Raw genomic sequence first — 142,902 nt, forward strand, 5'->3', positions numbered from 1 at the left:
AGTTTTAAAATGGAGTCCTTGTTAAGCACATACCAGGGATAGATAAAGTTTGGTGGGGGAAATATGCAGTTCTAATATGTGTTGCAGTTTTAAAATGGAGTCCTTGTTAAGCACATACCAGAGATAGATAAAGTTTGGTGGGGGAAATATGCAGTTCTAATAATGCAGTTCTAAATGGACTTGGCGTAGTGTTAGACTGTTCCCAAAAATCTGAGGGCACCTTAGGAGGGTCGGCTGTCGCCAGTACTGCACTTTAGGGCACTTATAGCAAGTAGTTAAATAAGGTTTTTCTACGTCGCCTAGTTAGCTATTAAGGCGATTCAACGAAGTCACTTTGCTACAGCTTCTGTAAGTGCGTAGCAAGCAGCGGCAAAATGGGGGCGTTCCCGTCTAGTAGGATCCCAGAGTGTTGCAGCTTTTCACGAGCGATGGGTCGTGTGTCTCTCTTAGGTGAGTGCCCGTGCTGGTCTTTCAGCGGCGTAACTTAAAAGGGCTGTCTCTGCCACAGTCGCGGCGTGGCCTTGCCGCCAAGAGTGTCGGTATGTCCCGGTGGGGGAGTAGATGTCTCTGACTCCCTGCGTATTAGTGTCCGGACAGGGTAGTATGGGCTCCTGTCAAGGTATTGTCGCTTTGGGGGCTAAATTAATAGCAGTTATATGGGGTTCTGGAGCCTTAGTATCGGAGCTCCTAGTCCCAGCGACCGCTCTCTATGCCCACCCCCCGGAAGTCCCCACATACTGTAATTTAAGGAACAGAACTTAAATAGTGTGTCACATACTGTAATCTAGGGAACAGAGCTCACATAGTGTGTCATACAATTTTAAACAACTTTCCAGCTTACTTTCATTATCAAATAACCTTTATTCTCTTTGTATCATTTGTTGAATAAGCAGCAATGCACTACTGGTGTCTTACATGGGTGCGCCAATGACAATCGGTATATATATGCAGCCACCAACCAGCAGCTGGAACCTAGGATTTTGCTGCTCCTTAGCTTACCTAGATAAACCTTTCAGCAAAGGATAACAAGAGAAGGAAGCAAATTAAAAAATAGAATTAAATTGCAAAGTTGTTTAAAATGGTATCCTCTAAATCATGAATGTCTAATTATGACTCTACTGTCCCTTTAAGATAAATAAGCAAGGTTGAATTGTGTAGGCTAATTCAGTACTTGGTAGACAATGTTTTATTAAATAGCCAGATATACAGATATCTGTAGTCATTGATAAACTACTATTGTATAAAAACATATTGAGTATTGACATATTGTATTTTACCTACTGAAGGAAATATAATAAGGTTGTGGATTTTGTGAAACAAGTGGTTGAGAGGAGACTATTTGGTAGATGCTTGTACTAGTAGAGAACATCTATCACAATAAGGAAGTCTTCATTTATTGGACATCATCTGCAAAGGAAAAAATAGCCACTTTTAGGCTTTTGCATCTATTTAAAAAAATCAATGTGCAGAATAAAAAGTTATATTTTTAATGCACTTACACTGTATTTTGGTTATTTTGGAAGTGACACAGTGACAATTTGGGACAAAAACGTTTAAAGTATATTTCTATATGGTTTCCTGTTTCATGTCCCTTTAAGTGTTAGGACTATCAGTAGTTATGAGTACAGTGAATAGTTGGTCTCTCAGCAGGAGTCACAGTACAAACAGGTGTCCCTTGGCTCATTCTACAGAGATGAGGTCAGCAATGTAAATGCTTCCTAGAATAAACTTTTTTTATTTGTCTATATGTAATTGTGAAATCCTGCAGTGAGGTTGAAGGGCACCACCAGTAATAATTAACTTTCAGATAAAATAAAATGAAAAAAAGTAATAATAAACAGTTTTACATCCATCTGTCTATCTAAACTATCTATAATCTATCATCTATCTAGCTATCTGTCTATCTATCTATCTATCTATCTATCTATCTATCTATCTATCTATCATCTATCTATCTATTGAAACAAAATACTAGTTAACTTAATGAACTGCAATCTCTTAACTAAATAGATTTCATTATTTATAATAATTCCAGTACTTTTTTGCCTAGTCACCCTTTTCCCAGGAAGTCAGTACAGGTGGCCCACCTCTGTTTATGTCTTCCAGGTCTATGACTTTAGGATCATTTATCATTTGGAGCACTGCCTGAACATTTGACAGTGGAGGGCCCTCTAATGGGACTGTAACAAAACTAAGGGTTAACAATTTAGAAGTCTGGAGTTTGCAGGGGAAATGTGTTACTTTGTTGCAATAAGAGGGGCGGAGAGTGTGCTTACCTTTATAGGTCCATGCTGCAGTGATCCCGGCCTCTTTTCCTGATCCAGACTTCGAGAGGATTTTCCTGTCTGAGATGGAGCGTGCTAGGAGAACTTCAGCTAGGCCCAGGAGGTTCAGGGAGGAAGAATCTGGTCCAGCAGACGTCCGGAGGCCTGCAGGAGAGAGCAGGGACAGTTCTGAGGAGGTTGTACCGCCTACCCCCCAATCCAGGTCCCCAGTTTCCCATATCATTAATGCTAGGGGTGGAAGAGGGAAAGGTAAAGGCCCTGCAAGGCCCAAAAAAGTTGATTCCCCATCTGTCTTAGAGGCGGGGGGCTGTCAGGGGTCTAATAGGGCTGAGGAGGTAGGGCAGGGCAGTAGTTTAGGCCCCAGTCAGGTTACAGGGGCTGATGAAATTCCAGGGCCCAGTAGGGCTGGCACCGAGGGGAGTGGGGCCTGTTCGGGCCTTGCTCGCAGCTCAAGGGCATTAGACAACATGCCGGTGCCACAGGTGGGGGTCGTCGTTACCCCGCAGGAGTTGCCGGAGGAGTCCGGCCTAGAGCGATTAGCAGCGCTACTCCCAGACACCATTACCGCCCTCCTGGCACTGGCTCGGTCGCTGTCGCCCCAGGCGGCGGGGGCAGGGCCCGTTCCAGAGGGCCGTGTTTGCGGGGCTGAGGCGCGAGGGCTTGAAGGCCTAAGGGCACGTAGGCCCGGTCCGGGGCACACCTCCATTGATGACGCGTCACGCACGACGTCATCATCAGAGGCGGACTCGGACATTGCTAGAGGGAGGCGCAGGACCAGAAGCAGGAGCGCTTACCAGCATGGAGCCCCCAGTAAGTTGGGGAGGCTCCGGGGGGAGGATGCGGCCTCAGGAAGGTCACCGGGTGGGCCTGTGGATAGCGGTGTGTACTTGACTGGCAGAGCGGAGGTTCCGGGTGGGTCACAGCAGACGCATGGTACAGGCTTTGTTTCAAACAGAAGCAGGAGGTCATCGGGTGGGCCTGGGAGCAGCGGGGTGTGCTTAAGTGGCAGATCAGTGGTTCCGGGGGGGTCACAACAGGCGCATAATGCGGGCACAGGCCTGAGCAGCAACATTCAACAGCAGCAGCCAATGGGTCATGGTGCGGGCGCAGCTGCGCAGCGATCCTCTGAGTATGTGAATGAATGGCAGCAGAGGGGGCACAATGCTAGTGTGAGTGTGGCTAATTTTGCTGGGCCTCAAATGGCTGTTAATCAAACGGGGGCACAGTATGTGGCGCAAGGGGGGGGCATAGTCTCCTCAAGCCAGATTGGAGCGACATCTTCCCCAATTATGTCAGTGGGAGGTATGTTAAGCGCAGTTCCTATAGAACAGCATGGGCAGTCATCCTTTTCTATTACCATGGGGGCTGGGGGCGCAGGTTTAACCCCTAGTGATCCTGTGAGGGGTGTTCAAACTGAGAATGTGAACTGGCAGAGGGCGGTCTCCACGGCGCTAGGCGTTAGCCTGGGTGGGAGCACTGGGATGAATGACAGGGGGGGCCTTACTGGGGCTCCATCCTTTTCCCAGAGTACTCCCCATCTTTCTGTTTCTTCACAGGGAAATATGGCAGCCAGGGCCCCCAGCTCTGCAGGGAGGCAAGGAGCATCACAACCGCAGGTGGAGAATCAGCAGGCTCCAGTACCAGCAACAGCGCAGGTCGAGATGCCATCAACTTCAGCGGCAGGAGTGCAGCAAACAGGAATAGGTGAGCCCTTATTTCCTGTACACACACATGCTGATTTAGGTTCTTCATCCAGTGGTTCTGACTCAGATAGTGAGAAAGCTTTAGGACTAGTGGGTAAAGGACAGCAGCGTATGTTTAGGATGATCAAGAAGATGTTTGCTGCGCAGGAGAAAGCAAAGCTGGGGGTGGTAGAGATGCCTGTGGTGCTGGCGAACAACCAGCTAACTATGTTGGACGCGGGTCAGCCGGGTCTCCCTATGTCGCGCAAAGTGGCTATGCAAGGGGATACTTACCCTTGCTTAGTACACTCCCTCTATGGACACTTGAAAACTAAGGTTTTCAAGAAGATCCAGGAAGGGAGATATGTTAACATTTTCGAGCTATCGGCTGAGGCATATAGGGAGAAAGAGAAGGCGGAGGACGGTACCGGACCTAAAAGGGTTCGGCGGCCCGAGACCTTCGAGGAGTGGCAGAAGTGTTTTAGGGTCTTAGCCACTTGTTATGTGGATAAGTGGCCGGCCCAGGGGCATAACTTGTTTAAGTATGCCGATACAATTCAGTATGTGCATGAGCACTTTAAGGAAGGAGCATGGAGGGAGTATGATATGGCCTTCCGAAGAAAAATGGTGGGTAACCCGCTGCTGCACTTTGGCACGCAGGAGATGCACTTGTGGTCTAAGATGCTGGCGGATAGATCTCCATCCCCACCTGCTGGCAGTAGGTCAAGGAGTGGAAGGTCAGTACAGAGGGCAAGGAAACGAGGCAGGGAATGCTGGAAGTTTCAAGATAAGCAGTGTGACAGGGGGGCAAGTTGCTCCTTTCGTCACGTCTGCAAGTTTTGCGGTGGACCACACTCAGGGATCGATTGCGCAAAGCAAAAGGAGCACGGGGGTGACAAGGGACCCCCTAGAGGTGGCCCTGGTGGAAAGGGCCCCAACGCCTCTTAAGGCGGGGGCTATCATCCCGTGGCTGGGGCGCTATCCTAACCAGGAAGCAGCTGGGGTGCTATGGGAGGGGCTGACGCAGGGGTTCAGAATACCTGTACAACAGTTTGTGAGGGGTTCTACAGTGCATCGCAACCTTAAGTCAGCATACGAATTCCCAGAAGTAGTGCGAGAGAAGCTAAATAAAGAGGTGGCTTTAGGGAGGGTGGTTGGCCCATTTTTGCGCCAACCTTTCACTCATATGGTGGTCTCCCCATTGGGGGTAGTCCCCAAAAAAGAAGCTGGGAAATATAGACTGATACACCACCTTTCGTATCCGAAAGGAGGATCAGTTAATGATGCAATAGACCCAGGAATGAGCTCCGTACATTATCAGTCATTTGATGATGCGGTGGAGCTTGTTAAGGCGGCAGGGAGAGGGGCAATGTTGGCGAAACTGGATATCGAATCCGCTTTCAGGTTGCTCCCTCTGCACCCGTCTGCCTTCAAGCTGATGGGCTTGAAGTTTGATGGGGGATTTTATGTTGACAGATGCCTGCCCATGGGCTGCTCTCTGTCCTGCGCATTGTTTGAATGCTTTAGCTCCTTCTTACACTGGGTGGTGCAAGAGGCTGCGGGCACGGGTAGAATTTCCCACTACCTGGATGATTTCTTGCTGATAGGATGTGCAGGGTCAGGGGAATGCGAGCACCTCATGAGAGTGATGCGTGCGGTGACTTCAGAATTTGGTGTCCCGCTTGCCGAGGACAAAACTCAAGGCCCATGTACTTGCTTAACTTTTCTGGGAATTGAGATCGACACCGTTGCAGCGGAATGTCGGCTGCCACAGGATAAAGTTGTCAACTTACTGGCAATAGTCAGGACAGTTGCCAGCTCATTTAGCATTACTTTGAAGCAATTGCAATCGCTCTTAGGTCTGCTTAACTTTGCAGGAAGGGCGATCCCTATGGGCCGCGTCTTCAATAGAAAATTGGAGGAGCAGTTAAGCGGACAGGGGGCAAAAGCACAGAGGTTTAGAGTAACTAGTTAGATGAGGGACGATCTCAAAGTTTGGGAGGAGTTCCTTTCTCATTTCAATGGAGTCTGCTTATGGAGAAGAGAACCATTGTCGAACCTCGCGATGCATCTCTTTACAGACGCAGCCGGGGGCTTTGGTTACGGGGCGTACCTGGATGGGGAATGGAGCGCGGGTGCGTGGCCTGTTTCGTGGGTTGAGACTGGACTCACAAAAAACTTGACTTTATTGGAATTATTTCCAATTACTGTGGCTGTTGAATTGTGGGGGAACAAGCTAGCAAACAGGGAGGTAGTGTTCTGGACTGACAACATGAGCGTGGTGTACGCTATCAACAGGTTGTCTGCTGCTTCACCTGTAGTGGTCAGGTACCTGAGGTACCTTGTACTACGTTGTTTGCGGCTTAACGTGGTTTTTACGGCACGCCATGTGCCGGGAGTAAACAATAGCTTGGCTGACGCATTGTCTAGATTCAAGTGGGTGGAGTTTAGGAGGCTGGCGCCAAGTGCGGCATCCCAGGGTTTAATTTGCCCATTGTTTCTCTGGCAGCTAGCGACAAGTGGGCATCAATCATTCAGTTACTGAAGGTGTCCTTAGCACCAAAGACCTGGTCGGCATATGAGAATCATTGGAAGGCTTGGGTGGCATTCTGCACCGAGAAGGGCTTTGGGCCACATCAGGCCAATCAGGTACATGTGTTGGAATGGCTGGGTTGCTTGAAGGAAAGAGGGTTGTCCCGGCCAGCGGCACAAAGCCGCTTGGCGGCAGTGGCATTTTTTAGTAAAACCTTGACATTACCGGAGTTTTCCAACTCCTTTTTTGTGAGGCAGGTGTTGAAAGGATGGGGCAGGTCTGAGCCCAAGACGATGGATAAAAGGGAACCTATCACGCCTCAGCGTTTGAGGCTATTGGTTGGGGCACTCGAGGGCGTGTGCACAGGCACCTATGAGGTGTTACTGTTTAGGGCAGCGTTTGCGCTGGCTTTTGCGGGTGCGTTAAGAGTAGGCGAGCTAGTATCTTCGGCGAGAGTTAATGGAACGGGAGGTGTTAGAGTAGAACATGTAAGATGGGCGGAAGGAAGCTTGTTGCTGTTCATTCCGCGATCAAAGACGGATCAGGCAGCCAGAGGGGCCTGGCTTCCTTTGAAAAGCTGTGATATACCGGAATGTTGCCCGGTAGTTAATGTAGGGAATTACATGAAAGTGCGACCGTCGGGTGCAGCGCTTTTTCTAGTGCACGAAGACACGTCCGCTTTGTCAATCTATCAGTTTCTAAAAGTGCTTGCTGCGGCAGCGGCCGCGTGCGGTTTAGATCCAGCCAGGATCGCGTCACATTCCTTTAGGATTGGGGCTGCGACAAGCGCGTTATCAAAAGGGGCACAAGTTGAAGAGGTTAAGCACTTGGGGCGTTGGAAATCAAATAGGTACAAACTGTACGTAAGGCCGTTGAAGGCTCCTAAGTAGGTTTGGTTGATTTGATGGAAAGGAAAGGGCCGGGGGGCAATGCTCTATTGGGGTTGTGTGCATTGATTTCGATATAGTTCTGTGTTTTTCCTGTGCTGAGTGTCCACATGCTGTTGTTTTAGGTAAGGGAAAGGCACCGGTGTGCATTTGGATTGTGGGGCACTCATTTGTGCATTGGGCGGCTATCAGGGCTCTACGCTCACCAGGAGGCCAGCAGTTGGGCTTTGCGGCATCGAGGGCCAGTGTTCGCTGGCTCGGCCGTCGAGGTTTATCCTGGAACGACCTACCCTCCCTTTTGCAGGATGCCTACAGGAGGTGGGGTTTGCCAAAAATAGTGGTTCTGCATGTAGGGGGTAATGACCTGGGCTCTGTACCTGCCTTAGACCTGATCAGACGTATGGTTTCCGATGTGAATTGGTTGTGTGCTTGGCTGCAAGGCGTCAAAGTGGGGTGGTCATTTGTGGTTGCACGACTGCAGTGGAGATTTATGGTGTCGCAAAGAGCGGCCTATAATGTCAGGAAAAAAGTGAACAGAGAGTTGGGAAGAGCGGTCATGGCAGCGTCGGGGTTTGTGATCAGACATGAGAGCATTACGGCTGACAGGAAGGAACTATATCGCCCAGACGGGGTGCATTTAACGGATGAGGGGCTGGATATATTCTTAGCAGACATTAGGAGAGCATTATTGGCTCAAATATAAAATTTAAAAAAAAAAAAAAAATTTGGTTAAGTTAATGCAAGTTTGTTTAACAATCTTGTGATTGGGGGTCTGTTATGTCAGTTGGGTTGGCGGCAAGAGTGTTCGTTCTCTTGTGGCGGTCGGTCATTGCCCTGGAGCGAGCAGTCCGAATGATGAGTGACGGCCTAGGGGAATGGGGAGGGGTGACGCCCGCTAGGTGCCGGCCTAGGGGTTCCCCTCCTCAAAGTTCGGCCGAAGAGCTCAAATATTACATCCATTCCATGCAAATGAGCGTCAGCAATCCGTGCTACGCTGTAGGTACCGTAAGGGGCTTTGACCGGCTGTTGGTAGGGGATAGTTAGTTAGGGATATATGCCGCCAAGAGTTATGGAACTTTTACAAAGTTCAGGTTTTAAAGTTGCTATGAAACTATAGAATAGTTTCATAAAGTTTTACGTTTTAATAAATGTGACCGTGACCGGCTCAGTTGTTCTGTCTTTATTGGGGAAAGGGGGGGGGGGGGAGGGGGGTATGGGATATGCTTGGAAACTAAATGACGTATTAAGAAGTTTAACCCCTTATGACAGTGGAGGACCCTCTAATGGGACTGTAACAAAACTAAGGGTTAACAATTTAGAAGTCTGGAGTTTGCAGGGGAAATGTGTTACTTTGTTGCAATAAGAGGGGCGGAGAGTGTGCTTACCTTTATAGGTCCATGCTGCAGTGATCCCGGCCTCTTTTCCTGCTTCCAGACTTCGAGAGGATTTTCCCCGCCCACCCGTCCCTGTTGAAGTAGTGGTTGGCGGCAGGTGAGTACTGGTGGCAGAGAGCAGGGCCCTTCCCCTGGCCTGGGTTGGTTTAGTTGAATTAGCCCTGTAAGCCCAGGTTGTAATTTAGTCCATCACCCTTTACCGGCGGGTTGTATGACAAGCTGGTGGGGGTCGCCCTTCTGGGCTGATGGTGGTGCCCCAGCTGGCGGTCGGTCATTGCCCTGGAGCGAGCAGTCCGAATGATGAGTGACGGCCTAGGGGAATGGGGAGGGGTGACGCCCGCTAGGTGCCGGCCTAGGGGTTCCCCTCCTCAAAGTTCGGCCGAAGAGCTCAAATATTACATCCATTCCATGCAAATGAGCGTCAGCAATCCGTGCTACGCTGTAGGTACCGTATGGGGCTTTGACCGGCTGTTGGTAGGGGATAGTTAGTTAGGGATATATGCCGCCAAGAGTTATGGAACTTTTACAAAGTTCAGGTTTTAAAGTTGCTATGAAACTATAGAATAGTTTCATAAAGTTTTACGTTTCAATAAACGTGACCGTGACCGGTCTTTTTCCCAACTCAGTTGTTGTGTCTTTATTGGGGAAAGGGGGGGGGGAGGGGGGGAGGGTATGGGATATGCTTGGAAACTAAATGACGTATTAAGAAGTTTAACCCCTTATGATCTCTATCATCTGCATTGGGACATTATATATATATTTTTGTATGATTTGTTTGATCTTTTAACTTAGCGCACTTTCTGTGTTGCTGTGGTATCACACATTGTTTTTTAAAGCAGTATTAATTTATGGTGATATTCTCATCAGTGCAACCCTCCTGCCTCCATCAATAGGTTGGTGGTATCCTTTTTTAGCATCGCTAAATATAAACGCTAAGAACCACATCTGGCAGAAAGTATAAAAAACGCACAAGGGAAGCCTCAGTGTGTAGGTGGGAATCTATTGGGACATTAGAGCAGTTAGGTTCCAAGACAGTAACTGGACAGCATTCATTAGGTATGTCCAGCTTTTCCAGATTCATTCTCAAGCTTTTCTAGCCTTACCAGTCTCTCTGGCATCCCAAGAATCATCAGTTTCTCCAGCCTCACCAATTATACCAGTCTCTCTATGTTCACTGGTCTTACCAGTCTATTCAGCAGTGCCATCCTCTCACACTTCAACAGCCTCTCAAGCATTACAGGACTCATAAGGCTCTCCTAAATAATAGTCTTCAGCAGTCTCTTTAGCACAACTGGTCTCACCATCTTCTCCACCATCACCAACCTCCCCAGTCTCTCTAGCATTCCTAGAAACAAAATTTTATCCAACCTCATCAATTACACCGGTCTCTCCAGCTTCATTGGCCTCAACAGTCATTCCAGTGTCCCTGGAATCACCAGCTTCTCTAGACTTACCAATCACACCAATCGCTCAAGCTTCACTGGCATTACCAGTCACTCCAGCATCACCATCCTCTCCAAATTCATCAGCTTCTACAACCTCTTAAGCATCACTGGCCTCACTATCCTCTCAACCATTACAGGGCCAGTCAGCCTCTCCTAAATCACCAACTTCAGCAGCCTCTTCAGCACCACTGGTCCCACCAATCTCTCCAAAATCACCATCCTCAGCAACTTTACCAGCTTCTCCAACCTCTCCAGCATCACTGGCCTAACCAGTCTCTCAAGCTTTACTTGAATCACTTGCCTTTAGAGCATTACATGACTCATCAGCCCCTCCTAAATTACCAGTTTCATCAGTCTCTTTAGCACCACTGGTCTCACCAACTTCTCCACCATCAACTAGTCTCTTCAGCGTCACCAGGATCTCCAGCTTTACTGGTCTAACTAGTCTCTTCAGCGTCACCATCCTCTCCAAATTCATCAGCTTCTACAACCTCTTAAGCATCACTGGCCTCACTATCCTCTCAACCATTACAGGGCCAGTCAGCCTCTCCTAAATCACCAACTTCAGCAGCCTCTTCAGCACCACTGGTCCCACCAATCTCTCCAAAATCACCATCCTCAGCAACTTTACCAGCTTCTCCAACCTCTCCAGCATCACTGGCCTAACCAGTCTCTCAAGTTTCACTTGCATCACTTGCCTTTAGAGCATTACATGACTCATCAGCCCCTCCTAAATTACCAGTTTCATCAGTCTCTTTAGCACCACTGGTCTCACCAACTTCTCCACCATCAACTAGTCTCTTAAGCGTCACCAGGCTCTCCAGCTTCACTGGTCTAACTAATCTCTTCAGCGTCACCAGGATCTCCAGCTTCACTGGTCTAACTAGTCTCTTCAGCGTCACCAGGCTCTCCTATGTAACTGACTCACAAGCTTCTGAACCTTCTCTCTAGCTTCACTGGCCTCCCTAGCTTGACCGGTTTCACAGGCTTCACCAGTTCTCCTACTTCATCAGTTTCTATGTAAATCTATCCAGATTATTCACTATAGGATGAAGTAATGAGTGGGCTGGAGTGAATCAGCTGCCGGTGAAACTGGAGAAATGTTGTAGTGCTGTATGAGCCAAGATCTCATCTTTCTTCATGCAACTTAGTTAAGGCTACTTATGCCATTATCATCCAGATTAGTTTACCGTAATCAGTGACCTCTAATTCTTTTTCTTATTTTATTAATCATTTTCCACTTAAAGTATTGCAAAAAAATAGCTAGCAATGCCTAAACCCCTAAAACATCAGTTTATTCCATTCCCACACTACCTCTGTGTATGGTATTACAAGCAATATGTGATATCACTGTAAATAATTATAGGCAATTTACTTAAGAGGTACTGACTTGGTAACACTTGGAAGAAGCATTATTAGAATTCACTGGGCCCCAGGGCAATCTCTTATTTGAACAGCACCCTTTCCAACGTATAGTTAATGAGCTATATATATATATATATATATATATATATATACACACACACACACATACATGCACACATATACACACAAACAGATGCACATATACACACAAACATACATAATCACACACACAAACATATATTTATAGTATAACAGCTGCTTAAGAACATCCCATTGAAAGTGTGATCAGTTAGTAAGTAATATCTACTATTACCAATCATTTGAAGCATCTCCATGGATTACAAATAGTTGATAGAACAAATTGGAGAAAAAGAAGAAAGGGTTAAAAAAACATTGCATACATTTCCTATATGGCCCCACACACATTAGTTTGGAGTGATAGCAGCACACAGTAAAGCTGTAATAGCTGCAATGTGACCTGAACCTTGACCAGCACAGCTTAAAAGGAGCAGTGGCAAAACCTGCAACCCCTGTAGTTACACTTCTGAAAGTGAATATGGTTAGGGCTCTTTGACCAATATCCTTGGTTGTTAAGGTATATAAGGATTACTTTGTAATTAACTGGATTCAAACATACAGGAGATGGTCTGAAATTAGAGGTCAGGATGCAGCCAGGCACCAGTAGATTTGTCCAATATCAACGGAGTAAACAACAGATTATTCAGGATTCAGGCCAGAATCAGGAACCAGGAGATCAACCTCTAGCCATACTGCACAGGGAAAATCCAGAAGTATAGTACAAAGTATAGTTCTAGAAGTCAGAAGCCAAGTAGTAAACCACAATCTGGCAATCCAGCAGAGAGTCAGGCATATAGAGTGATCCAAGAAACAGTCCGAGGTCACAGGGGAAAAGGGGGCTAGGAAGAAGAATGCCAGGATCATCTCTGTAGAGTAACTAAGCAATCATTTATATTTTCAAAAGCCTCTTTCTGCAACACTGTAATTTGCTATGCACAAAACATAATAGCACCATTAAAAGCACCCACAGAAACGCGTAAGACCAGTTAGCTTTTTATGTCTGTTGTGCTCCTTTTAATCTGGTTTTCAATAAAGGCTGTTTTTATTTTACTACAGAAGTTTCCAGTACACTTTTTCTCCTTTTACCACCATTAAAAGTGACAGGCCTTCCCACCAGCACTACGGCTAACACTCCTGTGGCTGGGAGCAGCCAGCACCTTCAGTGCATGCCAGATCATGAGTAGTACTATGACTCACATCTCTTTTGCAACCATTAAATCTTTGTAAAACCTTGGAACAGCACATTATCCTTGATGGAGAATAAAGCTTGGTGACCTTAAAGGGACAGTCAACACCAGAATTTTTGTTGTTTAAAAAGAAAGATAATCCCTTTATTACCCAGCCATTCCCCAGTTTTGCATAACCAAAACTGTTATAGAAATACACTTTTTACCTCAGTGATTACCTTGTATCTAAGCCTCTGCAAACTCCCCCCTTATTTCAGTTCTTTTGACAGACATGCATTTAAGCCAATCAGTGCCGGCTCCAGGGTAACTTCATGTACATGAGCTCAATGTTATCTATATGAAACACATTAACTAATGCCCTCTAGTGGTCAAAATGCATTCAGATTAGAGGCAGTCTTCAAGGTCTAAGAAATTAGCTTATGAACCTCCAAGAATTAGCTAACTAACCGCTAGATTTAGAGTTCTGCGGCCAAAGGGGTGCATTAGCTACGCATGTTTTTTCCCCCCCCACACCTTTTAAATACCGCTGGTAATTAGAGTTCACAGAAGGGCTGTGTTAGGCTCCAAAAAGGGAGCGTAGAGCATAATTTACCGCCACTGCAACTCTAAATACCAGCGGTTCTTACGGACGCGGCCAGCTTGAAAAACTTGCTCGTGCACGATTCCCCCATAGGAAACAATGGGGCCATTTGAGCTGAAAAAAAACCTTACACCTGCAAAAAAACAGCGTTCAGCTCCTAACGCAGCCCCATTGTTTCCTATGGGGAAACACTTCCTAAGTCTGCACCTAACACCCTAACATGAACCCCGAGTCTAAACACACCTAACCTTACACTTATTAACCCCTAATCTGCCACCCTGCTATCGCTGACCCCTGCATTTTATTATTAACCCCTAATCTGCCGCTCCGTACACCGCCGCAACCTACATTATCCCTATGTACCCCTAATCTGCTGCCCCTAACACTGCTGACCCCTATATTATATTTATTAACCCCTAATCTGCCGCCCCCAACGTCGCCGCCACCTACCTACAATTATTAACCCCTAATCTGCCGACCGGACCTCACCGCTACTATAATAAAGTTATTAACCCCTAATCCACCTCACTCCCGCCTCAATAACCCTGTAATAAATAGTATTAACCCCTAATCTGCCCTCCCTAACATCACTGACACCTAACTTCAAGTATTAACCCCTAATCTGCCGACCGGACCTCACCGCTACTCTAATAAATGTATTAACCCCTAAAGCTAAGTCTAACACTAACACCCCCCTAAGTTAAATATAATTTTTATCTAAATAAATTAACGAAATAAATTATTTCTTATTAAATAAATTATTCCTATTTAAAGCTAAATACTTACCTGTAAAATAAACCCTAATATAGCTACAATATAAATAATAATTATATTGTAGCTATTTTAGGATTAATATTTATTTTACAGGTAACTTTGTATTTATTTTAACCAGGTACAATAGCTATTAAATAGTTAATAACTATTTAATAGCTACCTAGTTAAAATAATTACAAAATTACCTGTAAAATAAATCCTAACCTAAGTTACAATTAAACCTAACACTACACTATCAATAAATTAATTAAATAAAATACCTACAATTATCTACAATTAAACCTAACACTACACTATCAATAAATTAATTAAATACAAATACCTACAAATAAATACAATTAAATAAACTAACTAAAGTACAAAAAAATAAAAAAAGAACTAAGTTACAAAAAATAAAAAAATAATTTACAAACATTATAAAAATATTACAACAATTTTAAGCTAATTACACCTACTCTAAGCCCCCTAATAAAATAACAAAGCCCTCAAAAATAAAAAAAAATGCCCTACCCTATTCTAAAATAAAAATAGAAAAGCTCTTTTACCTTACCAGCCCTTAAAAGGGCCTTTTGCGGGGCATGCCCCAAAGAATTCTGCTCTTTTGCCTGTAAAAAAAAACATACAATACCCCCCCAACATTACAACCCACCACTCACATACCTCTAATCTAACCCAAACTCCCCTTAAATAAACCTTACACTAAGCCCCTGAAGATCTCCCTACCTTATCTTCACCACGCCGGGTATCACCGATCCGTCCAGAAGAGGCTCCGAAATCTTCATCCAAGCCCAAGCGGGGGCTGAAGAGGTCCATCATCCGGCTGAAGTCTTGATCCAAGCGGGGGCTGAAGAGATCCATCATCCGGCTGAAGTCTTCTATCAAGCGGCATCTTCAATCTTCTTTCTTCCGGATCCATCTTCATCCCGCCGACGCGGAACATCCATCCTGGCCGACGACTTCCCGACGAATGACGGTTCCTTTAAGGGACGTCATCCAAGATGGCGTCCCTCGAATTCCGATTGGCTGATAGGATTCTATCAGCCAATCGGAATTAAGGTAGGAAAATTCTGATTGGCTGATGGGATCAGCCAATCAGATTCAAGTTTAATCCGATTGGCTGATCCAATCAGCCAATCAGATTGAGCTTGCATTCTATTGGCTGATCGGAACAGCCAATAGAATGCAAGCTCAATCTGATTGGCTGATTGGATCAGCCAATCGGATTGAACTTGAATCTGATTGGCTGATGGAATCAGCCAATCAGAATTTTCCTACCTTAATTCCGATTGGCTGATAGAATCCTATCAGCCAATCGGAATTCGAGGGACGCCATCTTGGATGACGTCCCTTAAAGGAACCGTCATTCATCGGGAAGTCGTCGGCCAGGATGGATGTTCCGCGTCAGCGGGATGAAGATGGATCCGGAAGAAAGAAGATTGAAGATGCTGCTTGATTGAAGACTTCAGCCGGATGATGCATCTCTTCAGCCCCCGCTTGGATCAAGACTTCAGCCGGATGATGGATCTCTTCAGCCCCCGCTTGGATCAAGACTTCAGCCGGATGATGGACCTCTTCAGCCTGATGATCCATCTCTTTAGCCCCCGCTTGGGCTTGGATGAAGATGTCGGAGCCTCTTCTGGATGGATCGGTGATACCCGGCATGGTGAAGATAAGGTAGGGAGATCTTCAGGGGCTTAGTGTTATGTTTATTTAAGGGGGGTTTGGGTTAGATTAGGGGTATGTGGGCGGTGGGTTGTAATGTTGGGGGGGTATTGTATGGGGGGGGGGTTTACAGGCAAAAGAGCAGAATTCTTTGGGGCATGTCCCGCAAAAGGCCCTTTTAAGGGCTGGTAAGGTAAAAGAGCTTTTCTATTTTTATTTTAGAATAGGGTAGGGCATTTTTTTTATTTTGGGGGGATTTTTTATTTTATTAGGGGGCTTAGAGTAGGTGTAATTAGCTTAAAATTGTTGTAATATTTTTATAATGTTTGTAAATTATTTTTTTATTTTTTGTAACTTAGTTCTTTTTTTATTTTTTGTACTTTAGTTAGTTTATTTTATTGTATTTATTTGTAGGTATTTGTATGTAATTAATTTATTGATAGTGTAGTGTTAGGTTTAATTGTAGATAATTGTAGGTATTTTATTTAATTAATTTATTGATAGTGTAGTGTTAGGTTTAATTGTAACTTAGGTTAGGATTTATTTTACAGGTAATTTTGTAATTATTTTAACTAGGTAGCTATTAAATAGTTATTAACTATTTAATAGCTATTGTACCTGGTTAAAATAAATACAAAGTTACCTGTAAAATAAATATTAATCCTAAAATAGCTACAACATAATTATAATTTATATTGTAGCTATATTAGGGTTTATTTTACAGGTAAGTATTTAGCTTTAAATAGGAATAATTTATTTAATAAGAAATAATTTATTTCATTAGATAAAAATTATATTTAACTTAGGGGGGTGTTAGTGTTAGGGTTAGACTTAGCTTTAGGGGTTAATAAATTTATTAGTGTAGCGGTGAGGTCCGGTCGGCAGATTAGGGGTTAATACTTTAAATTAGGTGTCGGTGATGTTAGGGAGGGCAGATTAGGGGTTAATACTATTTATTATAGGGTTATTGAGGCGGGAGTGAGGCGGATTAGGGGTTAATAACTTTATTATAGTAGCAGTGAGGTCCGGTCAGCAGATTAGGGTTTAATAATTGTAGGTAGGTGGCGGCGACGTTGGGGGCGGCAGATTAGGGGTTAATAAATATAATATAGGGGTCGGCGGTGTTAGGGGCAGCAGATTAGGGGTACATAGGGATAATGTAGGTTGCAGTCGGCAGATTAGGGGTTAAAAAAATGTATTAGAGTGGCGGCAATGTGGGGGGCCTCAGTTTAGGGGTACATAGGTTGTTTATGGGTGTTAGTGTACTTTAGAGCACAGTAGTTAAGAGCTTTATGAACCGGCGTTAGCCCAGAAAGCTCTTAACTCCTGGCTTTTCTCTGCGGCTGGAGTTTTGTCATTAGATTTCTAACGCTCACTTCAGCCAAGATTCTAAATACCGGCGTTAGAAAGATCCCATTGAAAAGATAGGATACGCAAATGGCGTAGGGGGATCTGTGGTATAGAAAAGTCGTTGCTGCAAAGTGAGCGTTAGACCCTTTCCTGACTGACTCTAAATACCAGCGGGCGGCCAAAACCAGCGTTAGGAGCCGGAACGCTGGTTTTGACAGCTAACGCAGAACTCTAAATCTAGGCGTAAGAATACAAAGAGAACAAAGCAAAATTTGTGATAAAAGTAAATGGGAAAGTTGTTTAAAATTACATTCCCTATTTAAATCATGAAAGGTTTTTTTGGACTTGACTGTCCCTTTAAATACTTTAGGGTCTGCCATTGATTTTGGTGCTTGCAGTTTGTAAAGTTATAATACTTGGAGTACAAGGAACTATATATGTTACATCACATATCTGTGTATTTACATTACTGCACATATTGTAGAACATTCTGAACTGTAGTGACATCGAGTTGCACTATCTCATATATAATTGGGTAAGTTAGGAACCAAGCTGAAAGTCAAGAATCAAGTAATAAGCCAAAATTAGGAGCTTAGATAGTCCATAGTGACCACATGCCATGCAGGGCCAGACTGGGAATAAAAAACAGTCCTGAAAAAAAATTCTGTTGAGTCTGTAGAATGCAGATTCCCTATTTTTCTCAAGGGGATTTCTGGGGTACGCATTTCCTAATTTTTTCCAGAATTAAATTATATTACACAGTAACATAGTAACTGAGGTTAAAAAAAGACTGAAGTCCATCAAGTTCAACCTATGCAAATCTAATATGCTTACAAAAAGCTCCAGTTGATCTTAAATTAATCCCATTAAAAAAGTGACCCAGTTAACTCAAGCAATCACATCCCTGAATACTGATTCTACCCAGAAATGTATCTAAACCACTTTTAAATGTCTCTAAGGTATTGTCATTTACTACCTCCTCTGGTAGTCAGTTCCAGAATATTATTGCTCTTACAGTGAAAAAATGTTTCTGTTGCAGGAGAATAAGGGGCTGAAATATCAAGCTCTAATTGGAGCTTGATGCCCCTGTTTCCGTGCGAGCCTTCAGGCTTGCCGTAAACAGCAGTTATAAAGCAGCAGTCTCTGAGGCTGCAGTCTGCAATCCTATACGATCGGGCTTATTGACACCCCCTGCTAGCGTCAAATTTGCTGCGAATCTGCAGGGGGCGTCATTGGACAAGCAGTTCTAGTGCGATGTCGGCATTCAGTGATGTCTGTCAGACACGATACGCTACAATGTATCATGTCGGACAGACATTGATAAATTGGCCCCATAATCTCCTTTCCTCCAGCCTTAAATTGTGTCCTCTTGTTACAAACTATTTTTTTTTTTAATAAACAGGGCTTCTTGCATCTCTGTATATGGGCCTTGAATATAATTATATAAAGTAATAATGTCACCTATCAAGGGCAATTTTTCTAAAGAAAACAGACCAAGTTTGGCTAGCCTCTCATCATAGCTTAAATTCTCCATTCCCCTTATTAGCTGTGTGGCCCTTGTCTCAACTTTTTCTAAGTCTGCAATGTCAATAGTGTGAAATGTGTACAAAGCGCCTAAGGAAGGCCAAGGTAACTGATGGGAGGGGTGGTCTTGCCATTTATCAGTTTGAATGACAGGCTGAAAGGGGAACTTGCCGATCATGATGAGTGTATTTAAAATATGTTTAATTGCAATTATACAATAAAACCAATCCAATAAATAACCAAATGGTTATGTACAATAGTAAAACATAAATAAAATGAAATCACAGTAAATGAAATCACAGTTAAATGAGATCACATCGCTTGATAATAATAGTGTGTTTCCAATTCTTGAATCATGGATCCATGAAGGTGATCAGCAGTGTGGTGTGCTTAGTGAAGAAATCTGGCTTGAGTGATTAAGCCAAGTAATATATAGGGATCCTGAAGATGCTGGTGTCAGTGTTGTAAGAATGATGTTTATGGTGTGTGTCCCTAATCAGTGGGGGGTGACCAATAATGAAATTGGAACTTCTTAATTTATATATAAAAACACTTTGTGAAAATAAAGAAAAAATGCACGTGTTAAACAATCTGTGATTCAAAAGCTTGGGCTAAACAATAATGCCAAAAAATGATGCCAAAAGATGCCAAAAAATAAAACCAAAACATAGTTTATTAAAAAAACTCCAGTGGTTAATCCAATAAAAACAAATTAGGTACTAGTTCAACACAATCCCAAATAATAAATAGTGGACCAACTTGTGATTTGCTTGGGGTGTTCCTCAGGTGAATCCTGGAGACTCTGTTGAGTGTCCTCCCGGGTGTACCTGTAAATTATAAACAATAGTGTAGAATGTACAGACACCACGGAAGGATAGTGAAATTGTGCTTACCAGCTCTGGTCAACACGTTTCGGACACGATATAGGCCTTTATCAAGACTGGTTTTACTAGGTTGCTGGTAGCTTTAAATATTAAATGTGATCTTCATATGTGGGCGTTTATTTAACCGGAAGTTTCAAACCGTAAGTGGATGAATCTGGCAAGCTTGCTATGTGTAGCTTAGCTTGCAGTCAATACTTCCTCCTATTTGTAATATGTGTTATGTTATGTATAAAAGACTAAAGAGACATAAAATTCTTTCAACTTTTGGACCACTTTGTCTGTAATTTTGATTATCCTATTAAACTCAAGTGGGGGCTCGAACCGTTGTAGCGTACTCCTAATTGGAGGAAATGGCTGTCCGGGTGTACTTTTGGGTGTAGCTCGGTCATTCAGTGTCTGACGTCTAGAAGAGGGAGTGTTTGTTTATCAGGCTATGTGTACCTTATATCACGATCTGACGTTTGCCTTGTCAGTGCAAAGAATCAGTCAGGATTCGGCGTGACCTTTTCTGTGTTGACAATTTTTGTCTTGTGTCTTTATGGCAGTCGGATCGAAAATTGAGGGAGTGTTTTCAAGTATTTGCAGACTGTGTCTGACATAGATCTGTCAGTTCTTAATATTAAACAAGAGCGATATAACCTCAGTTAGTGTGAACACAGTGAACTCCAACATTGGTAGCCTAGCTACCAGTGACATGAGAATATAGTTTATAATTTATAAGTCGTTTTCAGATATCCCTGAAATCCCATTTTGTAATAAATGTTTCTGTGTGAGAAATCTGGGGGATATAAGTCTCAGCACTTAAATTAGCTGCTGGAAGACCAAAATTCTCAACAATTAGAATACCACTGGCTTTTCCTAGTAGTGGAAATCAAACATATTTCTCCATTGTACTATATCAGTGGACCAACTATTTTTTGTTAGGTGGTTCATCCAAGGGAAGAGGAGGATCAATTTTGCTTATGTTGGATTATCATCGGTAATATATGGAAATCGTTATGGTGGCCGTTATACAGAATCATTCTTATGAAATAATAAAAATAAAAATAGAGACGGCAATAGATGACATATTAGATATATTAATTATATTAATTATATGGAAAGGAACATCTGCAGACCTCGAGTACACTTTTGAAGTAATGAATAAAAACATAAGAAATTTGAAGTTCACATATATGGAGCCAGACAGACATCACATTCTTGGACCTTACGATAGGAGTGAAAGATGGAGTTTGGGAGACATCGACACACTTCAAAGAGGTAGACAGCAACAACTATATTCACTACTTAAGCTGTCACCACAAGAAGTGGAAGAATAATATTCCGAAAGGACAAATGTTAAGGATCCGTAAAAACTGTTTGAATACTGAGATATGGGAGAAGCAAGCTTTACAACTCAAGAAGAAATTCATCGAAAGAGGATATAGTGAAGATCTGATAGACCTGAAAATAGATGAAACGAGAAAGATTGAGAGAAAGGAACTTATAAAGTATAAAGATCGGAAACTATCTGAGACAGGAGAAGTTCTGAACATACCAATGATTACTGAATATAGCAGTAATAGACATATCATTGAAATAATCTTCAAAAACATTGGTCTCTGCTGAAAGAAGATGATCTGATAGGGGATAAACTTCCCCAACAAATGAAGTTCATAAACAGAAAAACCAATAATCTAAAAAATAGACTGGCACCAAGTATACAAGGCACTAAGAGGCTAGACACTAGAAACCTATATGGGAATAAAATTAATGGCTTCTTCCCATGCCCAAGCTGTAAAGCCTGCAAATGCTGCAAAAAAACAGGAACATTTCAATCATATCACACCAAAGAAGAATACAAAACCAAAGTCCTGATTAGATGCCAAGACAGAGGAGTAATTTACCTAATAGAATGTACATGTGGACTACAATACGTTGAGAAGACCTCAAGATCCTTGAAAGATAGAATGTGAGAACACATACTGCTCATCAAAAAACTCAGCATGGATACAGTCCTATATAAGCATTTTACGACAAAACATCATGGTAATATTGAAGAAATGAAATTCATGGGCATACAAAAGGTCAGAAGGAATTGGAGAGAGTGATTATGAGAAGAAACTCTTGACAACTGAATCTAAATGGATATTCCTGTTGGACTGCTTACATCCAAAGAGACTTAATAGCAAAGAAGATCTTGCCCACCTTGTATAAACACACAGTCATCTGTAGATGGATACTTTAAGTCTAAGGACATCCAGATCACATGTTTAATCCTATTAGTCCTCTGGAAGCTCCCACGACTTTCCTTTCCTATGGATAAAAAGATGTCTACCGGTTATTTTAAAATAACCCACTAAAAACATAAGTCCACACAGATGAGATCAAGAAAGACCTCTTCACTATTCTCTACAGAGCTACTTCCTCTTCCACATTCTCTCAAGAAGACCATATAGTCCTCATACATACGGTGATACTAGCATCCTATCTCCAACTGAAAATAACGTCACCCCTATATGGAATATCTTACCAATAGGATTATATGATTGGACGTGAACTATGCTGAATACCCGAACTCCCTCTCAATCCCCTCCTGACAGCTATGCTGGTTAAAGCAACCAGATAAACCATCGCAGTCATTTTAGACTGCTACTTATAGACAAGATGAGGGCTATATCGAAGCTTCACAAATTATGGCCCACTATCATTCTGCATATTCTCTATTTTTATCTCCATTTTTTTTTCCATTATATATCTAGTATAACTGGTGACATCTAGCCACTATACTAAGCTCCATTTCAACTATTTACTATATGTATCAGTCTCTTTTATGAGCTCATACTATGTCCCAAAGGTCTCTCACCAAGACACACTAGGGGGCTCATTTATCAACTCCGTATGGAGCTTGTGGGCCCCTGTTTCTGGCGGTCTATGGACCGCTGCTCCATAACCCTGTCCGGCTGCTCTGAGCAGGCGGACAGGAATCGCCACAATTCAACCCGATCGAGTATGATCGGGTTGATTGACAGCTCCCTGCTGGCAGCCTTTGGCCACGAGTCTGCAGGGGGCGGCGTTGCAATGGTAAATGCGGAGAGCGTATTGCTCTCCGCATTCAGCGAGGTCTTGTGGACCTGATCCACACTGCCAGATCAGGTCCGCAAAACCTTTAATAAATAGGGGCCTAGGAGTTAATTCACACGGTCTTACCTTGATTCACGTTATTTGTTAAAAGATAAACAATGTATAAAAATGATCTCTCTCATCCAAAATTATTACACAATCTGGAACTAGCCCTTTAAATACAGGACCAGTTATATGCTGTCTATTACTGTTCATCAGGCTATTTGAACAATTAATTTTCACAATATTAGATATAATATATAAAAAATATCCTCTCAATATCCTTCTTATTTACAACTATCATACAATCTGTGACTGGCCCTTTAATTGTAGGACCGGTATCTCTTTTCATACACACACTAGAAGGTGCAACAAATACTAGGAATGCAACATTTAGGCACCAAAGAAGATGATTAATACTATTTACAGCAACTTCAGCTGTTTGTCCCTACATTTAGAAAGCTCTGTATAGCCGTCTCTATTTTTATTTTTATTATTTCATAAGAATGATTCTGTATAATGGCCACCATAACGATTTCCATATATTAGCGATGATAATCCAACATAAGCAAAATTGATCCTCCTCTTCCCTCAGATGAACCACCTAACAAAAAATAGTTGGTCCACTCATATAGTACAATGGAGAAATATGTTTGATTTCCTCTACTAGGACAAGCCAGTGGTATTCTAATTGTTGAGAATTTCGGTCTTCCAGCAGCTGATTTTAGTGCTGAGACTTATATCCCCCAGATTTCTCACACAGAAACATTTATTACAAAATGGGATTTCAGGGATATCTGAAAACGAATTATAAATTATAAACTATATTCTCATGTCACTGGTAGCTAGGCTACCAATGTTAGAGTTCACTGTGTTCACACTAACTGAGGTTATATCGCTCTTGTTTAATATTAAGAACTGACAGATCTATCTCAGACACAGTCTGCAAATACTTGAAAACACTCCCTCAATTTTCAATCCGACTCCTATACAAACACAAGACAAAAATTGTCAACACAGAAAAGGTCACGCCGAATCCCGACTGATTCTTTGCACTGACAAGGCAAACATCAGATCGTGATTGGCTGATATGAGGTACACATGACCCGATAAACAAACACTAATTTTTCTAGACGTCAGACACTGAATGACCGAGCTACACCCAATAGGACACCCGGACAGCCATTTCCTCCAATTAGTACGCTACAACGGGTCGAGCCCCCACTTGAGTTTAATAGGATAATCAAAATTACAGACAAAGTGGTCCAAAAGTTGAACAAATTTTATGTCTCTTTAGTCTTTTATACATAACATAACACATATTACAAATAGGAGGAAGCATTGATTGCAAGCTAAGCTACATATAACAAGCTTGCCAGATTCGTCCACTTCCGGTTTGAAACTTTCGGTTAAATAAACGCCCACATATGAAGACCACATTTAGTATTTAAAGCTACCAGCAACCTAGTAAAACCAGTCTTGATAAAGGCCTGTATCGTGGCCGAAACGCATTGACCCGAGCTGGTAAGCACAATTTCACTATCCTTTTTTATTATTATTATCGGTTATTCCAGATTCCGCAGAGCTGTAAACAGAGGGTAGTACAACAAAACAATTAAAGGGATCAAATGGGTAGAGGGCCCTGCCAAGAGTTTCACTGTTGTAATCAGCTCTTAAGAAGGTGATCTACAAACAGCTGGACTTAAGGGGGTTCAGGGGATAGCAATGGAGGAGTGAAACTGGTATAAAGTAAGGTTAGCATAGGTTGTATGCATCCCCAAACAGTAGAGTCTTTAGGGAGCGCTTGAAGCTTTCAAAACTAGGGGAGAGTCTTGTGGGGCGAGGCAGAGAGTTCCACAAGATGGGAGCCAGTCTGGAGAAGTCTTGTAAACGGGAGTGCGATGAGGTAACCAGAGAGGAGGAGAGTAGGAGGTCATGTCTGGAGACAAGGTCTGAGATATAGGGGGAGCAGTGCAGTTGAGGGCATTGTATGACAGAGTGAGAATTTTGTGTTTGATCCTAGAGGCAAGAGGAAGCCAGTGAAGGGATTAGCAGAAAGGAGCAGCGGATGAAGAGCGATGTGTAAGGAAGATGAGTCTGGCAGAGGCATTCATTATGGATTGTAAAGGAGCTAGGCGGCAGGTCGGGAGAACAGAGAGGACAGAGTTGCAGTAATCAAGGTGGGAAATAATGAGAGAGTGGATTAAAATCTTAGTTGTGTCTTGTGCAAGGAAGTGTCTAATTTTGGAGATGTTTTTAAGGTGGAAGCGGCAGGCTTTAGCCAAGGATTGAATGTGAGGAGTGAAGGAAAGATCTGAGTCAAATGTGACCCTGAGACATCGGGAATGCGGGGTAGGGGTAAAGATGGAGTTGTCGACAGTTATAGAGATATTGGGGGTGGAGATTTTGGAAGAAGGGGGCTCAGTTTTGGAGAGATTTAGCTTGAGGTAGTGAGAGGACATCCAGGAAGAGATGTGAGAAAGACAGTTAGTGACACGGGTTAGCAAGGAAGGAGATAGGTCTGGTGCAGAGAAGTAGATTTGGGTGTCATCGGCATACAAATGATATTGGAAACCGTGGGCCTTAATTAGGGAACCTAGTGATGACGTATAGATTGAGAAGAGAAGGGGACCAAGGACAGAGCCTTGTGGTACTCCGACAGAAAGTGGTGACGGGGCAGAGAAGGCCCCAGAGAAGGCTACACTAAAGGTACGGTTTGACAGGTAGGAAGAGAGTCACGAAAGGGCTGTGTCACAGATGCCGAAGGATTGGATGGTTTGGAGCAAAAGAGGCTGGTCGACAGTGTCAAAGGCTGCGGACAGATCAAGGAGGATAAGCAGACAGAAGTGGCCTTTTGATTTTGCTGTAAGTAGGTCATTGGTGACCTTAACAATAGCTGTCTCTGTGGAGTGATAGGGACGAAATCCAGATTGCAGCGGGTCAAGAAGGGAGTTTAACGTAAGGAAATGGGATAGACGTGCATATACCAGTTTTTCGAGAAGCTTTGGCGTAAACTAAGAGGGGCCTATCTATCAAGCTCCGAACGGAGCTTGACGACCCGTGTTTCCATTTAGCTGCCCAAAAGATGCCAAAAAATAAAACCAAAAAATAGTTTATGAAAAAACTCCAGTGGTTAATCCAATAAAAACAAATTAGGTACTAGTTCAACACAATCCCAAATAATAAATAGTGGACCAACTTGTGATTTGCTAGGGGTGTTCCTCAGGTGAATCCTGGTGAGTCCGTCGAGTGTCCTTCCAGGTGTACCTGTAAATTATAAACAATAGTGTAGAATGTACAGACACCACGGAAGGATACCCCATTCAGCTGATTTTCTTCATTACAAATTCATCTTGAACTCCTACTATTCTGCCCTTAATCTCCACAAGCAACACTACTTATCTACTCTTATCTCTAATCTTTCTTCAAACCCAAAACGTCTGTTTTCCACTTTCAATACTTTCCTCCACCCTCCCCCACTTCCTAATACAACTTCTCTGTCAGCTCAAGACTTTGCGAGTCACTTCATTAACAAAATTGACTCCATCAGAAATGAAATCAGCTCTCAACATAATTCCATTCCCTCCCCCTGCTCTCACTCAACCAGAACCCTCATAACCTGAAACTTAGTTCATTCTCCCCTGTTACTGAGGAAGAAGTTTCGGCACTTATACTGCGCTCTCACCTCACTACCTGTCCCCTTGACCCCATCCCCTCACAGCTACTCCCCTCCCTCTCTGCTACCCTTACCCAGGGCCGCCATCAGGGGGTGGTGACAGGTGTGACTCCTGTCAGGGGTCCAATGGCCCAGGGGGGCCCCATGAGGCAAGAACTAAAAAAAAAAAAAAAAATTTAAATTTTGGCAGAGACCAGTGGGTACTACAGCAGAGTGCTAATTTAGCATGGGAAATGTTATTACAAGGAGTAAAGTATTAGCATTTGAGAGGATTTATGAGTGTGCACTAAACCACTATGCACAGAGTGAGACAGACTTGGCACTTTGTTTGTACAGTGTGTGCCTGAGTCAGACGCTAGATCACTTTCATTTGCAGAGGAGGTAGGACTTACTTAGTGTTAAGATTACTGCAGCTTTCACTGTATCTTTGCACTAACCTTGTTTTATCATTATATGTTAGAAGTGCTGCAGCTTTAAGCTCAGCTCACCACACCCTCTGGGTGTGTCTGGGTCTCTGTGACATCATCAGAAGCCATGTTAGTTTTACTGATGGAACCTGCTAGTAAATAGCCATGTGGCTGTAGCTGAATAAAAGTTATCTAAAGTTCCTGCTGCAGAGTCTTCATGATATGTGCAAGAGACATCAGACACAAGGTAACAGCACACAACTGAATGTTCTAATCCTGACTACACACAGAACATAACAGCTGGCGACGAGGATCTGTGGTCTGACCCTATAATGGCACTTATTGGCACCTTACCTGTGTTTGCAGCAGACACAGACAGATGGGACACATGGGTTGAACAGTTTGAGCTATATTGTACAGCAAATAACATAGGAGCTGATAAGCAAGTGGCTGTGTTTCTGACAACTATAGGCTCAGCAGCTTACACTACATTAAGGGACATTCTCTCACCAGATAAACCTAATGCTAAACCTCTGTCTGACCTAATCTGCCTGTTATCTGACCACTACCTACCTAAGCCTCTGGAGATATCAGAACGCTTTAAGTTTTACACACGCAAGCAATTGCAGCATGAGGACATTAAAACTTATGTGATCAGTTTAAAGAAACTAGCAAGTAGCTGCAGATTTGGTGATTATTTAAACACTGCTTTACGTGATATGTTTGTTATTGGACTCATGGACTGTACAGTACAAAAGAGACTATTAGCAGAGGATGATTTAACACTAAAGCGTGCTATAGAGATAGCTACAGTCATGGAACTTGCTGATAAAGATACACAAATGCTCCAGGCCCCAGCACAGGCAGTTTGTGATAAGGAAAAATATGTTTTTCATACAAGTATGCACCTTAATAAACAGTATCCAGCTAGACAAGGGTCACAGACCGCCTGTTACAGATGTGGTGACACAAATCACACAGCAAATGCCTGCAGGTTTAGGAACTGCACCTGCTATGGGTGTGGGAAGATTGGTCATACAAAAAGTGTGTGCAGAAGTTCCTTAGACTGAGATAAAAGTAAGAAAGTCAGCAAGTCACGTGCAGCTTTTCATGTGCAACTAGATACACCACACACTGATTCAGAGGAAGACAAACCATTATACACATTACAGATCTACAGCCTTGAGAATAAAATTCCAGAACTGCAAGCAAAGGTGAATATAGATGGTAAACCTCTCATTATGGAAGTTGATACAGGAGCAGCAGTCTCTGTTATCACAGCTGCTGATTGGAACCGCCTGGGACTAAGGCAACCAATTGTTCCAACAGCTGTCACAATGCAAACATATTCAAATGAAATAATAAAGCCTATTGGGTGTGTATCACCTACAGTGACATTTAATGGTATAACTAAAAAGTTACGCCTCTACATTTTACCTAAAGGAAGACCACCTTTGTTTGGTAGATCCTGGATCCAAGCATTGGGCATGCCAAAGTTACCACAACAGTTACCGCTTAACAAACTGCTGGACCAAAGTGGGAATTCAAATTCTACTTGGATTAATTCACTAAAGCACAAATATAAGACTGTATTTGATGGGAACCTAGGTTTAGTGAAAGACAAGCAGATTCAGCTTCACCTAAAAGAAAATGCTATTCCAAAATTTTGTAAACCAAGAGTTGTACCATTTGCACTTAAACCTAAAATTGAAGCAGAACTAGAAAGACTACAAAATCAGGGGATTATTGTTCCAGTGTCTAGCAGTGAATGGGCTTCCCCAATAGTTCCTGTCAGAAAAAAAAATGGGGACATTCGCATCTGTGGAGATTTCAGAGTGGGCCTTAACCCTCAATTACTTGTGGATCAGTATCCATTACCACGGATTGAAGAATTGTTTAGTTCTCTGGCAGGGGGTGAAAAATTTACAAAAATTGACTTGCATCAAGCATACTTACAGTTAGAGGTGCATCCAGACTCCAGACACCTGTTAACTATCAACACTCACAAAGGACTTTTTCAGTATACGCGAATGGTGTTTGGCATTGCCCCAGCACCTGCAGTATGGCAACGGATAATGGATGAGATCTTGGCAGGTATTCCACATACCCACTGTATGTTAGATGACATGCTTATCACTGGTGAAAATGATGCCACTCATAAAGCCAATGTTGAAGCTGTTTTACAGCGCCTACAGGAATTCGGACTGAAAGTTAACATGGAAAAGTGTGATTTCTTCTGCAAGAGTTTAGAATATTGTGCACATGTAGTGGACAAGAATGGTCTCCACACAACTGCTGAAAAAGTGAAAGCGCTGGTTCATGCTCCCACCCCTGTTAATGTATCTCAGCTACGTTCTTATTTGGGGTTGCTCAATTACTATCACAGATTTTTACCAAATTTGGCTCATTTACTATATCCACTACACCGCCTTTTAGATAGTAAAAACCAATGGGCCTGGACTGACTTATGTACACGAGCATTTGAACGCTCAAAGCAACTTCTTCTGGAATCAAGACTCCTTGTCCACTATGACCTTAAGAAGCCTTTGGTACTAGCCTGCGATGCTTCACCATATGGTTTAGGCGCAGTACTTTCACACATTATGCCCGATGGTTCTGAACGTCCTGTGTCTTTTGCGTCCAGATCTCTAACTCCATCGGAGAGAAATTATGCCCAGATTGATCGAGAAGCTTTAGCAAGCAATAATTTGGGCTGTGAAGAAATTCCACATTTATATATATGGCAGACCTTTTACTCTGATCACGGATCATAAACCACTCTTGTCCATTCTGCACCCTCAGAAGGGTATCTCCAACACAACAGCTGCTCGACTTCAGCGCTATGCACTTCAGCTGGCGGCTTACAACTACTCCATTAAATATCGATGCCACAGTGATCATACAAATGTGGATATGTTTTCAAGATTTCCAATGGTACATCACATGACAGCATCTTCTAAAATTATAGAAACTCCTCCACAGCCTTTAAATCTAAATTCCAAAGTGATTGCTACTTATACATGCTCTGATTCTACCTTACAGGAAATTAAGTATTTTGTTCAACATGGGTGACCTTCAGCCATATTTTACAAGGAAGAAGGAAATTGTGCATGACTCAGGCTGTCTGTTATGGGGGTCACGAGTGATAATTCCGACCTTACTGCAAACATTAGCATTAAAGTTACTACACAGCTCACATCAGGGTGTAGTAAAAATGAAGCAAAGAGCACGAGAATATTTATGGTGGCCTAAATTGGATACAGATATTGCTTCTTATGTAGCTGCTTGCAATGCATGTGCACAGACACAGCGGAATCCCAGCAGGGACACCTCAAAAACTTGGCAATGAACCTTGGACAAGAATCCATGTTGATTTTGCAGGGCCAGTGGATGGACGAATGTATTTGGTGGCTGTGGATGCTCATTCCAAGTGGCCAGAAGTAGTTCAAATGTCAAGTACTACAACACAACAAACCATTGTCGTTCTTTCCAGTATGTTTGCAAGATTTGGACTGCCACAAACTTTAGTCTCAGACAATGGTCCACAGTTCATATCACATGAATTTAAAATATTTCTAGCTACAAATAACATCAAACACTGTAAGACAGCTCCATATTTTCCAGCCTCTAATGGACAGGCTGAAAGATTTGTACAAACTTTAAAACGCCACTTAGCTGTCTCTCACAAATCAAAATGTAATCCAAACTCCCTTTCTAACTTTTTGTTTAACTATCGAAACACTCCCCATGCCACTACTGGGCTATCACCTGCAATGTTAATGTTTGGAAGACGCCTGAGAACTCCACTGGATAAAGTTAGACCAGAACATTCCAAACAAGAGTTGAACACTTCTAGCGTTTCAGAATTTGTCATTCATGACAGAGTATGGGTTAGAAACTACCGTGGCCCAAATAAATGGATTCCAGCTGTCATAATACAAGGCATGGGCAACAGAATGTTTAAAGTTCAACTTCAAGCTGGTGGTACAGTTTCCCGCCATGTAGAACAAATGAGACATAGATCTCAACCAGCTACACAAATACCCAATGATTCAGATGGTGAGGATATCTGGCATGGAGAGTGGTGCCCACCTGAGTCTTCTGAGGATGAAAATACAATGAACACAACTGAAACAGATCAACCTCAGAATGATTCTGTCCAACAACAAAATATCACAGATGATCAACAACCATTGGGTACTCCTCCACAGACTATTTCTCCTGAACCAAATACTCTACGGCCCTCTAGAAACAGAAGGCCACCTTCTAGATGGCAATGTGAGGATTCAGTGAGAGATTATTCAGCAAGGAATGACCTAATCCGAAGGCGGACTTATCGCAGAAAACATAACTGTGACTAAAATCTAGGCTGCAACCTAGGTCTTGTGCATAGACTATAAAGATAAACTGTTCTAAGTACAAGTGTATGGTTTAGTGATAAACATGTATGTCTATTACTTGTTGCATGTTACAATATTATCCACTGTCTGTTCTTTATTTTTATTTTATTTTTTTATATATTTTTTTTTTTTTTGAGAAAAAAGGGGATGTTAAGATTACTGCAGCTTTCACTGTATCTTTGCACTAACCTTGTTTTATCATTATATGTTAGAAGTGCTGCAGCTTTAAGCTCAGCTCACCACACCCTCTGGGTGTGTCTGGGTCTCTGTGACATCATCAGAAGCCATGTTAGTTTTACTGATGGAACCTGCTAGTAAATAGCCATGTGGCTGTAGCTGAATAAAAGTTATCTAAAGTTCCTGCTGCAGAGTCTTCATGATATGTGCAAGAGACATCAGACACAAGGTAACAGCACACAACTGAATGTTCTAATCCTGACTACACACAGAACATAACACTTAGCAAATGTTTTTTTATTTCTTTGTGCAATTTCAGATTGTAACTTCATTGTGGTAGTAGTTGTATGGTGGGGCCAGGGGTCCATAAAAACAATTTTTTTAGCAGCAGTGTATTTATGATTATTTGACAATGCTGTAGAAATTCTATGTTTAAAACCATGCAGATTCCTCATCAATAAACAAATGGTAGGTGCCCTTTTGGCAGATATGCATTTTATATATATATATATCATTCCAGTTTACTGCCCCTTTGTTTGAAATGAGACACGTTAACTTAAAACTGTTCAGTTTATACTACAGCTGACTTAATTTTGAAATACATACCAACAAGCCTAAATCCTGCATTTAACCAGATCTAATGGTATGAGTACCACAGATTATGGTTTCACCAAGACCATATAGAACACAGCATTTTCAAAATCCATAAGCACAGCTGACAGATGGGAACATTTGTACACTATATTTGAAGTGGTGCTCTTGGTTGGGGAAAATGGGGGAAAAACAAACAAACATATGTCAACCTTTTAAAAGTACTTTTCTTCATCTAGCCATCTACCCAGATCATTAATGTACAATTTTGAATTCACTGAATTATTTTTTGTTTACACATTTACAAATATTATTCTTTAAAAAGTGATCTCTTAATGTCTGCAATTGTCTGTTCCTTTTTAGGACATTTTGACCTTGCTACTGATTATTCGCATCTTTCTACAGACTTTGAGACTAATGAGACCTTTATGGAAGTCACCAATCCACCATTTAACCTTTAAATTATTGTTTAGGCAGTTCAGGGCCCTTCCTTTCATCCACTGCATGCTGTTGTCATCATTAAGGGCTGATGCTGTATCTGGTAGTTCCAACCCCTTCAAAACAACTTAACATAACTACTTAACTTATAAATAAAGACACGACACAGATAGCTGGGATTTAAAGACCATAACGATGGTCACATTTATTAACTTGACTTCAACGGAAGTCATTCAAATATTTAACTTGTGGCGGCATTCGAGGCCTAGTAAACTATTAGCTCCATATGACAAGAGGTCGCAGCCAGATGTCGTGGAATAGCAAATGCCAAGGGTGGGCACAAATGTGGCCCCACCCCATTCCGTCTAGTAGGCGCGGACGTCCTAAAGGATCTTCAGCCAGCAGACCCGCGGGGCGGGGCCCCCCAGGTCACGACCTGAGGACATCACCCCCGCCCATTAGCCCGACTGTCACCTCTACAGACTCCGCCCTCAATTGTTGATGGCTACGACCTCCCGCCATTAGGAGATACGTGGATGTTATGATGCGCTTCAGCCTCTAAGGCACTGGTATGGCCAAGCCCTGCAGCAAGGCTCGCCCAGGAAGCAAATAAATTACGGCTAAGGTCTTACCAAGACTAGGTCAACTAACCCCATCCCTGCCTTTCGCATCTAAAGGACCAGCAACCCGTCCGGGAAGCCATCTGCCTGAATGACGCCTAAAAACTGTTGCAATAGCAATTACTTAATTAACCATTCAACAATAGGGTTGGGAGGGAGGGAAACTTTCTCCTTGCAAAATCCCAGGTGGAAGAGGCCAGATTGTTCCAGAACTTCGTTTATATTAGGTGAGCCTAAGACCTCCCCTCACTTTGCAACATTGTTGCTGCTACACTACACTGGGATTTTCCACTAGCCTGTCAGCTCATCCCTTAACTCCATTACAGGAGACTCTGCTACCTTTCATTCCCCTAAGGGCTGATGCTGTATCTGGTAGTTCCAACCCCTTCAAAACAACTTAACATAACTACTTAACTTATAAATAAAGACACGACACAGATAGCTGGGATTTAAAGACCATAACGATGGTCACATTTATTAACTTGACTTCAACGGAAGTCATTCAAATATTTAACTTGTGGCGGCATTCGAGGCCTAGTAAACTATTAGCTCCATATGACAAGAGGTCGCAGCCAGATGTCGTGGAATAGCAAATGCCAAGGGTGGGCACAAATGTGGCCCCACCCCATTCCGTCTAGTAGGCGCGGACGTCCTAAAGGATCTTCAGCCAGCAGACCCGCGGGGCGGGGCCCCCCAGGTCACGACCTGAGGACATCACCCCCGCCCATTAGCCCGACTGTCACCTCTACAGACTCCGCCCTCAATTGTTGATGGCTACGACCTCCCGCCACAAGAGACAGGCACTCCCACATAAACCGGGCTCTTGCCGCCACCCGCTAAATATTACTAACCAGAGCCGTTTTGAGGTCCACCAGGAAGATCGCCAGCCCTTCGTCGGACAGGTGCACCCCGTCCGGGCGATACAGCCCTTTTTTGTCCGCTGAGATCAGTTCATGGCGGACCACAAAACCCCCTACCTCTATTACTGCTCTACCCAGCTCCCTGTTAACTTTTTTCCTAACCCTATATGCTATCCTCGGTGTAGGGAAATATCTCCAACGCAGCCGGGGGATTATGTTGGACCAGGCCAGCCTAACCCCCGGAAACGTGGTACAGATCCACTTGACATCCGACCTCATCGCATTGATGAGATCCAGAGCAGGTGCACTCCCTATATCATTTCCCCCCATGTGAAGGAGGATGATGTGGGGCTGTCCCCATCGATGTCTGGCATTCTGGAGGAGGGCAGGCAAACCATCCCACTGTAAGCCTCTACGGCCCAACCACCGTATTGATGCCTGAGACGTCGGAATCCCCAACTGCTGCCCCTCAGGAAGAGAATGGGCCTTCAGTGCCGCCCAGTGCACGTAGGAGTGCCCTATTATCCAGATACGAGAAGGACCTGTAGCCACACCTGAAAAACGGATTACATAGTCAATCACCTTAGACTAAAATTAAACAACACAACCAAACAAATGTAAACGCCAGTTTCCTTCCTCCTACACCGAATACCCCCTAGGCTTCAGCTGGAGGGCGCACGTAAGACTTGTAACATTGGGACCTCCATCGGCCCAACTTCTGTATGCGATCTCCTTTCCAGCCTAGCGCGGCCGCGCTGGTGGCAGCCCCTATTCGGAAGGAATGGGGGGTGATTCTACACTTCCCCAAACCTGCTGCAAGCGCTACCTTTCTGAGCACCGCTGCGAACTGGTACCGGGAGAGATTCGAACCGTCGGAATGCACTAAGAACTGGGCGGGGGCCCGTGGTCGCTGCGCCATGTAGGCCCTTGTACTCACAACCGGGCAGACGCCTGATGCCGAGGGAGTCAGAGTGATCCACACCCCTTTCCCCTCCTGGTCAGTCTTCGAGTGCGGGATAAACAATAACAAATTATCGCCCGCCAGTTTGACATGAGCCAACTGCATACCCGTGTTAATTGCATCCTTTGAGGTTGCGACCAGCTCGCCCGGCCTGAGGGCCGCAAAGAACGCCAAGGAGAATACGCACTGAAACAGTTCTCTTTCGCCGGGTTCGACGCAAATGCCCTCGATTGCGTCCACCAGCCTGGCTAGCCTACAAAATGTGACAGGTTCGCGCGCATCTTTCGCTCTACCCTCAAGCCTTCCCCAGCCCTTAATCACTTGCTTCACCAGGAAACCTTTCGTGATATTGGGCCACTCTAGCATATTGCAAAAGAAGGAGATTGCAGCTATTCTATTGGATATAGCGCCCTTCGAAGTCCCTTGCCCATGTTTCTCTGCCAGCCACTCCAAGAACAGATCCCTCGAGACCCTTTCCGGCGCTGCGCCTTGTGCGTAACAGTAACTTACCCACTCGCCCCAGTGCTGTGAATAAGCTCTCCACGTGTTCTGCGCCAGGGATGCCCTCACTAGGTGCCTTATGGACCTCCCTGCCCCGCCAACTGCCAGATAGAGTGGGGACAAGGTAAGCCAACTGCTGCTGCGTTAGGGGCCAGTCTGCGAAACTGTTCCCATTGAAACCTCGAGAGTGCGTCCGCCAGGGTGTTGTTGACCCCGGGAACGTGCCTCGCGGAAAACTGAATATTGTATTGCAAGCACCTCAGCACTAGCTGTCGCAAGTACCTAACAACTACCGGTGACGACGCGGACAACCTATTTATGGCGAAAACAACGCTAGCGTTGTCCGTCCAAAACACTATGTAGCGATCCTTTAACGCCAACCCCCAGAGCTCCATAGCCACAACTATGGGAAAGAGCTCCAGAAGTGTCAAGTTCCTTGTCAGTCCTGCTCGGACCCATGCCAAGGGCCATGGCTCAGCGCTCCATTGCCCATCCAAATAGGCGCCATAACCTGCTGCTCCAGCTGCATCCGTCAGCAGGTGCACTGTCTGACTGGAAACCCTAGGAGCGCGCCACAGCAGAGTTCCATTGAAGCCTTGCAGGAAGAGTTCCCATACCTTCAGATCTTCCCGCATGTCTTCCGAAACCGACACTTTACGTGTGCCGTGCGGATTGGAAAGTAAAGCCTCCATCCTCCTGTTAAACACGCGACCCATGGGTATAATTTTGCACGCAAAATTGAGTAAGCCTAGCACGGACTGAAGCTCCCTCAGGGGCATGCTCTTCGCTGCCCTGGCTTTGCGCACCGCCGCGAGCATTGCTTCCACCTTATCGGCTGGGAGACGACATAGCCTTGCAGCAGTGTCAATTTCGATCCCCAAGTACGTGAGTCTTGTACAGGGGCCCTGTGTTTTTTCCTCAGCCAGTGGCACTCCAAATTTCGACATTAGCCTACGCATTACTGCGATCAGTCGATCGCATTCGCGAGTGTCCGCGGTGCCAACCAGCAGGAAGTCGTCCAGATAATGAGCGACTATTCCCCCGCCGGCCTCCGTGATGATGGCCCAGTGCAAGAATGAGCTAAACTCTTCAAAATAAGCACACGATAGCGAGCAACCCATGGGCAAACATTTGTCTACAAAATAATTCCCCTCGAATTTACACCCCATCAGTCTGAAAGACGCTGGGTGTATGGGGAGTAACCGAAAGGCAGATTCGATGTCCATTTTGGCTAGCAGCGCGCCCGGACCCGCCGCCAACACTAATTCCAACGCCTGGTCAAACGATTGGTAAGACACCGAGCTTATCATTGGGTCTATTGCGTCATTGACAGAACCCCCTTTCGGGTAGGACAAATGCTGAATCAGGCGGAACTTCCCTGGTTCCTTTTTGGGAACCACCCCTAAAGGGGAAATAACTAGGTCAGGGATGGGAGGTTGGTCAAATGGACCAGCAAATCTTCCCAGAGCAATTTCTTTGCTCAGTTTCGCCCTAACTTCACCCGGCATTTCGTAAGCCGACTTCAGATTCTTGTGCGACGAGGACCCCATTACCAACCCCAATGTTGGTATCTTGAAACCTTCGCCAATCCCCGCTAGTAGGTTGGCAGCCGACACCCTGTCTGGGTAGGCCGCCAGCCAAGGTCTAATGGCGTCCAGCTTCAGGGGTGTTGGAGCCCTTTTGTCCAGCCCCCCCCGATTTTGCCCCACGGAAAGCTCCTCCGTCCCTCCGCTTCGGGCATTCAACACCTGGGTGTTGACCGCTGCAGTACATGCAAGCGTGCCGAAAGGAACAGGAAGCTCCTTTGTCACACTGCTTCTCATTGTATTTCCAGCACTCCCTGCCTCTCCGCTTGATGGGGCCCGTTGGCCTCTGGGGCCCTGACCGCAGCAAGGGAGCTCCTGCCCCCCCCTTTTCCGGTATGAGCAGGGACCACAGGTCCAAGTCTTTTACCCCAAAGTTCAAGACCGGGTTATCGACCATCTTCCGCCTAAATTCGCTATCATAAGCACGCCACATGCCTTCCCCATATCTATTATAGATACATTCAATGATTTCCGCGTACTTAATTACATCGACCGCGGCCTCCGGCCTCTGTTCGATGTAGCAGGAGGAGAATACCCTAAAGCACTTCCTCCACTCCTCAAATGTATCTGGGCGCTGGATCTTCTTTGGCCCAGTCCCATCCTCACTACGCTCTTTATCTCGCTGCGCCTCAAGGGACAGCTCGAACATATTGACGTATTTATGATCGCGGATTTTTTGTACCGTCTTGGGCTTGAGATGTGCATGGAGGCAGTGGATCTTGCAGGGATAAGAGTCTCCCTGCAATGCCACCCTCCTGGTACTGACTGACATGTCCTGCAGCTGCGCAACGCTCTCGCTTCCCTGGCCGCTGCCCTTGGATATTGTCGCCGTGCTTTGCCCCGCTAACGGCGCAGCCTGCTCCATGTTACCTAAACCTCTAGCCTGATTACGCTCAGCCACCAATAGCCTTAACATTTTGAACATGCGACGCTGCCCCTTACTGTTAAGCCCTAATTTCTTCCCACCATCTGAGTCTGAATCAGTGCTATAGTCGGTGTCAGTAATGCGTGACAAATTAAATACATTTCTCTCACCAACTGCCGATGTTGACGGGGTAGATGTTCCTGGTGCAGCTGCCACTGATCCGCCTGCTGGCTGTACAGATAGTCCTACTCCCGTTGTACCCGGGCCCTCTGTCCTCTGCGGTGTAGGCACCATGTCCTGTGGGGGAGAAACAAACGAGAGGGGAGTATCCAGGCCAGCCGTGTGTCCCCCTTGACTGCCGCCCCCAATCGGGGTAGAAGTACTGCCCCCGGCCCTGTCTGGGACCCCTCTAGCCCTCTCGTCATTCATATCACCACTCCATTCATTCGCTGGCCCTGCCACATAGGGGGATTCTCTGACCACACGCTCCCTGACTGAATGAACGTTCTGAGCACCTGCCGCAACAAGCCCTTTGCCCCCTTGGACCCCTGCAGTTATTGTGCCTAGCGACTCGCCCTGTGCCCCATCAGTGGGCGCATTCACCCTTGTTTGGGGTACATAGTTGCTGCTGGCACCCCCCCTGTGATACCACTGGCGCTCCAGCAATGCGCTTCTAGCTCTCCCATAAGCCTGCTTGCTAACATTGGAACCCCTGAGCCTCCCTCTCTGCGCGCCGCGGCCTCTCTGTAAGGGACTTGCTCTGTTTGCATTGCTAGCTATTGCAGAGTGTCGCGCAGCGGAGCAGGCCCGCCCGGATACTCCCCCCTCACCTGTGGAGAGTACCCGGCTAGGCCTCTCGCTGGATGTGCCGCTCTGATCCAGGTTCCGGCCGTGTGACTACCGCGGCGCCGGAAGTGACGTCACGCGTGTCACCTGACCGGCCGGAAATGGACGCGGCGGACGCAAGGCCGCAACCGGAGCCTGCACTGGTAGTTGCAGGCTCCGACTGAGCCACCAATGATAGCGGCGGTCCGGTGAGTGGGCGAGGACCCGCAGGCCCCGCTCTAGTAACCGACTGAGCCACCAATGAGGCATCCGTGCCGGGCCCTAGGGACCCGGCCGGATGATTTACCATACTGGGCCCTGCCTGATGAGGGTCCCCAGGCCCCCGGCCCAATTGAGGGGGATAATGAGGGGCGGTAGGCCCCGGTTCCACCCGGCTTGCCACCGGAGGCAGAACGGCGGCCGTGAGGGCCTTAAACATGCCCACTATGGCCGCCGCCGCCTCCGGCGACATTCCGGAGGCCGTAAGGGCCCCCAGGCCTGCCTCCAAAGCCGTGTCTAGGCCGGATGGGCCAGCGCTCACTGCACCCGCCTGTCCCGCAACCATCACAGTACCGGGCCCGGCGGGTGCAAGTTCAGGGGCTGGGGGGTTAGTGACCACAACATTAGGAGTTAAAGCAGATGATACTGGCCTTGTTTTCTCCGGAGTTGGTGGCACCACATCCTCATCCTCCTCTTCAATTACAGGTGCACTCCTCAAGGATCTCCCAGGGGACTCCCTGAAGCGAATGGGCACCGCAGCACTTCTCTTAGATCTAGACATTTTCGCTTGAAGAATGGCAAAACTTTCTCCTTGCAAAATCCCAGGTGGAAGAGGCCAGATTGTTCCAGAACTTCGTTTATATTAGGTGAGCCTAAGACCTCCCCTCACTTTGCAACATTGTTGCTGCTACACTACACTGGGATTTTCCACTAGCCTGTCAGCTCATCCCTTAACTCCATTACAGGAGACTCTGCTACCTTTCATTCCCCTTAGTTGGCATCTTCCTTTACAAAAAGATAATCAGAACTCCATATTTTGTTTTCTAAATCTCCTTTTTTTTACAAAACTGTAGTTTACCTCATTACTTGTCAGGTCAATGTAATCAAGTGCTGAGTGTCTGTTTGGGTGTCTGTGTCTGAGTGTGTTTGTGTGTTTCTTTGCGTGTCTGCTAGAGTGTTGTTATGTGAATCCTTATGTGTGAGTGTGTGTGTTTCAGTGTATGAATGTGTCTGTGTGTTTGTATGTTACTACCTTCACAACATTTCCAAGTTTAAATAGACAATTAAGAATAAAGTGCATATACGTTTTAGTCACTTGGTCAAAAATTGCACATGTCAAAGGGGGGGGGGGCTGATCAATGGTTAAGTCAGGGGCCCCAAAATTTCTAGTGGCGGCCCTGCCCTTACCCATATACTAACACACATTTTCAACCTCTCCCTCAGCACTGGTACATTTCACTCATCGATGAAACATGCACTGGTCACACCTATCCTCAAAAAACCTTCCCTTGATCCTACCTCCCCATCCAACTACCGCCCTATTTCCCTATTTCCCTCCTCCCTCTTGCCTCAAAGCTTCTCGTACTCAATCGGGTTGAATTTCCGGCGTTTCCTGTCCGCCTGCTCAGAGCAGACGGACATGATTATGGAGCAGCAGTCTTTGTGACCGCTGCTCCATAACTGCTGTTTCTGGCGAGTCTGAAGACTCGCCAGAAACACGGCCCGTCAAGCTCCGTTCGGAGCTTGATAGATAGGCCCCTCTTAGTTTACGCCAAACCCAAATAGTGCTGAGCACAGCTCAGGAAATTATTTTTGCAGAATATACACTATTCAAAATAACACCTATACACAAACTTGCACATTCACACTCATATAATTACACATGCTGTCTCTCTCACAGACATACACTCTGATTCGCACACACACTCTTTCTATATGACAGTCTATAGCACACACAAAAACAGCTCACCAGCTTCACTCCAGAACCCTCTGCTATACTCTCTTTTGCAGTGCCCTCCAAATGGGCCCTTTAGCATCCTATCCTCATTGACACAACAGTTCTGCCGCTATGCTGTAAGTGAAAACATGGGGGACAGGTTTGGAGAAGAGCTCAGGGTCCTTACAAAGGACAGTCTTCAAAAAACATCTACATCAAAGGGACTAAGTTCCTCTCCATAAGAACAGAGGCGTGTGATATGTTTTAGGGAGATGAGTCCTGTCCTGTTTGTTTATTAATCATCTTGTACATTGTCATATAATCAATAAAAATTAATAAATATAAAAAAAATTATAATCTAATAGTGTTTCACATATTGCGTAAGATATTTCCAATAAAAATAAAATGCTCTCAATAACAAATTATTGAAACTTTGAACTTTGAAATTGTGAAGAAAAGAGGAGTTTAACATATTGTGGTTTGAGCACTTTATATTATACCCAAATGGCAATAAATACTATGAGGATATTCATCTAAATATTAAGCATTTTTTCCTATGTAGAAATTATACATTTTTTTGCCTCTTATGCATACCCCCAACTGTCCCAATTTTCGCAGGACAGTCCTGATTTAAGGGATCTGTCCCGCTGTCCCGGGAAGCTTGACATCTGTCCCGCATTGCCCCATGCATTCTTTAAAGGGACATAAAACCCAAACAGTTTCTTTCATGAATAATTTAGATAGAACACACAATTTTAAACAACTTTCCAGTTTACTTCTATTATCACATTTTATTTATTTTCGTGTTATCCTTTGCTAAAAGGCAGAAAGGTAAGCTCAGGAGTGTGCACGTGTCTGCAATACTATACGGCAGCAGTTTTGCAACAATGTTATACATGAGCAAGGGCACTAACTGGCAGCATTATTTCCTGTAATGTAGAGCTCTATACAAGTGCACGCTACCTATTTAGATATCTCTTCAACAAAGAGATTGAAGCAATAAACAAAACATATAATTTCTCTATACAAAACTAGTTACTTAACAGATGACATTTTCATCAATGTATTTTTTATTTTTTTTGTTAACAATTTGTCAGATATACTGAAAAATAAATCAGTGGTCCAATCATGTGATATTTTATTATTACCTTGTGGAGCTGTGCATGGCCAGTATGCCTGTCCAGCTCTTAAAGGGACACTAAAGTTAAAGATTAAAATTGCATGCTCTATCTGAATAATGAAAGTTTAACAACTTTCAAATTTGCTTCTAGAACCTAATTTGCTCTGGTCTGTGGGCATTTGTTAAAAAGCATACTTAGGTAGACACAAGAGCAACAATGCACTACAGGGAGCTTGCAGCTGATTGGTGGTTGCATATATATGCCTTTTGTCATTGGCTCACCTAATGTGCTACCTTTCAGTAGTGCCTTTCTGCTCATTCAACAAAAATACCAAGAGAAAGAAGCAAATGTGATTATAAAATTGGAAAATTGTTTAAAATTGTTTGTTCTATCTAAATTATAAAATAAAAATTTGGGGGTTTATGTCCCTTTAAGGGGTTATATGTTTGAATAATTATAGTAAAAACAGATAAATGAAGTAGCTCAAAAGTAACTGTTGATCAAAAGGTTTGTTTACCAGGAGATAACCGCACCCATAAGTTGGTTGTTAATTATAAAGACAGGGGGTTAGCTTATGATTGGAGCGTAATTTATCGCTCCCATGTTAAATTCGCTAGAAGTAAGCTTTTTGTGCGTGTCGGGTAGCGCCTGTATTACAAGTTGAAAGTAAAAAGTTTTTACATGAGCACTAGCAAAAAATGAACTTTGAATGTCGTGGCTGCGTTGTGTTATATTTACTGTAAATATTTCACATTATAATGTTCTCCACATAGGGGAATATCCACTAAATATCCACTATATATCTATACCTATATATATAGAGAATGAGATAGTGGTCCGAAGCGGCTGTGACAGGGGGCGTGGCCGGCAGGGCATGCTTTGATGGGGGTGTGGCCAGACGCGCAGTGATGGGAACGTGGCCGGACGGAGCGTGCGTGATGGGGCGGGGCCAGACTGAGTGGGCATGGCCAAGAAAGCACAAAAGATGGGGAAGAAAGAGCAAAAGAGGGGGTAAGAGAGCAAAAGAGAGGGGGGAGAGAGCAAAAGAAATGGGGGGAGAGAGCGCAAAAGAAAGGGGGAGAGAAAGAGCGCAAAAGAGAGGGGGGAGAGCAAAAGAGAGGGGGAGAGAGAGAGCAAAAGAGATGGGGAGATAGAGAGCAAAAGAGAGGGGGAGAGAGAGCAAGAGAGGGGCGAGAGAGATCAAAAGAGAGGGGGGAGAGAGAGAGCAAAAGAGGGGGAAAGAGAGAGAAAAACAGAGGGGGAGAGAGAGAGCAAAAGAGAGGGGGGAGAGAGAGAGAGCAAAAAAAAGGGTGGTGAAAGAGAACAAAAGAGAGGGGGAGAGAGAGAGCAAAAGAGAGGGGGAATAGAGAGAGCTTAAAAGAAAGGGGGAAGAGGGAGAGCAAGAGGGGGGAGAGAGAGAGCAAAAGAGAGGGGGGAGAGAGAGAGAGAGCAAAAGAGAGGGGAGAGAGAGCTTAAAAGGGGGAAGAGAGAGAGCAAGAGAGGGGGAAGAGAGAGTGCAATAGAGGGGGAGAGAGAGAGCAAATGAGAGGGGGGAGTGAAAGAGCAAAAGAGAGGGGGAGAGAGCGCAAAAAGAGAGGGGCGAGAGAGAGAGCAAAAGAGAGGGTTTTAAAAGAGAGCAAAAGAGAGGGGGAGAGAGAGAGCTTAAAAGAAAGGGGGAAGAGAGAGAGCAAGAGAGGGAGAGAGAGAGAGAGAGAGAGAGAGAGAGAGAGAGAGAGAGAGAGAGAGAGAGAGAGAGAGAGAGAGAGAGAGAGAGAGAGAGAGAAAAGAGAGAGAGCAAAAGAGAGGGGGAGAGAGAGCAAAAGAGCGGGGGGAGAGAGCACAAAAGAGAGGGGGGAGAGAGAGAGCTTAAAAGAAAGGGGGAAAAGAGAGAGAGCAAGGGAGGGGGAGAGAGAGAGCAAAAGAGAGGGGGGAGAGAAAGAGAGCAAAAGAGAGGGGGAGAGGGAGAGAGCAAAAGAGAGGGGGAGAGAAAGAGAGCAAAAGAGGGGGAGAGAGAGAGAGCAAAAGAGAGGGGGGAGAGAGAGAGCAAAAGAGAGGGGGGAGAGAGAGCAAAATAGAGGGGGGGAAAGAGAGGGGGAGAGCTTAAAAGAAAGGGGGAAGAGAGAGAGCAAAAGAGATGTGGAGAGAGAGCAAAAGAGAGGGGGAGAGAGAAAGAGAGCAAAGGAGAGGGCAAAAGAGAGGGGGGAGAGAGAGATAGCAAAAGAGAGGGGGGAGAGAAACAGCGCAAAAGAAAGTGTAAGAGAGAGTGCAAAAGAGAGGGGGGAGAGAGAGGAGAGAGAGAGCTAAAGAGAGGGCGAGAGAGAGCACAAAAGAGTGGGGGAGAGGGAGCAAAAAAGAGGGGGAGAGAGACTTCAAAGAAGAGGGGGAGAGAGAGTACAAAAGAGAGGGGAAGAGAGAGAGCAAAAGAGAGGGGGAGAGAGCACAAAAGAGGAGGGGAGAGAGAGAGAGCAAAAAAGAGGGGGAGAGAGAGAGAGCGCAAAAGAGAGGGGAGAGAGAGAGCAAAAGATAGGGGGAGAGAGAGAGCAAAAGAGAGGGGGAGAGAGAGAGCAAAAGAGAGGGGGGAGAGAGAGAACAAAAGAGAGGGGGAGAGGGAGAGCACAAAAGAGAGGGGGAGAGAGAGCGCAAAGGAGAGGGGGGAGAGAGAGAACTAAAGAGAGGGGGAGAGGGAGAGCACAAAAGAGAGGGGGAGAGAGAGCGTAAAGGAGAGGGGGAGAGAGAGAGCAAAAAAGAGGGGGAGAGAGAGAGCGCAAAGTAGAGGGGGGAGAGAGAGAACAAAAGAGAGGGGGAGAGAGAGAGCAAAAGAGATGGGGGAGAGAAACAGCGCAAAAGAAAGTGTAAGAGAGAGTGCAAAAGAGAGGGGGGGAGAGAGAGGAGAGAGAGAGCTAAAGAGAGGGCGAGAGAGAGAGCGCAAAGTAGAGGGGGGAGAGAGAGAACAAAAGAGAGGGGGAGAGAGAGATAGCAAAAGAGAGGGGGGAGAGAAACAGCGCAAAAGAAAGTGTAAGAGAGAGTGCAAAAGAGAGGGGGGGGAGAGAGAGGAGAGAGAGAGCTAAAGAGAGGGCGAGAGAGAGCACAAAAGAGTGGGGGAGAGGGAGCAAAAAAGAGGGGGAGAGAGACTTCAAAGGAGAGGGGGAGAGAGAGTACAAAAGAGAGGGGAAGAGAGAGAGCAAAAGAGAGGGGGAGAGAGCGCAAAAGAGGAGGGGAGAGAGAGAGCAAAAAAGAGGGGGAGAGAGAGAGAGCGCAAAAGAGAGGGGAGAGAGAGAGCAAAAGATCGGGGGAGAGAGAGAGCAAAAGAGAGGGGGAGAGAGAGAGCAAAAGAGAGGGGGGAGAGAGAGAACAAAAGAGAGGGGGAGAGGGAGAGCACAAAAGAGAGGGGGAGAGAGAGCGCAAAGGAGAGGGGGGAGAGAGAGAACTAAAGAGAGGGGGAGAGGGAGAGCACAAAAGAGAGGGGGAGAGAGAGCGTAAAGGAGAGGGGGGAGAGAGAGAGCAAAAAAGAGGGGGAGAGAGAGAGCGCAAAGTAGAGGGGGGAGAGAGAGAACAAAAGAGAGGGGGAGAGAGAGAGCAAAAGAGATGGGGGAGAGAAAGCAAAAAAGAGAGGGGGAGATAGAGAGTAAAAGAGAGGGGGGGAAAGAGGGAGCAAGGGGTGGGGGCCGCTGTACTCCAAAAAATGGCCCGTGTACACGGGTTTTAGAACTAGTAGATATATATTTTACAAAAAAATCAACATAAGTACATATATATATATATATATATACATACAAAACACGGAAGGGGACTGCGCTCTCATACCGGACCGGGTACACATCCCATGACCCTGCAACATGCTCAGCCCTGGGTGCTCACCAGCACTCACAGGAAGCTGTGCTGTCCCCAGAGTCACAGGCAGTTAACCCCAGACAGGTCTGGGTGCAAGAACCATAGGGAAAATTACAAAACATATTAATACAACACACAGAGAAAGTCCAGCACTCACTTACAAGCTCTCAGCTAAGATTTAAAAGCAAAAATGGAAAGGTTAGTTACCGCATCTGGCCAAATGGGACAAGCCCAGGTACCACGTCAAGGTCCTTTCCAATACCTGGGACCCTAAAACAGACACACTATGCAAGCTCTCAAATCCAAACAAACTGGGAACAAGGGAAGGGTGCACAGGCTTATGTAATCACCCTAGACATATACAAAACACGGAAGGGGACTGCACTCTCATACCGGACCGGGTACACATCCCATGACCTTGCAACATTCTCAGCCCTGGGTGCTCACCGGCACTCACAGGAAGCTGTTCTGCACCCAGAATCACAGGCAGTTAACCCCAGACAGGTACCTGGACTTGTCCCATTTTGCCAGATGCGGCAACTAACCTTTCCATTTTTGCTTTTAAATCTTAACTGAGAGCTTGTAAGTGAGTGCTGGACTTTCTCTGTGTGTTTTATATATATATATATATATATATATATATATATATATATATATATATATATATATATATATATAACATATTTTTCTATGGGAAGAACACTGGAATGTGAAATACAAATAAAACACAACTTGAGCAGCGCAATTGGAAACTGCAATCTTATATATATATATAAAACAGATATTTAAAATTTCGTTATTTCATACTTTTAAAATACAGTGCAGTATAGTATACAAAAATACTGCTACAATGTCACTATTGACAATACAATTGACATAAAAGATAATAAGTAGTTAGATACAGACCAGAAATAGTCCCAGTAAATCCTGGTAATAACGTCTTGCTTTTAGAGACCCACTTAAATAGAAACCACTTCTATATGACAAGGAGTATGTAAACACACTTCAGTGTAGAATCTTGGCTTCCTGAATTAAATAGCCCTCCTTTTGCAATATCGTTGGTGCAGCCTCCACGCTGTCTGGGTTCCAAGGAGTACTCAGGCAAAGATGAACACTATTAATATAAGCAAAGAGAGGCGCAACCACGACTCAAGGAAAAATCTCCAAAATAATTTATTGAGCACACAATCATATGCACTTACTAGAAGTTTAATAAAATATCGCCTTAAAACTGCAGTCTGGCCATAACCGTCTCCCCGTGTAGATGCAGGCTCTTGGCACTATTGTTTGACCGCTCTTTAGGGTAATCACTCTTTAGGTTAATCTGTTGGCTATGACTGCTGAAAATCGGCTGTATGGTAAGTGGTAAAACAGCTGCAGACCGATCCATCTATGCGTTCCGTCTGTCCTTTGCAAACTTTCCCAAGAACCCTGCACAGCTGATCCAGGAGTCTTGAGAAAGTCTGCAAAGGACAGACGGAACGCGTGGATGGATCGGTCTGCAGCTGTTTTACCATTTACCATACAGCCGATTTTCAGCAGTCATAGCCAACAGATTACCCTAAAGAGTGAGAGAAATGCCGGCCCATTTTTGGTGAACAACCTGGGTTGTCCTTGCTGATTGGTGGATAAATTCATACACCAATAAAAAAGTGCTATGCAGAGTTCTGAACCCACAAAAAAGCTTAGATGCCTTCTTTTTCAAATAAAGATAGCAAGAGAATGAAGAAAAATTGCTAATAGGAGTAAATTAGAAAGTTGCTTAAAATGGCATGCTCTATCTGAATCACAAAAGAAAAATTTTGGGTTCAGTGTCCCTTTAATGGCTGGAAAGATTTGCAAACACAGCAGTATTAGTAGGGAACAGGGGCAGCGGTAGAGCTTGATATGAAAGTCACGGATCCTAATACAATGAGAGAATGAAGGTTTATGTTGTAATCCAGGGAGCAGCTGCAGTCAGCCAAACAGAACGGCAGAAAGACTGTAAAAGCTACTATTTATAATCCAAATGTTGTTTTGTCAATGAAACTTGTAGAGAAGAGATGTATCCCAAATAGGAAATCCTTATAGATATCAGATAACTCAAATAGGAAATAGCAACAGGAGGAGATTGAGTTGCTGGCTTCTGTGCAGAGAACAACCAAAGTGTACTACTAGGTGTACTGAAACAAATGACTAAGCACCTGCTTGCAGGGGAGGGGGAAATATATAGCCTAGTCTTAAAGGAACAGGAACTCAGTGTACAAATAAAAGGTGAAAACATCATACTGGGGGAATACGTTAATGTGTTCACAATAATGGAAGTTCAACCTTGTGCGCGTCAGATTTTTGTACAAGCACAAACTTTTTACTTTCAACTTGTGATACAAGCGCAACCCAACGCCTCTGTCTATCGATGTTAACGCACGAGCGGGAGTGCCAAATAGTGCTCCACTCATAATCTAGCCCTTAGTTGGGAATGAGTATGTTGAAGGAAGAAGCTAAAGCAAGGGTCCAAAGACTAGAGTTCTCCTATAATATATGTGTCACTTCCTCTAAAGAGGGGGTTGATTAGGTTTGCATAACCCAATAGCCATCACAAACTACTGAGCTAAGAGTTAGTGGAGGGGATATTGATTTCCCTAATCATGGGACAAGCCCAGCATTGATTCCCACCACAGCCCCTCCAGCAAATAAGATCGAAGAAATTAAGCTGGGTTTTTTAGTCCAAAGGAAAAGCTACGCAAAGTCAAGTGTTTTACAGTTTTGTGCATTACACACCTGGGGGCCGATTTATCATGAGGCGGCAGACAGAAATACAACCGATCTTGTACGATCGGGTTGATTGACACTCCCTGCTAGCGGTCGATTGGCCGCGAATCTGCAGGGGGCAGCATTGTACAAGCAGTTCACCAGAACTGCTTGTGCAATGGTAAATGCCGACAGCGTATGCGTATGCTGTCAGAATTCAGCGATGTCTGGCGGACATGATCCTCTACAGCAAATCATGTCTGCCAGACATTGATAAACTAGCCCCTGTCATCAATTTATATTATTTGTTAAATGCAAACCAGAAAATTCAGGCCGTCACATACATATTGTATCAATAAACCACCAGGTTTCACTTTTGCATTACACATGTATCTTTTATCTCACTGTAGGTGTGTGGCAACAACATGAAAAACACCCTTGAAAAGCATGACAAAGCTTGTTTCATATAGGTCTTTATGTACCCAGTATGGACATAAAAAAAACAGATTTTCTTTTGTAATAATAATCATAATTCAGACTGGTTAACTATTTGAAATGGTGGCATTTCTAATAATTTTTAATAGCATAAAAAGTTGAACAAAGAACAACCTAAGATGAATACAATGTTTTTGTGGAAACAAAAAACTGTAATATTTTTAAATTTTTTTCTGTTGTAGTGAAGACTACACTAATTACCCTGATTTATGGATTATTGTGGTTGTCAGTTCAAATCAATTGCTTTTCATGTTCCTCTTTGAAGAAGACAAGGTGGCTATACAAACCCATCCCAGACGTTCTCATTATGCCAGGTATAGGTAAGAGTGGTATAAGGGGTGTGCATTTCTATTGAGTATTGCCTGGACCTACTGCTCTGTTAGACACAGCTGTCTTGTGCAACTCCTATTCAACTTGCACAACAAAGACATTGAAGATAAAGAAATCAAACTCCAGTATGAAGTCTGTTGGATGGAGATTTTGCTAATTACGCGTTTCAAAGATGCTGCCACACAGTTCAGTTACATGACTTGTCATATCAACATTGTAGTTTCAGATCAGTAAGTCCCTAATTCTTCTACAGGATGTTATAGAACTGAAGGACACCATGCAGAAACTTGTATAGCATTTCTTATCTGGCCAAAGAAAGAAGCTGACAGTCCCCTTCCTATTAAAATGGAAACATAACTTACGCCAACCCTGGAATTTCCGTTTCACTTTTAATAATGTGTTTTAAGTTTCACCCTTTCCAAAGGTTGGTTTTGTTTTTGTACAAGGTAAACACGGGGAGTAAATAGAATCACAAGTTCAGTATTGTGCAGATTATCTGAAACTTGTCAGTGAGCTACAGAGATTAAACCATTGTCAAAATGAAGACTGTTACTATTAGCCTGTGGCTTATTCCAATGGCATTTGTGCTGTCTGTGGGGAGTCAGAGGCTGACAGATTTGCAGAAAAGGGCACTAACATCAGCTGTGGAAGACTTCCATAGAAAAGTCAACATTAATAATGCCTACAAACCTAGCCCTATACTGAAAGTGCAAGAAATGGTAAGTGCAATAATTAGATTTATATGAAATACAAATTCCAATTCCTAATACTGTAGGTTACATGTTGTGTTGCAGTATGGTCTGCACACCCCACATCCACAAATATATACAATGTATAGATATAGTTACTAGAAGGGAAAACATTAACCTGTATAGCTGCTTGAAACTTGACTTTTTGGGGAACACATTTGTTGAAACATTATGAGAGCATACTGAGATAGACTCAGGAGTGTGCATGTGATTTGAGCACTATATGAAACTCCTAGTTATAGGGAAGACTAACTCTGAGCACTATATAACAGGTGTCTGGACTTGAGCGAGTTAAGATCTAGTTTTTCACAGCTTTAGACAGTATGATCTACTTGTACTCCAATTTACAGAAGTCATAAGAGTGTGAATAGAGCACCCAAACCTGATGCACACTTTGCTGGGAAAAAGAAAGTGAGGGAGAAGGGCTGTGATATAGGATGTAGAGAAGACAGAATGACATACAGTAATGAGGAGGGGGAGAGGTGGGAATAAAATAAAAGGGGAGAAGAGAGGGAGAAAGTGAGAGCAAAAGAGAATAAGAGAGGACAAGAAAGAAAGAGAGAGGGGAAGAAAAAGGAGGAGAGAGGTGGTAGTAGAAGGATTGTGAATGGACCTAAACATGCTTATTTTTATGATTAGCAGGAAATGCATGTTTTTGTGTGACATTGGCTTACTGGCTGATAAGGACAACTCCCACAATTCTATTAGTGAACAGTGACGTGCCTTACAAGAATAGAACTAAAAAGGATTTCATTCTCAAAAAAAAAAAAAATTATAATACATTTTTAAGTATTTTCTTTAAGATGCAACAAAAATATTGAAAGAAAATGACAGTTAAAATACATTATTCAGATACAATTAAAAATAAAATACTTTTATTTTTATTTTATTTATTTATTTTTTCAAATATTTATTTATATCTCGAAAAAATACAATAACATACATTTCCATCTTTATATGCCGCGCAGGGTCAAATGTAAGTAGATAGAATACATAAGAAACAAAAAGATTTCTTTTTTTTTTTTTAAACACCAAATTATAACAAGAAAAAAGAAAACAACCTGCCGTGACCAATTTTTCCAACATATTGGAGTTTTTCTTATATTTTTTCATCAAAAATACCACTCAATCTATCACACTCACAAAATATCTCTAGAAAAAAAAAAACAATAAGATAAATTTTCCCCTTTAAATACTACGCAGGGTCAAACGTAAGGAAAAAGAAAGAAAAAAAAAAAAGAAAAAAAAAAGGGGGAAACCCAATTCTCTCTCCATTTCTTGGTTCTTAGCCCTATTTCTTAGTTCTTACCCCTGTCCTTTAATTCCAGTTCTCTCTATATTTCTTAGTTCTTAGCCCTATTCTTTGATTTATTTTATCCTTCCCTATAGTTAGTTATCCATGAATGTGGAAAAAGATCATGGCCCACTAGATCCATAAAGGTATTTGAAGACAAAAATGGAGTAAGGATAGCTTTTTGTATAGCTAGGGGGTAGGATTTAATAATTGGTAGCCAGCCACCTAAAAACAATTTTATTCTTTTTTCTGATATGGCTTTCAAATGAAATGATTCGTATATAATTTGAGTTTGAATCTCCTTCAGAATTTGGGAGAATCCAGGGGCTGACATGGATTTCCAATTTTTAACTATTTGAGATCTAACAGCTAGAATGATAGTATTTAAAGTATTTGCATAAAAAGACCTATTATTACCAATATCTAGTCAAAATATCTCATTAAGTGATAGCATAATCGTTGTCCTGTAATGTAGGTTAAACCAATATTCTATCCTACGCCAAAGTTGTATAATTTTAGGGCAGTACCAAAACATATGTAGGGTATCTGCTTTAGTATTCTTGCATCGGGGACAAGTCCCATTACTAGTAGGATAAAATTTGGCTAATCTAATGGGGGATAAATAAAAATTATTAACAAGTTTTAGATGAGATTCTCTCCAGCTCCTGGGAATTTCACATTTCTTTAGGTTTACCATACTTTGTTTAATTTTTTTCAACATCTATTAAAGGGAAAGCTTGACTCCAAGATACTATCAATTTATCTAAGAAAATTAACGTTTGTTTAGAGAGCATAATATCATACATGAGAGAAATAGAAGGGTTCCCTGTCGTAAATTTTTGAATAAATATATTAAGATCCGACCAAGCATTTAATCTATTCAAATCCCATTTTCAAGTATTAATAAAGTGACGCACCTGTAAATAGGCGAAAAAAATTAGATTTAGCTAACTGGAATTGCTGAGATAAATTTGCAAACTATATTATTTGTCCATTTTGTGGAAGAATCTGACAAATATATTTAAGATCTTTTCCAGCCCATTCTCTAAACACTATTTGATCAAGACCTGGAGGAAATTGTGGATTTCGGGAGAATGGGTAAGAATCCAGAAAATGTAAAATCTATTCCCAACATTGTACAGCATTTCTGCCAGGCTACAACAACATTTCTAATAGACATTAGGGAGGCTAAGTTAATTGGTAGTAGTTGTGAAGGGCAGTGTAATATTGCTTTTAAAGAAAAAGGACAAACCATGTGAGTCTCCATCTCAAGTGATGAGACCAGCTCTTTTTCTGTAATCCAATCCACCACCATTTTAATTAGACAAGCCCAATTATATAATTTAACATTAGGAAAAGCGAGACCAGCTGCCTCAAATTTTTGCATGAGTCTATCCAAGGAAATACGCGGTTTCCTGTTGTCCCAGATACATGGAACAGCAGGAATAAAATTTTCGCAAATCCTTAGTGAGAATAAAAAGAGGAAGGTTCGGAAGGGGATAAAGTAATCGCGGAAAAATAATTTTCTTAATTAGGTTAGTACGAGCCGTAATAGACAATCGGAATACAGACCATAATTCCAGATCCATTTTAATCTTCTGAAAAAGAGGTGTAAAATTTAACCGATACCAATTTTTTGGATTTTTATGTAGAACTATACCTAAATACGTAATCGCTTCCATCTCTTTAAATGGATGCTCTAAAAGACTATTTCTGGATTTATTAACCCACATGAGCTCGCTTTTGTTAAAATTGATTTTATATCCCGCAAATGAACTGAACTCATCCAAGCATTGCAGTACTGTGGGAATTGCATAGGATGTATTCTTTAAAAATAAAAGTAAATCATCTGCATAAAGCAAAATCCTTAAAGTGTAAGAGCCCATACTGATTCCCTCCAAAACACTTCTCAAGCGGATCGCTAGGGGTTCCAGGGCCAGGTTAAATAAAAGGGCGATAAGGGACACCCCTGTCTTGTTCCCCGCTCCAGGATAATTTTTTGAGAGAGAAGCCCGTTAACCATAAGAGAAGAGATTGGATTTGTATAAATTTTCTGAATGAACTGAGGAAATTGATTCCTAAAACTGAATTTCTCTAATACTCTAAATAAGTGGCTCCAGGAGATGGCATCAAATGCCTTCTCGGCGTCTAAAGTGAGGATTGCGTAATCATCTACAAGATTTTTTTTTCCCTTTATGTTTTAAATAGTTATAATAGTCCAGAAAGGTAACTACTTTGCGGATATTCTTGGTAGAAATCCTAGACTTCTTAAAACCTGTTTGGTCCGTGTGAATGATATTACCCAGAAATAAAGAAAGCCTGTCTGCTAAAATAGCCATTTAGATTTTGTAATCTGTATTAAGGACAGATATAGGCCTATATGAAGCCAGTTCTTCAGGGTTTTTACCTTTCTTAAGAATTAGAGTGATATTGGCAGCGGAAAAATAAGAGGAGATAGGATCATCCGTGTAAAAATACTTATTAAACAATTTTTCCAGTGTAGGAATAATTTCTGGAGCCAAAATTCTGTAGAATTCTGCCGGAAGGCAATCTGGGCCAGGAGCCTTATTTAATCACATCTTATTTATCATTTTTCCAATTTCCTCAGCAGATATTGGGGCATTGAGTAGTGTCAATTCGTCTTTTTGCATCTGGGCTAGGTTTATTTTAGACCAGAATCTATCTTGAACATATGTGTTAATATCCTGTCTAGAGTATAACTTCTGATAAAAAGAGAAAAAAACTCTATTAATCTCTTTTGTATCTGTGTAACGAGAATTATTTTCTTTCATAACCGGTATATAATTCTTTTTTTTTCTATTTCTAATTAATTTAGCTAAATGTTTAGTTGAGTCACTGTAAAGACCTCTAAAATGTACATTAATTTTAGCTTCTTTATTTTGAGATCTTTGTTCTAAGAAAACATCTCTCTCTCTTCTGGCTTCCTGGTATTTATTCCAACTATTTGGAGAATGGTCCTCAAAAAATCTTCTGTATGTGTTTCTAACTCTGTTGGATAACTGGATTTCTTGCATTTTAGACTTCTTTTTTTATTTATTAGATAGCTCTTGATTTCCCCTCTCAGAACTGCCTTGGCAGCTTCCCAAAAGATCTCAATGTTACTAAAATAAGAGATGTTATATGTACAATAATCTTTCCATTTTTGTTTAAGCCAGTTAGCGAATCTAGGATTATTTAGAAGATATCGAGGGAAAAATAAAGATTGCATTTTTTCTGTATGAGTGATTACAGAGGGGAGAGTTAAATATATTATTGCATGATCGGATATCAATATATCATCAATTCCTGCAATTATTTGCTCAATCGATAAAGATTCAGATACTAGAAAGAAATCAATTCTAGAAAAGGTTCTATGCGCTCTCGATTCACAAGTAAAGGTCAAGGAATCAGGATTTTTAACTCTCCAAATATCTACTAAAAAGAAAAGAAAGTCCTAAAATATTTAGCCATTTTTTTATATTCTTTAGCTTCTTTGTGATAGAACCTATCTAATTCAGGAATTAATGTAACATTAAAATCGCCTGCTAATATTAAATTCTCCCCAATAAAGGGAAAGATTTTAAATTTTATTTTCTCCCAGAAACTTCTACTGTTTTTATTTGGGCCGTATATGTTACATAAGACATATGGAGTCTGGTTAATCTGAATTTGGAGTATAATATACCTAGCCTCAGGATCTTTATGTATATGTAAAATTTTGTACTCTAATTCTTTATGTAATAAAAACGCCACATTTCCTATCTATACTTGCTGCGGCTATAACCTCACCTACCCATTTAATTTTAAGTTTTGCAGTTTCTACATCATTAAGATGTGTTTCCTGAATATAAACAATATCAGGTTTCTTATTTGCAAGAGTTTTTAATATAAGTTTTCGTTTCCTAGGGGAGGTTATTCCTCCAACATTCCATGACATATTTACTCCCATCATTTAAAAGAAGAACATATCTTCAAATTTAAAAATACTCTTAATCGTTTCTGGGTTATTTACTATCAAATGCCTTCGAAGAGAGAGAAGAGGGGGAAGAAAAGAAGAGAAAAAAAAAAGGAACCAACCACACCACACGTCCCATCCAGGGATCCACTTTCATACAACACACCTCCTGGCAGACCTTAAATGCATTTCTCATATAACATTTTTAAATTGCTAGTTTAGAAGTAACAAATTCTTTAATTTCTGGAATCTCCTGAAATGTGTATGTTATACCCTTGTCCTCTACTATGACCTTCGCTGGGTACACCATTCGAGCCTTAAATCCATTATTTATTAACTGAGTACAGTATGGGGCCATCGACTTCCTCTTCAAGGACGTCTCGTTGGAGAAGTCCTGAAAGAGTAAGATCTTATTGTTGCCAAACAAGATAGGGCCGTTCTTTCTAAAGAGTTTCAATAGTTCAATTTTGTCTTGGAATTTTAATACCTTAAAAATACACATTCTACTCTTAATTAGATTATCAGATTGCATTCTCTTTGCCCCTACTCTATGTGCTCTTTCTACAATCAACGGTAAATGTTCTGCTGGCATTCCTAATATTTGGGGTAGCTCTACAGAAGTAAATCTAATTAGGTCCTCGTATTCTGCAGTTTCTGGCAGACCCACAATACGTATGTTATTGCGCCTGGAGCGATCTTCCAGATCCTCCAGGCGCAATTGCATATTGTGAATTGCGGTATCTTGTTTCCGTATAGTTACTTCTTGTGTATTTACACGATCTTCAAGATCCGAAATTCTATTTTCTGCTTCACCGATTCTGGCAGAAAACTGCCTAACCTCAATGGAGAGATTTGATCATTCAGTGGTCATACCAGCAATTTCTTTTTTAATCATTTCAAATTGCGGTGAAAACACCGTAGATAATTGTGCTATTAACATTTGCATATCAAAAGAGGGAAGGGGTAGGTCCCCTTCTGTAGAATCCAAGCTAGTATCACTTGCTTTAGTTTTTTTTATCTTTAGCCTTGACAGGCATTGTAGGTGAATTCTTTTTCGCCAAAGTGACAAATTTTTCCATATATTTAAGTGCAAGTCAAATAGTGATTAAGAAAAATGTGCACAATATTATAAAAGTCACGCCGTAGCGTCGACTCATTAAACACAAGATAAAAAATTAAAAAAACATGTGAGTGAAAGACTTTTTTTTTTTTCCCTTTTTTTTCTTTTTTTTTTTTTTTTAATTGAATGTATGTGTAGTGTATCCCTTACCTAGGGACAAGAAGAAAAAAAGAGAAAAGGTGAAATAGGCCTGACAAAGCAATGTTCAGCGCGCAATTTTCTAGTGGAAGGGAAACTCTCCCCTTATAGGCTGTATTTCTGATGTATAGAGAAGACTAAAAAAAAAAAACAAAGCAAAATCAAAGTGGACCCAGAATATACCATTAGATTTACAATTCCACTTTCACTTTAAGTAAAGAACCTTAATATATATACAATCGTTTTAAATTCTAGAGAGCAGCAGCAGAAGATATAATAAACAAACAGGTCAGCCAAAAAAAAAAGAAAGCAAAACTTCACCCTTATAAGATAATAGGATAAAGAAGGCATTTTAAGCTGTATATAGCAATCTGAGAACAAAAGGCATGAAATCACAAGCATACATCAAGGCCCAATAATAGGCTTTGAAAGGAAAAAGCGAGTATTCTTATAGCCTTTAACAACATTGTGTCTTATTTTCCTTAATTAGTGCCCAAGAAAAGTTCTGTCTCTTTTTCAAAAGTTCTCTTTAGTACAGAAGAAAAGAAATTAGATCCCAGTAGATGGATTCAGCACTCTTTTTATCTCCAGGCTTCTGGGGTATATAATGTCCAGAAAGAACAAGAAGAGCTCACAGTTACTTTGTATAGGAGTATTATACCTCTTTAGTAGCCCCAAAGATAGCCAAAACTTCTTCAGAGTGTAACAATTTAACCCCTCAATGTAACAGTTGCCATACCACAGTACATGCAGGAAACAGGAGAAACAACAAAAAATAATAAGGCTTGTAATTGGAACTGGAGCCTCTGCAGATCTTACCACGGTCTGGTGCTAGTATTCTGACAGTAGCATAGCACCTTATCACCCTCACGGCATGTAGGAGACAGGCCCTTCGCACTTCTACAGCCGCCACCTCCCTGGTGCAGTCGGTCCGACCATCACGGATCCCTCTGCGAAGTGACGATCCACCTCACCAGTAGCGGCGTTATGCCGTTTTACTGTCAGTTGTACCTAAAAATGCTTTTGTCTGCTAGCTTCAATATTAATTCATTGTTTAGGAACTTATATACCGCTGTAAGGTCACCATGCACACGTTGTCACGTTATGATGTCATTAAACAATAGCAAACAAGTTGTGGTTGGAGCATTTGATCTGTTTTATGGATGCTGAGGTCTGGATGTCACGTAACCAGCTGGTTATACATATAGACCTAGATTTAATGAAACAAACCGATTAAACTAATGCCTTGCAGAAAAAAACTTCTTGAAACATCTTAAATTCTGCAATTCAAGGGGATCACGAAAACGCCTTCAATGGGTCATGGAACAAATATATATTGGGAAAAAAACACCCTCCATAAAACCGTCCACTTTAACAAATGCGCTATAGTAAACAAGAAAAGGGTAAAACAGAAATTTGAAAAAAAAAATCACCTTTTCATCTCACGGCGCACAGGATGAGTTCTGTTGTGAAAGATACTGGTACCACGAAACAAAGAAATGAATACGGGGAAAACATTTTAGATAACAGAAGCCCATGAATGTCTGCGGTCACCCCTTCATGTCGGCACAGTCTCCGAAACCTCTCATACTATCCATACTTTTCTACAACAAAACAAATATGAATATATTATACTTACAAACCTTATTTATAGCTTTTTATATTTAGAAACTTTTATCATTTCCGTTTTTCAAGCGTTTATTTGAAGTTGTTGTATTTATTTAAACTGCTTATCAATAGGTTCCCATTTCACATTCCGGATTTTAAGTAATTGAGCACTTAACTATTAATGGCAGGAACACCCACTAACAGTTATGTAGAAAACATTTGCAAACAAGATGTCACCTTTACAAACAAGTCCTTCAACTCCATTCTTGCCCCAAGTTAAAAGGCCTCATGATTAAAGCTATCAATAGTGCTTCTATTTTTTATTTCATATTAGAAGTTTAAAATTATTTTTGTTTGCACAAGCAGTAGTCTAGGAAGCGCTAACATTTGTATGTTAAGACAGTGCTAGTGGGCTAAATCCCTCAGAGTGAGACCAATTATTAGGCCCTTATATTCAAAGATTCTCCAGCTTGGAGAGAAATTGTAGTTCCGACTTCACAGGGGCTGAACTCACTGAATTTTCAAAAGAAAAGTGCAAAACTCTCCAGCACTGCAAGATCTGTCTCATTTATGTGTGTGAAGCACAGACAAGCCCAGTGCAATAAAGCACTGCATGCTATGAGAGTTTTGTCACTTACAGTTTTTGCTTTGTATTTTATCTTACTATACATTTAGGGGGTAGGTAAGGTAGCTGGCGACGGTGTGGGGGGATCACATTAGGGGGTTATACTTTTATTGTAGGTGGCGGCGGGGTCCGGGAGCGGCGGTTTAGGGGTTAAATACTTTATTAGGGATTGCGGCAGGGGATCGCGGTGTTAGGTTTATTTTGCAGGTAGTTTAGGGAGTTACGGGGCTCCAATAGAAAGCGTAAGGCTTACTACGGCTGCATTTTGTGGCGAGGTGAAAGTGGAGTAAGATTTCTCCATTTTCGCCACGTAAGTCCTTACGCTGTATATTGGATACCAAACTGCGCTGGTTTGGTATACCTGCCTATGGCCCAAAAAACTATGGGCGAAGGCAAAAATATACGGGCGTAACTTCGAGGTTACGCTGTATATGTGATACCAAACCAGCCCAAATTTTGGCGTCGCCGGCTTTTGCGGGCGACGCTGCATATCGGATCGGGCCCTTGATTTTTATTATCCCAGAGAGCTTCATTGCTTTCTATGGGAGGCACCTTTCATTTCTCTGGGATTTCCAGGTTCCTCACCCTTTCTTAGGCCTAGATTTGGAGTTTGGCGGTAAAAGGGCTGTTAACGCTCCGCGGGCTTTTTTCTGGCCGCACCATAAAATTAACTCTGGTATCGAGAGTTCAAACAAATGCTGCGTTAGGCTCCAAAAAAGGAGCGTAGAGCATTTTTACCGCAAATGCAACTCTCGATACCAGAGTTGCTTACGGACGCGGCCGGCCTCCAAAACGTGCTCGTGCACGATTCTCCCATAGGAAACAATGGGACTGTTTGAGCTGAAAAAAAACCTAACACCTGCAAAAAAGCAGCGTTCAGCTCCTAACGCAGCCCCATTGTTTGCTATGGGGAAACACTTCCTACGTCTGCACCTAACACCCTAACATGTACCCCGAGTCTAAACACCCCTACCCTTACACTTATTAACCCCTAATCTGCCGCCCCCACTATCGCTGACCCCTGCATATTTTTTTTAACCCCTAATCTGCCGCTCCGTAAACCGCCGCCACCTACGTTATCCCTATGTACCCCTAATCTGCTGCCCTAACATCGCCGACCCCTATATTATATTTATTAACCCCTAATCTGCCCCCCTCAACGTCGCCGACACCTGCCTACACTTATTAACCCCTAATCTGCCGAGCGGACCTGAGCGCTACTATAATAAAGTTATGAACCCCTAACCCGCCTCACTAACCCTATCATAAATAGTATTAACCCCTAATCTGCCCTCCCTAACATCGCCGACACCTAACTTCAATTATTAACCCCTAATCTGCCGACCGGAGCTCACCGCTATTCTAATAAATGTATTAACCCCTAAAGCTAAGTCTAACCCTAACACTAACACCCCCCTAACTTAAATATAATTTACATCTAATGAAATTAATTAACTCTTATTAAATAAATGATTCCTATTTAAAGCTAAATACTTACCTGTAAAATAAATCCTAATATAGCTACAATATAAATTATAATTATATTATAGCTATTTTAGGATTAATATTTATTTTACAGGCAACTTTGTAATTATTTTAACCAGGTACAATAGCTATTAAATAGTTAAGAACTATTTAATAGTTACCTAGTTAAAATAATAACAAATTTACCTGTAAAATAAATCCTAACCTAAGATATAATTAAACCTAACACTAGACTATCAATAAAATAATTAAATAAACTACCTACAATTACCTACAATTAACCTAACACTACACTATCAATAAATTAATTAAACACAATTCCTACAAATAAATACAATTAAATAAACTAGCTAAAGTACAAAAAATAAAAAAGAACTAAGTTACAGAAAATAAAAAAATATTTACAAACATAATAAAAATATTACAACAATTTTAAACTAATTACACCTACTCTAAGCCCCCTAATAAAATAACAAAGCCCCCCAAAATAAAAAATTCCCTACCCTATTCTAAATTAAAAAAGTTACAAGCTCTTTTACCTTACCAGCCCTGAACAGGGCCCTTTGCGGGGCATGCCCCAAGAATTTCAGCTCTTTTGCCTGTAAAAGAATAAATACAATACCCCCCCCCCCAACATTACAACCCACCACCCACATACCCCTAATCTAACCCAAACCCCCCTTAAATAAACCTAACACTAAGCCCCTGAAGATCTTCCTACCTTGTCTTCACCATACCAGGTTCACCGATCCGTCTTGAAGAGCTCCTCCGATGTCCTGATCCAAGCCCAAGCGGGGGCTGAAGAGGTCCATGATCCGGTCAAAGTCTTCATCCAAGCGGGGCAGAAGAGGATCTTCCATCCGATTGAAGTCATCATCCAGGCGGCATCTTCTATGGTCTTCCATCCGGAGCGAAGCGGCAGGATCCTGAAGACCTCCAGCGCGGAACATCCATCCGGACCGACGACTGAACGACGAATGACTGTTCCTTTAAGGGACGTCATCCAAGATGGCGTCCCTCGAATTCCGATTGGCTGATAGGATTCTATCAGCCAATCGGAATTAAGGTAGGAATTTTCTGATTGGCTGATGGAATCAGCCAATCAGAATCTAGTTCAATCCGATTGGCCGATCCAATCAGCCAATCAGATTGAGCTCGCATTCTATTGGCTGATCGGAACAGCCAATAGAATGCGAGCTCAATCTGATTGGCTGATTGGACCTCTTCAGCCCCCGCTTGGGCTTGGATCAGGACATCGGAGGAGCTCTTCAGGACGGATCGGTGAACCTGGTATGGTGAAGACAAGGTAGGAAGATCTTCAGGGGCTTAGTGTTAGGTTTATTTAAGGGGGGTTTGGGTTAGATTAGGGGTATGTGGGTGGTGGGTTGTAATGTTGGGGGGGGGGTATTGTATTTATTCTTTTACAGGCAAAAGAGCTGAAATTCTTGGGGCATGCCCCGCAAAGGGCCCTGTTCAGGGCTGGTAAGGTAAAAGAGCTTGTAACTTTTTTAATTTAGAATAGGGTAGGGAATTTTTTATTTTGGGGGGCTTTGTTATTTTATTAGGGGGCTTAGAGTAGGTGTAATTAGTTTAAAATTGTTGTAATATTTTTATTATGTTTGTAAATATTTTTTTATTTTCTGTAACTTAGTTCTTTTTTATTTTTTGTACTTTAGCTAGTTTATTTAATTGTATTTATTTGTAGGAATTGTGTTTAATTAATTTATTGATAGTGTAGTGTTAGGTTAATTGTAGGTAATTGTAGGTAGTTTATTTAATTATTTTATTGATAGTCTAGTGTTAGGTTTAATTATATCTTAGGTTAGGATTTATTTTACAGGTAAATTTGTTATTATTTTAACTAGGTAACTATTAAATAGTTCTTAACTATTTAATAGCTATTGTACCTGGTTAAAATAATTACAAAGTTGCCTGTAAAATAAATATTAATCCTAAAATAGCTATAATATAATTATAATTTATATTGTAGCTATATTAGGATTTATTTTACAGGTAAGTATTTAGCTTTAAATAGGAATCATTTATTTAATAAGAGTTAATTTATTTCGTTAGATAAAAATTATATTTAACTTAGGGGGGTGTTAGTGTTAGGGTTAGACTTAGCTTTAGGGGTTAATACATTTATTAGAATAGCGGTGAGCTCCGGTCGGCAGATTAGGGGTTAATAATTGAAGTTAGGTGTCGGCGATGTTAGGGAGGGCAGATTAGGGGTTAATACTATTTATGATAGGGTTAGTGAGGCGGGTTAGGGGTTCATAACTTTATTATAGTAGCGCTCAGGTCCGCTCGGCAGATTAGGGGTTAATAAGTGTAGGCAGGTGTCGGCGACGTTGAGGGGGGCAGATTAGGGGTTAATAAATATAATATAGGGGTCGGCGATGTTAGGGGCAGCAGATTAGGGGTACATAGGGATAACGTAGGTGGCGGCGATTTGCGGTCGGAAGATTAGGGGTTAATTATTTTAAGTAGCTGGCGGCGACGTTGTGGGGGGCAAGTTAGGGGTTAAGAAATATAATATAGGGGTCGGCGGGGTTAGGGGCAGCAGATTAGGGGTACATAAGTATAACGTAGGTGGCGGTCGGCAGATTAGGGGTTAAAAATTTAAATCGAGTGGCGGCGATGTGGGGGGACCTCAGTTTAGGGGTACATAGGTAGTTTATGGGTGTTGGTGTACTTTAGAGCACAGTAGTTAAGAGCTTTATGAACCGGCGTTAGCCAGAAAGCTCTTAACTCCTGCTATTTTCAGGCGGCTGGAATCTTGTCGTTAGAGCTCTAACGCTCACTGCAGAAACGACTCTAAATACCAGCGTTAGAAAGATCCCATTGAAAAGATAGGCTACGCAAATGGCGTAGGGGGATCTGCGGTATAGAAAAGTCGCGGCTGAAAAGTGAGCGTTAGACCCTTTAATCACTGACTCCAAATACCAGCGGGCGGCCAAAACCAGCGTTAGGAGCCTCTAACGCTGGTTTTGACGGCTACCGCCGAACTCCAAATCTAGGCCTTAGAAAATTCAGTGAGTTCTGCCCCTGTGAAGTCAGCACTATAATCTTTCTCCATACTAGAGAATGTTTTATTATCTTGCCTATAGAAAGTAATGACACTCTCTGGGAAACTGATCCTGACAGTTTTTCAGTTTTAATTAAAATAAAAGACATACAGAGTGCATTCTAATCTATAAAATACACACATATATATATATATATATATATATATATATATATATATATATATATATATATATATATATATATACACAAAGTATGAGTCTAATTTATTAAAGTTGCACAGAAACTGTAAATGCATAATCAGAATTTGAAAAATCACAATCCTAAATACACTGCTGTATACAAAATAAAATACAAAATAGAAAGCGCAACGTTTAAATGTAATAAAATGTAATCTAAAGTGTAAATTGATATAAAATACAAAGCACAGTGTGTAAATGCAGCAGAACTTTCATGTCATGCAGCGCTATATTGCACTGGGCTTGTCTCTCCTTCACATACAGAAATGCAGGGAAAGCCCCTTGGAGAAGTAAAGCAAAATCTGCCTTTTGAATATTTCACTAGGGATCTCGCAGTGATGGAGGATCATTTTAAAATATCTCACCTGAGTGGAGAGGTTTTGAATATTTGGGCACAAGAGAGAACAATGGGAAATTAACATTGTATTATCTCTCTGTGTCACCCTGATTACTTTTAAACCATTTTGTTTACATAGCTTTTCTATAATGCTCCGGAATCTGTTGGTGTTCTACAAATAACTGATAATAATAATATAACCAGAACTTAAAGGGACATTTTACTTTAAAATATTCTCCCCTTTATTCCTTTAATGTATTGCTAATGGTCCATTTTACCTGAAGTGTATTTAATTGTTTTCAAACAACTCTATTACCTTTATTTTGTTATTTGAAATAACTGATTTGCCTATTGAAACTGCCACCTACACTGACATTATGAATTGAGATGTATCCTCTGTTGAAAATCTATGCAAATGGGAGACAATAGTACTAATCAACCTTCCAGTTGGGGGGGGGGGGTATTAGATATCAAGTTTTTGTATATGAAATAGCTGGTTGTGCTCATTGAATTCCCAGCCATAATTACCAAATCAGTACCTAACTATTAGGCTGTGTGGTTAGACATAGATAAAATGAGCAGATCTTCTTTACTGGCAAGCTAAGCCGATTTATATGGGAATTCCGTTGAGAACAATATGTGGTTTTAATGAGCAACACCAAATGCAAAAATAAACATAATGGAATTATTTCCCATACATTCAATTCTATGTAAAAGGTATAGCAAGTTATTTGGAACATGTTAGGGGAAATACATTTTATAGTACATTGTTCCTTAAAGTAATGATATTGTTAGTATATAAAGGTAAATGATCTATTTGTAAACAATTTAATACACTCCAGCAAGTAAAATGGATCATTGGGAACAAATGGGGAGTAAAAAAGCACAGAACCTTGTTTCTTTAAGCTGTTAAGTTGTCATGTTGCTGCTGATCACACCAGAGTAACTACCTCCTCTGTTGCAGGATTTATCTGATGGAAAGTTTGTCCAACTGCAATTTCATATGAAGCAGACAGGGTGCAAAAAACAGGACCGGAATAAAAAGAACTGTAGGATCCTTCGTTCTGGGGTAAATCTAATGAGTAATGTTTAAAGTAAAATCTTTCAGTATAGCACTTACTTTGTCTAAAAAGTGTATATCCATTCCTGAGGCTTCCTAGTCCAGTTTAGGGTTTTGTTTAGACCGACAAATGTCTAGATTACAAGTAGAGCACAAATGTTTATTAGTGCTATTGAGCACTGACTCTGATCAAGTTAAAGCAATAGCGCTCTTATTCTTGTGCTCATAAGTTAAAAGTGAAATGGATGTGCTTGAGCGAAAGCCTCATGGGCACTGATATCTGGAGGTCAGATAGCCACGCTATATCTCTCACATCAACTTCTATATGGTATGGTACAAAAGTATATTCTGGCTTTTACTCGAACGCTAACCCAAATGTGCGCTAAAGCCAAAATCGCATTAGGAAATAGTTATAGGGATATGACAGAGCATACCATTTAAAAAAAGTTTCCAATTTACTTTGATTTTCAAATTTGCTTTCCTCCCATGATATTCTTTGTTGAAGAGATACCTAGGTAGATATCTGGAGCAATATAATGCTGCCTTCTAGTGCTCTTGCAAATGAATAACATTCTTGCAAAACTGCTGCCATATAGTGCTCAAGACGTGTACGTTTCCATCAAAAGATATCACGAGAATGAAGACAATTTGGTAATAGAAGTAATTTAGAAAGTTGTTTAAAATTGTATGTTCTACCTGAATTATGAAAGAAAAACTTTGGGTTTCATGTCCCCTTAAAGGGACAGTCTAGTTAAAATTAAACTTTCATGATTCAGATAGGACATGTAATTTTAAACAACTTTACAATTTACTTTTTTCATTTGATATTCTTTGTTGAAAGCTAAACCTAGGTAGGCTCATATGCCAATTTCTAAGCATTTGAAGGCTGCCTCTTATCTCAGTTTATCCTGGCAGTTTTTGCGGCTTGACAGTGCTAGTTCATGTGTGCCATACAGATAACATTGTGCTCACACCCATGGAGTTATTTATGAGTCAGCACTGATTGTCTAAAATGCAAGTCTGTCAAAAGAACTGAAACATGGGGGCAGTCTGCAGATGCTGAGATACAAGGTAATCACAGAGGTAAAAAGTATATTAATATAACTGAGTTGGTTGTGCAAAACTGGTGAATGTGTAATAATGGGATTATCTATCTTTTTAAACAATAAAAACCTGGAGTAGAATGTCCTTTTAAATTACCTGTCTTCTCTACTGCAAGGAAAATGTTATTGTTATTTATATTTATATATATAAATATATATTTACTTCTATTGACTTGGCTTAGTTTTCTTGGTATCCTTTGTTAAAGAGTAATCCTAGGTGAACTCAGGAGCATGTACATGCCTATAGCCATCAGGCAGAAGTGTTTGCAATAATGTTTATAGCAATGTTATACATAGTTGCAAACACTGTAGCCACAGATTGCTGAAGACACATGTATGCTCCTAAGCTACTATCTTTATACCTAGGGTTTATATCAATGTTCGACATGATTACGAACACTGCTGTTATAGAATGCTGGACACATGCATGCTCCTTAACCCCTTAAGCACTGGGCATTTCAGACAAAAACTTTCCCAAAAGACCAGAGCATTTTTGCCATCAGTACATTTAAACAGAAATAGAGCCTTTTTATATTTACCTATCAAAACTATATCTTTTTTTTAGTAGACAACCCAAAGTATTGATCTAGGCCCATTTTGGTATATTTCATGCCACTATTTCACCGCCAAATGCAATTAAATAAAAAAAAAATGTTAACTTTTTCACAAACTTTAGGTTTCTCACAAAAATTATTTACAAATAGCTTGTGCAATCATGGCACAAATGGTTGTAAATGCTTCTATCGGATCCCCTTTGTTCAGAAATAGCAGACATATATGGCTTTGTAATTTCTTTTTGGTAATTAGACGGCCACTAAATGCTGCGCACCACACTTGTATTATGCCCAGCAGTGATGGGGTTAATTAGGTAGCTTGAAGGGTTAATTTTAGCTTTAGTGTATAGATCACCCTCCCACCTGACACATCCCACCCCCTGATCCCCCTGTAATACCTCACAAACAGCTCTCTTTACCCCACAATGGTCACCCCCCCATCTTAAGTACTGGCAGTACTTTTAAAATAAAAGGCTTTTTTTTTTTTTAAATATATATATATATATATATATATATATATATATATATATCATTTAAAAAAATATTTTCTGAAGTGTAGGATCCCCCTCCATGCCGCTCTCATTGGTTAGCCGTGATAGCCGTAGTGGTCTCGCCCACCTCCCGCCCCCCTCCAGCGATGGGCCACCCACCTTCCTCCTTAACCTCCCACCCACCAATAATCGGCACCACCGCTACCCGATGCAGAGAAGGCCACAGAGTGGCCCTTTCTGCATCGGTACCTCTGCCGTCTATTTCTGCACTTCCCCAGTAGCGAGATTGTGGCAGAGACAGGCCCAGGACGTTAAGTGACGTTAACGGCTTAACAACTAACGTCATACAGGGTACAGTACTGGTCGTTAAGGGGTTAACTTCTTTCAGCTTCACTAGATTTACTGTTCAACAAAGGATATCAAGAGAACAAAGCAAATTTGATAATAGAAGTAAATGGGAAAGTTATGTGAAAATGCATGTTTTATCTGAAAGTTTAATTTGGAATTTACTGTCTCTTTAACCAATTAATAGATTTTGTGGCTCATCCCTACATTTGGCAGTATAATTTATCATGTAATATACAGTGGTCAGCATAAATGAATACGCCCCTTTTAAAAAGTAAGATTATAATCAATATCTCAATGGACATAAGAACAACTGAGTTTTCTAAAACATTTGGTTAGCTCATTACATGAAAGTAAGGTTAATAATATAACTTAGAGTAGAAAATCTTTAGGTTTACTCAAAGTAGGTGATGCACAAATGAATACACCCCACAACAAAAACTACTACATCTAGTATTTTGTAAGGACAGCACCAAGTCTTCTAGGCATGGAATGAACAAGTTGGCGACTTATTGCAAAATCTTTTTCCATTCTTCAAGAACAGCCTCTTTTAGAGCCTGGATGCTAGCTGGATAGTGATGCGCAACTTGTCTCTTCAGAATTCCCCATAGGTGTTCAGTTGGGTTAGATCAGGAGACATACTTGGCCACTGCATCACATTCTTCTTCAGAAATGCAACAGTGGCCTTAGATGTGTGCTTTTGATCATTATCATGTTGGAAAACGATCAAGGGCACAGAGTGATGGTAGCATCTTCTTTCAATATAGAGCAGTACATCTGTGAATTCATGATACCATCAATGAAATGCAGCTCCCCGACACCAGCAGCACTCATGCTGCCCCACAGAAGGACACTGCCACCACCAAGTTTCACTATAAGCACCATGCATTTTTTATTGTACTCCTCACACAGTTTTGAAGCCATCAGTTCCAAAAACATTTAGCTTGGTCTCATCACTCCAGAGTAAAGACTCCCAGTAGTCTTCTTCTTTTTCAGCATGTGTCCTGGTAAATTCTAGGCAAGCTTTTTGTGCATGGGCTTTAGAAGAGGCTTTATTCGTGGATGACACCCATGCATGCCATTGATCTGCAGTGTACTGCGTATTGTGTCATGGGAAACAATCACCACCATTTGGCTTTCTACTTCTTTAGCTAACTGCAATGAACTTGCATGGTGATTTTCTTCAACCCTTCTCATCAGAAGACGCTACTGTTGAGGTGTTAACTTCCGTTGACAGCCTGGGCGTCTCTGTGAGATGTTTGCAGTTCCATCTTTGTTACATGTTTGTATCACTTTTGCTACAGTTTTCTGACTGATAAATAAAGCTTTGCTGATCTTCTTGTAGCCTTCACCTTTCTTGTGTAAAGAAATTATTTTCTTTCTTAGGCCTTGTGACATTTCTCTTCCATGTGGTGCCATTGCTGACAGCATGACATGGGAAGGGGTTTTCTTTGGTAAGTGATGCCCTTTTATAATCAACTGCTGGACACCTGTTTAATGAATAATTAGACTCACCTGCAGTTGAATTCTTGTTAATTAGGAATTTGTTGTCAGATATTTAGCTTTGCTCCTATGACTTTCATTGGGGTTTATTCATTTTTGCAACATGGTCTTAAATGAATTTGTTGGGAAAAAATACTTTGTTGTGGGTTCAAATTATCAAATATTGGTTGCAACCAATGGCCCGCATTTGTGGGAGTATTTTGTAGTATAGTGTACCATAGAATATGTTTTATCTGAAAGGTAAGTAAAGGTTTTATGAGAAATCTGTTGGGGTGTACTCATTTATGCTGAGCACTGTAAATTCAGCACATGCTGGGCCAGATTAGTGAGCGAAAGAATGAGGAGTGTCCCTTTAAGTATTCCTAACACACCGGCTTTAGCACAGTTGGTCTAACGTAGTGTTCAGAGTGCCCCATAGAAGTCAGTAGGCAGAAGGAGTTAGCGATAACCAAAGTCCTGAGTCTTTCTTTTGCGCGCTACCTTTTTAATTTCAACTTGCAATACGCACACTAACCCGGCACTCGAGATGAAAAAAATGAGCATGCCATTTGTAATCTGGCCCGTAATATTGCTGAACTTCTGCTACTGTGTTAATGTTTCTTGTCTTTTCAGAGTGCTGAAAATTGTTTTGCCTGCTACGTATTTCAGAATGGTTCAAACAGAGATTGGATCAAACAGAGAGAGTACATTGATTGCCTCCCTGAAGCCTCTCTGACATTGGTAAATATTGTGTGTATATTAACAAATTATTATTATTAATAATTATTTTTAATTAAAATTATTATTAATATTATTAATGTCTATCCTCACTTAATCAGTTATAGAAAACTCTCTTGCTCTTGTACATTGTAGACACTATCAATACTGATAAATTAGCTATCGTTGTTTTTTGGTTCCATGTAGGAATGGGGAAACTAAACCTAGAATCCTGGGAAAATTCTGAGAAAAGCCCATGGGGCCGATTTATTAAGTGTCGGACGGACATTATCCGCTATAGCAGTTCTGATAAACTGCTTGTGCAATACCGCCCCCTGCAGATTCTCGGCTAGCGGGGGATGTCAATCAGCCTGATCGTATTCTATTGGGCTGATTGCTGTATGCTGCCGCAGAGGTGGTGTACGAGTTAAGGAGCAGCGGTTTTAAGACTGCTGCTTCTTAAAGGGACACTGAACCCAAATTTTTTCTTTTGTGATTCAGATAGAGCATGCAATTTTTAGCAAATCTGTAATTTACTCCTATTATCAATTGTTCTTTGTTCTCTTGCTATCTTTATTTGAAAAAGAAGGCATCTAAGCTTTTATTTGTTTCAAAACTCTGAACGGCACTTTTTTATTGGTGGATGAATTTATCCACCAATCAGCAAGAACAACCCAGGTTGTTCACCAAAAATGGGCCAGCATCTAAACTTACATTCTTGCATTTCAAATAAAGATACCAAGAGAATAAAGAAAATTTGATAATAGGAGTAAATTAGAATGTTGCTTAAAATTACATGCTCTATCTGAATCACGAAAGAAAAAATTGGGGTTCAGTGTCCCTTTAACTCTTGTTTCTGTCGAACCTGAAGGCTCACGTCGAAACAGCTACATTAGGCAGCAATCGGGGGATGATAAATCGGCCCCCATGTCTTATGTGTTCTGCAAAATAATCCAATCTAAGTGTAAGAAAACATATTTTACTGTTATGTGATGTCTGTAATTTGGGTATTTTAACAAATTAATTTCACTTCAAATGAATTGAAATATCAAAGGAAGACCTAAATTATCTGAGTTGAATATAAAATCTGCATTTACATAGTTACTAATAATGAATTATCGGCGGCTATTAAGCCTTTATTTTTTCATTTTTAATGCTTAACATTTCTCGCCTGTTTACATAGTATTCTTTTTTGCTAAGCACTCCCTAAATATCGCGCCGGTTTACTATTTATCATCTCGCATTGAAATCAATCACTGCACAAATTATCGTTTTACTACTGTCAAACTTTGCACTGATTTAAGTCTCACAAAAGGAGACAGTAAGACACAAAGATGGGGCAAAATAATGTGAACAATTTTTACAAACATTGTGGTGTTTAGAATGATCCCTTTGTACATTGTTAAGGGAAAATAATAATTTACTTGTGTAAAATGAACTGTCCTGATTTGTGGAAAACAATCTGAACGGCATTTGTTGTCACTGGCCTTATAGGTTGATCAGGAACTGGTACCCTGTAGCAGCAAAACAGCAAATCCTTAAAAGCATGACCTCTAGGGGAACCTGGAGATGAGGACAGGATCTTAGGAGATCTGTTGTGGAACGGGGGCTTTCGTAATGAAAAAAAACAAACAAAGTCCAAGCAATGAGTACAAGAGGAGCAGGCAAAAGTAAGGTCAGGCTGTCTGAGGTCAGCACAGGCAGCAAAGGTTCATAAACAGATGCATTTAGTCAAGAAAAGTAAGCTAGGAAATACAATGACAGGGAAGGGCCAGGAAGCAGGTATACAGGGGAGGAACAAGTGCAAGAGCAGAAACAGGAGGAATAGCAGGGTCTGAGTCTTGAACAAGAGCAGAGCACCAGGTAACCTTAGCGAAAGCTTCAGAATAACCAACTCACCGAGTGCACTTAGGACTTTTATAGGGATTTCCTGTTCACAAGGACAGCCTCTTTCTATAACTATAATAACTAGTATTTATATTTCTAGAGGTGGAGTGTCCCCTAACTCCATAAACGAAGCTTTGTGCGATGCCTTCTTAGCACATACTTGCAGCAATTCTGGAGGAGCTGGCATAAAAGAGCAAGGACAGCTACAGTATGGCATGAAGGATGTCAAGGGCGAAGCTGGTAGAGAGGAGCAGGTAAGGGACTTCACCCGTAGCCCCCACAGTGCTACTTTTGGGCACAAACTGGGGCAGGCCAACCGGTATGCCTTCTGTGGAGGGCCCTTACTTTAGCTGGAATATGGACATTCCTAGCAATCACAGACGGTTTCTCGGGGCCATACACCTTCAAGCGCACTAGATACTCCAAACAACCTCGGCAACCTCTTAGATCTTATATTCTTCTGAGCCATCTACAACAACAGGTGCTGGAGGTATAGTGGTTCTATTGAAGAGTGGATCTGCTCTCCAGGGGTTGAGCAACTAAACATGAAGCACAGGATGAATCTTGTAGATCTCTGGGAGTTTTAGCCGCACGGTCACAGGGTTGAGGACTTCTATCACCATGAATAGGCCAATGAATTGAGGACCCATTTTTTTAGAAGGACAGGAAATCTGTTGTTTGGTAGTAGAAATCCACACCTTGTGACCATGGTTGCAGGAGGGTGTGGGATTGCATTTGTTTTGTCTGCCTGAGACCTGTATTGTTTTTGAGCAACCAGGAAGGCTAGATAGATCAAATTTCATTGGCATTAAAGGGAATTGAGTCTTCAGGAAACATCAGGAACTTCAGCAGAGCATGGCAGATCCAGAAGTGCAGCTGGCTGTAATCCACATTTAGCAAATATTGATGTGTAGAATCCAAACACTCATACCACCACTCCAGGCTGTTTTGAGCTTCCAACCCAGAAAGGCATCACTAAAAAATTCCCCCAGCTTGAAGTGCTGATAACACGGTTTATCAGACCGCAAGCTAAAAGCCAGGCAGAAAATAGAAAAACGGCACTACAAGGTGTGCTGAAAAATAAAATAACAATTTTATTGCATCCAAATTAAAAACAGCTACATGCAGACAGGGTAGCATCTAGTAGAGTAGGAATCTGACGCGCTTTGCGTCCCCTAGTGGTGCTTACTCATAGACTTACCTCTGTTACACTATACTTTTATACCAAACAGTATTAACCCTTTACAAACAATACCATAAAATACAGATGAACAACCCTTAACCAGGCACTTATATTACACAGTAAAGACACTTTGATGCAGGATTAAAAGACTAAACTAATAATATTGCTGACATTCCTATTTCAAGTAAGGAAACAATGATAACCTTAACTCTTTGATATTAGTTATCTTTAAAATATTTAATGTCACATTTTCTATTCGTGCCTGATAGGACCAATATTTGTAATTTTAGGCTAAAAAAAATCCTTCTTCTCTAAAATAGTATTCTTGTTTCCACCTCTAGATGGTATCCTAGCAATATCAATTATTTGTACTGCTAGCTCTGCTTTGTTGGTAAGATGATAATTATTAAAACAATTGGGTACTGCAGAATCCATATTATAATTTTTAGTATCCCTTACATCAGGGGTCAGAAACCTTTGGCACCCCAGATGTTTCAGAACTACATTTCCCATGATACTCAGCCAGCCTAAAGTGCATCTGAGCATCATGGGAAATGTAGTTCTAAAACATCTGGGGTGCCAAGGTTGCTGACCCCTGCCTTAAATTTTCTCCAAATTTTGTTCTTACTTCTTGTGTACTTTTTCCCATGTATTGAAATTACACAGTTTACATGTAAGGAGATATACAAAAATCAATATAATATTGCCTCTTATTTGTATTGGAATCAAATACACTTCCTAATTTAATATGGGTGTAAGTATTACAATTTGTGCTGTTACAACTGAAATTAGCCTTCTTGTATAGCCAGTTTGATTCTTTAACAGGTCTGTTCCTTTGTACTAAACTGGGAGACAAGGTTTGTGCTAATGTATAAGGTTTCTTTGAAACAAATTTGCAACTCTTAATTACAGGTTGTAAGAAATCCTCTCCTAACAAGATATGTATGTTTTTCTTTAAAATCCTGACTATAGATTCAAATGGTTGCGTATTATCTGCATTAAATACAATAGAATTTTCGGTGAAACCTTTGTCCTTGTTCAATACTACTTTTTTTTTTATATATATATATATTTTTATTTTTTCAAATAAACAAATAAGAAATACATAAAGAAATCCACGTTTTTCTTATAATTTGCCACATAATTTTAATTAGTGTTCTAATAATAAATGTGGAGATGTTTCATCGTAGTCGAGTATAGATGCATAAAGTCAAGTCAATGATACAGTTCAAGTACTGCAAGTACATTATAATCATCTCTAGCTCAGATGTCTATTTGGCAACTTCAAAAACCTTTATAGAACTTAGAGAGAATCGGTAAAGAGAATGAGATAAAGACATAGAAGAGGAAAGAAAAAGGGTAGAGTTACAGAAGAAAAGAAGGGGAAGGGTATTAGATTTAGAGTAAAGTAACTTATTTGCAGACAGTTAGTAGAAAAAGAGAAGCGCAAATAAGATTAGAGAAAATTAATTATAGTTAGACTACTAATTGTACTGGCAATTAATAAATACTAATAACCTTATATGATAAGTTAAATTCAGATAAAGATGCTGATAGTATTAAGCTACTCAACATATACATTTAAAACATACCAAGTTAAAAACACAATAAATGTATTAAAATAAAAACTCTGTATATATTTAAGTAAACACATAAAAAGTCCAATACTTATAGTGATCAGTGAGAGTTCAAAAGGATTTTGTGTGGAGAATGCTCCAAAATTCCAATATGTGCAGCAGCTCCTCTTTGAGGGTAGTACTGAAATCCCAAACGAAGTCTGAAAAGTAGAAAAGGAGAGAAGCGCACGCACGGTTCAAGTGTAGAGATCAAAACTTTATTTGTAGCCACACACTAAATGGGTACTCACAAAATATATATAATTAAAAAGCACATTGAATCTCCATTCCACTATACGTCCCCAGAAAGTGCCTGCGTGTATCGTAAGGAGGTTACCTATTGACCTATAGACGAGGGCGCTTCTTATATTCCTATCACGCTTACGTTCCTCTACCTGGGCATTCTTTCAATGATTGCAAGATCACGCTACCGACAGAGCCAGGCACTTTCTGGGGACGTATAGAGGAATGGAGATTCGATGTGCTTTCTAATTATATATATTTTGTGAGTACCCATTCAGCGTGTGGCTACAAATAAAGTTTTGATCTCTACACTTGAATCGTGCTTGCGCTTCTCTCCTATTTCTACTTATTAGATTTTGAGTGTTTGGGGGAAATGGTGAGGTACTGGACCATGGGGGTAGAAAAGGGGGATAAAATATAAACTGTCTCCATCGTTCAAAACCAGAATAATGTAAGGATGACCTCAAGTTATGAGTGCTATCATTTATTGTATATGTGACTATAGAGATTCCCAATAGAATTTAATATATTGGAACATTGGTAGCCTGTTTCTCTGTATCTAAGAGTATTCTTCAAGGTTCAGTAATTCACAAGTTCTTTCTTTCCACTCGGTAATGTTGGGTACATGTGTGGATTTCCAGTGCCTAGCTAACAGAGATCTCACACTATTTAGACCAATTTTAAGCAAGGTAAGTCTGAGTATACATTTGATATTAGGTCTATTGTGCAGGAGTACCATAAGGGGTGTGAGCCGGAATTAATCCCCTAAGAGGTTCTTGAAAATAGAATCCAGGTAGTGCCAGAACCTAGTGAGACATGGGCATGCCAACCATATATGTGTCATAGTGCCTATACCCCCGCATTCCCTGCAGCACAAATTTGAGGATTTGGGATTTAGTATTTTTAAGCGTGTTGGTGTTAAGTACCAACAGGACAGTAATTTGTAGTTTATTTCTGATATTTGAGGTGAAGGAGAAGATTTTTTTGATGTTGGAGAATAATTTCAACCATTTTTCAAAGAAAATATCAATTTCCAGCTCATCCCGCCCTTTTTGTGTATATATAGGTAGAGGTGTGTAGAAGCTTTTGTCCAGTATTTGTCTAGATAATCGTAAAGTGCCCTTGGTAATGTCGTTAACTGGTATAGATGTTGAAAAATAAACAATTCTCTCAAGAGGTCTTTTTTGTAGGGAGACATTTGTAAGTAATGGTGTAACTGTGAATATTTAAGCCATGAGGAGAAATATCCCCCTGCTATGTTCTGTAGTTCAGCGCGAGGTCTAAGTTTCCCTCGTTGTATGAAGTCTATGATAGGGTTGAAAAATCCCAATTCGGATTTTTGCTTATTGCTTTGGGTTTATGCCTCCATAGAATTCTGCGTTATGGAAAATGGGGGTTAAAGGGGATTTAGGGGAAGAAATTCCTTTGTATTTTTTAAGAATTAAATCCCAAACGGAAAATATATGTTGATATAACCTAGTATTTTTCAGCACCAGTGGCCTTAGTTGTGGTATTATCCAACACATTGTGAATGTGAATGTCCAGAGAGACCCACACTTTATCTTTAATACTTATTTTTTACATAAGTTTTTACTTCTTGGCGACATTTTTCTAGACTTTCACAATTGTATCCCCTCGAGGCCAATCTAGTAATGAGTTATTCTGATTCTTGTTCATAAATACTATCAGATTTTGTATTTATCCCCAGTCTAATAAATACGCCCTTAGGGAAAGCATGTATACAATGTTTAGGATGCTGTGAGGTTGTATGTAGGATTGTATTACCTGCCATGGGTTTTCTGTAAGTTTTAGTAATAATTTTTTTTACTGCAATTTATCTTTTATTGAGGTTTTGCGCAAAAAGAAGAAAAAAAGAACAAAACATACATAGCACTAACATCAGTGACCCTTATCTTTATTCTCTATGAATTAACAGAGCAATGGTTGTGCACGTTTAGAGATCTAGCATATAATAGGACTGTACCGTATATATATTATTATAGGCATGTCCCTTACTAAAGTATATAGAAAAAGACTTATATGCACATATGGTAAATAAAGCATGGATTCTATCTCTACATATCCTACTTTGTTGATGAAGATTAATATTATTTAGAGTCAGTTGCCACTGATTTACACTGCTGTAGACGATTCTCTAACTCCCTCGCCGGCTGAGGGAGAGAAAGGAATTATGTCTCTTAATAATGCAAAGGAGGAGGCTAAACCTCCTTCTTATTAGGTGTAAGTAATGTAGCATCTCTGTAGCATAGTGTCTACTTAAGTTAAGTGGTGGATTGTAGGAGTTGGAACTGTGCCTTGAAAGTCTTAGTATAATAATGGAAAATACAGAAAAAAAGAGAATGGAGATTTCCCTTGTATATCAACAGGTAACAAAAAACAAAAGAACTGGAGTATACATGAACATATATATACTAGCACTGCTCTCCATAACTTAGATTAGGTCACAGACTGGTGATCTATCACATGAAATTAACATATAGCTAATATATGGCATCAATGCACAAAATGATAATAGTGTAGCATAAATAACAAACAAAAAAACATTGTTATGTCTCATAATGTAGACTACTGATACTAGAGCATTGTGTAAGATATAACTAACTCCTAGACTACAACCAGGTAACAAGATAGAGATATAGAGGTTCAGAGTGGACTTGGCAGGACTGCAGGATCAACATTATTAAAACATGCATTTAGCCACCCAAAGGATTAGTCAAAGTACATACCAATGTTTTAACAACTTAATGTATTTCAGTTGTGCTTAAACGAAACAAAAACTGTTGGCTTTTTTGCAAACCTGAATGGAGTTAGAATTTGCTAAACAAGCATTTCGCTATTGGGTCTAGTTATTCACCTAAAATAGTTGTTAGGGAGTAAATGGGCTCTCATAAATTAGATAAAACTCAGCCAAGACAAAATTGTTTTGCTATAGCCCAGACAGATGATACAAAGCTTTGGTGACATCTAGTGTTAGCTGTATTTGTTTACACTTAGGGTAGTGGAAAATGGGGCTTGTGGTTATCATGAGATCACATAAAATAATGTGACCTGTGGAGAACTAAGCAGATTAAGCTATTGGGCATCTAGTAAGGCATGAAGTGCTCTGAAAATATCTTATAAGCTGTATCAGGTTACTCGATTCCTCTTTGAGCTACGCACCATTCAACAACATTAATAAAAAGTGAAGCTAAAAAAAATAAGATAGTCAAGCATATTAAAGTAACAGGGATGTGAAATGAATAAAGAGTTCTCTATTTGTGTCCCCTGTTAATGATAAGGTATCGCACCGGGGCTCACGCTATGCCTTTTCTGAATGTTGTCACCATTAAAAGTCCTCTATATATGATATCACAGATGGTGAACTTGTCTATCCACATCCTATATGGAACGATATAGACACTCTGGATCCAATTCTTTGCAGCCTCCTCATCATTATGCAAAACACTGACCTCTATATATCTCAGAACCAGATCACGGGAGTTGGACGCTCCCCACCGGGAAAAGGATGAGGGATGCATATTCGTATCCCTCCTGGAGTGTGGGCTGAAGAAAGGTAAGTGATGAAGCTCTGTGTCCAGACGTTGCAGGGGTATTTCACTGAAATCTCGGCTGTGATATTGTCTGAAGGCAAAGAAAGGAAGAATGGTTCAATGCAACAGAAAACAAGATTACTGCTTCAACTTAGAGTAATGTCCAGATAAGAACTAACATATAGATTCCATTTATAATCCAAGTTGTAGTTAAAGTTACAATACTATGCCTCCCTCTCTCTTAAGACTAAAAGACCAAAATAAGCGCTACCATTAGTAAACTTTTCTTCTGTGTAGTGCGCTATTCATTGGCTTTGTTTAGCGTGTCCCCAAGTTACAAGATATGATCAAATTGCAAAACAGCACTTATAGAAACAACACAGACATGGCTAAGTCAGGTGGAGTCTATCTCTACATATCCTACTTTGTTGATGAGGATTAATATTATTTAGAGTCAGTTGCCACTGATTTACACTGCTGTAGACGATTCTCTAACTCCCTCGCCGGCTTATGTCTCTTAATAATGCACAGGAGGAGGCTAAACCTCCTTCTTATTAGGTGTAAGTAATGTAGCATCTCTGTAGCACAGTGGCGTCACTAGGGTTGGTGTCACCCGGTGCGGTAAGTTATGGTGTCACCCCCCCCCAGAAAGCAGACACACACAAAAACACAGGCAAACACACATACAAACATTCAGACACACTTAAAACATACTCAGATGCACACACAAACACTCGGAAACACACTCAGACACACACACAAAAACACTCAGACACACACAAAAACACAGGCAAACACGCATACAAACACTCAGACACACTTAAAACATACTCAGATGCACACACAAAAACTCAGACACACACATACAAAATATGTAAACTGCACTGCATTAATTATAAAGCTCATGCCTAGAGCTGCTCCCTGGCTCAGCAGAGCATCAAATGAAAGATAAACAGAGCACTCTAAAAATAATTCACTAAAGAAAAGTTTTAGGTGCAAACTATGAAAATTCTGCTCTCTTACTCTGTTCCAAGTCTGTCAGTGCACAGCCCCGGGCCGCGTGCCTACCTCTTCTTATGGCCAATCACCTCTGCACTCTGCCCACCCCCAGACCCCCGTCCGCCCTCCTACCTGTTCAGTGTGCACTTAGTGTACCGTAACCGTAATGGTCTGGTGGGCATCATACGTGGCTCCTTCACTTTAAAGACAGTGTCAAACAGTCATGCAGTCAGGTGCCAGGCATCCCCTCATGATTTGCCAGTTCCCGTTTAGAGAGACAGCACAGCAGTGAGTGACTCCACTGCTCCACATGTCACTGAGCAGTGAGCACAGATAGGCAGGCAGGTTTAGGCTAGCAGCGCAACTTTGCAAGCCCCACGGCATGCCCACAACATTCATAGCGAAATTGGGCAGGGGAGAAGCAAAGTACAAACAAGCAAAAGCAGCCAGGAAAACTATTTGTTGAAATTGCAGCACTGGCTCAAGGGGCAAAAATATTGTGTGTCTACATCTTCCCCAGTCCCACCAATGTTCACAAATGCCAGCCCCTCTAATAAAAAAAAAGCTATGCATCTCAACATTGTATTTCTTTGAATTTCAATAAAATTAAAAAAAAAAAAAATTTTTTTTTTGGTGTCACCCCCTGTTGGGTGTCACCCGGGTGCGGCCCGCCCCCCCCCCCCTAGTGACGCCACTGCTGTAGCATAGTGTCTACTTAAGTTAAGTGGTGGATTGTAGGAGTTGGAACTGTGCCTTGAAAGTCTTAGTATAATAATGTAAAATACAGAAAAAAGAGAATGGAGATTTCCCTTGTATATCAACAGGTAACAAAAAACAAAAGAACCGGAGTATACATGAACATATATATGCTAGCACTGCTCTCCATAACTTAGATTAGGTCACAGACTGGTGATCTATCACATGAAATTAACATATAGCTAATATATGGCATCAATGCACAAAATGATAATAGTGTAACATAAATAACAAACAAAAAAACATTGTTATGTCTCATAATGTAGACTACTGATACTAGAGCATTGTGTAAGATATAACTAACTCCTAGACTACAACCAGGTAACAAGATAGAGATATAGAGGTTCAGAGTGGACTTGGCAGGATTAGTCAAAGCACATACCAATGTTTTAACAACTTAATGTATTTCAGTTGTGCTTAAACGAAACAAAAACTGTTGGCTTTTTTGCAAACCTGAATGGAGTTAGAATTTGCTAAACAAGCATTTCGCTATTGGGTCTAGTTATTCACCTAAAATAGTTGTTAGGGAGTAATTGGGCTCTCATAAATTAGATAAAACTCAGCCAAGACAAAATTGTTTTGCTATAGCCCAGACAGATGATACAAAGCTTTGGTGACATCTAGTGTTAGCTGTATTTGTTTACACTTAGGGTAGTGGAAAATGGGGCTTGTGGTTATCATGAGATCACATAAAATAATGTGACCTGTGTAGAACTAAGCAGATTAAGCTATTGGGCATCTAGTAAGGCATGAAGTGCTCTGAAAATATCTTATAAGCTGTATCAGGTTACTCGATTCCTCTTTGAGCTACGCACCATTCAACAACATTAATAAAAAGTGAAGCTAAAAAAAATAAGATAGTCAAGCATATTAAAGTAACAGGGCTATGAAATGAATAAAGAGTTCTCTATTTGTGTCCAAATTGAGTTTCGCTTGTGTTTAGTTTAGCCAGGTCCACTAAGACTTAACATGTTGCATCAACTCACAGTAGTCACTTAGTCAAGTACGGGAGCATAGCAATCAGTCCCCTGTTCATGATAAGGTATCGCACCGGGGCTCACGCTATGCCTTTTCTGAATGTTGTCACCATTAAAAGTCCTCTATATATGATATCACAGATGGTGAACTTGTCTATCCACATCCTATATGGAACGATAGAGACACTCTGGATCCGAGACTTTGCAGCCTCCTCATCATTATGCAAAACACTGACCTCTATATATCTCAGAACCAGACCACGGGAGTTGGACACTCCCCACCGGGAGAAGGATGAGGGAGGCATATTCGTATCCCTCCTGGAGTGTGGGATTGAAGAAAGGTAAGTGATGAAGCTCTGTGTCCAGACATTGCAGGGGTATTTCACTGAAATCTCGGCTGTGCTATTGTCTGAAGGCAGACTGGTAAAGTGAAATTATACTTTAGGGGTATCTAAACCTTTGTGGTTAGTTGGAGCACACTTGTAAAGTCCCAAAGGCTGATGCAATGGCTGCTTCCCAACTTATGCGTCATATGGTTGCATAAAATCATCCATTTTGGTTTAAAATCGCAGCAGCAATGCCTGTATAATCTTACACTGCTCCTCCATGCTAGATGTTAATTTTTCTGTGATATCAAGAAGTCTGGTAAACACTGTATTACCCTTCTCTCAAATATTGATGTGTGTTGCTGGATTGGTTCACCTGGTTGTTATATGAAAACTCATCAGTGGGTAGCCCATTTGTCTAAGAATGATAGGAGGAGGATAAACAGTGTTTGCTCCTCAGGTGACGCCAAAATATTGTCCAGAACCGGGAAATAAACTGGGTTCCTCTGTCCGAGGTGATGGTTTGTGGAAGTTTGTGAAGGCGATAGATTTCTATTAAGAACACAACAGCAGTCTTGGCAGCATTTGGGAGGCCAATGGTTGGTATGAAATGTGCCATCTTAGAGAAGCAGTCTACCACTATCATGATGGTATTGTGCTGTTGTGGGGGAAGCAGTTCCACAATGAAGTCCATAGCTTTATCAGACCAAGGACAAGCGGAAACAGGAAGAGGTTAAAGAAAATCAGCAAGTCTGGTAGTGGAGTTTTTGGCTCTGGCACAAATGTCACAAAATCTTACGTAGTCCTCGGCATCTTGATGTAAGGTTGGCCAATATTACCACTGCACTTCTTCTTGGGTTACCTCCGTGATCAGCGGCTAGTGTGTCATGGAACTGGCTCAGAACTTCTAAATGAAGTGATGAAGGGATGTATACTTTGAAGCCATGGTACCATAGGTCTTGCTTCTTTTGAAGTGGTGGTATGGCCACTAGAGGAGTGATTTTCATCTTGCGGATATGGTTTAGTAAAGAGGATTGCAAGATGAGGAAATTATATTTTTACCACGGAAAGAAATACTGACAATTTAGAGAGGTTTTTCTTTTTCCAGTTCTATATCTGCCTATTCCACATGCTGTTCAATTGTGTGATGTCATCACCCTGAGCTCAAGTGCAAAGTCAGCTGGGTAATTTATTCTTCGCTGTGTTTTAAACAGAACAGTATGGCTGACTTGTGGTTTCTCCCAAAGAATTTTGTGGGTTAACAAAGCTACCCTTTTGTGTGTTTCTTGCAGCTTATTTAGACATCAAATTCAGAGAAATAGGAGGTCTCTCAACTTCCCCATATTTTACAGGATGGTAACAGTTTGGGAGGTACGTCACACTTTTCCTCCCTTTGCCTAAAAATATCCCATTGTCACTAATTGAAACAAGAGCGCGCCTATTGATCTTCCTGGCCTCACCCCAAGATGTCCACAGCCAACCTTACCCCACCCCTAATATGCCTTCACTCTGTGTCTTCAAGTGTACCACAACCCCACCCCTATATCTACCTGAATCAGCCCCAGTCTCCCATCCAAGACAAATGTAAGGAGGTTTGAAATAGAAGTATGGTCTTAGAGAGGCCAGAACAGTCTTCCAATCCAGAGAAATTAAAAATCTCACAGAAAATTGGGGTTGTTTTAGGCCCCTGCAGATTTATTTTATTTTAGCTATGCAGAAATATAATAACTATACAATCATTATACAATCATATGCAATTCCTTTTTTCATATGCAGCAGAAGTGAGAGGCAGTCAAGAGGGTCAAATGACTTCTGTTTACATATGTTACAGGCAGCCTGTCAGGGTTTCACTCTGATTTCAATAGTTATTTACTGATTTTTATCTTGGCTTCCAGACTCACCTGTCTTTTTTCCTTGCCTGTAGCAGAGTTTATAATGCTACTCACTACTCCCAGGCTCCCCCTTATGGCCAAACTGAAGAAAATTATCAGAGAGAGACAGGTTGCAGTACCAGAATGATGATGTCATCACTCCCTATTTAACTGCCTCAGTCCTGTTTGCCATTGCCCTTGTCTTGTCTCTGATCTCTTTGTGAGTTCCTGTGTTTCCGACTCTGTGTATAACGTGGCTTGTTTGACTTCCCTTCTGGTTCCTGATACCTGGCTAGTTCCTGACTTTGCTGATCTTCATTTTCCTGACCCCGGCTCGTCTGACTACTCGCTTTGGTTCCTGACCTGGCTCGTCTCACTATATGCTCTGGCATTGACTCCTGGCTTGTTATTTGCCTTTTGGACTTGCTACATTTTTTTTGTTATTTTTTTTAATAAAGGTGTGATTAATTTAGCATTAATTTAGATGTCTCTGTCTGATTCCTGGTACCCTGACACAGCCAAGGGGTAAAATTACTGGGGACTAAGGTAGAGCTTTTGTGAGGGGGGGTGCATTGTGTGAGCCCACCTACAATTATAAACAGTCACAGACAGATTGTCAAGTATTTTTGTGGAGGACAGCTGGTCATCCTACTGGTGAGCCAATAGCAAGAGGCATATGTTTGTATCCATCAATCACCAGATAGCTCTCAGCATTGCAAAATATACCAAAAGAACAAAGTCAATTTGATAGTATACAAAAAAAAGTAAAGGTCTCTTAAAAATGCATGTTCTGTCATATAGTATAATATTCACTTATTTTATGTTCACAGGTATATAATTATTAGATTATAATTGTATTAATATTCCTGTACGTTTCTATCACATAGTTATTATATAATTATTAAATTATAATTGTATTAATATTTCTGCATGTTTCTATCATATAGTTATTATATAATTATTAAATTATCATTGTATTAATATTTCTGCATGTTTCTATCACATAATTATTATATAATGATTAGATTATAATTGTATAAATATTTCTGCATGTTTCTATCACATAGTTATATAATGATTAGATTATAATTGTATTAATATTTCTGCATGTTTCTATCACATAGTTATTATATAATGATTAGATTATAATTGTATTAATATTTCTGCATGTTTCTATCGCATAGTTATTATATAATGATTAGATTATAATTGTATTAATATTTCTGCATGTTTCTATCACATAGTTATTATATAATTATTAAATTATAATTGTATTAATATTTCTGCATGTTTCTATCACATAGTTATTATATAATGATTAGATTATAATTGTATTAATATTTCTGCATGTTTCTATCACATAGTTATTATATAATGATTAGATTATAATTGTATTAATATTTCTGCATGTTTCTATCACATAGTTATTATATAATTATTAAATTATAATTGTATTAATATTTCTGCATGTTTCTATCACATAGTTATTATATAATGATTAGATTATAATTGTATTAATATTTCTTCATGTTTCTATCACATAGTTATTATATCATTATTAAATTATATTTGTATTAATATTTCTGCATGTTTCTATCACATAGTTATTATATCATTATTCAATTATCATTGTATTAATATTTCTGCTTGTTTCTATCACATAGTTATTATATAATTATTAAATTATAATTGTATTCATATCTCTGCATGTTTCTATCACATAGTTATTATATAATTATTAAATTATCATTGTATTAATATGTCTGCATGTTTCTATCACATAGTTATTATATAATGATTAGATTATAATTGTATTAATATTTCTGCATGTTTCTATCACATAGTTATTGTATAATTATTAAATTATCATTGTATTAATATTTCTGCATGTTTCTATCACATAGTTTGCTAGAAATCTCAAACCCTCAGTTCTTAAAAAAAAAGATTTGTTCTCTCACTAGAAAAGTATTTTATTGGTAAAGAATTCATCAACAGGAATCTATTCTTGTCAAAATGTTTCATAATTTATCTCATAAGTAAGAGCAAAAAAGGGATATTTTACATTCTCCATCATTTGTGAATGAGACTACTGACACCTAGTGAGTTAGAAGCATATTAGTTTATACAAATTTAACTGTTATAAGGATCCCACTGATAACATTGGACCTATAACAAAGATATATTTGGAAACATTAGAGCAACAAATAATAGAGAAAACACAGATCCCACAGTTCTTTAATATGTCACTTACATTAGAAAAAAAGCATATGATGAGGCTAGTAATATTCCCATTTGTACAAATAACTTCATCGCACGTGCAGCTTATCAGATTCATCATTGTGGCACACTTGAATATAGAACACTTTGCCTGGCACATTTCATCATGGCATATTTTCCTTGAGATGTTTCACTGTGGCCCTATCTGGTACTTTCTCACAGTACTATACAATCTACCTGGCACATTCCCTGTCACACATTGTATATCAGTGTATCTCAACTCCACCCCTCAAATGTCTCTAACTGACTAGATTCTAAGGCCTAGATTTAGAGTTCGGCGGTAGCCGTCAAAACCAGCGTTAGAGGCTCCTAACGCTGGTTTTGGGCGCCCGCTGGTATTTGGAGTCAGTGATTAAAGGGTCTAACGCTCACTTTACAGCCGCGACTTTTCCATACCGCAGATCCCCCTACGCCATTTGCGTAGCCTATCTTTTCAATGGGATCTTCCTAACGCTGGTATTTAGAGTCGTTTCTGCAGTGAGCGTTAGAGCTCTAACGACAAGATTCCAGCCGCCTGAAAATAGCAGGAGTTAAGAGCTTTCTGGCTAACGCCGGTTTATAAAGCTCTTAACTACTGTACCCTAAAGTACACTAACACCCATAAACTACCTATGTACCCCTAAACCGAGGTCCCCCCACATCGCCGCCACTCGATTAAAAATTTTAACCCCTAATCTGCCGACCGCCACCTACGTTATACTTATGTACCCCTAATCTGCTGCCCCTAACACCGCCGACCCCTGTATTATATCTATTAACCCCTAACTTGCCCCCCACAACGTCGCCGCAAGCTACTTAAAATAATTAACCCCTAATCTTCCGACCGCAAATCGCCGCCACCTACGTTATCCCTATGTACCCCTAATCTGCTACCCCTAACATCGCCGACCCCTATGTTATATTTATTAACCCCTAATCTGCCCCCCACAACGTCGCCGACACCTACCTACACTTATTAACCCCTAATCTGCCGAGCGGACCTGAGCGCTACTATAATAAAGTTATTAACCCCTAATCCGCCTCACTAACCCTATCATAAATAGTATTAACCCCTAATCTGCCCTCCCTAACATCGCCGACACCTACCTTCAATTATTAACCCCTAATCTGCCGACCGGAGCTCACCGCTATTCTAATAAATGTATTAACCCCTAAAGCTAAGTCTAACCCTAACACTAACACCCCCCTAAGTTAAATATAATTTTTATCTAACGAAATAAATTAACTCTTATTAAATAAATAATTCCTATTTAAAGCTAAATACTTACCTGTAAAATAAATCCTAATATAGCTACAATATAATTTATAATTATATTATAGCTATTTTAGGATTAATATTTATTTTACAGGCAACTTTGTAATTATTTTAACCAGGTACAATAGCTATTAAATAGTTAAGAACTATTTAATAGTTACCTAGTTAAAATAATAACAAATTTACCTGTAAAATAAATCCTAACCTAAGATATAATTAAACCTAACACTACCCTATCAATAAAATAATTAAATAAACTACCTACAATTACCTACAATTAACCTAACACTACACTATCAATAAATTAATTAAACACAATTGCTACAAATAAATAAAATTAAATAAACTATCTAAAGTACAAAAAATAAAAAAGAACTAAGTTACAGAAAATAATAAAATATTTACAAAGATAAGAAAAATATTACAACAATTTTAAACTAATTACACCTACTCTAAGCCCCCTAATAAAATAACAAAGCCCCCCAAAATAAAAAATTCCCTACCCTATTCTAAAATACAAATATTACAAGCTCTTTTACCTTACCAGCCCTGAACAGGGCCCTTTGCGGGGCATGCCCCAAGAATTTCAGCTCTTTTGCCTGTAAAAAAAAACATACAATACCCCCCCCCAACATTACAACCCACCACCCACATACCCCTAATCTAACCCAAACCCCCCTTAAATAAACCTAACACTACCCCCCTGATGATCTTCCTACCTTGTCTTCACCATGCCAGGTTCACCGATCCGTCCTGGCTCCAAGATCTTCATCCAACCCAAGCGGGGGCTAGACATCCACTGAAGAAGTCCAGAAGAGGGTCCAAAGTCTTCCTCCTATCCGGCAAGAAGAGGACATCCGGACCGGCAAACATCTTCTCCAAGCGGCATCTTCTATCTTCTTCCATCCGATGACGACCGGCTCCATCTTGAAGACCTCCAGCGCGGATCCATCCTCTTCTTCCGGCGACTAGACGACGAATGACGGTTCCTTTAAGGGACGTCATCCAAGATGGCGTCCCTCGAATTCCGATTGGCTGATAGGATTCTATCAGCCAATCGGAATTAAGGTAGGAATTTTCTGATTGGCTGATGGAATCAGCCAATCAGAATATAGTTCAATCCGATTGGCTGATCCAATCAGCCAATCAGATTGAGCTCGCATTCTATTGGCTGTTCCGATCAGCCAATAGAATGCGAGCTCAATCTGATTGGCTGATTGGATCAGCCAATCGGATTGAACTTGATTCTGATTGGCTGATTCCATCAGCCAATCAGAAAATTCCTACCTTAATTCCGATTGGCTGATAGAATCCTATCAGCCAATCGGAATTCGAGGGACGCCATCTTGGATGACGTCCCTTAAAGGAACCGTCATTCGTCGTCTAGTCGTCGGAAGAAGAGGATGGATCCGCGCTGGAGGTCTTCAAGATGGAGCCGGTCGTCATCGGATGGAAGAAGATAGAAGATGCCGCTTGGAGAAGATGTTTGCCGGTCCGGATGTCCTCTTCTTGCCGGATAGGAGGAAGACTTTGGACCCTCTTCTGGACTTCTTCAGTGGATGTCTAGCCCCCGCTTGGGTTGGATGAAGATCTTGGAGCCAGGACGGATCGGTGAACCTGGCATGGTGAAGACAAGGTAGGAAGATCATCAGGGGGGTAGTGTTAGGTTTATTTAAGGGGGGTTTGGGTTAGATTAGGGGTATGTGGGTGGTGGGTTGTAATGTTGGGGGGGGGGGGTATTGTATGTTTTTTTTTACAGGCAAAAGAGCTGAAATTCTTGGGGCATGCCCCGCAAAGGGCCCTGTTCAGGGCTGGTAAGGTAAAAGAGCTTGTAATATTTGTATTTTAGAATAGGGTAGTGAATTTTTTATTTTGGGGGGCTTTGTTATTTTATTAGGGGGCTTAGAGTAGGTGTAATTAGTTTAAAATTGTTGTAATATTTTTCTTATGTTTGTAAATATTTTATTATTTTCTGTAACTTAGTTCTTTTTTATTTTTTGTACTTTAGATAGTTTATTTAATTTTATTTATTTGTAGCAATTGTGTTTAATTAATTTATTGATAGTGTAGTGTTAGGTTAATTGTAGGTAATTGTAGGTAGTTTATTTAATTATTTTATTGATAGGGTAGTGTTAGGTTTAATTATATCTTAGGTTAGGATTTATTTTACAGGTAAATTTGTTATTATTTTAACTAGGTAACTATTAAATAGTTCTTAACTATTTAATAGCTATTGTACCTGGTTAAAATAATTACAAAGTTGCCTGTAAAATAAATATTAATCCTAAAATAGCTATAATATAATTATAATTTATATTGTAGCTATATTAGGATTTATTTTACAGGTAAGTATTTAGCTTTAAATAGGAATCATTTATTTAATAAGAGTTAATTTATTTCGTTAGATAAAAATTATATTTAACTTAGGGGGGTGTTAGTGTTAGGGTTAGACTTAGCTTTAGGGGTTAATACATTTATTAGAATAGCGGTGAGCTCCGGTCGGCAGATTAGGGGTTAATAATTGAAGGTAGGTGTCGGCGATGTTAGGGAGGGCAGATTAGGGGTTAATACTATTTATGATAGGGTTAGTGAGGCGGATTAGGGGTTAATAACTTTATTATAGTAGCGCTCAGGTCCGCTCGGCAGATTAGGGGTTAATAAGTGTAGGCAGGTGTCGGCGACGTTGTGGGGGGCAGATTAGGGGTTAATAAATATAACATAGGGGTCGGCGATGTTAGGGCAGCAGATTAGGGGTACATAGGGATAACGTAGGTGGCGGCGGTTTACGGAGCGGCAGATTAGGGGTTAAAAGTGTAATGCAGGGGTCAGCGATAGCGGGGGCGGCAGATTAGGAGTTAATAAGTGTAAGGTTAGGGGTGTTTAGACTCGGGGTACATGTTAGGGTGTTAGGTGCAGACGTAGGAAGTGTTTCCCCATAGGAAACAATGGGGCTGCGTTAGGAGCTGAACGCTGCTTTTTTGCAGGTGTTAGGTTTTTTTTCAGCTCAAACAGCCCCATTGTTTCCTATGGGAGAATCGTGCACGAGCACGTTTTTGATGCCGGCCGCGTCCGTAAGCAACTCTGGTATCGAGAGTTGCATTTGCGGTAAAAATGCTCTACGCTCCTTTTTTGGAGCCTAACGCAGCATTTGTTTGAACTCTCGATACCAGAGTTAAATTTATGGTGCGGCCAGAAAAAAACCCGCGGAGCGTTAACAGCCCTTTTACCGCCGAACTCTAAATCTAGGCCTAAGAATTTCGTGCCTGAGTAGAGGTGAGTAAGTCACAGTGACCAGCCCAGGCAGGGAATTAGAATCTGCCTCCTTAGGGGTGATGAGGGCAGAACTGAGGGGCACTGTTTCCTGTGATACATTGTATGTTTATTTGAGTTGGATCAGGGCAAAAAAATAAGCGCAAGATACTGAGTATCCCACACCAAAGCTCCCCGTAGCCCAAGGGGAACAGGTATCAGAGGTTGTAAGACAAGACCCTAAGCAATAATCATTTTCTTCACAGGACCAGGAAGGGGTGCGGACCCAGGCCTGCAAAAATCTACAAGAGGAAAAGATTCATTTGATTGGGGTTTACAGCTTCCAGCGATCAGATTAGAGTCGTCTCCTCTGAAGCTTGATGATGACTCTTGAGGTAAAGATGGAGTTATTTATTTTTCCCTTATTTATTTATCTTTTTACTTTTATCTTTTTGATTGTTGCAAAAAACAAATATAGAAACAATCTGTCAGAAATCTTTACGCATAACAGTGATACAATTGTAAAACTCACACTTAAAGAGACAGTGTATCCTAAATTTATTTCTGCTTTAATTTGTTACCAATAATCCCTTTACCTGTTTGGAGTGTAAAACATTGTTTACAAATTGCTCAATTACCTTTATTTCGGTATTTGAAATAGACAATTTTGCCCATACTGTCTCTACCTATAATGATAGTTTGCATCTTTGGATAGAAACATATTTGCAATATACATATATTAGCAAATATGCTTCTAGTAAAAATTATTACTGTTTTAGTGTTAACAATTTTCTGCATGTGAAGCATAGCTAGATAGTTTCAGTGCACCAGCATTTAAAATACTGCAGCTGCTCATAGTTCCAGTGGGGCATGTATCATGTCTGCAATTAACATATTGGGTCATTACCAGATGGTATAAGCACCTTAGGCTCTCTGAGCAAGTGCTGTGTTTAAAATGCTGGTGCACGGTGCATACTTAAATACACTTTTTAAACAGCTATAGCTTTTATTAGAAGCATTTTTGCTAATACATGTATATTACAAAAATGCTTCCATTCAAAACTGAAATGCATCCATGTGGATTCCATTTTTGTCTGGAATGTCCCTTTAAGTATTGGTTATAGAAAAGCTTTGTAAACATAACCAGCAAAAGAAATTACATTCCCAGTGGGGGTTAGGAGAGATAAGTAATAACAATTTAATTTTCAATTGTTCTCTATAAGGCCCAAATTCTAAAAAGATTCCTGGGCTGGTGACATTACATAAAAATGGTTGCCAGTCCTATTTCCTATTTTATAAAGCCACTTTTTACCCTGAAAATAGGGTGTCTAGCTCAGGGGCGTATACTGCATTTTCGTGTGGGAAAGAGATGCATACATTACAAAAGTGCACAATGAAATTTGTAATTTAAAAATCACACAAACGAATAATTGAACCATTTACACAGAAATACTCAGAAAAAAAATGTATTGTTAAGGTTCATCAAAAATCAGAACAAAATTGTTCATCAAAAATGATATTTTATCAAAAAAGTAAAATGTGTATGTAATTTACACAGGAATAAATCATATTAAATTATAATTTAAGTACACTGGATGTGCAAAAATAAAAAAAGAAAATAATCATACTTAAAAGTACAAAATAAATAAATGGGGCGTTCCATGGGTGTATATTACATTTTCTCCCAAATCCCAGTCTAATTCTGTAAAGATTTCCGCCCTACAGATCTCACAGATTTTTCTCGTTGATTAAAAGGTGGTGAGTTTCTATCAAAATACTAAAAACACTAATTACTCTAAAAGGAAAACCTATGCATATGAAAATAACAGAAAGTTTAAGGTACGGTGCACTGACAACAGCATAATTTGTTTTGTATTAGGCGTAATACTAAACAGTAGCCGGGGTCCCCCTCTTTACTTCAATAGAGTGCTATTATTACTTTTATTGGAGAATATGTCAAAAGACCATTTTTTTTTTATAGAATTCCATGAGGTCTTCCCCTGCGAGTGTCGTGTGGAAAATCACATATAGATTGGCATTTTTTTTAGAATTGACCCCTAAGTATTGGGGTTTGCTATTCAGAGATAACATAAAGAAGCATGTGTGTGTACAGAAAGTGATAAAATAAAGAGATCTGATTTCCCTAGAAGCTCAACCTATTTGAATTGGATATGGTTTCAAAGAACAAAACCAGCTATTGCAAATACAAGAATAAACCTTAATAAGGAATTTCTCGTACATGTTATACTCTGCAGTTGGTATAACAAGTCATTGAAAACACATTACGGGAAAAACAATTTCTTTCATGTAATTGGCAAGAGTCCATGAGCTAGTGACATATGGGATATACAATCCTACCAGGAGGGGCAAAGTTTCCCAAACCTCAAAATGCCTATAAATACACCCCTCACCACACCCACAATTCAGTTTTACAAACTTTGCCTCCTATGGAGGTGGTGAAGTAAGTTTGTGCTAAGATTTCTACGTTGATATGCGCTTCTCAGCATTGTTGAAGCCCGATTCCTCTCAGAGTACAGCGAATGTCAGAGGGACGTGAAGGGAGTATCACTTATTGAATACGATGATTTCCCTAACGGGGGTCTTTTTCATAAGTTCTCTGTTATCGGTCGTAGAGATTCATCTCCTACCTCCCTTTTCAGATCAATTTACCATTACCTCTACTAATAACTGTTTTAGTACTGGTTTGGCTATCTGCTATATGTGGATGGGTGTCTTTTGGTAAGTATGTTTTTTATTACTTAAGACACCTCAGCTATGGTTTGGCACTTTATGCATTTGTATAAAGTTCTAAATATATGTATTGTACTTATATTTGCCATGAGTCAGGTTCATGTATTTCCTTCTGCAGACTCTCAGTTTCATATTTGGGGAATATAAACATCTTTTAAAAATGAAATTTATTTCTTACCTGGGGTTTAGTCTTTTTTTCAATTGACTACTTCTTACAAATTGCGGGCGGTATTAGGCCTGCGGGTGCAACAAATGCTAAACTTTATTGCGTCATTTTTGGCGCGAAATTTTTTTTGGCGCGAAAGAGTACGTCTATGACGCGAGTTCGTCGTTTTCGGCGTCATTCTTGACGCCGAGACCTTTCACACGGTTGTGTCATTTGGCGCCAAAAAAGTTTAGTTACGTTGTGCGTCATACTTGGTGCCAAACTTTTTCATTATTTCAATACCCCATTGATTGATTTGCCTCTTGATTTTTTCTCTATCAGAGGGCTATGCTATTTGCATTTTTTCCCATTCCTGAAACTGTCATATAAGGAAATAGATAATTTTGCTTTATATGTTGTTTTTTCTCTTACATTTTGCAAGATGTCTCACTTTGATCCTGCCTCAGAAGCTTCTGCTGGAATATTGCTGCCTGACATTGGTTCTACCAAAGCTAAGTGCATTTGTTGTAAAATTGTAGAAATTATATCGCCGAATGTCATTTGTAATAGTTGTTTTGATGAACTTTTACATGCAGATAGTGTGTCCATCAGTAATAGTACATTGCCAGTTGCAGTTCCATCAACTTCTAATGTGCATAATATACTTGTAAATTTCAAAGAATTTGTTTCTGATTCTATTCTGAAGGCTTTGTCTGCATTTCCACCTTCAAATAAATGTAATAGGTCTTTTAAAACTTCTCATTTAGTTGATGAAATTTCAAATGACCAACAATATGATAATTTATCCTCTTCTGATGAGGATCTATCTGATTCAGAAGATCCTCCTCAGACATTGACACTAACAAATCTACTTATTTATTTAAAATTGAGTATATGCGTTCTTTATTAAAAGAAGTGTTAATTACTTTGGATATTGAGGTAACCAGTCCTCTTGACGTTCAGTCTAATAAACGTTTTAATGCTGTTTTTAAACCTCCTGTAGTTTCTCCAGGGGTTTTTCCTATTCCTGAGGCTATTTCTGATATGATTTCTAAGGAATGGAATAAGCCAGGTACTTCTTTTATTCCTTCTTCAAGGTTTAAAAAATTGTATCCTTTGCCAGCAAAATCTATAGAGTTTTGGGAAAAGATCCCCAAAGTTGATGGGGCTATTTCTACTCTTGCTAAACGTACCACTATTCCTATGGAAGATAGTACTTCCTTTAAGGATCCTTTAGATAGGAAGCTTGAATCTTATCTAAGGAAGGCCTATTTATATTCAGGTCATCTTCTCAGACCTGCAATTTCTTTGGCTGATGTTGCGGCTGCATCAACTTTTTGGTTGGAGAATTTAGCGCAACAAGAATTGGATTCTGACATATCTAGCATTATTCGCTTACTGCAACATGCTAATCATTTTATTTGTGATGTTAGATCCATGTCTTTAGCTATATTAGCTAGAAGAGCTTTGTGGCTTAAATCTTGGAATGCTGATATGACATCTAAATCTAGATTACTATCTCTTTCTTTCCAAGGTAATAATTTATTTGGTTCTCAGTTGAATTCTATTATTTCAACTGTTACTGGGGGAAAGGGAGTTTTTCTGCCTCAGGATAAAAAAAACTAAGGGTAAATCTAAGGCTTCTAACCGTTTTCGTTCCTTTCGTCAGAATAAGGAACAATAACTCAATCCTCCCCCCAAGGAATCTGCCTCCAATTGGAAGCCTTCCTCAAATTGGAATAAATCCAAGCCTTTTAGGAAACCAAAGTCAGCCCCTAAGTCCGCATGAAGGTGCGGCCCTCATTCCAGCTCAGCTGGTAGGGGGCAGATTAAGGTTTTTCAAGGATATTTGGATAAAATCTGTTCAAAATCAATGGATTCAGAGTATTGTCTCTCAAGAGTAAGACCTCCTGTGAGAAGATTTTTTCTCTCACGTATCCCAGTAAATCCAGTAAAAGCTCAGGCTTTCCTGAAGTGTGTTTAAGACCTGGAGTCTTCAGGGGTAATCATGCCAGTTCCTCTTCTGGAACAAGGTTTGGGGTTTTATTCAAATCTATTCATTGTCCCAAAGAAGGAATATTTATTCAGACCAGTTCTGGATCTGAAAATTTTGAATCATTATGTAAGAGTACCAGCTTTCAAGATGGTGACTATAAGGACTATTCTGCCTTTTGTTCAGCGAGGACATTATATGTCCACAATTGTCATGTCACAACCTGATTCACTGTCCCTTTAAGACATTTCTCAGTTACACCTTAAATACCAGCTTTCCACTTCCTTTCATTGCTTGGTATTGTTTCTCTGCAACTAATCTAAGCTGCATCCTGTTTCTCCTGCCTGTCGGATCAGCCTAACTCACTGCGCTAACGGATCTGCAGCCTCTGTGACGTCACACGCCAAGCAGGGCGCCTGTCAGCTCTCCTCTCCGCAGTACTACTGCTGCATCCGTGGTCTCCCCAAACTCTGTCCTTACGGAACTTACTTGCCTCATCCTAAACCAGGTACCTAGCCCATACGGGTTACTTTGCATTTTACTCTTATTCTGTGGCAATGTTTTTTTTACTTATTTGCGCATAACCTTATTTTAACACCGTGTTACATTTTCTGCCTGAGAACAAGCTCAACTGTTAGTTTGCTGTATACCATTCCTCCACACATGCTGCGACAGCCATAGCCTATCTGTGAGCCTAACTACTTCACATAATAACTGCTACTTGTGTGTATGTTGGACTATTACATGTTACTAAGAGGTAATGTCTATGTAACTGCCCACTACACAACTTGCTACAATACCTCATTTAATTCCATTCAGTGGCTGTGGTCCAACTTTTACTTTATCTCATTACAGGCATTGCCTGAGACCGTGACAGAAATACCAAGCCAATTTCTAATATGGACCCAACTGAAATGGCTACACACATAAAAACACTAACTAACAAAGTAGATCTCCTAACTGAAGGTCTTACTTCACTTAAGCTAGAGAATGACAACTTAAAAACATATATCAAGGAAGTTGTGGAAAGGAAGCCCCCTCCACAAGAACCCCAAATTAGCGCTCCTGAACCCTTTTCTGGAGACAGAAAGAATTTTAGGGAATTTAAAAACTCCTGCTATTTATTATTTACCCTTAAGCCATTTACCTACCCCAATGACAGGGTAAAAGTCATGACAACAATCTCCTACCTAAGAGCTGAGCCCAGGGCCTGGGCAAATACTTTTCTAGAACATAACGATGAAATTCTCAATTCTTTAGACTCCTTTTTCTCTGCTTTAGCACAAATATATGAGGACCCCTTCAAACAACAAACCACTGAAAATGCTATGAGGTCCTTAAAGCAGAGAAAAAGAGAGGTTGAGGAATATATAGCTGAATTTAAAAGGTGGGCTCCTGACACCCAGTGGAACAACTTATCCCTTCGAAATCAATTTTGGTTAGGGTTGTCAGAGGCCATTAAGGATGAGTTGTCACGTACCCAAATACCACCTACTTTAGAACAGCTTATTGACCTCAGTATTTGTATTGATAGGAGGCTTAGGGAAAGACACCACGAAAGATCCACCCATGACTCACTATCTAGGTCAAAAACCACTTCACCTATGCCCACCACACACTCAAAATCCTTAACAGAACCTATGGACATTGCATTCCTACGTGGACCCCTAAGTACTCAGGAGAAGTTAAGACGTAGATCTCAGAACCTATGCATGTATTGCGCCTCCGATGAACATGGGGTAAAAGACTGTCCTATCCTCACCTGCCAGAAAAAGGGTAAGCAACTTACACCCTCTTCCTCAATTAAGACTGATCTTAAATGCAGCCATTATTGCAAAATACCTCTTGTTTTACAGTGGGACCAATCACGGGTGACCGTCCAAGGGATTATTGACTCTGGAGCCTCTCTTTCCTACTTGGATGTAAATTTCTGTAAATCTAATAAAATACCCCTGCTTAAAAAATTGTGTCCTGTTCCTTTAAGGGGTATTGATGGCGAAGTCCTGTCTTCAGGTCCTGTGTTACATGAAACCATTCCTATCCTCATGTCAACCGCTTGTAACCATAGAGAATTTGTAAAATTAGATGTAATCACATCACCTGACTTTCCTTTAATACTAGGGTTACAGTGGCTCCGGCAACATGATCCTTTTATCTCCTGGTCCTCTCTCTCACTCCAATTCAGCTCAAAGTATTGTAAATCCACTTGTTTTCCCCATCTACTCCTTCAGCCTCCCACGGATTGCCTAGAACCTAATGTTCCTAAAGACTATGAAGAGTTCTCCCATGTGTTCAGTAAAACTGAATCCGAGAATCTTCCTCCCCACAGACCTTATGACTGCCCAATAGATTTACTACCTGGAGCAGTCATACCGTGCGGACATATTTTTCCCTTGTCTAAGCCTGAGTTACAACACCTAAGAACCTACATAGACGATAACTTAAAAAAAGGCTTCATCAGGCCCTCAACTTCTCCGTCAGCTGCAGGAATCTTCTTTGTGAAAAACAAAGATGGTTCTCTCAGACCTATTGTGGACTATAGACAACTAAATAAAATTACTATAAAGAACCGCTACCCCCTGCCCCTTATTTCCGAATTAATAGAGCGTTTAGAGGGTTCCAAAATTTTCACCAAGTTGAATCTCCGCGAGGCTTATAATTTAATCAGAATGCGGGCAGGAGACGAATGGCTGACGGCTTATATGAATATGTCGTCATGCCATTCGGTCTCTGCAATGCTCCTGCCACTTTCCAGCATCTGATCAATGATATTTTCAAGGATATACTTGATTCCTTTGTGGTAATTTATCTAGACGATATTCTCATTTTTTCTAAAACCCTAACAGAACATAAGAACCATGTCCGACAAGTTCTTTCACGTCTTAAAAGTAACTCATTGTTTGTGAAAGCAGAAAAATGCACCTTCCATGCCAACAGCATCCCATTCCTTGGATACATTATATCCGACAAGGGCATTCGCATGGACGACAACAAAATCCTGACAGTTTTGAATTGGCCGGTTCCTACCACTAAGAAACAAGTCCAAAGCTTTTTAGGATTCGCCAACTTCTATAGAAAGTTCATTAAAAACTATTCCATGCTCGCCAAACCTCTTACTAACTTAACTAAACAGAACACAAAATTCACTTGGACAACTGCCACCCAAAACGCCTTTGATCTCCTAAAAAAAAGTTTCACTACAGCTCCCATACTTTGATATCCTAACACCGACTTACCATTCACCTTGGAGGTGGACGCATCCAACTTTGCCCTTGGTGCCATCCTGTCCCAAAGAGATGCTCTTCAACAACCTTTACATCCAGTCGCCTACTACTCCAGGAGTCTGACCGCAGCCGAAAGGAAGTACCCCATTGGAGAAAAAGAACTTCTAGCGATAAAAGCAGCATTTGAACAATGGAGACATCTTCTCGAAGGCACAACCACCCCGACCATAGTCTATACGGATCACAGGAACCTGCAATACCTGAAGTGCACTAGAACTCTCTCAGCACGCCAAGTTCGTTGGAATCTTTTTTTTTCTAGGTTTAACTACCTCATTACATACAGACCAGCAAACAAGAATGGGAAGCAGATGCCCTATCTCGTTTGCCTGATACGCTAGTTACTTCACCTGCCTCTCAACTGGTTATCCCCAAAGAAAATTTTCTTCTCTTCCTAGTAGATGCTCTTCCGTATCTACACACAGAACAAACCAAAGATACAACTAAACCATTAGACTTACTACAGAAGAACACTGAAGATCTCTATTGCTACCAAGGAAAGATATACATTCCACCTTCACTATGTAACCAATTAATGAAATCCGCTCATGACTCTCCTCTAGGTGGACACTGTGGTTTAACTAAAACCAAGGAACTACTACATAGATCCTATTGGTAGCCTACCATGACATCAGATGTTGCCCTCTATGTAAACACTTGTCACATTTGTACTATTACAAAGAGGAATAAAAGACCACCCTTCGGTTTATTACTATCCATTCCTACCCCGGATAAACCCTGGCAGCAGATCGCTCTTGACTACATTGTTGACTTACCGAAATCTGGTAACAACACAACAATCCTAGTTGTTGTGGACCTATTCAGCAAAATGCTCCATCTGATACCCTATCATAAGCTACCGACCGCTGCTGAAACCATACAACTTCTACTGATCAACGTTATAAAACTACATGGTTTGCCCACGAAAATTCTCACAGATCGGGGATCTCAATTCACCAGTGCCCTATGGTCTGCGTTCTGTAAACAATTCTGCATAGATAAGAGTTTATCCTCTTCCTACCATCCGCAGACCAACGGACAAACAGAGCGCAGCAACCAGTGGGTGGAGCAGTTTCTACGTTCTTTTTGTCATACTGCACAACACACCTGGTCCCAACATTTACACTATGCCGAATTTGTCTTCAACAACACTGTACACTCCACTACCAAACAGACTCCCTTCTATACCAACTATGGGTTCCACCCTAAATTCCAATACCTCCCCGAAAAAGTTCCAGACCATCCACACATTTCTGATCTCACATCTTCAATCAGCACCAACTTCGCAACTGTCAGGCAAGCCATTGAAGCTGCTAAGGCTGTACAAAAGAGATATTATGATCGAAAGCGTATTCCTCCTCCCTCCTACTCTGTGGGCGATCTTGTTTGGCTCTCCACCAGAAATCTTCGATTGTGTACACCCTCACGAAAACTTTCACCCCTCTTCATAGGACCTTTTCCTATTCAACGTATCATCAACTGTAATGCTGTTCGTCTTACTCTGCCCTCCACTTTGAAGATACACCCAACATTCCATGTGTCACTGCTCAAACCTTATAAGAATATACGTGACCATTTAACCGGACAATCTTTGCCTCCAGTCTCTATAGACCCCAACATGGAGTATGAAGTTGATGACATCCTAGACTCTAGACATCGAAGAGGTGTTCTCCAGTACTTGATTAAATGGAAGGGTTACTCTACAGAACATAACTCTTGGGAGCCATCTTCTAACATTTCGGCTCCTAGACTGATCTCCCGATTCCATCAAAGGAACCCCGATCATCCTGGTTCTTGAGCACCGGAGTTGCTCATTGGAGGGGGTGTCCTGTCATGTCACAACCTGATTCATTGTCCCTTTAAGACATTTCTCAGTTACACCTTAAATACCAGCTTTCCACTTCCTTTCATTGCTTGGTATTGTTTCTCTGCAACTAATCTAAGCTGCATCCTGATTCGCTTACCTGCAGTATCGAGTCATCCCTCCAGCCTGCACTGTTTCTCCTGCCTGTCGTATCAGCCTAACTCAGCGCTAACGGATCTGCCGCCTCTGTGACGTCACACGCCAAGCAGGGCGCCTGTCAGCTCTCCTCTCCGCAGTACTACTGCTGCATCCGAGGTCTCCCCAAACTCTGTCCTTACGGAACTTACTTGCCTCATCCTAAACCAGGTACCTAGCCCATACGGGTTACTTTGCATTATACTCTTATTCTGTGGCCATGTTTTTTTTACTTATTTGCGCATAACCTTATTTTAACAGCGTGTTACATTTTCTGCCTGAGAACAAGCTCAACTGTTAGTTTGCTGTATACCATTCCTCCACACATGCTGCGACAGCCATAGCCTATCTGTGAGCCTAACTACTTCACATAATAACTGCTACTTGTGTGTATGTTGGACTATTACATGTTACTAAGAGGTAATGTCTATGTAACTGCCCACTACACAACTTGCTACAACACCTCATTTAATTCCATTCAGTGGCTGTGGTCCAACTTTTACTTTATCTCATTACAGGCATTGCCTGAGACAGTGACAACAATAGACTTGCAGGATGCATACCTTCATATTCCGATTCATCCCGAACACTATCAGTTTCTGAGATTCTCTTTTCTAGACAAGCATTACCAATTTGTTGCTCTTCCATTTGGCCTAGCAACCGCTCCAATAATCTTTTCAAAGGTTCTGGGTGTCCTACTCTCTGTAATCAGAGAACAGGGTATTGCGGTGTTTCCTTATTTGGACGATATTTTGGTACTAGCTCAGTCTTTACGTACTGCAGAATCTCACACGAATCAACTAGTGTTGTTTCTTCGGAAACATGGTTGGAGGATCAATTTACCAAAAAGTTTCTTGATTCCTCAGACAAGGGTCACCTTTTTAGGCTTCCAGATAGATTCAGTGTCCATGACTCTGTCTCTAACAGACAAGAGACGTTTAAAATTGGTTGCAGCCTGTCGGCACCTTCAGTCTCAGTCATTCCCTTCAGTGGCTATGTGCATGGAAGTTTTAGGTCTCATGACTGCAGCATCGGACGCGATTCCCTTTGCTCGTTTTCACATGAGACCTCTTCAGCTTTGTATGCTGAATCAATGGTGCAGGGATTATACAAAGAAATTAAATAAACTACAAACATCTATCTAAAAATACAATTAAATTAACTAAACTAAATTACAAAAAAAAAAAACACTAAATTACAAAAAATAAAAAAAAGATTACAAGATATTTAAGCTAATTACACCTATTCTAAGCCCCCTAATAAAATAATAACCCCCCAAAATAAAAAAAATTCCCTGCCCTATTCTAAATTCAACAAATTTCAAAGCTCTTTACCTTACCAGCCCTTAAAAGGGCCTTTTGTGGGGGCATGCCCCAAAGAATTCAGCTCTTTTGCATACAACAAATACAATACCCCGCCCCATTACAACCCACCACCCACATACCCCTATTCTAAACCCACCCAAACCCCCCTTAAAAAAGCCTAACACTACCCCCCTGAAGATCTCCCTACCTTGTCTTCACCACACCGGGCCGAACTCCTGATCCGATCCGGGCAATGTCTTCCTCCAAGCGGCAAAGAAGAATTCTTCCTCCGGCGATGTCATCCTCCAAGCGGCAAAGAAGAATTCTTCCTCCGGCGACGTCTTCCTCCAAGCGGCAGCAAAGTCTTCATTCTTCCGGCGGCATCTTCAATCTTCTTTCTTCGCTCCGCCGCCGCGGAGCATCCATCCCGGCCGACTGCTGAACTTGGAATGAGGTACCTTTAAATGACGTCATCCAAGATGGCGTCCGCCGAATTCCGATTGGCTGATAGGATTCTATCAGCCAATCGGAATTAAGTTAAAAAAATCTGATTGGCTGATTGAATCAGCCAATCAGATTCAAGTTCAATCCGATTGGCTGATCCAATCAGCCAATCAGATTGAGCTCGCATTCTATTGGCTGATCTATTTAGTTTAGTTAATTTAATTGTATTTTTAGATAGATGTTTGTAGTTTATTAAATTTATTGATAGTGTAGGTGTATTTGTAACTTAGGTTAGGATTTATTTTACAGGTAATTGGGTAATTATTTTAACTAGGTAGATATTAAATAGTTAATAACTATTTAATATCTATTATACCTAGTTAAAATAATTAACAATTTACCTGTAAAATAAATATTAACCCTAACATAGCTACAATGTAATTATTAATTATATTGTAGCTATCTTAGGGTTTATTTTATAGGTAAGTATTTAGATTTAAATAGGAATATTTTAGTTTATAAATGAATTAGATTAATTTAATATAAATTTAGTTAGGGTTAGATAGAGTTAATATAGTTAATATAAATACTATAGTAACTATATTAACTATATTAACCCTAATATAATTAGGGTTAATATAGTTAATATATATAATGTAATACCTATATTAACTATAATATACTTAGGGTTAATATAGATAATATAGCTGGCGGCGGGGTAGGTAGATTAAATTAGGGGTTAATCATTTTAATAGAGATGGCGGCGGTGTAAGGGGCTTACATTAGGGGTTAATAATTTTTATATAGGTGGCGGCGGTGTAAGGGGTCAGATTAGGGGATAGATAAGGTAGATGGCGGCGGTTTTAGAGGCTCACAGTAGGGGGTTAGTTTATGTAGATGGCGGCGGGGTCCGGGAGCGGCGGTTTAGGGGGTAATAACTTTATTAGGGATTTCGGGGGGGGGATCGCGGTTGACAGGGAGATAGACATTGCGCATGCGTTAGGTGTTAGGTTTATTTTAGCAGATCGCGGTTGACAGGGAGATAGACATTGCGCATGCGTTAGGTGTTAGGTTTATTTTAGCAGATCGCGGTTGACAGGGAGATAGACATTGCGCATGCGTTAGGTGTTAGGTTTATTTTCTAGTTAGTTTAGGGAGTTACGGGGCTCCAATAGTCAGCGTAAGGCTTCTTACGGCTGCTTTTTGTGGCGAGGTGAAAATGGAGTAAGTTTTCTCCATTTTTGCCACGTAAGTCCTTACGCTGCATATTGGATACCAAACTGCGCGGGTTTGGTATACCTGCCTATGGCCCAAAAAACTACGGGCGACGGCAGAAATATACACGCGTAACTTCTAGGTTACGCCGTATATAGGATACCAAATCCGCGCAAATATTGGCGTCGCCGACTTTTGCGGGCGACGATTTATATCGGATCGACCCCTTGAATTATAAATAATTTTCATGTGTTACAAAATTTTATTTTTTTACCCTTTTTTTCAAGCATTTAAACATTCTTAGCTTACAGGCTGTATACAAAAGGCAGTGATTCTGATTTGGCCCTTGGTCATAGATTGCCTATCCCTGGTGTAAACTACTGTATTTCTGAATCAAAATTAAACTTTCCATGAAAACAACTGGAACAGACATAACTTTTTTTTTATTTCATCTGCTTTAGTTAATCCTTGGATGAAGAAGCCCTTGACTTGGTACTGGTGTCACTCTCTAACCACTCGCAGAATTTTTCCGTGAAGACGGCATTAACCCTCTGGTGCTGTCATCACCCTACATGATAAACTAGTCTTTCATAACTACTGAATATGGCAATGGGTTCAGAAGCTTGCAATCTATTTTACACTATACATAACTATCTCTATAGCTGAAAGAGATCTGGGATTTGTAATTGTGTGATACACTCATTAATAAAGAGTATAATATAATTGTATGTAATTCTTTCACATATTAATAAATTCTCACTGATCTATACACTATCGAAACACTCAATTTAATTTAGTTTCTTTCAATTGTGTGAACTTGTATAGTTTACTACATTTATTTGAAAATTGTTTTTTATGATGATACTGTTTAGGTTACCTGTAACCTTGTTTCTCTTTGAATTAATATGTATTGAACTTGTTCTGTAGGACAAACCTATCTTTTCAGTGAAAATTTGCTCATATATTACAAATAAATAATTGCTAAATATTTGAAATTAGCAAATAATTCCGTTTTTTTATTTGGAGTTCTTGCAAGGAATTGTACCTATTGTGACTGGCAAAAATGTGTGTAAATATTGCACACTATGATGCCACCCTATAGGGCTATCTCTAATTAACCCCTTGGATGCCACAGAGGACTGCATGGTGTATACATGGAAAAGGTTAGCTATAACCCTAGCTGTTATCCCTGACCCCAAACTTAAAGGGATATGAAATCCAAAAATGTTCTCTTTCGTGATTCAGATAGAGCATGTGATGTTAAACAACTTTCTAATATACTTCTATTATCAATTTTTCTTTTTTCTTTTCTTTTTTTTTCAAATAATTTTTATTGAGGTTTACAGCACAACAGTAAAAAAAAGATAGCTCAGATACATTAGATAACAATAAATCAGCTAATACAATGCAAAGGTTTTTTTTTAACAAAGCAAAAACAAGATAACATATATGATGTATCACAGATAAAGTGAAGATTGTGATCTAATATTGGACACGCAAAGTCCAGCAATTACTATTAGGTGGAGAATAGGTTGATGCATATTTGGGATTATAATAAGTTTAGTGGTTATAAGATGCGCAGTATACAAGTAAATGCTTATTTTGGGAATGTGTGTGACAATCTGGTAGTTAATAAATAAAAGGAAAGGACTTATGGGTATGATATAATGCAGTATCTGGAGGAAGTGCACCGAATATTGTAGTAAAGAAAGAGTAAACAAGGAGGAAAACAAAAGGAGTAGGAGGAAAGAGAGGGAGAGGAGAAGAATGGAGGGAGGAGAAGAAAGAGAAAAAAAAGGGGGGGAGAAAGGGAAACAAAGGAAAGAGACAAGGGGAGAAGTAAGAGAATGGGAATCAGGGGGTCTTTTTGATTCTTCTGAAACTTAGGTTTTGAGAGCCTTAAGCTCCTTCCACAAATCCCAGGTCTGACAATGCAAGGAGTTATTGTTCGTGGTGAAGATGGGGCTTTCCATTACTTCCAGGTAATCCATAATTTTGACTATATCATGCCAGCTGGGGATATTAGTTTGTTTCCACAAGCGGGCGATAGCTAGTTTGGTGGCCATTAGTAAATATATGCTGAGGAGACCCACAGGGGAAAGAGGTAACCCCACGTTCAAATGGAATAGGACCTTCTGCGGGTCCAGCCAAAGGGTCGGGATCACTTCAGAACACTTATGGGAGAGCATAGCCCATAGTGGTTGTAGGACAGGGCATTCCCACCATATATGTGCTGAGGAACCTACCTGACCACGGCCTCGCCAACAAAGCGGAGAGTTCATGGGGGATATTTTAAAGAGCCGAAGTGGGGTCATGTGCCATTGCATACATATCTTAAGCTATAGTTCCAGCAGTGTAATACAATGAAGAGCCCGCTTGGTTACTAGCATGGCTGCAGACCATTCTTCCTGAGTAGCTTGAAACTGTAGATCTCTTTCCCAGATAGTGATATGGGCCGATTTAAGGATAGGTGGGCGGGTTCAGGATATCTTGATATGATATTGATAAAGCATTAGGGATTTTTTTTGGCTGTACACCATCTCCGTTCCCAACTTGTAGGAGCTCGCAGAGGAAGAGTTGTAAAACCCCAAGAATGCAAAAGGCTTCTTAATCTCCAGAACTCGAACGGCAACAACTGAGAAGGCTGGAATGTGGAGCGGAAGGTTGCAAGATTCATTAGCTGTCCATTAGGGAATAGATCTTGTATACTAAGAATTCCGTGTGAGCCCCATAATGGGGGTGTGAGTCTTGAAGGGCACAGAGCAGGCCCGATAATGTATGTATCGGGGACGGATGGGGAGCTATATGAGGCAGTGAACGAGTTTTATCCCAAAATTTTAGGGCTGAAAGAACAATGTAGTTTTTAATATCAAGAGAGGCCCTAATGTGCTTAGGAATCCATAACAAATCTGATAGTGCAAGTGGGTGTGGTAAGGTTGCTTGTTCTAGCAGCCACCACTTGCATTTAGAAGTGTCAGTTAGTGATCAAAAAGGAGGGAGACAAAAATCCCAAGCCTCTGACCGACGCTGAGGGAGATTTATAGAGGGCTCTAACCTGTGTGAGAAAATGGGACGGAAAATTGAATTTGTTGAGAGCTTCAAAAAGGTATAGCCAATTCACGCGGTCAAAGGCCTTTTCCGCATCTAAGGCCAAAGTGGTGCACGATATTTACCTTCGCTTGGCCTTGAGAAATACATTTAATAGACGTCTAGCCCACCTGATCCCAGTCTATTAAAGAGGGGAGGATACAGTTAAGCCGAGTGGCCAATATTTTAGCAAATAACTTTGTATCTAGATTTAAGAGGGAAATGGGGCGAAAGTTTTTGCAGGAATTAGGTTCCTTCCCAGGTTTCAGGATAGCTACTATTGTTGCAGTGAGAAATTCCGGAGGAAGTGAACCCCGCTCGCCCGCCAGCGAGAAAACTCTAGCAAGTAAGGGAATAATAAGAGGGCTAAACTGTTTGTAGAAAACAGCTGTATAGCCATTTGGTCCTGGGGCCTTATAATATTTCAATGATTTAATGGCTAGTTTTATCTCACGTGTAGTGATAGTTGCATCCAAATATGCTTTCTGATCCTCCGTAAGCATTGGGAGAGAAAGTGGGTCAAGAAAGGCCTTAATTTTTGCAGACGTGGGAGTGGGGCAGTCTGGAAAATCTTTCAGATTATAAAGATCCTGATAGTATTTAGCAAATGCTTTGCCAATATCCGAGGGAAGCCGAACTGGGCCAGTCTGTGTTTTGATATACGGTATTCGGGCATCAGCTGCTCTCTGCATCAATTTATTAGCCAAAAGGGGGTCTGTCTTGTTCCCCTTTGCATAGTACAATTGTTTGAGTTTTTGTATCTGCCATTGCAGTTTAGTGTTCTCTATATTGGAAATCTGAACTTTCACTTCCTCTATTTGTACCAGGGTTTGTGGGTCAAGAGAGTTTTTATGTTGAAGAACTAGAGAACGAAGTTTTGCATGAAGTTGCGCGAGTGTTTCTCCCTGTTTCCTTTTATATTTGGACGCTAGTTTAAGAAAGATACCTCTAAGATAGGCCTTGAGTGAGCCCCACAGATAGTGGTCATTAACAGCCCCATTGTTGTTAATGGATATGAATTGCTTGATTTCTTCCTTTATTAGATTGATGTTATCAATCTCGGCAAGCAAATATTCAGGTAGTTTCCAGGAGGGTCTGGAAGTCGGGGTAGTGGGAAGACGTATTGTTATGTGTATGGGAGAGTGATCCAACCAGGCGCAGTTCGGGATCTGTGCAGACTGTATAGAGTCTAACAATCGTGGTTCACAGAAAATGAAATCGATACGTGAATAAGAATTGTGCACTGTAGAAAAGTATGAGTAATCTCTAGCAGTGGGATGTAAGGATCTCCAAATATCAAATAAGTTGTGGTGCATGATAAGGGTATTAAATTGTTTAGTGGTTTTAAGTAAGGAGAGATCATAGGCTCTATTTCTAGGGGAACGTCTATCCAAGAGGGTATCTAGAACCATGTTAAAGTCCCCTGCAAGTAATAGGTTACCTGTTTTATGGGAATCTAAAAGACGCAGGAACTTTCGAAGGGACTGGGTCTGGACAGTATTAGGTCCGTAATAAGATGCTAATGTGTATAAAGTACCCTCTAACTTACCATTTACAATCAAATATCGACCTTGGGGGTCCGCTTGTACATTAAATTTTTCAAAAAGAATGCACTTATGTATCAATATCGCTACCCCTCGGGACTTGCTCGTGAAAGATGCAGTTTCGATCACCGGGTATTGTTTGAGTTTGAGAGGAACTGGGGTGCCCTCAACCCAGTGGGTCTCCTGTAAAAATGCCACCTTAGTTTTTGTATGGTTAAGGAAATGTAGAGGTCCGCTCCGCTTACTAGGGGTGTTTAGACCTTTAACGTTATGAGAGATGAATGATAGCGCCATATTTTATGAAAGGGGAGAGAGGAAAGAGAAAAAAAAAAGGGGGGGGAGGGGGGTAAGAAGAGGGGAAAAGGAGAGGGAAGGAGGAGGAAGAAAAGAAGAAGCGTAGGATATTCAGTGCCTAACCAAACAGAAGAGCAGGTCTTGTGTTAGATTAATAGGGTTGCGGTATGGACAAGAGAAACCACTTGAGTAGTCTCCTCTAAAATAGGAGCACGTTATGGGTGGGGGGGTATATATAAACTTGGAAATGGCACTGGGTGCCTGCATAAACTTGGGAAAGGCACTGGGTGTCTGTTATGTATATTCGTCCGGGAGAATGGTCGCAAATGAGAAAAAGAAGGGGAGTTATGAAATTAATATAGGAAATCTGTGTATTAGTACAAATAAGGAGATCAGTATGTAATGTGGTTGAGAACCACAATGGGGAGATTGTTCAGTGTTTCTATAGGAGATTAGGAATAGGGTAGTCTCCAAGGCTGGGTATTAATCTATAGGGGACTTAAACAAAGTAGTTCGCAAAAACATTGTATATAAGGGGATTTAAACGTCAGGACTATAAGCGTGTGCAAAAAGTATTTAGGTTTGAATGATTAGAGATGTATAAGTGTAAAATGGTGTTATTTAAAAAACAAAGACTAAATGCGCAACCTAGAAACATACATTTTACACATAGGTCTAATATACAGTACATACCTAGTAAACATAATGCGATCCATGTTAGGCATTTTTGTAAAACTCAATATAACAATCTAGAATACAGTTCAAAGTTACACAACAGCAATATAAGCTCACCTCTAATGTCACATCAGAGTGCGGTGTGTGCACACAAGCATATAGTCTACTTTCGTTAGTTTTAAGTGAGATTTTATGATACCATCTGTCTATAATGATGTGAATTGTTTCTCTACGTTGTGGAAGGTGATAGGGTGTGACCAGTATATGCTAAGGTGTCATGTCATGTATAATCTAATATGGTAGAGAGGTCAGGGTCTGTTTAGCACCTATAAGAGGTATGTATGTCGTCTGATAGAGTGTGGAGTGTGCAGAGAGTTGGTAGAAGCTAAGGGGTCAAGATGGTCTTACATAAATCTAGACAGGTCTGAACATTGGGAGTAATACGGTAGAGCAATCAAGAAAAGTGCACCACTCTACATATACTTGTCAGTCCTCTAGCGGAGTTCCATAATGTCAGGGTTATCTGCGTATATGAGAATAGGTTGGGATTAAGATGAGTAGAGTTGCACAAGTGTGAAGTGATTTAATGTAAACAAAGAGACCAAATGCACATCTTAAAAACATATAGCGCACAAATAGGTCTATCATACATATCGAATAAGCACAATGCAATCTGTCCTAGACATTCAAAGAGAACAACAAGCCTGAACCTTTTGTAAAATTCAATATAACAAACTAAAATATATTTCAAAGTTACACAACAGGAATACAAGCCCACCTCTAAAAGGGTATGGAGTAAACATAGGTATGAGGTCTACTTTCTTTAGCGTTAAGTGAGATTTTAGTATGATTAGTTGTCTATAATAGTGCTAGATATTTCCCTGCGGTGTGGAAGGAGATAGGGTGTGGCCAGTATATGCTGTGATATAATTCCATGTATAATCTAATATAGTAGAGAAGTCTAGGCCCATTTAATATCTATAGTAGGTGTGTATGTTACTTGAGTGAGCGTTGTGTATGGAAGGTTGAAGCTAGGGAACCGAGGTGGGCTCCAATATGTCAAGACAAACCTAGTATTTGGAAATAATAAAAAAAAAAACAATCAAGAAAATTGCACAATTTTACAAATACTTATCAGTCACTCAGTGGAGCTCTGTCTCAAGGAGGGCCGCAGAGCCTATAGAGAAGTGCTACCAGATTGGAGTCCATCCGCATGTATTTCAAGAATCAGTGACACTCAGTTGCCAGGATTGTTGGGGTGTGTTGTCAGAGTTATCATCAGGAGTAGTGGTTAAGTTCCAGGATTTGAGTAGGGTTAAGCCTTGCTTAACATTGATTGTCTTTAAATACCAGTAGCTTAATTGGGTAGCCCATTCGGTATCTGATGTGCTTTTTCCTCAGTACGGTGGTAACATCTGTATATGTTCTTCTTTGTTGGAGAGTTCTGGCAGAGAGATCTGGGAATATTTGTAGATTACGAAACTTCTTGTCAGCCGTAAAGGATCAGCCCAGGATTCAACCCAACTGCTAGCGTGAAAAGTAAAACACACGCTAGCACACTGATAAATATCCAGGACGTGACCCACTCAGGTTTGATTAAAGCAAATGTCCCTTTAAGAAGGTTAATAAACAAACAAAGACAAGTATTCCTTTTAGCAGGTTTGGATAAAGCAAATGTCCCTTTAAGCAGGTTAGCAAACAAACAGAGAGGTATTCCTTTTAGCAGGTTTGGATTAAGCAAATGTCCCTTTAAGCAGGTTAGCAAACAAACAGAGGTATTCCTTTGAGCAGGTTTGGATAAAGCAAATGTCCCTTTAAGCAGGTTAGCAAACAAACAGAGAGGTATTCCTTTTAGCAGGTTTGGATAAAGCAAATGTCCCTTTAAGCAGGTTAGCAAACAAACAGAGAGGTATTCCTTTTAGCAGGTTTGGATAAAGCAAATGTCCCTTTAAGCAGGTTAGCAAACAAACAGAGAGGTATTCCTTTTAGCAGGTTTGGATAAAGCAAATGTCCCTTTAAGCAGGTTAGCAAACAAACAGAGAGGTATTCCTTTTAGCAGGTTACTCCAAGAATCAGATTAAGGACAAGAGTCTCAAATAACAGTAGAGGGAATCAGGCAAAGGAAAGTCTGGCAGGGAAGGAAGAGACTTCAGCATAATACTCACTCAGGTCCGGTCCGGCATGAAGAGAGAGACAAACGGGCCCGAGTAAGATCTTCCGCCGAGATTTGAAGGCAGGGAGACTCTGACGTCAGGAGGTGTGTCAGATACCGCGTCACGTTGCTAGGCAACGTGACGTTAGACAGAGGAGATCCGTGAGCCGCGGCGACACGGCAATGAGCGGGTCAGATACATGACAGCACCCCCCCCTCAAGGACCCCTCCGGGGGACAGGACCAGGCCTAGCAGGATAAGTTTTGTGAAAGGTCCTAATCAAAGCAGGAGCGTGTACTTGTTGAGCTGGTTCCCAAGTCCGTTCCGTGACAGGATAACCCTTCCAATGGATGAGATAGTACAACTTCTTGCCATGAAATTTGGAATATAAAATTCATTCTACTTCAAACTCAGGCTGTCCCTGAATCAACAGAGGAGGAGGCTTGGATAGAGACTTAGAATACTTATTAGATACCAAAGGTTTCAGAAGAGAAACATGAAAAACAGGGTGAGCTTTGAGGGTTTTAGGAAGAGCAACTCGGTAAGCAGTCGAACAAACCTGACCCAATATTCGGAAAGGACCCACATATCGTGGCCCCAATTTATTAGAAGGTTGTTTGAGACGAAGATGATGTGTAGAAATCCAAACCTTGTCTCCAGGACGAAATTTAGGAGCCTTCTTCCGTCGGCGATCTGCAAAAAACTTGTATCGATTAGAGGCTTTGGAAAGAAGAACACGTATCTTCCGCCAATGGCGAGTTAATCTCTGAGCAGTTAGATCAGAAGCAGGATTTTCAGAAAAGGAAGTATGCAGAGGAAATGTTCTGGGTTGAAATCCATAAGCTGCCTAAAAGGGAGAAGACTGAAGAGACGAATTGTAACGAGCATTATGAACCAACTCCGCCAAAGGAAGATAACGAGTCCAATTAGAGTGATGATGGTCCACATAATGTCTAAGATAAGTCTCCAGACACTGGTTTACTCTCTCGGTCTGGCCATTAGACTGTGGATGATGTGAAGTTGATAAAGAGACTGTAGTGCCAAAATGTTTGCAGAGTCATCTCCAGAACCGAGAAACAAATTGTACCCCTCTATCGGAGACGATGTCCCTAGGAAACCCATGTAATCTCACGATATGTAAAAGAAAAAGTTCAGAAAGTCTCTTGGCAGATGGAAGACCAGGCAAAGGAATGAAATGAGCAGACTTCGTAAACCTGTCGACTACCACCAAAATAGTGTTGTTTCCGGCTGAAAGAGGAAGGTCTGTAATAAAATCCATAGATAAATGGGTCCAAGGCTGGTGAGGAATGAGTAAAGGTTGAAGCAAACCAGAAGGGAGTTGACGAGGAGTTTTATTGGTAGCACATTGTGTGCAAACAGAGACATAATCTTTAACATCTTGAGTGAGAGTAGGCCACCAGACATACTGTTTGAGATTCCGAGTCGTGTTACTGATGCCAGGATGTCCAGAGAGAGCACTATCATGAGCCCAATGTAGGATCTTGAGACGGAGATGTTCAGGAACAAATAATAAACCGTCAGGAGGTTTGCAGGATGAAGGAAGATCCTTTTGAGCAGACTGTAAGTCCTGTAAACAAGAGGTTGATAACTGAGCTATGACTTCTTGTGGTTGAAGAATGGTACCAGATTCTGGAGTAGAGGTAGATTGAAACTGTCTGGACAGGGCATCCGCTTTTTTATTCTTAGAACCAGGTATATAGGAAAGATTGTAATTAAAACGTGAGAAGAATAAAGACCAACGAGCCTGCCTGGAATTCAATCGTTTGGCAGTTTGGAGATAAAGAAGATTTTTATGATCTGTGAGTATGGAAAATGGAAAAGTAGTACCCTCCAGCCAATGCCTCCATTCGTCCAGAGCCATCTTGATGGCTAATAACTCTTTATTGCCAACATCATAGTTTAATTCAGAAGAAGTAAATTTCTTGGAAAAGAAACCTACAGGATGAATCTTTCCCGTGTCAGGTAATCGTTGGGAAAGAACAGCCCAGCAGCAACAGAAGAAGCATCCACTTCTAGGATAAATTGAAAATCCAGATTTGGGTGACGGAGTATGGGTGCAGAAGAAAAGGCCTCTTTGAGGGACTCAAAGGCCTTAATAGCCTCTGGGGACCATTCTTTACAATCTTGCCCCTTTCTAGTGAGTGACGTAAGGGGAGTAGTGATAGTAGCAAATCCTTTGATAAATTTTCTGTAATAACTGGCGAAGCCAAGAAACCGTTGTAGGGCCTTAAGAGAATCAGGTCTAGGCCAGTCCAAAATGGAAGAGAGTTTAGTAGGATCCATTTCAAATCCAGATTCAGATATTACATAACCCAAGAAAGGTATGGATTTTTGATGAAATGAACATTTCTCCAATTTGGCGAATAGATTATTGTCTCGTAACCGTTGCAAAACTTTCCTGACGTGGTGTACGTGATCTTGATAATTGTGGGAAAAAATTAGAATATCGTCAAGGTAAATAATGACGAAGGAGTTCAGAAAATCCCGAAAAGATCTCATTCACAAAGTGTTGAAAAACAGCAGGGGCATTACACAGCCCAAAGGGCATGACAAGATATTCATAATGCCCAAATCGAGTGTTAAAGGCTGTCTTCCATTCATCACCCTTGCGCATGCAAATAAGGTTACAAGCACCACGAAGATCTAGTTTGGTAAATATTGTAGCTCCTTGAAGATAAGTAAACAGTTCAGGAATAAGAGGTAAGGGGTAACTATTCTTGACTGTGATTTGATTCAAAGCCCGGTAATCAATACAAGGTTGCAGACCTCCATCCTTTTTCCCCACAAAAAAGAACCCTGCCCCTAGAGGAGAAGAGGAGGGTCGAATAAAACCTCTAGCCAAACTATCTTGGATATATTCCTCCAAGGCTACATTCTCAGGCCTTGAGAGCGGATACGTCTTGCCACGAGGGTAGGTAGCCCCAGGAAGTAGATCAATGGGACAATCAAAAGGACGGTGAGGGGGAAGACGTTCTGCTTCTTTCTTGGAAAAAACATCAACAAAATCTTGATAAGGTGCGGGTAACGACCCAGAAGTGTCAGTAGTGAGAGCAATAGTGAGAGGCACTTTAGTGGGTATTTGAAGACAACTATTTTGACATGCAGATCCCCAGGAAGTGAGTTCGCCTTGAGTACAAGAGAAGACAGGGTTATGTAACTGGAGCCAGGGAAGACCCAAAATTATGGGAAATTGAGGAGTCGAGATAACGTCAAAACATATAGTCTCCGAATGAAGAATTCCTACAGAAAAGAGAATGGGTCTAGTAGCAAACTGGATAAGTCCGGAACCCAAAGGATCTCCACTAACAGTAGAGACAGGAATAGAATACTCCTTTCTGCTTAAGGGAATAGAGTGAGTAGTAACAAATGTGGAATCGATGAAGACTCCTCCAGCACCCGAGTCAATAAGGGCTTGAGTATGAATCTTGTTTCCTCCAATTTGAAGAGAAACCGGAACAAAAAGTTTATTATTGAGGGATTGAAATCCTATTTGGCTTAACTCAGCTCCCTGGACAGAAGTTAAGCCCTGGCTTTTAGTGGTCTGGTAGGACAATCCTTTAATAAATGTCCTTTAAGGCCACAGTACAAACACAGTCCAAGAGAGCGTCTCCTCAGACGTTCAGTTTCGGTTAATCTAATGGTGCCTATTTCCATTGGTTCAGCCTGGTCGGAAGGTGGAGAAGCGGGAGTTACAGGGTTTGAGAGGCGAGGAACCAGACGAAAAGGTCGATTAGAAGATTTCTGACTTCTTTCTTGTTGGCGTTCGCGGTATCTGGAATCGAGGCAAATACAAAGATTTATCAGAGCTTCTAGAGATTCTGGAAGTTCACGATAGACCAACTCATCTTTGAGACGTTCAGAGAGTCCTTTATGGAAAGCTGCTCTAAGAGCTCCCTGATTCCAAGTAGTCTAAGAAGCTAGGGTGCAAAATTCAATGGCATATTGAGATACAGATTGACCACCTTGTCGTAAGTCTAAGAGGGAAGCTTCAGCAGTGGCGGACCTCCCCGGTTTATCGAAGACATTTGAAAATACAGAGAGGAATGTATCCACATCCTGGAGTATTGGATCATTCTTTTCAAGCAAAGGTGATACCCAGGCTAAGGCTCTACCTTTCATTAAGGATATAAGGAAAGTGATTCTAGAAGAGGGGGTTGCAAAGAGAACAGGACTATTCCGAAAATGAAGGCGACACTGATTCAGAAAACCCCTACAATCTTCAGGATTCCCATCATATTTGTCCGGAAGGGGTATCCTCGGACTGAGTTGACCTTGTGACTGATTAGTAGGATTCGTAGGAGGTGAGGGCTCCAAAGGAATAGGATTAGGAGGTATAGGAGCAGCCATATTCTGAAGTAAAGTAGTTATCTGATCCAACTTTGCGTCCAAGGATTGCAAGTGAGTAGCATGAGATCCCAATAACTGTCCCTGGTGGGTCACGGCCATGGATAATTCAGTGGGGTCCATTTTGACCCGTTTGTAATGTCAGCCGTAAAGGATCAGCCCAGGATTCAACCCAACTGCTAGCGTGAAAATAAAACACACGCTAGCACACTGAGAAATATCCAGGACGTGACCCACTCAGGTTTGATTAAAGCAAATGTCCCTTTAAGAAGGTTAATAAACAAACAAAGACAAGTATTCCTTTTAGCAGGTTTGGATAAAGCAAATGTCCCTTTAAGCAGGTTAGCAAACAAACAGAGAGGTATTCCTTTTAGCAGGTTTGGATTAAGCAAATGTCCCTTTAAGCAGGTTAGCAAACAAACAGAGGTATTCCTTTTAGCAGGTTTGGATAAAGCAAATGTCCCTTTAAGCAGGTTAGCAAACAAACAGAGGTATTCCTTTTAGCAGGTTTGGATAAAGCAAATGTCCCTTTAAGCAGGTTAGCAAACAAACAGAGAGGTATTCCTTTTAGCAGGTTTGGATAAAGCAAATGTCCCTTTAAGCAGGTTAGCAAACAAACAGAGAGGTATTCCTTTTAGCAGGTTTGGATAAAACAAATGTCCCTTTAAGCAGGTTAGCAAACAAACAGAGAGGTATTCCTTTTAGCAGGTTTGGATAAAGCAAATGTCCCTTTAAGCAGGTTAGCAAACAATCAGAGAGGTATTCCTTTTAGCAGTTTTGGATAAAGCAAATGTCCCTTTAAGCAGGTTAGCAAACAAACAGAGAGGTATTCCTTTTAGCAGGTTACTCCAAGAATCAGATTAAGGACAAGAGTCTCAAATAACAGTAGAGGGAATCAGGCAAAGGAAAGTCTGGCAGGGAAGGAAGAGACTTCAGCATAATACTCACTCAGGTCCGGTCCGGCATGAAGAGAGAGACAAACGGGCCCCGAGTAAGATCTTCCGCCGAGATTTGAAGGCAGGGAGACTCTGACGTCAGGAGGTGTGTCAGATACCGCGTCACGTTGGTAGGCAACGTGACGTGAGACAGAGGAGATCCGTGAGCCGCGGCGACATGGCAATGAGCGGGTAAGATACATGACACTTCTCTGGAAGTGAAGGTTTCTGGAAATGTGCTCTTTGGACCCACTATTTGTAGGTAAAATAATGAAGGCGGACTATGACATCCCGTGGTTGCTCCTCAGACAAGCCTTTAGGCCTTAAAGAGCGATGAGCCCTATCTATTAAATTTTCGGATTCAGAGGATATCGGAGCAAGCTGTTGGAAAAGGTCCTTTAAGAAGGGTTGTAAATCCCCAGAAGACACAGATTCCGGCACCCCCCGGATCCTAAGGTTGTTGCGCTGGGATCTATCTTCGAGGTCTGCAATTTTGTCTTCGACCGATTCCATATATTCCGATTGATGTTGAGTATATGTTAGACAATTGGATTGTTCTGTAGCTAAATCTTCACAGCGCCTCTCTAGTGTATCAATGTGTTCATTGGTGAAGGAGATTTCTTTTTTAAGTTCTGCAGTGGAGGCAGATAATTTTGCAGCAAACGATTCATGGTGATCATCTAACATATTTTTTTTAAGGAATCCAGAATGAAAGCGGGTGTAACTGTTTCTCCAGAGCTATGCTGCATGTTCTTCAAAGCTGAGAGAGGAAATTCGACTGAGTCAGAACCAGGGGAATCGGGGGGTTCAAGTGTAGTATGGGTATCAGATGGATGAGGACTGAAGTGATCCATCACAGTCTTTTTAGGGGGTATTGCGGTTTATTCTTCCTCCTCTGTGACTGTGACATAATTAGGTGAATATTATTTGACGTAAGTCTCTAAATGAGGTGTTTGGATTAGAATTAAATTACAATGAATGGGTTCTTGTCACAAAAAACATGTAGGTCTCCAACAATTTAGGAGGTGAAACTATCCTGTGGTGCACAAAACACTGGTTGTATGGTAGGCATTTCCTTGCAGCCTTAGAATAAAGTCTTACTCCATAGTGAAAACGTTAAAAATATTGTGCCTATACAAAATCAGATATAAACAGCAGCCTAACTGAGGGCTGCAGCCATAAGCATAAATTGAGTGGTTAACTGTGCATAGATTTCGCAAGGTGGAATGCCGTTTTTCTTGAAACCACTATGGTCACCTTCCTGTGGTTAGTTATATTTTTAGGGTCCCCTCCTAACTTCATACCCCTGCTAGGCTGGAGCAACAAGCGTTAATATTTCAAGTTAGGACAGTATTCCTTCACAGGGAGTTTCTGTAATAACGGAGTGTCAATCTTAGCACAATTGGGCTATGAGTGTCTATACAGGCTTGCTATATAAATATTGTATGCCGCTAGATTATAGCCATTTAAGAATGAACTGAGGCAGATGTGCAGTCCCCAAGTGATAGCCTGATTTATCTGTTTTATTGGCCCACACTATATTGTAAGTAAGTCTTTTGGGGTTTAACACAGTGTTGTCAATGCAGGCTCCGGTGTCATGGACTGCTGTGTATGGGCAGTATCATGGTACTTACAGTCAGGAGTATGCTGTCACTTCTGTGCTCCGAGAAGAACTCCCCTGCAGTGAGTGGATGCCACAGCAACCTTGGATGGAGGTAAGTAGAGAGCCACCGCTCCGTAAGTGTCGCCTTGCAAACTCCACGTGGCGTATGGTCAGAAGACAAGATGGCGCCGTCTCCGGGCGGTTCGTGGTGTCGGGACAGTGAACTGTCCTGTCTGCAGCCAAGTTGGGCGGATAGTCCAGAGGTATGCCCGGGGTTGTAATGCGACGTGGGGTACAGGCTCTGATGTCCTCAATGCGTACCAGGACAGGTTGATCTCCTCGGTGTCTCCGGTGCATGGGCTCCTTTGTTCAGGGACACAAGTTTGCTGTTCTGCTGTCCCAATGATGTCAATTACAGCAGTTGGTATCACGGGAGGGAAAGTGGGACTAAGAGGCCCAGAAAAAAAGTAGAGGAAAAGGGCAAAAACTTTAAAAAGTAGAGAGATTCGAGCAGGAGCTCACTATGGCCTAGATTTGGAGTTCGGCGGTAGCCGTCAAAACCAGCGTTAGAGGCTCCTAACGCTGGTTTTGGCCACCCGCTGGTATTTGGAGTCAGTGATTAAAGGGTCTAACGCTCACTTTTCAGCCGCGACTTTTCCATACCGCAGATCCCCCTACGCCATTTGCGTAGCCTATCTTTTCAATGGGATCTTTCTAACGCTGGTATTTAGAGTCGTTTCTGAAGTGAGCGTTAGAGCTCTAACGACAAAATTCCAGCCGCCTGAAAATAGCAGGAGTTAAGAGCTTTCTGGCTAACGCCGGTTCATAAAGCTCTTAACTACTGTACCCTAAAGTACACTAACACCCATAAACTACCTATGTACCCCTAAACCGAGGCCCCCCCACATCGCCGACACTCGATTAAAATTTTTAACCCCTAATCTGCCGACCGCCACCTACGTTATATTTATGTACCCCTAATCTGCTGCCCCTAACCCCGCCGACCCCTGTATTATATTTATTAACCCCTAACCTGCCCCCCACAACGTCGCCGCCAGCTACTTAAAATAATTAACCCCTAATCTTCCGACCGCAAAGCGCCGCCACCTACGTTATCCCTATGTACCCCTAATCTGCTACCCCTAACACCGCCGACCCCTATATTATATTTATTAACCCCTAATCTGCCCCCCACAACGTCGCCGACACCTGCCTACACTTATTAACTCCTAATCTGCCGAGCGGACCTGAGCGCTACTATAATAAAGTTATTAACCCCTAACCCGCCTCACTAACCCTATCATAAATAGTATTAACCCCTAATCTGCCCTCCCTAACATCGCCGACACCTAACTTCAATTATTAACCCCTAATCTGCCGACCGGAGCTCACCGCTATTCTAATAAATGGATTAACCCCTAAAGCTAAGTCTAACCCTAACACTAACACCCCCCTAAGTTAAATATAATTTACATCTAACGAAATAAATTAACTCTTATTAAATAAATTATTCCTATTTAAAGCTAAATACTTACCTGTAAAATAAACCCTAATATAGCTACAATATAAATTATAATTATATTATAGCTATTTTAGGATTAATATTTATTTTACAGGCAACTTTGTAATTATTTTAACCAGGTACAATAGCTATTAAATAGTTAAGAACTATTTAATAGTTACCTAGTTAAAATAATAACAAATTTACCTGTAAAATAAATCCTAACCTAAGTTATAATTAAACCTAACACTACCCTATCAATAAAATAATTAAATAAACTACCTACAATTAACTACAATTAACCTAACACTACACTATCAATAAATTAATTAAACACAATTCCTACAAATAAATACAATTAAATAAACTAGCTAAAGTACAAAAAATAAAAAAGAACTAAGTTACAGAAAATAAAAAAATATTTACAAACATAAGAAAAATATTACAACAATTTTAAACTAATTACACCTACTCTAAGCCCCCTAATAAAATAACAAAGCCCCCCAAAATAAAAAATTCCCTACCCTATTCTAAATTAAAAAAGTTACAAGCTCTTTTACCTTACCAGCCCTGAACAGGGCCCTTTGCGGGGCATGCCCCAAGAATTTCAGCTCTTTTGCCTGTAAAAAAAAAACATACAATACCCCCCCCCCCAACATTACAACCCACCACCCACATACCCCTAATCTAACCCAAACCCCCCTTAAATAAACCTAACACTAAGCCCCTGAAGATCTTCCTACCTTGTCTTCACCATCCAGGTATCACCGATCCGTCCTGGCTCCAAGATCTTCATCCAACCCAAGCGGGGGTTGGCGATCCATAATCCGGTCCAGAAGAGGCTCCAAAGTCTTCCTCCTATCCGGCAAGAAGAGGACATCCGGACCGGCAAACATCTTCTCCAAGCGGCATCTTCGATCTTCTTCCATCCGGAGCGAAGCGGCAGGATCCTGAAGACCTCCAGCGCGGAACATCCATCCGGACCGACGACTGAACGACGAATGACTGTTCCTTTAAGGGACGTCATCCAAGATGGCGTCCCTCGAATTCCGATTGGCTGATAGGATTCTATCAGCCAATCGGAATTCGAGGGACGCCATCTTGGATGTCGTCCCTTAAAGGAACAGTCATTCGTCGTTCAGTCGTCGGTCCGGATGGATGTTCCGCGCTGGAGGTCTTCAGGATCCTGCCGCTTCGCTCCGGATGGAAGAAGATCGAAGATGCCGCTTGGAGAAGATGTTTGCCGGTCCGGATGTCCTCTTCTTGCCGGATAGGAGGAAGACTTTGGAGCCTCTTCTGGACCGGATTATGGATCGCCAACCCCCGCTTGGGTTGGATGAAGATCTTGGAGCCAGGATGGATCGGTGATACCTGGATGGTGAAGACAAGGTAGGAAGATCTTCAGGGGATTAGTGTTAGGTTTATTTAAGGGGGGTTTGGGTTAGATTAGGGGTATGTGGGTGGTGGGTTGTAATGTTGGGGGGGGGGTATTGTATGTTTTTTTTTACAGGCAAAAGAGCTGAAATTCTTGGGGCATGCCCCGCAAAGGGCCCTGTTCAGGGCTGGTAAGGTAAAAGAGCTTGTAACTTTTTTAATTTAGAATAGGGTAGGGAATTTTTTATTTTGGGGGGCTTTGTTATTTTATTAGGGGGCTTAGAGTAGGTGTAATTAGTTTAAAATTGTTGTAATATTTTTCTTATGTTTGTAAATATTTTTTTATTTTCTGTAACTTAGTTCTTTTTTATTTTTTGTACTTTAGCTAGTTTATTTAATTGTATTTATTTGTAGGAATTGTGTTTAATTAATTTATTGATAGTGTAGTGTTAGGTTAATTGTAGTTAATTGTAGGTAGTTTATTTAATTATTTTATTGATAGGGTAGTGTTAGGTTTAATTATAACTTAGGTTAGGATTTATTTTACAGGTAAATTTGTTATTATTTTAACTAGGTAACTATTAAATAGTTCTTAACTATTTAATAGCTATTGTACCTGGTTAAAATAATTACAAAGTTGCCTGTAAAATAAATATTAATCCTAAAATAGCTATAATATAATTATAATTTATATTGTAGCTATATTAGGATTTATTTTACAGGTAAGTATTTAGCTTTAAATAGGAATCATTTATTTAATAAGAGTTAATTTATTTCGTTAGATAAATATTATATTTAACTTAGGGGGGTGTTAGTGTTAGGGTTAGACTTAGCTTTAGGGGTTAATCCATTTATTAGAATAGCGGTGAGCTCCGATCGGAAGATTAGGGGTTAATAATTGAAGTTAGGTGTCGGCGATGTTAGGGAGGGCAGATTAGGGGTTAATACTATTTATGATAGGGTTAGTGAGGCGGATTAGGGGTTAATAACTTTATTATAGTAGCGCTCAGGTCCGCTCGGCAGATTAGGGGTTAATAAGTGTAGGCAGGTGTCGGCGACGTTGTGGGGGGCAGGTTAGGGGTTAATAAATATAATATAGGGGTCGGCGGTGTTAGGGGTAGCAGATTAGGGGTACATAGGGATAACGTAGGTTGCGGCGGTTTACGGAGCGGCAGATTAGGGGTTAAAAAAAATATGCAGGGGTCAGCGATAGCGGGGACGGCAGATTAGGGGTTAATAAGTGTAAGGTTAGGGGTGTTTAGACTCGGGGTACATGTTAGAGTGTTAGGTGCAGACGTAGGAAGTGTTTCCCCATAGGAAACAATGGGGCTGCGTTAGGAGCTGAACGCTGCTTTTTTGCAGGTGTTAGGTTTTTTGACAGCTCAAACAGCCCCATTGTTTCCTATGGGAGAATCGTGCACGAGCACGTTTTTGAGGCCGGCCGCGTCCGTAAGCAACTCTGGTATCGAGAGTTGCATTTGCGGTAAAAATGCTCTACGCTCCTTTTTTGGAGCCTAACGCAGCATTTGTTTGAACTCTCGATACCAGAGTTAATTTTATGGTGCGGCCAGAAAAAAGCCTGCGGAGCGTTAACAGACCTTTTACAGCCGAACTCCAAATCTAGGCCTATGAGTGCAATCCGCTTCTCCCGGTGTTGGCTCCGCCCCCCAATTTTTCTTTTTTCACTTGGTATCTTTTGTTGAAAAGCAGGGACGTATGCTTAGGAGCCGGCCCATTTCTGGAGCACTATATGGCAGCAGTTTTGCAAGAATGTTATCCATATGTAAGAGCACTAGAGGGCAGCGCTATTTCCTGTCATGTAGTGCTCCAGATGCCTACCTAGGTTTCTCTTAAACACAGAATTTCATGGGAACAAAGCAAATTTGATAATAGAAGTAAATTGGAAACTTTTTTTAAATTGTATGCTCTGTCTGAATCACAAAAGAACATGTTTGGGTTTCATATCTGTTTAACACCGGATCTCTTCCCACAAGGTCTTATCCATAAGAATACGGTGGGTGACCTGACAGCTGCACTATTCTGTTTAAATATCTTTGTTAATACAATAATACGGTTCTTAGGTTAACTGTCCATTGTGTCCATTAGTATTGGCACAGGAAAAATAAACTTGCTGAGCACACAATCTAAGGGGAAAAAAATATATATATTTTTAAAAAAATAAAAAAAAGTTTTGGTTTTGGCTAAATACTTTTAAGGGAGAATTAATCAGAATCAGATAAAAGACAGTATGACAATCAGGGTACTTTTATGAGTCTAGTAAATTTCTATATTAAAGGGACAGGAAACCCCAAAATTTTCTTCCATGATTCAGATAGAACATACAATTTTAAACAAATTTCCATTTTACTTCTATTAACAAATTTGCTTCATTCTCTTGGTATCCTTTGCTAAGGGAACAGCATTGCACTACTGGCAGCGAGCTGAACACATCTAGTTAGCCAATCACAAGAGACAAATGTGTGCAGGCACCATTCAGCCACTAGCTCCGACTGGTGTAGGAAATGTCTGTATTGTTTTTCAACAAGGGATACCAAGAAAATTAAACACATTTGAAAATAGAAGTTAATCTAAAAGTGTCTTAAATGACACGCTCTATCTGAATCATGCAAGTTTAGTTTTCGCTTTCCTATCCCTTTTAACTTTTATACAAAAAAATCAAAATTTTTATTATAATTTAATCGTATTAAAGGGTCAATAAACATAGAAAATAATGTTATATAATTCTGCACATAGTGCAGAATTATATAACATTATATTAGTGCTAGAGTTATATAACCTAATATTACCTGCAAAGTTTTATTAAAAAAGAGTGTTTTCCAGACCCGCTCTCTGTGCTCTTCTGGGGCCCGATCCGATATGCAGCGTTGCCCGCAAAAGCCGGCGATGCCAAATTTTGCGCTGGTTTGATATCACATATATGGCGTAACCTAGAAGTTACGCTCATATATTTCTGCCTTCGGCCGTAGTTTTTTGGCCCTTAGACAGGTATACCAAACCAGCGCAGTTTGGTATCCAATATACAGTGTAAGGACTTACGTGGCGAAAATGGAGAAATCCTACTCCATTTTCACCTCGCCACAAATTGCAGGCGTAGTAAGCCTTTACGCTATCTATTGGAGCCCCGTAACTCCCTAAACTACCTGCAAAATTAAACCTAACACCTAACGCATGCGCAATGTCTATCTACCTGTCAACCGCGAACTGCTAAATAAAACCTAACACCTAACGCATGCACAATGCCTATCTACCTGTCAACCGAGAAAAAAGCAAATTTGATGATAAAAGTAAATTGGAAAGTTGATTAAAATTAAAAGTCCTATCTGAATAATGAAAGTTTAGTTTATACTAGACTGTCCCTTTAACCCCTAAAATACTAAACTATCCCTACCACTAAACCTAAGTCTAACCCTACAAATAGCCCCGAAAAGGGCTTTTTGCGTGGCATTACCCCAAAGTAAACAGCTCTATTGCCAGCCCTTAAAAGGGCATTTTGCGGGGCTTTGCCCCAACGTAATCAGCTCTTTTACCAGCCCTTAAAAGGGCTTTTGGCGGGGCATTGTCACAAAGTAATCAGCTCTTTTGCCTATAATCTAAATCCCCCTATACCGCCGCCACCTATAATAAATGTATTCCCCCTAATCTAATCCGCCTACACCGCCGCCACCTATATTAAATAGATTAACTCCTAATCTGACCCCCCTACACCGCCGCCACCTATATTAACCATAATCATATTAGGGTTAATATAGTTAATATAGTTATTATATTAATTATATATATATATATATATATATATATATATATATATATATATATATATATATATATATATATATATATATATATATATATATATATTAAGTATAATATCCCTATCTAACTCTAACACCCCTAACTAAATTCTTATTAAAATAAATCTAATTAATATTAATATTATTAATTAAAATATTCCTATTTAAATCTAAATACTTACCTATAAAATAAACCCTAAGATAGCTACAATGTAATTAATAATTACATTGTAGCTATTTTAGGGTTTATATTTATTTTACAGGTAACTTGGTATTTATTTTAACTAGGTACAATAGCTATTAAATAGTTAATAACTATTTAATAGCTACCTTGTTAAAATAATTAACAATTTACCTGAAAAATAAATCCTAACCTAAGTTACAAATACACCTACACTATCAATAAATTAAATAAACTACAAATATCTAAACTAAAATACAATTAAATACACTAAACTAAATTACAAAAAAAAAACCCACTAAATTACAAAAAATAAAAAAAGATTACAAGAATTTTAAGCTAATTACACCTATTCTAAGCCCCCTAATAAAATAACAAAGCCCCCCAAAATAAAAAAATGTCCCTACCCTAAACTAAATTACAAAAGTTAACAGCTCTATTGCGGGGCATGCCCCAAAGTATTCAGCTCTTTTGCCTTTAAAAAAAACACAATACCACCCCCCAACATTACAACCCACCACCCACATACCCCTACTCTAAACCCACCCAAACCCCCCTTAAAAAAAACTAACACTAAGCCCCAGAAGATCTCCCTACCTTGAGTCGTCTTCACCCAGCCGGGCCGAACTCTTCATCCAATCCGGGCGATGTCTTCATCCAAGCGGCAAAGAAGAAGTCTTCCATCCGGCGAGGTCTTCATCCAAGCGGCAAAGAAGAAGTCTTCCATCCGGCGATGTCTTCATCTTGATAGGATTCTATCAGCCAATCGGAATTAAGGTAAGAAAATCTGATTGGCTGATTCAATCAGCCAATCAGATTCAAGTTTAATCCGATTGGCTGATCCAATCAGCCAATCAGATTGAGCTTGCATTCTATTGGCTGTTCCGATCAGCCAATAGAATGCGAGCTCAATCTGATTGGCTGAATACTTTGGGGTATGCCCAGCAAAAGCCCTTTTAAGGGCTGGTAATAGAGCTGTTAACTTTTGTAACAATGTTATTTTATTAGGGGGCTTAGAATAGGTGTAATTAGCTTAAAATTCTTGTAATCTTTTTTTATTTTTTGTAATTTAGTGTTTGTTTGTTTTTGTAATTTAGTTTAGTGTATTTAATTGTATTTTAGTTTAGATATTTGTAGTTTATTTAATCTATTGATAGTGTAGGTGTATTTGTAACTTAGGTTAGGACTTATTTTACAGGTAAATTGTTAATTATTTTAACAAGGTAGCTATTAAATAGTTATTAACTATTTAATAGCTATTGTACCTAGTTAAAATAAATACCAAGTTACCTGTAAAATAAATATAAACCCTAAAATAGCTACAATGTAATTATTAATTACATTGTAGCTATCTTAGGGTTTATTTTATAGGTAAGTATTTAGATTTAAATAGGAATATTTTAATTAATAATATTAATATTAATTAGATTTATTTTAATAAGAATTTAGTAAGGGGTGTTAGAGTTAGATAGGGTTATTATACTTAATATATATATAATATAATAACTATATTAACTATATTAACCCTAATATAATTAGGGTTAATATAGTTAATATATATAATAGAATTACTATATTAACTATATTAACCTATATTAACTATATTAACCCTAATATAATTAGGGTTAATATAGTTAATATAGGTGGCGGTGGTGTAGGGGGGTCAGATTAGGGGTTGATCTATTTACTATAGGTGGCGGCGGTGTAGGGGGATTAGATTAGGGGGTAATACATTTATTATAGGTGGCGGCGGTATAGGGGGATTTAGATTATAGCTGATTACTTCGTGACAATGCCCCACCAAAAGCCCTTTTAAGGCCTGGTAAAAGAGCTGATTACTTTGGGGCAAAGCTCCGCAAAAAGCCCTTTTAAGGGCTGGCAATAGAGCTGCTTACTTTGGGGTAATGCCACGCAAAAAGCCCTTTTCAGGGCTATTTGTAGGGTTAGACTTAGGTTTAGTGGTAGAGATAGTTTAGTATTTTAGCGGTTAATTAATTTAATATAGGTGGCGGCGGTATAGGGGGATTAGATTAGAGGTTAATTAATTTAATAGCTGGCGGCGGGGTAGGGGGATTAGATTAGGGGTTAATAATTTTAATATAGATGGCGGCGGGGTATGGGGATTAGATTAGGGGTTAATAATTTTAATATAGCTGGCGGCGGGGTAGGAGCTCACATTAGGGGTAGTTTAATATAGCTGGCGGCGGGGTAGGAGCTCACATTAGGGGGTAGTTTAATATAGCTGGCTGCGGGGTAGGAGCACACATTAGGGGGTAGTTTAATATAGCTGGCGGCGGGGTAGGAGCTCACATTAGGGGGTAGTTTAATATAGCTGGCTGCGGGGTAGGAGCGCACATTAGGGGGTAGTTTAATATAGCTGGCGGCGGGGTAGGAGCTCACATTAGGGGGTAGTTTAATATAGCTGGCTGCGGGGTAGGAGCGCACATTAGGGGGTAGTTTAATATAGCTGGCGGCGGGGTAGGAGCTCACATTAGGGGTAGTTTAATATAGCTGGCGGCGGGGTAGGAGCTCACATTAGGGGTAGTTTAATATAGCTGGCGGCGGGGTAGGAGCTCACATTAGGGGTAGTTTAATATAGCTGGCGGCGGGGTAGGAGCTCACATTAGGGGGTAGTTTAATATGGCTAGCGGCGGTGTAAGGGGCTCACATTAGGGGATAGTTAATGTAGGTGGCGGCGGGGTCCCGGAGCGGCGGTTTAGGGGTTAATATCTTTATTAGGTGCGGCGTGGTCCGGGAGTGGCGGTTTAGGGGTTAATATCTTTATTAGGTGCGGCGGTTTAGGGGTTAATACATTTTTTATTATTAGGAGAGTGAGGGGGGATAGCGGAGAGAGGGGAATACGTGTCGGGCTATGTTTGGGAGACGTGTTAGACAGTACGGGAGATTTTATAACTTAGTCAGGTTTTGTAGGCGCCGGCAGTTTCTAAAGTGCCGTAAGTCACTGGCGACTCCAGAAATTTGTACTTACGCAGATTTCTGGACATCGCTGGTTTATCCGACTTACAGCACTTTAGCATCTGACGGCGGGGTATATTGGATAGCTCGAGTTGCGAGCTGAAACTACGGGCGGCGGGGGTTCCCTCGCTTGCGCCGCAAACTACGATCTATATCGGATCGCGCCCCTGAGCGGGTCTGTTTTTTACACAGAGCGCATCTGGCCAGCTGTCTAGTCACAGCCCGGCCCTGACCGCGCCATTACACTCAGTGCAACTCGCTCCCGCTGTCAGACAGAGCTGTGTAAAAAACAGACCCGCTCAAAAGAGCACAGAGAGCGGGTCTGGAAAACACTATTTTTTAATAAAACTTTGCAGGCAATATTAGGTTATATAACTCTAGCACTAATATAATGTTATATAATTCTGCACTATGTGCAGAATTATATAACATTATTTTCTATGTTTACTGTCCCTTTAATATGTATATATCTGAGAATTTATGTTTTTCTCATAAAGAATTCTGAATAAAATAAATGTAACAACAAATTTAACTATAAAACAAAATCCAGCTAATTGTTTTTAAGAGAATATTTTTAAGTAAATATGTACATGCGGAAAACATATTTTCTAACTTAGGCAATGAGCGATGTATCAGTGCTGTGCAGTAAATGTCGCTCCTGTTTTTGACTTACAAGCTGAAAAGGGATTTTACACTAGCTAAGTATTCTAGGTATCACCCAGTACATGACAGTTGTCACTCCAGGAAGTCAAATACAGAGAGGTCAGAATGGAATACAGAGATCAGGAGAAAATGTGGAGTTCCATAAAAGAGGTAAAAACTAGCAAAAAGATCAGACAAGTACAAAATCACTGGGCAGGAGAGTTATCAGGAGTAAGGCAAAACTGCAGCCGTTACAACCCTTCAACAATTAAGGATCAGATTAAAAGTGGAGCGCTATTTAACGCTCCCTCTCAAGCGTTAACTCTGCTAGAAGTAAGCTAATTGCTCGCATCTGGTTGTGCTCATAATGTATTTTCGATTTTTAGTTTTGCGAAACAGTTAACCAGAGCTCTGAGGACCCGCTAACCCGACATGCGTTAACTTCGATTGCGTTCAAGCCTACACGTTTACTTTCAACTTGTAATACGAGCAAAAAACCTGATGCGTGCAAACACCTGCGATAAACCCCTTATTGCTTGTGCGTAACTGTTAGCGCTCCACTCGTAATCTGGCCCAAAATGTTAAACTCCTGATCCCATATTAACTTTGTATGTCTTTAAATATATAGAAAATATATAGAAACCCAAGCTTTCTAACCTGCTGACAAATAGTTTTATGTTATTTTCAATCTAAACAAATAAGTTGTAGCCTAATATCTATTTTTTATAACTTTAGTGGAAACTTCAGATCTCAGCTGGTTATGATTTTCCCTGATTTTTATGTGTTTTGTTACGCAAACTATCAAGTGATAACGGTTTACTTCAGGTCTCCAAAAGCACACGATTTTTCAGTGGAACACTTAACTCATTACTTATAATATGAGCGCTAATAGCACTTCTAGCGCGCTCTAATATAAAATATAGGGCGTATTAAAAAGATGTCAGCCGATTAAGATTGTCTGGTTAACATTTTTACGGTCCATACCAGATTGTGCATCATTCTTAGTGCAAAACCATAGCGCAATATAACACATCCTATGCTATCAATTACGTGCCACTTGTAATCTATCCCATTATGGACTATCGTTAGTGTGCGTCATGATAACAACTTCTATGTGTGTTACAAGTTGAAAGTAAACACGTTCACTCGAGCAGAAACTGATTTTGTGCTTGTCGGGTTAGAACAAATAGAGATCTAGCTTAAAGGGACATAAAACACATTTTTTTTTTCTATCATGATTTAGACAGAGCATGTGATTTTAAACAATTGCTCAATTTGCTTCTATTATCTAAATTGCTTCATTCTCTTGGTATCCTTAGTTGAAAAGCATAGCTAGATAGGCTCATGAGCAGCAATGCATTAATGGGAGGTAGCTGCTGATTTGTGGCTGCACAAAAATGCCTCTTTTCATTGGTTCACCAGATGTCTTCAGATAGCTCCTATTAGTGCATAGCTGCTCCTTTAAAAAGGATACCATGAGAATGAAGCAAATTGGATAAAAGAAGTAAATAGGAAATTTGTTTAAAATCACATGCTCTATTTGAGTCATGAAAAATAAGAAAAAGGAAAATGTTGGCTTAAAGAGTAAGGGCTAGATTACAAGTGTGGTGCAGACGGTTTTGCTCTAGCACAATTGCCATTTTCGAGAGCCATTTTCCTTCTGCAGATATTACAAGTCAGGAGAAATTGCGATTGCGCTAGCACAATCGCCTTTTTCCGCTTCAATCCTTACTGCAATCTAAGAGCTGTGGTAAACTGGGTTTAAAAAAAAACCACTACAAAAATACATTACAAAGTTCACTTACACCCATAAATAAACTGTTAACCCCTAAACCACCATCCCCCCACATCATAAACACTAAATAATACTATGAACCCCTAAGCCGCCATCCCCCACAACGAAAAGTATCTAAAAATAAACTATTTACTCCTAAACCGCCATCCCACAATTCACAAAGTTTTAAACTAATATCTAAACCCCATAACCTAACACCCCCTAACTTAACCCAAATTGAAATACCTCTAAATTAACTTAAAAAAATCCTAACTACCTTAAAATAAAAAACGTACCAGTATAATTAAATAAGAACCTAATCTTACCTGTTTAAAAAAAGTAATGGAAAAAAAATCATACCATTACAAAAAAAAAAAATACCATTACAAAAAATAAAAAAAACTACCATTACAACAAATAAAAAACCTACCATTACAAAAAAAATTAAAATTAAATTACCAAAAATAAAAAAGCATAATTTATGTAAGAACTTACCTGATAAATTAATTTCTTTCATATTGGCAAGAGTCCATGAGCTAGTGACGTATGGGATATACAATCCTACCAGGAGGGGCAAAGTTTCCCAAAACTAAAAATGCCTATAAATACACCCCTCACCACACCCACAATTCAGTTTAACGAATAGCCAAGTAGTGGGGTGATAAAGAAAGGAGTAAAAAGCATCAACAAAGGAATTTGGAAATAATTGTGCTTTATACAAAAAATCAAAACCACCATAAAAAGGGTGGGTCTCATGGATTCTTGCCAATATGAAAGAAATTAATGTATCAGGTAAGTTCTTACATAAATTATGTTTTCTTTCATGTAATTGGCAAGAGTCCATGAGCTAGTGACGTATGGGATAGTAATACCCAAGATGTGGAACTCCACAGAAGAGGGAGGGATAAAATAATAACAGCCATTTTCCGCTGAAAAAAATTAATCCACAACGCAAAATATAAGTTTATTCTCATATGAAAAGAAAAAACTTAAACATAAGCAGAGGAATCAAACTGAAAAGCTACCAAAAACTGCTTCCGAAGAAGCAAATACATCAAAACGGTAGAATTTAGTAAATGTATGCAAAGAAGACCAAGTTGCTGCTTTGCAAATCTGATCAACTGAAGCTTCATTCTTAAAAGCCCATGAAGTGGAGACTGATCTAGTAGAATGAGCTGTTATTCTCTGAGACAGGGCCTGACCCGACTCCAAATAAGCCTGATCAATCAAAAGCTTTAACCAAGATGCCAAGGAAATAGCTGAAGCCTTCTGACCTTTTCTAGAACCAGAAAAGATAACAAATAGACTAAAAGTCTTCCTGAAATCTTTAGTAGCTTCAATATAATATTTCAAAGCTCTTATCACATCCAAAGAATGTAAGGATCTCTCCAAAGAATTCTTAGGATTAGGACACAAAGAAGGGACAACAATTTCTCTATTAATGTTGTTAGAATTCACAACCTTAGACCTTCTAGCAGAAGAGATGTACAAAAGGAACAACACTTTCCAAGAAAGTAGTTTAATGTCCAAAGAATGCATAGGCTCAAACGGAGGAGCCTGTAAGGCCTTCAAAACCAAATTAAGACTCCAAGGAGGAGAAATTGATTTAATAACAGGCTTGATACGGACCAAAGCCTGTACAAAACAGTGAATATCAGGAAGCTTAGCAATCTTTCTGTGAAATAAAACAGAAAGAGCAGAGATTTGTCCCTTCAAGGAACTTGCAGACAAACCCTTATCCAAACCATCCTGAAGAAACTGTAAAATTCTAGGAATTGAAAAGAATGCCAGGAGAATTTATGAGATGAACATCATGAAATATAAGTCTTCCAAACTCAATAATAAATCTTCCTAGAAACAGATTTACGAGCCTGTAACATAGTATTAATCACAGAGTCAGAGAAACCTCTATGACTAAGCACTAGGCATTCAATTTCCATACCTTCAAATTTAATGATTTGAGATCCTGATGGAAAAACAGACCTTGAGACAAAAGGTCTGGCCTTAATGGAAGTGACCAAGGTTGGCAACTGGACATCCGAACAAGATCTGCATACCAAAACTTGTGAGGCCATGCTGGAGCTACCAGCAACTCAAACAATTGTTCCATAATGATTTTGGAGATCACTCTTGGAAGAAGAACTAGAGGCGGGAAAATATAAGCAGGTTGGTAACACCAAGGAACTGTTAAAGCATCCACTGCTTCCGCATGAGGATCCCTGGACCTGGACAGGTACCTGGGTAGTTTCTTGTTTAGATGGGAAGCCATCAGATCTATTTCTGGAAGAACCCACATCTGAACAATCTGAGAAAACACATCTGGATGGAGCGACCAGCTCCCCGGATGTAAAGCTTTTTTTCTGAAATGCCTGATGTTGCTAGTGGGGGGAATAGAGGCGTTCACACTGTAACTGATATAGCATTGAATTTAAACATACTAGGTCTTTCTAATAAAAGTGTATTTACACCTGTGCAGGTAAATCCTGGGGTACAAACGTATATACAATTGGTACAAAATGATATTGCAGCTTTGGATAAAAAAACTGGGGCACATGCTAATTATTTAAAGTACAATAGGAATTTTACATCCAAGGATAAATGTGCTTTGGATAATCTTAATAAGAATAAACAATTGGTGGTGAAGAGTGCAGATAAGGGTGGGTCAATTGTTTTACTGGACAAAAAATATTATGTCCAAGAAATTAAAAAACAATTATCTGATATTGATGTATATAAACCATTGACCCACAACCCTATCTTTGAGATAAAGAAAGAGATTGAGGCCTGTGTTCGGTTTGCATTTAATAATGGTATTATTGGTAAGGATGTGAGAAGGTTTTTACTAGAATCTGAGGACATCACTCCAGTGATGTATACTTTGCCAAAAGTGCATAAAGACCTGCAAGCACCTCCTGGCCGCCCAATTGTGGCAGGCATTGGCTCAGTATTGTCCAAGGTATCAATATATTTGGATAAGGTTCTTAGACCCTTTGTGAATTCTAGTTCATACATCCAAGACACAGGAGATTTTCTAGCTAAATTGCGTGATCTATATTTAGAGGAAAGTAAATGCATTCTTTTTAGTCTTGATGTGACATCACTGTATACAGCTATCACACATGAGGCAGGGATTGGAGCAGTGGAGAAAGTTTTGAGTGAATCTGATAGATACACTACTTCACAGGCAGAATTTATTTTGCAGTTACTCAATATTGTTTTAAGGTGTAACTATTTTATTTTTGAGGATAGTTATTATCTTCAGCTCTAAGGGACTGCCATGGGTTCCAATGTCGCCCCCACATACGCCAATATTTTTATGACTATGTTTGAGGAACATTTTGTATATAATAATTCTTTGTTTCTATCATATGGCGCCACCTGGTGGCGCTATATTGATGATGTGTTTGGTGTGTGGGGGGGCGACATTGGAACCCTGGTAAATTTTGTTAATGATTTAAATGCAGCGACTAGTCACATTAGATTTAAGTTGGTCTTTAGTGAGGAGAGTGTTGTATTTCTGGACACAGTTGTGTCAAAATGCAAATCAGGTCTAACTGTGGACCTTTATAGGAAAGAAACAGATTGCAATACTCTCCTGCACTATAAGAGTGCACACCCCCCTTCATTGGTAAGATCTTTACCCAGGAGCCAGTTTCTACGTGTAAGGCGTATTGTGTCTGATGAAACAGTGGTTAAGGACAGGCTTAAAGAAATGGGAGATCGTTTCCTTCAAAAGGGATATCCATGTGAATTAATTGAGACTGAATTTAAGAATGCATTAAACACCCCTAGGGAGATGTTATTGGAAAAGAAAAAAACCTGTGAAGAATAAAAAAAAACCTAGATTAGTTTTTGTAAGTCAATTTGCACCTTGGAATCAACAGGTTATGAAGATTATTCGCAGGCATTGGCACATTTTGAGCACTTGTAACCCTGATATTCAGGAATTTAAGATTCCCCCTATGCCAGCTTTTAAAAGAGGAAAAAATATAAAAGATGTTCTGGTAAGGGCAGAGATTGGTCCATCTAAGGGACCGGTTCAAACTTATATTGGTAAGAAAAATCTGGGGAGTTTTCCCTGCTTAGGGTGCTCAAATTGTAATAGTATAATTAAAGGGCCAACATTTAGTCATCCAAGTACTGGTAAAAAATATTTCATTAAGGGACACTATACCTGTAATACTGATTTTGTGATATATTTGATTAAATGCCCATGTGGGCTGGGGTATGTGGGGGAGACCTCCCAGTGCGTAAGGGAATGCATAGTCCAACACAAAAGTAGTATTAGAACCAAGAAAAAGGATGCCCCAGTTGCCCATCACTTTCTGTCTGCAGGCCATAATCTAAGCCAATTAAGGTTCCAGATTTTGGAACAGGTGAAACATCCTAGAAGAGGGGGTGATCGAATTAAATTATTACAAAAACGTGAAGCATATTGGATTTATGAATTAGGTACACTATCTCCAGGTGGCATGAATAAAGAGTTAGATTGGTCAATTTTTCTGTGGAAATTTATATGTAAATCTTTATTCAAAATAATGCTTATATCTATTTATGCTAATATGTAATATAAATGAATAGTGAAAACAATATATTACATGAGAGCCTACACTGTACATGGATATATTTAGACTATGTATTAATTCATTGCTAAGTAAGGAATAGTTAATGTAAATTATTTATAGAGGTGTGATTTGTGTAGTTGACCACATGGTGGCAGCATTTGGCTGTTAGTGATATACCTGACTTTACAGGTGTTACAATTAGCTGTTAAGGTGTGACTTGTCTGGGTATATAAGAAGTGAACCAGTGTCTGTTTGCTATGCAAGATTAAGGACTTGTGTCCGAAACGTTGCTGATTTTTTTGATCTTGGCTCAATAAAGAAATTCATTCATTGAACTTGGTGGTGCGACTATCATCTTTTGCCGGATGTAAAGACTGACGGCTGAGATAATCCGCTTCCCTATTGTCTACACCTGGGATATGAACCACAGAAATTAGACAGCAGCTGGATTCTGCCCAAGCAAGTATCCGAGATACTTCTTTCATAGCTTGGGGACTGTGAGTCCCACCCTGATGATTGACATATGCCACAGTTGTGATATTGTCTGTCTGAAAACAAATAAACGGTTCTCTCTTCAACAGAGGCCAAACCTGAAGAGCCCTGAAAATAGCACAGAGTTCTAAAATATTGATTGGTAACCTCGCCTCTTGAGATTTCCAAACCCCTTGTGCTGTCAGAGATCCCCAGACAGCTCCCCAACCTGAAAGACTTGCATCTGTTGTGATCACAGTCCAGGTTGGACGAACAAAAGAGGCCCCTTGAACTATACAATGGTGATTTAACCACCAAGTCAGAGAGAGTCGACCATTGGGATTTAAGTATATTAATTGTGATATCTTTGTATACTCCCTGCACCATTGGTTCTGCATACAAAACTGGAGAGGTCTCATATGAAAACGAGCAAAGGAGATCGCGTCCGATGCTGCAGTCATGAGACCTAAAACTTCCATGCATATAGCTACTGAAAGGAACGATTGAGACTGAAGGTTCTGACAAGCTGAAACCAATTTTAATCGTCTCTTATCTGTTAGAGACAGTCATGTACACTGAATCTATGTGGAAACCTAAAAAGGTGACCCTTGTCTGAGGAATCAAAGAACTTTTTGGTAAATTGATCCTCCAACCATGTCTTTGAAGAAACAACACTAGTTGATTCATGTGAGATTCTGCAGAATGTAAAGACTGAGCTGGTACCAAGATATCGTCCAAATAAGGAAACACCGCAATACCCCGTTCTATGATCTAGTGGTCTGGATGAATCGGAATATGAATATGCATCCTGTAAGTCTATTGTGGACATATAATGCTCTTGCTGAACAAAAGGCAGAATAGTCCTTATAGTCACCATTTTGAAAGTTGGCACTCTTACATAACGATTCAAAATTTTCAGATCCAGAACTGGCCTGAATGAATTTTCTTTCTTTGGGAAAATGAATAGATTTGAATAAAACCCCAGACCATGTTCCTGAAACGGAACTGGTATTATTACCCCTGAAAGCTCCAGGTCTGAAACACACTTCAGAAAAGCCTGAGCCTTTACTGGATTTGCTGGGATGTGTGAGAGAAAAAATCTTCTCACAGAAGGTCTTACTCTGAATCCTATTCGTTACATTTGAGAGACAATACTCTGAATCCATTGATTTTGGACAGAATCTGCCCAAATGTTTTGGAAGAATCTTCATCTTCCCCCTACCAGCTAAGCTGGAATGAGGGCCGCACCATTATACAGACTTGGGGGCTGGCTTTGGTTTCTTAAAAGGTTTGTATTTACTCCAACTTGAAGAAGGTTTCCAATTGGAACCAGATTCTTTGGGGTAAGGACTAGGTTTCTGTTCCTTATTTTGTTGAAAGGAACAAAAACAGTTAGAAGCTTTAGATTTACCCTTAGGTCTTTTATCCTGAGGCAAAAAAACTCTCTTCCCCCAGTGACAGTTGAAATAATCGAATCCAACTGAGAACCAAATAACTTATTACCTTGGAAAGAAAGAGATAGTAATCTAGACTTAGATACCATGTCAGCATTCCAATATTTGAGCCACAAAGCTCTTCTAGCTAAAATAGCTAAAGAAATAGATTTAACATAAATTTTGATGATATCAAAAATGGCATCACAGATAAAATGATTAGCATGTTAAAGCAAGCGAACAATGCTAGACAAATCAGGATCCATTTCCTGCTGCGCTAAACTTTCCAACCAAAAAGTTGATGCAGCTGCAACATCAACCATAGAAATGGTAGGCCTGAGATGATAGCCAGAATATAAATAGGTTTTCCTTAGATAAGATTCAAGTTTCCTATCTAAAGGGTCTTAAAAAGAAATACAGTACTATCTTCCATAGGAATAGTAGTACGTTTAGCACGAGTAGAAATAGCCCTATCAACTTTGGGGATATTTTCCCAAAACTCCAATCTAACTGCTGGCAAAGGATACGATTTTTTAAACCTTGAAAAAGGAATAAAAGAAGTACCAGGCCTATTCCATTCCTTAGAAATCATATCAGAAATAGCATCAGGAACTGGAAAAAACCTCTGAAGTAACCACAGGAGGTCTATAAATATAATTTAAACATTTACTAGTTTTAATATCAAGAGGACTAGTTTCCTCAATATCAAATGTAATCAACACCTCTTTTAACAAGAAACGAATATACTCCATTTTAAATAAATAAGTAGATTTGTCAGTGTCAATATCTGAAGACGCAACCTTGTGCAAGGAACTCGGCGTCAACTAAGACGCTGGATGTAATTACCACCAAAGTGCTGGTGATTTGATTTGTATGGATGACTAGTGAGAAAGGTATTAAATAGGATGATGTGACAACAGGGAAAACAGCTAAATGCTATAGCAATAGTTTTCCCTAGTGTCTTAGTATAGCCCACATGTCACTGGCAAGGTATCCACAGGAATATATGCACATGTGAATAAGGCAAGTTTAAGTAACAGAGCAGAGGTTACTTGGTTTAAGGCAAACTGGTTGAACTTTAACTGCAGGAGTGTATTTATATATTTCTTAGCAGTAGGCAGCAGATATAAGAAGCAAATACTATATACGCAATATGTAACTGATTAGCATATGTCACAAAATATGCAGATAGGTTTGTGAAAACCGGCACTGTGAAGTTCATCTAAGATATCAGTTGCAAGACATATACAATAACCGGAGATAGCAGAATGAAGCAGAGATCAACAGAATGTTATAAAATATACGACCGGACTACAGCGTGAGTGGAGAGGAAGCGAGGTACGATCTGACTGTTCTCAGTGAAGCAGCTGGGATCCCAATGAACTGGAACTATTAGCAGGCTGATCTTTAGAAAGCTATCACGTAGCAGAGGCTGAAGGTAGGTGTAGTAACTCCAGAGAGCACATACAAAATAAACCAGCAAAGAGTAGTAGGAGGCGGAGCCTTAAATAGGGCGCTAGAGCAAGGTCTTAAAGGTACAGTCTGTACTGAAACACAGGAGAGTGTGACACAGTCTCCCCAAAAAGGGAACGTCGTAGAGGTTCTAGGGTGATGGTCTGTCCGGGTTGCGCCTGTGGAAGAGAGAAACCAGACGAGGAGCATGAAGGTTAGTTGCTGGTTCCCATGAATCATCAGAATGATCGTAACCTGACCAATGTACCAAATACTCCAAACCTCCACTACGTCTCCTGGAATCGATGATGCTATGGACTTCGTATTCAGTGTCAGATGGAACAGGGAGTACAGAACAGGGCATAGGAGGAATAGGTTGTTTAGACAGGCAGGGTTTGACCAAGGAAACATGGAAGGTGGGATGTATTCTGTAAGTTTGAGGTAATTGTAAAGTGACGGTGGCGGGGTTAGACACAGCCTTGATAGGAAAAGGTCCTATAAACAATCTACTCAGTTTCTTACAGGATCTCTGTAACCTCAAATTCTTAGTAGACAACCAAACCAGTAGTTGTCCAACTTGGTACCTGGGTTGAGGTCTGTGTCATAGATCATAAAACTTTTTATGGGAGTATTGTGCTAATTTGATGTTGTACTCAATAACGCTGAAAGCCTGTGCAATTTCATTGACTGTCATTCACCAGTGGACAGGATGTGTCAATACGAGGGTATAGATCCATTCTTGGATGTAAGCCATAATTAATAAAGAATGGGTTGTATAATGTGCTGGCATTCTTTGTGTTATTGTACGCGAATTCGGCCAATGGAAGGTAGGTTGCCCAAGCTTGTTGTTCATGTGAACAATAGCATCTGAGGTATTGCTCAATCCATTGATACGTCCTCTCGGTTTGGCCATTGGTCTGGGGGTGGTAAGCTGTGGAAAGCTTCTGGGAGATTCTGAGTGACTTACAAAGCTGACGCCAAAACCGAGAGGTGAACTGTGAACCCCTATCACTCAGTACTGATGTTGGTAGTCCATGTAAGCGAACGATGTCTCTGATAAACTAGTCTGTAGTGGTTTTAGGGGAAGGAATTGCAGTGATGGGAACAAAATGAACCATTTTACTGAACATATCCACTATGACAAAAAATAACGGTGTAGGTAGATGTCTTAGGTAGATCCACAATGAAGTCCATACTGCCATCTGTCCAAGGCTTTTTAGGAACAGGATACAGTTGTAGTAGCCAACTGGTCTATGGTGTGTTGATTTAGATGTTGAACAGACCGGGCACTGAGCTATATAAGTTTTTACCTGTTGGGACATTGAAGGCCACCAATAATGATGTTGGAGTATGTCGATAGTCTTCTGAATTCCCAAATGTCCTGACAGAGGGGAATCATGTGAGGAAGCCAATACTTCTGTTCTAAAGGTTGCAGGAATATAAAGCTTATGTCGGTGGTGGAAAAGTCCTTGCTGGTTCTTTTGGAGATCATGTAAGGGTTTAGTGAGATCAAGCTCTTGGTGAGATCTTATCTCAGATTCAGTTCTGTGTAGAAGCCCTAGTATATGGGATTGTGGTATAACAGTGGACGTCTCAATTTGTAAGGCATGTTTTCTTTGATAGTAGTTTTTTATGAGAGTACTGCCCCAACGGCAAAGTCCGAAGCATCAACTTCCAGGAGACTTAGTGGAGGTTTGGAGTATTTGGTACATTGGTCAGGTTATGATCACTCTGATGATTCATGGGAACCAGCAACTAACCTTCATGCTCCTCGTCTGGTTTCTCTCTTCCACAGGCGCAACCCGGACAGACCGTCACCCAGAACCTCTACGACGTTCCCTTTTGGGGGGGACTGTGTCACACTCTCCTGTGTTTCAGTACAGACTGTACCTTTAAGACCTTGCTCCAGCTCACTATTTAGGCTCCGCCTCCTACTACTCTTTGCTGGTTTATTTTTATGTAATAAGCATCAAAGTGCTGGTGATTTGATTTGTATGGATGACTAGTGAGAAAGGTATTAAATAGGATGATGTGACAACAGGGAAAACAGCTAAATGCTATAGCAATAGTTTTCCCTAGTGTCTTAGTATAGCCCACAGGTCACTGGCAAGGAATATATGCACATGTGAATAAGGCAAGTTTAAGTAACAGAGCAGAGGTTACTTGGTTTAAGGCAAACTGGTTGAACTTTAACTGCAGGAGTGTATTTATATATTTCTTAGCAGTAGGCAGCAGGTATAAGAAGCAAATACTATATAGGCAATATGTAACTGATTAGCATATGTCACAAAATATGCAGATAGGTTTGTGAAATCCGGAACTGTGCAGTTCATCTAAGATATCAGTTGCAAGACATATACAATAACCAGAGATAGCAGGATGAAGCAGAGATCAACAGAATGTTATAATATATACGACCTGACTGCTAGTCATCTGTAAGAGATCCGGATGAGTTTTGAATCTGGTGCAAGCTGCAGAGATGCTGGGGAGTAGATTGCTGGCTGGAGTACAGCGTGAGTGGAGACGAAGCGTTCCGGCCGTAGCTGATGACTTCAGAGGTACGATCTGACTGTTCTCAGTGAAGCAGCCGGGATCCCAATGAACTGGAACTATTAGCAGGCTGATCTTTAGAAAGCTATCACGTAGCAGAGGCTGAAGATAGGTGTAGTAACTCCAGAGAGCACATACAAAATAAACCAGCAAAGAGTAGTAGGAGGCAGAGCCTTAAATAGGGAGCTGGAGCAAGGTCTTAAAGGTACAGTCTGTACTGAAACACAGGAGAGTGTGACACTGGAAATGACAAATTTGCGTCATCGGACGTACCTTCGCGCCAAAAAAATTCTCGCTGCAAGAATGACGCAATACACTTTGGCATTTTGCGCCCTTCGCAGCCTAATTTTGCCCGTGAAATTAAATGAAAAAGCAGTCAATTTAAAAAAGACTATACCCCAGGTAAGAAAAATAATTTTCCTAAATATGTTTTTTCCCAAATATGAAACTGATAGTCTGCAAAAGGAAATATACAGAAACCTGACTCATGGCAAATATAAGTACAATACATATATTTAGAACTATATATTAATGCATAAAGTGCCAAACCATAGCTCAGAGTGTCTTAAGTAATGAAAACATACTTACCAAGAGACACCCATCCACATATAGCAGATAGCCAAACCAGTACTGAAACAGTGATCAGTAGAGGTAATGGTATATGAGAGTAAATCGTCGATCTGAATAAAGGAGGTAGGAGATGAATCTCTACGACCGATAACAGAGAACCTATGAAATAGATCTCCCGTGAGGAAAACCATTGCATTCAATAAGTGATACTCCCTTCACATCCCTCTGACATTCACTGTACTCTGAGAGGAATCGGGCTTCAAAATGCTGAGAAGCGCATATCAACGTAGAAATCTTAGCACAAACTTACTTCACCACCTCCATAGGAGGCAAAGTCTGTAAAACTGAATTGTGGGTGTGGTGAGGGGTGTATTTATAGGCATTTTGAGGTTTGGGAAACTTTGCCTCTCCTGGTAGGATTGTATATCCCATACGTCACTAGCTCATGGACTCTTGCCAATTACATGAAAGAAATAATAATCCTATTCTAATACCCCTTAAGAAAAACACCCTAAAATTAAAAAAAAAAAAAACTATTCTAAAAATAAGCTACCATTAGCCCTTAAAATGGCCTTGTGCAGGGCATTTGTTGAAAAAAAAACACTAACACCCTAACATTACAACCCTCCCACCCCCAAACCGCACAAAATAAAAAATAAAAACCTAAATAAAATAATCCTAAACTACCCATTGCCCCGAAATGGGCATTTGGATTGGCATTGCCCCTAAAAGGGCATTCAGCTTTTTTGCTGCCCAAGATTAAAAAAACTCTAATAAAAAAAAAAAAACAACTAAGACTAACCCCAAATTTGGTACTCACCGATGATGATGTGCGGCGCTCCATTTTCATCCCGGCGGTGCTCCATCGTCATCCATCTTCATTGCGGGTCCATTTTCATTGCGGGTCCATCTTCATCCTGGTGGTGGTCTTACTTCTATCTTCATTCCGGTGTTGGTGGCGAGGTCAGCAGCGATGGTGGCGGTGACATTGTTGGTCCTCTTCAAACCTTCAACACGGAGGTCCTCTTCACGTGGTCTCCAGCCGCACACTGAATAGTGAATGCAAGGTAACCCTTTTATATAGGGGTAACATTGCATTCCTAATGGCTGATTTGAATGTGTGTACATATAAATGTATGTATGTATATGTGTACAATAGGTATATATGTTTTTATATGTGTATAAATGAATTTACAGACATATAAACATATAAATACTATGTATACATATATAGACATATAGGCATTGGAGCCCTTGGCAGTTAAGTAGATGAAAACATGTAAAAGCATATTTATGCAATATGTATTTTTAATAAAGTGTTATACTGTGTATTTACTGTAAATATTTCACATTTAAATGTTCTGTAAATGACAGAATATGTTCTATGAATTTATAAATAGATATTCCTATATACATCTATTTATCTCTATATCTATATATAAAATCATCTATATTGTACCAAAATACATCAGCTTTATGTATACTTATATAGAAATATGTATTTATAAATCAATAGAACAAATTCTGCTATGTGAAGAACATTGGAATGTAAAATATATTCATATTTCATGTCTGGTTAGCGCACTTGAGAACATGTGATCGGGTTTGTGTGACTTGTTTTTTTTCCCACTTTTCCATTAAAGTCTATGGGAGAATAAGTTAACGCGGATGCAATATTGTAACCGACTTTTAATGTGCTCCGTGTTAGAGAGTGAACAAAAACTTTTTACTTTCAACTTGTAATAAGCGCAATAACCGACGCACACAAAGCGCTACAGGCGGGCGGACAGGTTCTCAACTTGTGAAGCTGTCTGCTCGCCTTCGCTACATATGGGCAGCGGATCTGTTACACACTCATCGCAGTGTGTAATGCCCGCCCCTTCATTTGCGTGACCAATCACACAATTGAAGGGGCTTTCAATCACAGAGAGCGAGCTTTCTGTGAATTTCCCTCGCTACCGCAGAAGTGGCGTAGGGTGTAAGAAGCAGAGGTCTAATGGCCGCTGCTTCTTACATTGCGGGAAGCAGGCTTGCATATGCGAACCTGCCCTGCAAGAGCTCCAGAGCAACTTCGTACATGGAGCCCAAAAAGCCAAAGTCGAGCACAGTTAGGGTGAAAGCAAAAAATAGCGCTCAACTAATAATATAATTTTGGATCCATTTTTTATTGTTTCCAATGTAAACTTGGCCTCTGTTGGTTATATTACAAGTCA

The 142,902-nt window shown here is 40.7% G+C and overlaps 1 protein-coding gene across 2 annotated transcripts; it reads left to right on the forward strand.

Annotated features, from left to right (window-relative positions):
- Positions 1 to 49,563: 49,563 nt before the first annotated feature.
- On the forward strand, positions 49,564 to 103,461 carry LOC128660082 (retinoic acid receptor responder protein 2). Of its 2 annotated transcripts, none has more exons than XM_053713696.1 (5): positions 49,564 to 49,801; positions 64,624 to 64,728; positions 69,328 to 69,435; positions 89,868 to 89,996; positions 103,195 to 103,461. In XM_053713696.1, the coding sequence occupies exons 1-4, from the start codon at positions 49,622 to 49,624 to the stop codon at positions 89,958 to 89,960; spliced, it is 486 nt and encodes a 161-aa protein (XP_053569671.1). In that variant the 5' UTR covers positions 49,564 to 49,621; the 3' UTR covers positions 89,961 to 89,996; positions 103,195 to 103,461. The 2 variants fall into 2 exon arrangements, with proteins under 2 accessions (XP_053569671.1, XP_053569672.1); XM_053713697.1 differs by having other exon boundaries at positions 69,364 to 69,435.
- The last annotated feature ends 39,441 nt before the right edge of the window (positions 103,462 to 142,902 follow it).

Source organism: Bombina bombina, chromosome 5 (genome assembly GCF_027579735.1).
Source record: "Bombina bombina isolate aBomBom1 chromosome 5, aBomBom1.pri, whole genome shotgun sequence".
NCBI lineage: Eukaryota > Metazoa > Chordata > Amphibia > Anura > Bombinatoridae > Bombina > Bombina bombina.

Coding starts and splice junctions, on each gene's coding strand:
- LOC128660082 (XM_053713696.1), top strand. CDS start 49,622: ATGAAGACTGTTACTATTAGCCTGTGGCTTATTCCAATGGCATTTGTG. Junction 64,729..69,327: donor GTAGGATCCTTCGTTCTGGG/GTAAATCTAATG, acceptor TTGTCTTTTCAG/AGTGCTGAAAATTGTTTTGC. Junction 69,436..89,867: donor CTGAAGCCTCTCTGACATTG/GTAAATATTGTG, acceptor TTTTCTTCACAG/GACCAGGAAGGGGTGCGGAC.